This window comes from Cupressus sempervirens, chromosome 7 (genome assembly GCF_028749045.1).
Source record: "Cupressus sempervirens isolate cs-2001-9-10 chromosome 7, ASM2874904v1, whole genome shotgun sequence".
Classification (NCBI taxonomy): domain Eukaryota; kingdom Viridiplantae; phylum Streptophyta; class Pinopsida; order Cupressales; family Cupressaceae; genus Cupressus; species Cupressus sempervirens.
In genome coordinates, this window is record NC_143124.1 from 324352213 (window position 1) to 324496391 (window position 144179).

Below are 144179 nucleotides of genomic sequence, written 5' to 3' on the forward strand. Positions count from 1 at the left end.
AATAAATCACAATAAAGCATATTCTAGAACTTGAAGTACCAAGTGAAAATGTCCAGCAACGCTCGCACTAGGATAATAGACCATCTTTATACACCGGTCCCTAGCAGTGGTATAGGTAGCTACACCTCCCAACCACGTGGAACCCACAGGTCCACTCCTGCCATGCTGATGGAGATAATGATCCAACCACAAACACACATAAAGCAAATATCCATGGCTAACACTCATGCCAGATAGTATGATGACTAAAACCAAGATCAGAGATAATGCAAACCTATAGGTCCTGATCAAACACTCAATGGGCTACTATGTAGGGGTTGACATCATGGAGAGTTGCTTGGCATCGACAAGCCCAAGCTAGTATTGGTAGCTCACACTTCCCAACAGAAGGAGCACATCCTGAATCTTTTTATTATCTTAGTTTTATTACCATCGAATATGTTTATTTAGTTATCACTTACTTAAAACTTCTTGTGCCAACCCATGTGAGTAGTCCTTGGGCTATGAGATAGAAACCCCATATAGGCTACCCTACCCTACCCATGCTCATCTAACAATGAGTGGGCATGCATATTCCCAACCCAACCCCAATTGATCTTAACTTATGGAAAATCCATGGAAGATTGGGCCTCACAAATCACCTGACAAATACACATGTGCATACTCATGTGTAGCGCACCACCATCACAAAGCTCATAACATAAGGTCTGGATGAGAACATAAGAAAAATATCACTCAATCAAAAATAAGCTCAGGAGGATGAATGCGACATACATCCCAATGAAATAGAAAATTGCAACAATGATCTAACTAGCATCCAAATAGATGATACAGGTCCATGACCAACATCATGCCAAAAAAACCCAAGAAAAAGGGTGGCATGCAAAATGAGGCAAAAACCCCAAAAATTAGAAAACTTCAAAATTAAAAGCCATTTGGTCTTTGGGCACAGAAGCCTCAAAAATCCAATAAAATTTCGGTTTGGACACCATATGCAAAAATGGCCAACATAATGGTGCAAAACCCCAAACCATCATCCCAAAAACTGGGAGACTATTCATACCTGACCAACTGGGTAGAACCAACAAACAGATTCAGAGGAGAACACTAGTTCTCAGCCTCCAAACAAAAAGCTACCAGAAACAATACCAAAAAAAAAGCTAAAACAAGAAAACATGAGAGCCCTACTTGAAAGCTAAAAGGGCTAAAACGGAAAATAGCCAGGTAAAATAAATAACTTGTAGATACAACTGAAAATGACCATAAAGCAAGGTCTCCCAAAGTTGGATCTAATGAGTTCATCCTCATGAAGATCTCATGCTCGTAGCTCTTACAACAAATAGAAAACCAATCATTTAGAAAAGGATTTCAAAAAAAGCTCTCAATTTTCCAAATTTCAAAAGTGAGAAGTAAGGAATTAAATTCTTCTTTCAATACTTATTCACTTTTCAAGTGAATAATCAATTAGGGAAAATATCTAGTTAGACTAACTTAAACTCCAAATCAACCCAAACAAAAAAAAACTATTCCTAGTAATAGGAATTCATCTATGGCAAAGCTACCAAAAATTAAATTCAATAAAATTTAAAGCTCAAAATCCCAAAATCACAAAAAATTCCTTAACTACTTTTGTGACAATGCGAACCTCTAAATGCACAAACACACTCACTGGTCTAATCACATAATGCAAATGAGCTCAGATTTATTAATCATCAAAAGGTTTAATTTAAACAATTAATTAAGGATGCGTTGACCATACATGGATGATAGTGGTAAAATATGAACAACTGAATCACTAACTCCATGTGCCATTGCCAGGGATATAAGTCCTACACACTACAACACACAATCAAGTGCAATTGCATATAATAACATAACTGAAGCAATAATTGCATTAAATAACTAATTTAACCATTTAATCAATTATACTAATACAATCCATTTACACCACTCATGTTTCACATAAAGCATAATGAAACAAGAATGAAGTAACTATCCATAACATAAAATCCATCACATAACATAATCAAAGATATGTCCAAATACCAGATAACTAGATATCATCATAGACCCACTATCATATAAAAAATGGCATCAACATGCAAATATGATCGGGTGAAAGCACAAACCTATGTCACCATTTGTGATATTTGGAGGGGTTATGGCCGAAATAGTTTCGACCGTAACAGTTATGGCCAAACAAGTTTCGGTCATACATATGTGGCGAGTTTCTTCGTCAACGTGGCATGCACAGTTACGGCCGAAACACTTCCGGCTGAAACAGTTTCGGCCGTAACCCCCATGTTTCAAATGACTCAAAATATCATAAAAATAGCCAAAAAGTGATTGACGATAATTTTATACATTGGGGGTTTATGGCCAAAACCCTTCGGCCGAAACAGTTTCGGCCAAAACTACCTAGGTGGTAGCTGCACAAGCAAAAATAAGAACTTCTACAAACTTCTCACTTTGAAGGCCAATTTGACTTACTAAATTGAAGTTTTTTTAAAAACTAAAAATATAGTTTTATAGATCTCGGAGTCAAGATTATGATTATATAATTTTTAAAAAAATTTGATTATGGATAATATGTTATAACTTGAAAATAGTACAAGTAGGTATTTTAAGATTCAGGAAGATGTTTATTCAAAAATAAGAAAAAAATAGTAAATCATGTTCAAAAATTATTATTTTTTAATGCTGCACTAGAGGAGAGAGTCTTCTTCAAGAATATGTAATTTGTTTTAAAAAATATGTAGATTTGATGGAAAAAGTTTGACGGGAGAAAAAAACTATCAATTTCTAATAACTTTGACTTTGACGAGTTATAACTTAAAAAATATTAGCTGAATTTCAATTTTTCTTTTTTGGTGCACTAGGTATACATGTTGACTCTAACATATTCCAAAATTAGACCAAAATATGAACATTTTCATATATCTGTTTGATGGGAAAAAAACTCTATATTTCAGCATTAAAAAAAAAATTAAAAATAGACTTTAAAAATTAAAAAATAGATAAAATTTTCACTCAATTTTTTTCAAAAAAATTATAGACATAAACTTAATCTAATTTTACACATTTCATTAATTTTCAATATCTTCAAATTCTAAGCACAAATGCCACTTTTATGTCATTAAAGTTGAAGACTTTAAATTCTGATATCACTTCTCCTTTATTAAAGGTGACACAGGTTTGTGCTTTTACCCGATCAACTGAATAGCATAGCAGTATAACATCTATGATATCGAAATCAAGGTATAACATCTGACCTTCAAGTCATCTCAAAAGTAACATAACAAGAGTGCAAGTATCTCTTGAATCGAAATATAACAAGGTTCAAACTATAAACATGAGAGACACTACATCTTCCTCCACTAACATAGGCTTACTCCTAGAACCTGGAAAAAAGATAGGGGTATAATCCCCTCAAACTTGTAGCATCTTCCCAAGTTGTAGAGGTCTCATCACTCAAGTCCCACTGGACCCTTACCTACTTGATGTCCTGAGCTCTCAAAATCAACCTCCGATGTTGAAGGATATATATATATATATATATATATATATATATATATATATATATATATATATATATATATATATATGGGCTCCAAAGTAAGTTGCCCATCCTCTAGCAACAAAGCATCCCAATCAAGAACATGGGTCACATCAGGAATATACTATCTCAAAACATAAATATGAAAGACATCATGGATGTGAGATAGGCTAGGTGGCAACACTAGTCGATAAGAAACAAGACCAATCCTCTCAAGGATCACAAATGGTCTAAAAAAATGTGGTGCCAACTTAGAGCCTTTCCCATAACAGATGGGGCTCTTCCTTAGATGCACTCACAAAAACACCCTATCACAACCAAAAAAGTGGTGATCCAACTTGTGTGCATCTGCATACTTCCTCTTCCTATCCTGAGGAAAAACCAAACTCTCTCTAATATGAACAACCTGCTACTCCATATCCTAAAGCATCTATGGACCCAAAAGAACTCGGTCCTTTAAATGATCCTAACTCAAAGGGGTACGACATGGTCTACCATACAAGTCCTGAAAATGTGACATGCCAAGAGAACTATGATAGTCGTTGTTGTATGAAAATTTAACAAGGTATAAATAATCCTCCCACTTCACCTACCTATCCATCACATACATGTGAAGCATATCTTTTAGAAACTCGTTCATTCTCTCAGTTTGACCATCAGTCTTTGGGTGATAAGCTGAACAAAAATTGAGTTGCATGCCCAAAGCATGTTGGAGAGATGTCCACAGTGCAGAAGTGAACACTTGATCTCTACCCAAAATAATTTGATGAGGGATCTCATGCAAACAAATAAAATCCTCCAAGAAAACATGTGCTACAGATGAATCTATGTAGGATGCTCTCATGGGTGAAAAATATGCTACCTTGGACAACTTGTCCACTATCACCATAATAAAATCATGTCACCATGATCACATAGGTAACCTTGTGATCAAATCAATGGATATTGTATCCCATTTCCACTGTGAAATGGTATGTGGCTACAAAAGACTCGTCAGATGTTGATGCTCTACCTTCACTCTTTGGCACTAGAGACATCTAGCCACAAAATCAACAACATCGTACCTCATCCCTGCCCAAAAGTATAGTTGTTTAAGACCAACATGCATCTTCTTGACACCAGGATGTGTGGAACATGGTGCATGATGTGCTTTTGACAAAACCACAATACAAAGATTGCTCGAAACTAGTACATAGATATGAACCAAGTGTTGCATTAGTCCATCAGACTCAAGAAAATAACCTGAAAACCTCCCCTCAAGGGTATGTCTAGACTCAATCTCCACCCTAACCTCCTAATACCAAGTGTCACTAGGCAAGGCCTCCATGATATGGCCTCACAAATCCACTCCCAATGACAACATCGATACCTCATGTCACCTCCTACTCAAGGCATCTATGCTGACATTCTCCTTCCCTTTAATGTAGTGAACATCAAAGTCATATTCACACAAGAATATCATCTAGCAATGCTATCATGCATTCAAGTTTGGCTATGTAAAGATATACTACAAGCTCCTATGATCGCTATGCAACTCAAACATGTGTCCCAAAAGCAAATACTTGCAATGAACTAGAGCATGCACAACTGCCGCAAGTTCCAAATCATGAGTAGGGTAGCTAAGCTCATGGTCCTTGATTTTTCTAGACTCGTACACAATCACATGACCATCTTGCATCAACATCACACCCACACCTTCCAAAAAAGCATCTGTGCAAACCATGAAATCGCCTATAGGATTAGGCACTGCAAGGACTGGTCCACTAGTCAAACACTCCTTAAGAGCATTAAATGTTGTCTCATACTAGTTTAACCAAACATACTTCTTCACTTTTTGCAAAAGAGAAGTGATGGGATGAGCCACTCGAGAGAAATCCTTCATGAAGTGATGGTAGTAACCTGCCAATTCCATGAAACTACAAACTTCTGAAACATTAGTGGGTACCGGCCAATCCATGATAGCATGGATTTTCTCTGGATCTACTACAATTCCATTGCGAGTGATGATATGCCCCAAGTACTTTACCTCCAACTGGAAGAATCCACATTTACTCAAGTTTCCATACAACTGATGGTCTCTCAATTGCAACACTTGATGTGAAAGGACTTCATGCTCCTCAACAATCTTTGAATAGATCAATATGTCATCTAGGAACACAATGATACATTGATTGAGGTACATGTGAAATACTCCATTCAACAAACTCACGAATATTGATGGCGCGTTGTAACCCAAAGGGTACAACTATGAACTCATAATGTCCATACATGTACGAAAAGTTGTTCAATGAATGTCAGCCTCCCGGATATGAAGCTAATGGTATCTTAACTTAAGATCAATCTTTTAGAACACTTGTGCTCCCTTCATCTGATCAAACAAGTCATCAATCCTCGGTAAAGGATATCGATTCTTCATTGTCACCTTATTCAACTGTCGGTAGTCAATGTACAAATGCAATGATCCATCCTTCTTTACAAAGATGATTATTGTACCCCATGGGGATACACTAGGACAAATATGGCCCTTGGCCAACAATTCCTCTAGCTATAATCTGAGCTCAGTCAACTCCTGAGTAGTCATGCGGTAAGGAGCTCATAAAATCAGCTTTGTTACTGGTACAAGATCAATCCAAAAATCAATGTCACATTATGGTGGCTTACTAGGTATCTCATCAAGAAACACATTTACATACTCATGAAGGAGTGGGTGATCATCAAGTGTCATCATACAGCTCTTAGCTTCCTTAATATCATTAACAAAAATAAGAAACAACTGACAACCCTTCCACACACTCCACTTCAGCTAATTAGCTAAGATCATCAAAAGTGAGACTGGTCTCTAAACCCCTAAAAGTTCCACCTACCCACTTGTGTCATCAACACATTGTACTGAGTTACAGTGGCAATCTATATTTTCCTTATGGGTGGCTAACCAATCCATGCCCAACACAATGTTGTACGATCTTAGAGGTAGGATACGAAGATCCAATGTGGTGGTGAAGGTACCCAAATTCAAACAACAACCACAAACAAAGAATCTACAACCACTTTGGAACCCATGGCTAACCCAACCTGCCACCTATTGGCCTAACATGCTACCACTAGCCCACAACATTGAATAAGAGATGGTGAAATAAAAGAATCTAAAGCACCTAAGTCAAACAAAACTAAAGCTGAAATACCATGCAACATACCTTTAGCCTTGACTACCATACCTTGATGCTCACCTTGACAGTTATCAATTGTTGTAAAGACTCGATGACTCCTTCATGCATCTCCCACAGTAGGCTCTGATTTGGCTACACTCTTACCAAGTCCTATAGATGGTTTAATAGAACACTCAAAATATTTATGTTTGGGCTGACCACAAGAATAACAATTTCCCCCAAAGTTGGAACCTATTCCATGACTACCTTGAGTAGCATTAGGATAAGGTGCACTGACCCTGCTAGAGTTCTAAGATTTTTTCCCATGAATTTGGTTATCTTCCTTCTTTCCTTAGGTACCCAAAGCCTATCCACCTTTGGCCCAATACCCATGCTTAAAATTATGACGAGGCCCACCTTAAGAGGGTGTTGAATGGGTTTGGCCCTTTCTTGAGGACTGAGAAGACTATGCATCCTACCCCAAAGGTCATGCACTTTGGTTCTGAGAACTAGATTTGCTATTGAACCCCCTGGTCACATTACTCTCCATAATTCTTACCTTTTCCATGACATGTTCAAGTGTCCTCGACTGGTGAACATAGAAATCCCTAATGATAGAGTCCCGAAGGTCCCTAACAAAATGTTGTGTGAGGAGTGCCTCATCATGCCAGTAACCCAAGTATTGTCTCAAGCCAAGGAAACACTTCTCATACTGATCTAATATCATATTTCCTTGTTTGAGTTTATGAAACTCATCAGTACAAGCCTCTCAGTACTGAGGAGAAAGGAATTTCTCCCCTGACCTCTCCTCAAAGATCTCCCATACAAGATTTGCCACATTGATATGAAGCTTCTCGCACTCCATATCCCACCAGATAGAACCACGTTCCGTTAACTACATGATAACGCATCAGGGCTTCACATTGCTCCCATAGTGTAGTAAGGAGAAGTAACGCTCCATGTCTATTAACCAGGTCTCAGCCTTGAGTCTTTTTCCTTGGCCATCAAAAAATGGTGGTTTGGACCTCTAATGTTCTCACATCATTTCAACCTAAGTGAAATCACCATCATCCCAAGCACGACCCCTCCATTAGTGTCTTCTTCCACTAGGTGGTGTACAAAAATGTTCACACTCATGATCGTGTTCCTCATCCCTATGCTTAGACCTATGGAAATCTCCATGATGAGATTCCTCTTCCTAATCCTGATCTTGTCGGTGTTCCTCTACATGAGGGCCCAACCAAGAAAGAATATCCTGAAGCACTATCATTGATGCCCCAATTTCATTCTAATTATTATTACCATGTTCTCCATCCCCTTTATGTTATCCCTCTTCTCGATGTTATTCTTCATGGTTATTCCTTTAGTTACCACCCTGACCACTAGGTCTACGTGTAGGAGGCATCACGATGAAGTCACAAGATAGGGGTCAAAAAAAACATCACAAGCATAAAGTCATAAGTATGAATTGCAAAGAGATAACAAGATAAGAAAGCATAAAATAGTAATACACAAACATATAATACAATCATAGTGGAAGCATAACACAAAGATCTCAATGTTGCAACATGGGCTCTGATACTAGATGTAATGCCTCGCACAGAGATCCTTGGAAACAAGGATAAATATAAGCCACAATAAAAAAAAAATTAAAACAAGTATGGATGCACATGACATACAACATATGAGGATCATAGAGATCACAACGAAAGACTAAACAAACATCCAAACACCAACAGATCTCCAAACACCACTACTGACCAAAATGACAAACCACAGAAGGACACAAATGATTTTGAATTTGAAAACATTCTAAATTCAAAATGTAATTCCAAGGTATTCAAGAACAAGGTAAAGGGTATCCAAAACACCTCTGAAAAACTTCTAGTCAAACCAAAAAGTGCCTATTGTCCACTTGGATAGGTTTTTCCAAAACCTAGGTGATACTTTAATTCAACACTGTGCGATACTTTCCAGTATTGTATGACCTTTCTAGTGAAGAAGCATGATACTTTCAAGGTTCGTGTGATACTTCACTTGAAGGCATGTGCTACTTTACTAGTATCATACAACCTTTCTCCAATGGGCATTCAATACTCCAAGTATCGCATGATAGAGTTTCTAAGGGCGTGCAATACTTTTTAGTATCTCATGATTCTTCTTCTTTGGGCGTGTGATACTATAAAGTATCGCCTAATGTTGATGCATGGTCGCCCAAGAAAAGAAAAAAATGCACCAAGACAAACAAGGGAATGAAATAGAAGTCAAAACCTCCACACTGAGGAGTATCAGATCCACAGTCAAGGCATAGACACTTGAAATAATAACTACTAGATGGAACTGCATCTAACCATTTGAACAAAGCAGTAAAAGAAAGTACTGAAGATAACATTATAGTGTACTAAAACAACATTGCAATGAACTGAACAACTGGACTAAGTGTACGGTTCCACCCAATCGTAATAGCATTGTGAGACCTCAAAGGCCCTAGTCATCCCCTATGTGTAACATCCCAAACTGCCAACTAGATAGTCAAAGCTTTCTTAAAAGGATGTCCCTACTAAAGTGTAATAACATCATAAGAATAGGAAATCTAACATGCTAAACCAAAAGCAATAGATACTCCAACTAAGCAGATAAAATCATCACATCATATGCTAAACATCATGATAAGGAAATGCATCAATAGTAACATCATCTAAACATGAAATATAAGCATTCCAATGAAAGCATAAATCATAAGAAAGCATACTCTGGAACCTAAAGTACCAAGCGAAAACATTTAGCAACATTCGCACTGGGATAATAGGCTACCTCTATACACCAGTCCCTAGTAGTGGTATAGGTAGCTATGCCTCCCAACCAAGTGGAACCCATAGATCCACTCTCATCCTGTTGATGGAGATGACGATCGAACCATAGACACACATAAAGCAAACATCCATGGCTAACACTCATGCTAGACAATACGATGACTAAAACCAAGATCAAAGACAATGAAAACCCACAAGTCTTGGTCAGATGCTCAATGGGCTACTATGTAGGGGATGACATCATGGAGAGTCACTTGGCATCGACAAGCCCAAGCAACTCTAACATAGTCATGGTCAGACACTCAATGGGCTACTATGTACGGGATGACATCATGAAGAGTTGATTGGTATTGGCAAGCCCAAACTAAGTGCACAGTTCCACCTAATTGTAATAGCATCATGAGACCTCGAAGGCCCTAACCATCCCCTATGTATAGCATCCCAAACTACCAACTAGATAGTCAAAGCTTTCTTAAAAAGATGTCACTACTAAAGTGTAATAACATCATAAGAACAGGAAATCTAACATGCTAAACCAAAAGCAATAGATACTCCAACTAAGCAGATAAAATCATCACATCATATGCTAAACATCATGATAAGGAAATGCATCAATACTAACATCATCTAAACATGAAATACAAGCATTCCAATGAAAGCATAAATCAAAAGAAAGCATACTCTGAAACCCAAAGTACCAAGTGAAAACATCCAACAACACTCACACTAGGATAATAGGCCATCTCTATACACTGGTCCCCAGTAGTGGTATAGGTAGTTATGCCTTCCAACCATGTGGACCCATAGATCCACTCTTGTAATGCTGATGGAGATAATGATTGAACGATAGACACACATAAAAACAAATGTCCATGGCTAACACTCATGCTACATAATATGATGACTAAAACCAAGATCAGAGACAATGCAAACCTACAGGTCCTAGTCAGACACTCAATGGGCTACTAGGTAGGGGATGACATCATGGAGAGTTGCATGGCATCAACAAGCCCAAGCTAGTATTGGCAACTCACACTTCCCAATCAGAATCTTTTAATTATCTTAGTTTTATTACCACCAAATATTTTTATTTAGTTATCACTTAAAAATTCCTCTACCAACCCATGGGAGTAGGCATTGGGTTGTGAGATAGAAGCCCCTCCATATGCTACCCTACTCTACCCATGCTCATCCAATGATGAGTGCCCATAGGCATGCATCTTCTGAACCCAACCCCAAATGATCTTAACTTTCGAAAAGTACATAGAAGATTAGGTCTCGCAAGTCACCTGACAAATGTACATGTCCATACTCGTGTATGGTGCACCACCATCACAAAGATCATAACATAAGGTCTGGATGAGAACATAAGCAAAATATCACTCAATCGAAAAGAAGCTTGGGAGGACAGATGTGACACTCATCCTAATGCAATAGAAAAGTGGAACAATGATCTAACTAGCATCCCAACGGATGATCTAGGTCCATGACCAATATCATGCCAATAAAACTTGAGAAAACATAACAGCATGTAAAATGAGGTAAAAACCCCAAAAACTAGAAAACTTTGAAATTAAAAGCCATTTGGTCTTTGGGCACAAAAGCCTCAAAAATCTGATAAAATTTGGGTTCAGACGTCGTATGTAAAAATGACCAGCATAACAGTGTGAAACCCCAAACCCTTATCCCAAAAACTAAGAAAATGTTCATACTCGACCGACTAGGTAGAACCAGCAAACAAAAATAGAGGGGAACACTAGTTCTCAGCTCCAAATAGACAATTACTAGAAATAGTACTAGAAATAGAGTCGAAACAAGAAAATGGGAGAGCCCTACCTTACAGCCAAAAGGGCTAAAATAGAAAACAACTAGGTAAAATAAATAAATCGCAAATATAGCCAAAAATAATGGTAAACCAAGGTCTCCTCGAGTTGGATCCAACAAGCTTGTCCTTGTGAAGATCACATGCCCATAGCTCTCACAACGAATAAAAAACCAATACTTCAGAAAAAGCTCTCAATTTTCCAAATTGCAAAAGTAAGAAGTAAGGAATTAAATTACTCTTTCAATACTTATTCACTTTTCCAGTGAATAATCAATTAGGGAAAATAGACAGTTTGATTAGCTAGACTCTGAATCAACCCAAACAAAAATAGATTATTCCTAGTAATAGGAATTCATCTATGGAAAAGCTACCAGAAATTAAATTCACTAAAATTTAAAGCCTGAAAACCCAAAATCACAGAAATTTCTTAACTACTTTTGTGACAATGTGAACCTCTAAATGCTTAGACATGCTTACTTATCTAATCACATAATGCAAATGAGTTCAGATTTAATACTCACTAAAAGATTTAATTTAAAAAATTAATTAAGGATATGTCGACTATACAGGGATGACATTGGTAAAATATGAATAATTGACTCACTAACTCTATGTGCCACTGCCAGGGATATAAATCCTACACACTACAACACATGATCAAGTGCAATTGCATATAATAACATATCCGAAGCAATAATTGCATTAAAAAACTAATTTAATCATTTATTCAATTATACTAATACAATCCATTTGCACCACTGACATTCGCATAAAGCATAATGAAACAAGAATGAAGTAATTGTCCATAGCATAAAATCCATCACATAACATAATTAGAGATATGTCCACATACTAGATAAACAAATATCATCATATACCCACTGTCATCTCAAAAATGGCATCAATATGCAAATATGATAAAATGAATAGCATAGTAGTATAACATCTATTATATTGAAATCAAGGTATAACCTCTGACCCTTAGGTCATCACAAAAGTAACATAACAAGAGTACAAGTATCTCTTGAATCAAATTATAACAAGGTTCAGACTGCAAACATGAGAGGCATTACAAACTCCCTCTATCAGTGTGAACTCCCTTTGACATCAATCTCTACCTCTAAAATGATTCTTTGATTTGAGTTTCTCTCTCTGTTAGCAAACTCTGATTTCTTTGATTGCAACTTGTCCTTCTGACAAGCTCTCCCTCTTTGATATCAACTATTTTCTTTGAAATCTCATCCAAAGATTTTTGCACAAGTTCTCCCTCTTTGACAACTTCAAACATTCAAAAAAATTCTTTGATATATGACATCAAAGTCTTCCTCATTGACATCTTATGCCAAAGATAATACTTAGTGGATTTCAATGTACCTAATGTACAGATTCATATGCAATATGCCCTTTCATTACTACATCAACTTGACTAATCTTCAAAAATACTTAGTTGATGTATCACTAAATGTTGTTTAGCGAGCTTCTAATAGAGGAATAACCCCTATCTTACCTATTAGATACAAAAATGCATCCTTAGGTAATGGCTTGGTGAATATGTCTGCAATTTGTTTTTTTGTATTCACATATTCCAATCTCACCTCTTTGTCCTATACCAATTCTCTTAGAAAATGATATTTTATTGCAATATGTTTGGTCTTGGTATGCATCAAAGGATTCTTTGATATATTAATTGCACTAGCCACTGGATCTTTGATTTCTACCTTCATACTTGCCAACAGTTGGTTGAACCAAACAATATTGGAACAATTGATTGCTAGTGCAACATATTCGTCCTTTGCTATAGATTGAGAGATGTAATTATGCTTCTTACTTGTCCAAGACACTAGTCTCTTTCCAAGAAAGAATGCTCGACTACTGGTGTTTTTCTTGTCATCAATACTTCCTGCCCAATCTACATTAGTTAAGGCTTTCAAATCAAAGTTGCCTTCTTTCTTGTACCATAATCCATAATCTTCAATACCTTTTAGATACCTCATGATCATCTTTATTTCTATCATATGATTTTCTTTAGGATTAGTTGAAAATCTTGCCACCATACCAACTGTAAGTGCAATATCAAGTCTTATATGCACTACATACTAAAGTTTTCCAATCATGGATCTATATGTGGTCTGATCTACCTCCTTGGAATCATAATTTTTGGAAAGCTTATGTCTAGTAGATATAGGTGTTCTAACTGGTCTTCAATCCCACATTCTAAATTTCTTCAATATCTCCTTGATATACTTTGATTGAGTAATGTAGATGTCATCTTTCTTTTGTTGAATTTGTAAACCAACAAAGAATTTGATCTCTCTAAACATTGCCATCTCAAATTGCTTACTCATTTCTTTAGAAAAATATTTGCATAAGTCATCATAGCCAATAAACAATATATCATCTACAAAGATTTCTGCCATCAATATTTCCTTCTCTGGTCCATCTTTGATGCATAAATTGTTATTGTCATTTGTCCTTTGAAAACCAATCTTTACAAGATAATTGTGTAACCTTTCATACCAATCTCTGGGGGCTTATTTGAGACCATATAATGCTTTGTGTAGTTTACAAACCATATCCTTTTTTGCTAGGATCTAAAAAACCTTCAGGTTGTTCAAAGTAGACTTCTTCTAAAATTCCATTCAAGAATGTTGATTTCACATCCATTTGATACACTTTGAATCCTTTATGTGTTGCTTAAGCAAGTAGAGTCCTAACACCTTCTAATCTTGCAATAGGAGTAAAAGTTTCACCATAATCATTACCTTTTGAGAATAACCTTTTCATGTTAACCTTGCTTTGTTTCTTGAAACTTCTCCATCTTCATTCAGCTTATTTCTAAATACCCATTTTGTATCAATTACATTTTTATCCTTAGGTCTAGGAACAAGAGTTCAAGTTTTGTTCCTCTCTATTTGTTCAATCTCTTCATTCATTGCTTCAATTCAACTTTCATTATCCAAAGCATCTTTAATAGTTCTAGGTTCAAATTTAGTAAGCAAACATGTACCTTTCAATTTGTTCCTTATCATTGTACCTTCTAAATTGTCTCTAATGATTTTCTCAGGTGCATGGTGCCTTCTGACATATATTGCAAGTACATGTACTTTGGATTTAAAGCTTGTTTCACTTGCCTTCCCATGATCTTCTACATCACACTTGGGTCCCATTATCTGAGACTCGGGTCCTTTAGACTTTGACTTGGGTTGCACTAGTTGCAACTCAGGTGCTTCTGACTATGACTCGGGTTTGCACTAGCTACAACTCGGGTGCTTCTAGAAATTTTGGGGACTCGAGAGGTGAAGCCTGTTGACTTCCATTTGGATTAGGCAATGTATTAGGTTCAAAGTAAACAAACTTATTGTAGTATTCAGGTTCTTTGTTGCTCTCTTCTTCACTCTTTTCTGCAAACTCATCAATCTTCACATGTGCACTTTTTATGATCTTATGAGTAGTTATATTCAAACATTTGTAAGCTTTGCTTCTGTTGGAGTATCCTAAGAATATGCCTTCATCACTCTTGACATAAAATTTACCTTTTCTAGCCTCCTTCATGATATAACATCTGCTAATAAATACTTTCAAGTAACTTACATTAGGTTTATAGCCATACCATAGTTCATAAGGAGTCTAATTTGAATCTTTCTTCAACTAAACTCAATTCGTGATATGAACTATAGTACTGATTGCTTCCTTCCAATATTTGATTGCAACATTCTTTTCTATCATTAGGGTTCTTGCACAATTCATGATAGATTTATTCCTTCTTTTTGCTATGCCATTCTACTAAGGTGTACCAGGGGCTAATACTTGTCTTTTGGTTCCTTTTTTCAATGCAAAATTTATTGAATTCATTTGAAATGAATTCACCTCCTCTATCTGACCTTAGACACTTTAGTTTCTTTCTTGTTTCTTTCTCAACTCTAGCTAGATACCACTTGAACTTTTGAAAAGCTTTAGACTTATATTTCAAATACATTATTGTCATCATCCTAGAATAATCATCAATAAATAAAATGAAATACTCATCTCTACTGTAGCTTTCTATGCCAATAGGTCCACAATGGTTTGTATGAACCAACTCCAAGATTTCTTCAGAATGATAGTTTTTGCTTTTGAAATTTGTCTTTCCCATATTTCCAATTGTACAACTTTTGCACATGCCCATATCAAGTTTCTTTAGACTAGGAATACCTCTCACTCTTTTTTTTTTTTGCTTATTTTGATCAGGTTATCAAAATTCCCATGACACAATGTTTTATGCCATAACCAACTTTCTTTTACTTGAGCTATAAAACATGAACTTCCACTTATATTTAGGTAGAACAGATTACCTTTTGTTTGATTACTAGACCCAACTAAATTTCCTTTCCCATCCAACACCTTGGCCTTCCCATGCATGAATTTTACCTTGAATCCAATGTTGTTCAACTATGCCACACTCAATAAGTTATACTTTAGTCCTTCAACCCAGTAGGCATTGTCACATATGAGTTCATTGGTTAGTGAAATACAACCTTTTCCTTTTATACAACAAGGTTCACTATTTCCAAATCTGACACTCCCACCAGCATAGTGTTCCCATATGTTCAAACTTTGTTTTATCACCAATCATATGGTGAGAATAATCACTATCAATAATCCATATATCATTTTTACTAGCATGAGAAATAAGTGCCATCTTATCATCTTCATCATCTTATTCATCTTTTACAACAATATAAACCATTCCATCACCATCACTACTATCAAAATCTTTAGCCATGAAACATTACTTCTTACCTTTTTCCTTGTAGTTTTTGAAATCCTTCTTGCCTTTGTATTTGTTGCTCTTATTTTCTTATTTTCCTTCTTTGTTTGGACACCTTGTAGCAATGTGACCATCTTCTTCACAAGAAAAGAAAATTAGAGGAATTTTACCTTTGTACTTTCCTGTGCCTTTGGGATATCTTCTTGCAAGCAGGGCTCAATGACTTCAAGCCCACTGTCATGACTCTCTTCTTCTTGACTTTCAGATTGTTTGCCTTTAGATTTTCCTCCTTTATTTTTGAGTAAAAGTGTATCTTGAAATGTAGACTCAATGCTTCTAGAGTTAGGAACATAGTTGTCATAGTTATCTAACTCAAAAGCTGTCAACCTTCCTGCTAGTGCATCCAAAGTTATGTCATTCTTGGGATCACATCCAATTTCTTGAACAATTGATACTCTAATTGCATAGATAGGAAGAAGAGTTCTTAGTACCTTGTTGACCACTGTTTCATCATCAATTTTTTCTCTAGAGGCTCTAATTGCACTAACACTTGCCTTGATTCTTTCACTATATTTTGCAATGTTTTCATCCTCTCTCATCTCCATCTGATCAAACTAACCTCTTAGCCTTTTGAGATATCTTGTAGCTTGACCCACATTTCATGAGCAGTACCACAATCCTTGACTTCATCAAATTCAATATAATTAAGAATAGATGCAATGTCAATCATCATTATGATATGATTCTTCTTTTCAACAATCTCTTCCACGTTCAAAGTTCCATTAGGAGCCTTATACATGATGTTCAAATATTTTAGACTTTTAGTCACTAATGGTTTCCAAATTTAGCTTCATAAGTTACTTCCATACCTCGAAGTTATCTTTGTTCAACTTGGGAATCACTCTTCTATAAGACATCTTGATCTTTAGCTTAGGTCCTTGAAACCTTCTCTACAAGCACCAAAAGCTCTGATACCAATTGTTGGAAATATAAGAGGAGTAACTAAGAGCCAAGGGGTGAATCAGTTACCACTAAAATAAATCCTATATCCCTTACATGCCAATACAAATCAAAACATAAACTCTGCTAAAACTGAATTGCAATTGTTACACAAAAGCACTTGATTAACACTAGAAATTTTATTGTCACTTGACAAGTATTGTAATATCAACTGTAACTTGGTAAATACTAAGACTCTTAAGATATTAAGCATGATTATCCTTGATTAACTTAGTTTCATACACATAAATAAATAGCATGAACACAAGAGACACCAAGATTTAATGTGGAAACACAATTTGGGAAAAACCACCAATTGCAACTAGTTACTATTTTTCACTCTTCTAAAGTGAGCCATGTTAGGAGCCAACCTTGTTAAAGGTTACAAAACATACTATTAGGTGTGATCCTGTTAAAAGATTTAATCACCTTGTTAGTAGTGACCTTGTTAGAGGTCTTTAGACATTTCTATCTAGAAATGCCACCTTGTTAGAGGATTTACACAATAGTTGTTAAACTAATTTTGTTAAGAGATTTGATTTACTGCTATAAAGTTTAGAGAGTAACAATGACTTGACCTAATTGCTGATGCAACTATTTTTGTTGATTCAGATCTCTGATTAGATTTATCTTTGCAGTGCAACAAGGATATTTTGCTTATCCTTCCAATTCACTTCTTCTAAGCATCTTCTTATCTTCCACATATTCTCACACATTCAATTCTCAACATGACCTTATACTTATATCATATACATTATCAAGTCAGTTTGAATACAACTTAAAACAATTAATATTCATCTCTTTAGTAGGCTAGAACTAACAAACAAATATATTCAATTAAATATGCCAAAACAAGAAAATCCATTGTTAGCTGACCCAGCTTAGTAGACACTAACTCTAAAATGTTTTTTTTGTATTAACCAAGTGAGCTTAATTAACACTGCATCTTCATAAACTTCATTTGGTAACTGAGTGAGCTCAGTGAACATTGGTTCCATGCCAACTTTCCTTTGTTAACCGAGTGAGCTCAGTGAACACTGAACTTCTGCAAACTTCTCTTCGGTGCCCAAGTGAACTTGTTAGACACTGTCTTTTGAACTTGGTAAACATTGGAATTCTTGGCAGACACAAGAAACTATCTTCATCGCTCGAGTGAGCCCAATAGACATTGATTGGTAAAGATATGACATATTGTGTAACATCAAAGACAATATACAATTGATCAATTGTTTTCAACAAAAACACCTAAGCTTAAAGCCCTTTCCAAGAAAAATGCTCACGAATTTGATGGTAGGTTTTGTAAAAACCTGGATGTTTTGCTATAGGTGAGTCATGATAAACTCTCAACACCACCCTCCTCACCTCTAACCCTGGCACCAAATAAATGTGCCCTTTGTAAATGATGAGCTCATTCACATGGGTGAAATCACTATTATGGACTAATCCATCTATGAATCTCGATGCCCATGTATCCTTCTCATACTCTACAAGGATCAAATGTCCCCAATCCTCAGATATATTTGTCATCAATCTCAAGTGGGGTCTTCGTGATAGGGCATTTGCTACTACATTTTGTGTCCCCTTAAAATAGGTAATATCAAAGTCATATGCCTATAATTTTGATGGGGACACAACCCAAGAACAGAATGGAACCAACAGAAAGGGAAAATTATATTAACTGAGAAAATAAGCTAGTACAAATAGTGCAGAGAAAATAAACTTCAAATGATGCCCTAAGGGCTTACAATAGCATAAATCTGGAGATAATTTCTCCTTTTAGTACCTCCTCTCAAACTCCACTCCGAACTACCTTTTACAATGCCAAAAATCTCCTTAAATAGACCCCGGAGGGTTAAGGACTAGGAGTACATTCTAGAAAGTGCTAGTAGGCATCCACCGACCAAATAGAAGGTTCCAGAAGCTGCGTTAGAAGTCAGTGCAAATCTAGAAGAATCCAGAAACGGTAGCTGAACTTCCGGGAGGCATAACTTTTGAACCGTAGCTCCGATTGACAAACCGTTTACATTTTTGGAAAGCTCTCAAAGCGCTCTATAGCCCTATGGACAAGCTTTGCTCGTCCCCCATTTTTTGGCCCTTTTCAAGGTCATTTAATGCCCCTAAACTGACTTCAAAGCATTCTTAGGGGGTCTCCAAAACTCGAAAAACTGCAATAACTTTCAAACCGTGGGGCCTTTTGACCTGATTCTTTTTCTGGAATGCTCTAAATCACAATTATATTCATCTGGAAAATTCACACCTTTTAGGTCACCAAAATGATGGCCAAATTGCATGCTCCTATTTTTTCAAGATTTTCAAATACACTGATAGTGGAACTGTGAGAGTTGGAACCTTTATTTGACCCAAATGGGTATCCAAAAATGAAAAGACATGAAATAGAAACTAAGTCTAAGTACATTTTTTTGGGTGACACAGGATTGCCCTTATACTTCTGGATGCTCCTGCATCAAATTTACTTACCCATTTCTGTTGTCTCTCATTAAGATCTCACTGCCCTATGAAATGTTTTAGGCTATTGTGGTCAATTTTTATGCTGAATTTTCAACCCACTAAATACTACCTAAATTTGGCCAAAGCATGCATTATGGCCAACATTTCATAATCATAAATGTTGAGGCTCCTCTCAGGCCCGTTGAGCTTCCTACTTTCATAAGCAATCAGATGCTTGTCTTGTATAAGCACTGCTCCAACACCTTTTCCAGATGCATTACAATGCAACTCAAAAGGTTTGCTGAAATTTGGTAATGTTAGCACTGGAAAATAAGTCATCAAGTCCTTGAATTTATCAAAACACTCATGTGCCTCAAGAGTCCATAAGAAAGCCCCCCTTTTCATCAAGTCCATCAAGGGTGTTGCATGCCTAGAATATCCACTAACAAACCTCATGTAGAGCCCACACAACCCCAAGAATCCTCTCAACTATGTTAGGTTCACTAGAGTAGGCCACTCAATAATAACACAAATCTTTTTAGGATCCATTGATACTCCCTAAGCACTGATAATGTGACCTAGATATAATAACTCTGATAATCCCGAATCACATATGGACTCCTTTGCATACAAGGACTTCCTACTTAGAATTCTCAACATAGTGTCTAAGCGTTGCAGATGCTCATCCCATGTCCTACTATACACCAGGATGTCATTAAAGAAAACTAACACAAATTTCCTCAATTGATGTTGAAAGACCCTATTCATTGTGGACTGAAAAGTAGCTGGAGCATTAGTTAGCCCAAATGACATAACTGCAAACTCAAAATGGCCACAATGACACCTGAATGTTTTCTTCTCTATATCCTGCTCTTTGACTCAGATATGAAGATAGCCTGATCTCAAATCAATTTTAGAGAAGAAACATGCTCCATGTAGCTCATCTAATAACTCATCAATCTATGGGATGGGGTGCCTATTTTTGATAGTCTTCTTGTTTAGGACCTTGTAATCTATGCACATCATAAGAGTTCCATCCTTCTTCTTCACCAAAACCATAGAAGAAGCAAAAGACAACCTACTTGGTCTAATGTACCCCATACCAAGTAGTTCCTTCATGGTTTTCTTAATCTCATCTTACAATCTCTTTAGATGCCTATAGCATGTGATCATGATTGGTTTAGCACCCTCCTCCAACTCAATAATATGCTCAATATCTCTATCTAGAGATCTACTTGGTAGTATTTCACTGAAAACCTTGTCATGCTTGATTCTTAGTTCCTGTATGTTTGGGTGATAGCCTGATTTTTCTTGCCCCTATGTTTGCATTAAAGTGTGCAACAGGCTGCCCACTCAACCCAGTCATGTCTCAACAAGCTCTCCATGTGTATGCAAGACATCATCCTAAACTCACTATCACAAATGACCTTAAGTATATGGGTCTTCCCATCACTTCATCTCCATATCTCTCAAATTGAAAGTGAACTCTCCAATATCATGTAGCCAAGTCATGCCAAGAATTAAATATGTATCACCCATGTTAACAACATAAAAATCTGCTTTGAAATCAAAGTTGTTGATCTTTAGGGGTAAACTTGTAATATTCCTATCATATTTGAGGATGTAGCCATCAACTACCCTCACTCTCAGACCCTCAAACAACTCTGTTTGTATCCCACACCTTTCAATCAACTTGGAATCAATAAAATCGTGAGTAGCACCTATATCAAGCAAAGTGATAACTCACTAACCAACCAATACCCCTCTCATCTTGAATGATCCATCTTGTTTTACACTAGTGAGATGAGCCTTCTTAAGTCTACCCTCAATCTTCTCATCACTTGTAGCCATTTTGTTCAATATTTTATCATTTGTGCCCCCCTTTTCTTCAATTGATTCCTCATTTTTAGATTGTTGATCAGAATTCTCAAAATCAAAGTCCTCATAATAAGCCCACATAACCCTATTTTCTTTCCCCTTTGGCTCCAAAGGACAATCATGGTTCATGTCATAGCATGGTCCTTTGTAAAAAAAACACAAATTTCTTTTCCTTAAATCATTTAATGTCTCTCTATCCAAATGAACAAATGATTTATCTTTATTTTCAACATTTGTTTCATTCCTCTCAGGTTTCTTTAAAAATGATTTGTTGTCTTTGCTAGATGATGCACCCTTTGATTGGAATTTATTTATTTGGGTTGCTTGTTCCATACTTCTATCCTTCTTAATCACTGCTAGCGAATTGAATAGATCAAAGGCTTTTATCCAACCCTTTAGTAGTTCAGATAATCCTTCAATGAACAAAACAACCAACCTCTTATCTAAGATATTTGGCATCATAACAGATAGCCTCTCAAAGTCGCTAATGAAATACTCCAATCTACCTATCTATCTCAACTATGCCAACTCCATAAAGAAGACTTCTAGATCCTTCTTATCAAACCTCTCTACAAGCCTATCCACAAAGTCCTAATATGAAGTCACTTGGTTATGTTAAAGGGTAACCATCCCATGATACCACCAATCATTTGCAGCTCCCTCTACATGTAGCATGGCATATTTTACTACCTCCACTTCTGTCATAGATCTTAACACTAAGAAGGTATCAAACTTGCAAATCTAAGCTTGCACTATCATTCTACCACTACCATCAAATGTAGTCAAGGAAGGTTTCCTTGCAGCATGCTTAAATTTATTATCCTCACCACAAGGCATCCTAATCTATCTCACTATCCTATAATGCTCTCTCCTCAGGTTAACAAACCACTCAAATGTCATCCCCCCTCACACCTACAGATTTAATAAATCCCATTTGTCATTTGTAGCCATGAGGATATCTGCGAATGTCTCCTCCCCTACTTCTTCTATAGGTGCTATCTCAGGATCATCTCTAATGAAGGTAGGATGAGTAGGCCTATTTTCTATCCTCGAGTGCGTCCTATGAGCTCTAGGTGACCCCACTACATTCATGTTATCCCCTTGCTCCTAATTCTATCTTTCATGTGGGTTCATGAATTGAACCATGGTGGTGAGTGCTTGTAAAGCTTGAGCCATCCGCTCCTGTCCTGTAACCATTTCTTTGAAAAACTCCCTTATTTTCTAATCCACATTCCCATTATCTCTTGGTGGGCTACCCTCTTGCCTGTCACTAATGGTGTTCGACTACCTATCTAATTCCTCTTCCCTATTGAACAAAGCTTGCATGGAAGTGTAAAAACTATGAGAGCCAACCTCAGACAGTTTCATGTGATTGCTAAACCTCAGGATGGTAGGATATAGCTCTACTACCAATGTAATATCCCTTGCAATTTTGATTTTAGTTCTCTAATTTCTTAACTTGGGAATTTTGTCAAATACTTTGCACACAAGGGATATATTATAGATCTAAATTATGATTTCTTTCTAAATGCCAAACTTTAATAAATATAATTGCAAAGAACTCCAAAACATCTCATAATGAAGATGCAAATGTTTTTTTGTATTTTTTTGAAACATATAACACTAGTTACAAATGAGAAAATATGCATCTACAACAATAAGACATTAGGGCATCAAATTCTGATATAAATCAGATTACAAATCATTTCTAAATTATTAAACATACCCTAAGATATTCAAATCTATCCTTCATGCAATGTAAAATGAAATGGATAGGAACCTGGAAACTGCTTAAGAAATCTGGATTGTAGTAGTAGTGTCACTGTAACAATATTTTACTTATCCCTCCAATCATACTCCACAATCTAGCCCTAGGCCACAAATTTGGCACAATGGAAAGATTAATTTATCTTCTCCAATAGCTGCAGGCCTTCAGAAGATCTTTCACCAATCAGATCGAATAAAACATCTGTATGATGTCCTCCCAATACCAAATTCATTGGGTATTTCACCAGCTCCAATGGAGGCACATAAAAGAACTCAGTTCTCCAGTAGAAAATGTTGAAACCCTTGCTTAGAGCTCAAATAAATCAACTAAGCAAATAATGGATGCCTAAGAATGAAGCTCTCACCTCTATTTATTCTTTTCCTTCACCCTTCTAGAAGGAAATACAATATTATTTAATTGCACTCTCTAGAAGCTTCCCCCTTTCCAATACAAAAATTAGATGTACTTCTAAAAAATACACTTTTTAGAAGTTCCCCCTATCCAATACAATAAGTAGTTGTGCTTCTAGAAAATTAAATTAATTAAATATAAAGTCACCTTTAGATTTATTTATTTATTTATTAACTTTAATTTAATTTATTTCTCCTTATTTCTCCACTTAGCCTTCAGAGAATGAAAGGCTAAGAACTCCACTGAGGGTCTAAAAGATGAGGGACATTAAAAAATTAACATTGATTAGAGTATTTTTGACATAATTGAAAAAAAGATTACATAATAAGTTACAATGTCTTGTAAGAAATGAATAAAAGCTAGGCTCAAACAAAGAAATTCAACCAACATGGGATATTTGTACTTGGTTATTTCTTTCATCTAAAAATTAAGATCCTCAACTTGAACATAAAAAACTTTACAATAGACATTCAAAATTTCATTTTGTAATAGCTAACAAGCATAGTTACAAACAACATATGTATATGCTACACAACATATGACTAGAACTCTAAGGGATTCAATCACAACACATGATTTCTTATCTATTAAAATCCCTTTAACAAAATCTTATTTTGATGGGATGTCTTTGGTAAAAAAACAAGATACTAATTGATAATGGGATGACTATTAAAAGCTTGCAAATGGGGTTACAAGCTTTGGGTTTAACCATGGAAGAAACTCCATAGTTAAGCACGCTCAGGCTGGAGTAGTATTGGGATGGGTGACCTCTTAGGAAGTCCTGGTGCTTCACTCCTATGAACATCACCTAGATCCAATGAGTGCTAAGTGTTCCATTTATTCTCATGAGAGATGGATTCATGTTGAATCACTACTCATGAAACATGGGTCAATGAGTTTGACTCAAAATCACACAGTTAAATCTTGATAGCAATATCACACGATACAAATTTTTATTTATTTTAAAAGAACAATATGACTTGACCAAGAAATTCAACAAAATTATGTTACCTTCAACATATTTCTCTTGTGGCTCAATATCCCATGAGTGCTATGTTAGAGTGGTTGATGTAGAGGCATAAAAAAAAATAGGGTTTTTGTCTATCATAGAAAAGGTGGTTAAAAGAATTAGGTATGAACAAAAATAGCTTTGCACAATATAATCATGTTTCAATCATTAGGAGTGGTGCCCAATATGTTTCCTCCTTTAATTTTATCTCATTTGAGTAACATTCCCTAGGTTTCTTCTTCATATTTATTGATTTGATTCTCAAGACATAGTATACTCTCGTGGTGACAAAGTGAGATGTTTCTAGCTTTGGCAGGTTTTCTAGTATTGACATACAACAAATAGATTAAAATAAGGCATTTTGACTCAAGTGAAAGATCATACACCAAAACAAAGAACATATTGGGATTGGAAAAGTTCCCCTCTTCAAGTTACTCTTATTTAGGAGAATGATTGTTATATTCCCTACATGATACCATCCTCATATTTATCGAAAACCATTGAATTAAATGAAAAGGGATTAAGATATAGAGAAGATCCTTACTTAACAAACTTTTAAAGGTGTTTGTCTAAACTATTGTTTTATTTTCCTAAGACCATATGCCATTATTAGTTTTCATTAAAAACTATAAAATATCTATATAGTTGTACCCATTTTCATAACTAAAACTTATTTCCACAAAAAAATAAAATTAATTGGTGCAAATGTCATTTCTATAAACACTAATAAACCAAAAATATAGATAATTTTAAATTTTACATTTTATTCTTAGGCAAGAGTCTACAATACAACATTAAAATATTAAGATAATAAAGGGTGATTTTTTAAAAATAAAATAAAATATTATACATTAAATTAAATATATATTACTTATTTTAAACGAAAAAGAAAAAGAAAATTATTTATTAATAGAAATAATATTTTTGAATAAAATTCAAACTGTCATATTTATATTTTATAAATGAAAGGAACATAAAACAACCATCTATACTAAAATAAAGTTACCATTTGTTAGAGTAATAAAATATTTTCTTATTAATTAAATCATATTGTTTTAATTATTAAGTCACTTATTATCTCTAGTTTACTTAAGTTAAACTTTAGGCATATAATAATTAATTATTTTATTATTTATTATCATGCAACCTAGGTTAGTTACCTGTTAGGGTTTTGATCTACTTTTATAAGGATTGATCTCTTTGTAATTTATTCTTTCATTTTTGATAATAACAATTTCTCCTTTTGCTCATCAAGAATGTCTCATCTATGGATCTTTGATAATAACAATTTGTCCTTTTGCTCATCAAGAATGTCTCATCTATGGATCTGACAATTTCGACTTCTATAATTTTTTGCTTCTCTTTATGTTATAGGTGTTTGCATGAAAGTGATTCTTGGGAGCTGTGGGGTTGATCTTTCATCAACTTCAACACCATTTACTCTTAGTTTAATAATTATTATTTATGCATACATATGAAATAGATTTAAAGTTATCATTTACTCTTAATTTAATAATTATTTATGCATACATATGAAATAGATATATGTTATATACATTTAAATATGTAAATATTAACATTTAAAATTCATATTAAAAATAATTAAATTAGCAATTAATCTTTATAAACTATAACTTAATTTTATTATAAAGTTGGACAAGAAAGAAGCTAACTTTATTAAAATACAAAAATGTCTTAGGAATAGAGGCCAAAAGGCCACTTACAAGTCCCTATCTTAAAGACCTTAAAATTGAGAATTATCCCCACCTCAATTGAAGATGACGACTTGAGGAAAAACACAAATCTTACAATTTAATAATTAGAAAAAATAAAAATATTATTCAAACTATCATAAATATCCTTCTAGATCTTTTAAATAAATATTATACTTTTTAACATAAAACATACACACCAATCTTATCACAATATTCTTCAACTAGATATTTATTATTTTCATTATCATATTTTAATTTTTTAAAACAATTAAACCCACATTTCCAATACCCACCTCTTTTACGTTAAAATTTATTAATAAAGTTAATTAATTTCCATTCCCACATTTTCTAAAAACATTTTTCATGAACTCTAGGCTATTCTCTAGTTCTTAAAATCTTGGAACAATTTCCAAGGAATGCAATAGTCTTGATTTGTTGGGACGATTGCCAAGTCAGAACTCTTCCCAACGAAAGCATATTTCTTGAATTTTTGGGGGGATTGCCCAGGTATATTTCTTAAATTTTCGGGGCAATTTTCAAGGATGGTCCATCCTTCTAAGCCAACCCAACGGTTAATTTAATAATAATAAAAATAAAAACATAGACTAATTAGGCGATATTTTGCCCCTCCGACTTAAATCGGTATGGAGATGACAACACCCCCAGTGTCGTAGTCAGAAGTCCGAGTTACTGAAAGCTGCAATTACGACAGCAGTGCAGAGGAATGACAAATCACGCCTCTCTATTCTGCAAGGAGACCTAGACGATATTTAAAACCAGGCGTTTCTGTTTTTCCAAGGAAATCTACTTTGGATAGAGAAGTTGAAAGCAAATGAAATTTTGAAAAAGGTAAGATATTTCCATTACAGCTAACTTCTATGATAAATTTACAGACCACAAGGCCATTCTGTTCTGTTTTGCCCAGATGCTCGTTTGTTTATTTCTTAATTTTGTGAGCAGTTGGGTTGTCTTTTAACATCAGTGTCAATACTGTATTTGTGTATGCATGCGAGATTTTTATGAATTTAGGACTGTTTGATGGAGGATGGTAAGTGGGTCCTTGACCGAAGAAGCGTAGTTAGTAGGAAAATGTTTAGTTAGTATGATAAAATTGTGTATCATGGAACATAGGACAATTATTTGAAAATGGATGTTTCTGGTCTTGTGAAGATAGACATATATGTAGAGATATCTTAATATTGTGTATAGTGCCACAATAACCTTTCTCTCCATGACATCCCTAGAGAAGTAAATCTGCTGAAATAAGAGGTTGTGGAGGCTATGTATCTGTTTCAAGTACTTGGCTGATCCCCATACTGTTACTTTTGATTGGAAACTTACCATTATTTCAGGTTTTAGCCTCTTCACGATGGGTAGAGAACGAGTGAAATTCTCCTATAGATTGTCCAATTAGCTGGCACGAATATAATTGTAGGAGTGCATCTCATAATGTATTGCCTGTGTGTGTGTTTACTGTTTACCATACTTGAGATACAAAATAGAGATATCCTTTCTTTGAGCTGTTCCTTTGGTACCTTCCATCTACCACTGTTGCATATGAGGTGGTTTGAGCTAGTCTCAATCGGGCTATAAGAAAGCATCTTGGTAGACCTACAGACCTGCCAACTTAGGAGAATGGTTTATTAATTACATAATACATGTTTTGTTCTATTCAAGTGAAGCTGTTGAAAATTGAATTAATAATTTAGCAGGCTTCATGTGACGAACACGTTTTGGTCTGTAAGCATATTCTGTGCTGATGGAGTTTAGGGTGGTCTGTCGGTGTTGTTTTCGTGGATTTATGAAATGAGATCAGAGCATTTGTATTGGATATCAATAAGTCATTGTTTATTCAGAACTGTTTGTTTTGTGGGAATGTCATAGAATAATTATCTTGGAAGGATTAGGAGGTTTATGTTAGGATTTTCATCACCTTGTTTTGTGGATATGAAGGGAAAAAGAAGCAGTAGCGGTAAACTACATGGAGATGCAAAACTGAGGAATTTCTCCTTATGAGGTTAGCTTGGAATTAACTTTTTGGCCTCTTTTAACTTTCTACATCTTTGCATCTCTTCCTGCATGTGCTCTCGTTACTGCTCGTTGATTTAAAACTTTTCATGATTTGAATATTTTTGCTCTCTTTGCCCTAGAAATCCATGTTTTGCATTCTTTTCTTAAGCTTGTATACTGGGACAATGACAGACAGCTTTTCCTTCCTTTTTAGTAAAGTTCTGCATCTTTTCCCTTGTATCTCCACAATGGGTCCGATTGTTGTTCATGATTTATTCTGAAATGCTTTTTGTCTTAATCTCTACTCTTATTGTTGCTCTTTGCTTTTGTTCTTTTGTCGATCTCACTCTCTTTTTTTTCGCCACATATATATAATATTATCTTTTCCAAGATTGAATGTGTCCTTTGATGAGTTATCAAGCCTTCCTTTCTAAAGAATTTGAATTGAACTTGTACATCAAGCTTGAGAGAAGAACAGAATCCTTTGTTCTATTTCCCACCTGTTACATGCTTTGATCTGCATCATCTGTAAAAGGAACTCATCAAGAATGGCTTCTGAAGGATGTTTGGTTGAACAGAGAGAGGCTGTTGGCATAATGCATTTAATATAGGCAAAAAGGTGAAGGAATCTTTTTAGAATTCTTTCAAGAGAGGCATTAATTTGGTGTATGATACCCCCTTGTAAAAGCTTCACAGCATATATGCTTTTCCAGAGACTTCACATGATGCTTAAAAATGTACCTCCGTGTTGTCTTGGCACAAGATACGATGATGTTAATTCCACTTAGAAGATCGACAGAAGGGCTATAACCTTTGACTATATGATCTCCAAGAAAAACAGGGTGCAAGATGGAGCAAGGGACAACATTGGTTGATTTTGATTATGTTGATGTACTTTGGAGGAAATTATTTTAAAAAGTCAGTTGAGCTACCATCAAAATCAGTCACCCCTCCTTAGGAAGCAATTCCTTTGTTATGTCATGTTTGGAGGGTAAGAGTAGAAGCTGATCTCCAATGAACTTATAGGTCTTTTCTCACGCAAACAATCCTCACTCATTGAGTTGAAGAAATCCAAGCACAGTTCAGTTTCACTAAGGGAAAACATTTATATATAGGAATCCTACTGAGCCAATGTATCTTGGTTGTGATTTGTGCCATGTAGTCTACAAGTATGAAGATCTCAACACCATCCAGGCACAATACCTCTCACATCCACAGCAGTTTTATAAAGCACTTTACAAGAAAGAGTGAGATGCTGTAATGAATAGCCCCCCCTTTTTGTTCTGTTGCTGTAATTTGACGTACAATTGCTGAAAAACAAATGGAATTAATTACAAAACTAACTATTTTGACCTGTTTCATTCATTCATAGAAAATACACGACTTTGGAAAATTACACTCACCACCAAAACTGAAATAACACCACTATACTTACTGCTGTTTAAAAAAGTAGCATAGCTTGACATTCAACATGAACAATATAACCAATGTATGAATCGAGTCCTCTTGCTGCCACAGGTCTGAATTTTACCAAAATCACCATCAAATGCTCAGTGAAAAGCTAAAACAGGTCTGTGATTTAATTTCAGTCACACCCAAACACCAAACCCTGCATACCAATCTCTCTCGCTTCAATCTGTAAAATACCTCATCTTAATTCTGCTATCAACACTTCAGACTTCTTTCTTGCTACCTAGGCGCCACAGCACATAGATGAATGAATTTGAAGCTTTAAAACAGAAGTTAAAGCCTCTTAAAATCCTAATGTGCTACAATAGTGACTGTACAGCCTTGCTAGAATGGACCACTTGCCTAGAAAGTTCAGATATGGTAAAAAACCTGCAAATAATTTAATAATCTATAGTTTGTAATCGCCAAGCCAAGGAAAACAAATGCAACAATACCCAAGATGATATATGACCTAATCTTGAAGATATCAACCAAAAGCAAGAAGTGAATCCTAGGGTAGCTGGAATAGTATGGCCAGCACTGAAAAATGTGTATAACCTTGTAAATCTGAGCAACATTCCAAAATGAAACAAACTCAGCAAAACTTGAAAACTCAAATTCGAAAACTTCATCTCTTCATCTTCATTAAAATCTTATTACCTAACTTTGATCAAACATTGAAAACTTATGTTACCCAAAGTTTCTGGAATGGGGGGATGGGGAAACAGGTTTCTGGGAATGACTTTTTTCCCCTGGAGCAGGGACAACAGGGGATGGCTGTGGGGACAGCTATATAAAAATAGGGAAATTTTAAAATATTCATATGAATACATGGATAAAGCATGCTTCTATACATTATAGAACCTTAACATGTAACACTTGTGTTAAATAATTTAAATTGAGAGTTCACACGAGCGTGGAAGTCAAACACATTATGAAAGTTCAAGTATTAATTTTATGGGCAGGCAAGGGACGAGTTTACCAAAGTTTCCAAGTTTCTGGTATGTCCCTATTTTTGGAATGGGTCAACTTATGTAGGAGACATATCTTGTTATGTGTTCACAATCAAAAGGAGGGAATGAGAGCTCAAATCCCAATATATAGTTTTGGAAGGGAAATTAGGAAAAAATCAAATATCTGAAAAAAACATTCTTTCAAAAAAGGTCATCATATAAGTTTTAAAACCAACTTATGTCTCCTTTTAGTGTCTTGCCCCTATCATGGAGACTTTAAATACCCATTGTAGCAATACTTACAGCCAAACATGGGCAATTGCATGGTAAAGGGCCGACTAGGGCAAAGGTAAGTACTAAGAACTGTAATATGCAGCCTAGTTTGGTCTGATTTTTATCTGATTTAATGCACAGTTTGATGTGTTCAACACTGATTTTTGCAATCATAATAGAAATATGAATACAATACAGATTGCAGCATTTAAATATTAAGATAAAACATGCAACTCAGAAGTAACACAATAAATGTCCCAGGGAATTCAAATCAGTTTTGAGAATGCACATTCTTCCAATAAAATGTGAATACAACATATTTTGCAACATAACCATCAAACTACTTTTATTTTGCTTATTGAGATGGCGTGAGTGAGCATGAAAGGGAGTGGGGGGAATTCAAATGAAGTTGCTGAGGGAGATGCCCGGGAGGATGAGGATGATGACGGAAGATTTTCTTGGGGTTGTCTAGTAGAGGTTTATGCGTTGAGGCTTTGTGAATTGTATGGGAATCGCTACTGTTCAGGGATGGCTCTTTGTGGATGAAGTGTTTCCTTTTGTTTTGGCTGTGCTCTTAGAGTCTTATGTTTAGAGCGTTTTGCTGGTGTGCTTCCCTTGAGTGGTTGATTTTGGTGATGCTGGGAGTGAAGCTGGTGTTTCAGTTGTATATGTGGGCTTTCTCTATCCTCACATCCAGTACTGGGCAGATACCCTCCACTCAAGGACTTTGTGACTAGAGCTTTGTTGGATTGGTGACTGGTGGTTTCATGGGTGATCCTTGTATCACTTGTGCCCTTGATGTTTTTGGTATTGTGCATGTAGTTTTAGCTGACATGCTCATGCTAGTTGCTCAATTCAAACCTCTTTATGCAATGGTGTTAATGTTCTACAATGTTCTCTTCTTTGATTCTATGCATGCTTGGGTTGCTTTTGCTAGGGCTTTCCTTAGGTTTGGCTTTGTTAACCCTATCCCTACTTTCTTCTTGGACAATCTAGTTCTTACCTACTAGTGTATTATGGATGTAGTTTTGGGGGTTGTCTCTACTATAGACACTTTTTCCACGATGTGTCTTGTGCTAAGACTCATTTGGAGTAGTCATGGTGGCAGTCATGTTTTTCCTCTAGTTTTCAAAATATTTGTTACTAAAGTCTCTCTCGTGGGAGATTGGTTGATTCCATGTCTCTCTTTGGGCTTCAGAGTTATCTCGATCTTTAGCTTCAGAGTTATCTCGATCTTTAACTCTATCCTTTTTATGTAGAGATGGGGTTCCTCCCTTTTGGGTGGCACATTTTTGCTTGGGTCTGCTCCATCTTGGGAACAAAGAATTGATATCTCTTCAGTGTCTTGGAGTGGGTGAGCAATTGTTATTGTGGGCTTCGTGGTTTTACGTAAAGATGGGGGTGAAGAAATTGAGGGAGGGATTATGGGTGTCTAGAGTGCGATAGATGCCTTTTTCATGATTTTTGATGTTGTGCAAGTGCCTGGGCATAGGGATGGAGTGGGGTTGATGCCCCTTTTGTCATTGGTTGGTTGGCATTCCCTTTTAGGAATTAAGGCTTTTGTTGGCACTTGGATGAGTTGCTGAGATGTATTCATGACTAGTTTTGTCATTGATGGCAACATATGTTTATATGTTCATGATAGACACAAATTTTGTATAGCACAAGTTGATTATCAGTTTAGCAAGATTAGTTGGTGACAATATTTTGTATGTGAGCTTACATGTGTGTAGTAGAATGAGTATAGATATCATATCTATGTTCGCTATGTTTTATGTGAAGGTTTGGTGAAGTTATAGTTTGTTCGATAAAGATTGGAAGTAGACCAGTGTACAAGAAACAGTGACAATGATAGTTGTTGGCATTTTTGTTAATCTTATTGGCGAACAAGAATTAACCATGGAAAGCTTAGAAGGTGATAGGAGACTTGTTCATGCGCGTATGTTCATGATTCATAAGCATTTGGATTATTTTGGAAAGGTCACTAATGTTTAGCATGTGGTATACTTTGCTGGTGGCTAACTGTGTTGAAGAGATGTATAATTCATTATTGAAAAATCTAATTTCTTTACTGTAATGCATGAGAACCTTATTGTAATGGTTGTAATAATGCTTATGAAGGCTTGTATGCCTTAGCATAGACCTATATAATTAAATGTACATTGAGGAAGCTCTAACGGGCCAATCTAATTAATTATTTGTGAAGGGCATAAAGGAAAGATGTTTTCCTTGATTTCAAGGTATCAACCTGATGTATGGTGGTATGATGCGAGCCTTAATGCTGGATGATCAAAGCATAGTAGAGATTGCTAAAGTTGTAGCTTCAGTCAGATTAATTCGATCTGATATACATTATTGTTATTGGTAAATCATCATTTCCTATATATACTTATCCATGTTAAATTATATGTATATATAAAATAATTTATTGTATATAATATCTATATTAATATTATATTATATATATATTGTTATACATATTATTATTTATGTTAATATAATATTATTAAGTGATGATTATACCATAGAGACGTGTCTCTTTATGAGACATGCCTCCTCCTCTCATATTTATATGAGATCCAAATCTGCATTTGGAACACATCAATTATAATGGCCATGTTAGTGCATTTGTAGAAACAATCCATGTTACTTCAACATGGTATCAGAGCCATGTTCCTTCTATAAAGCCTAACAGCTTGAAGGTAGATCAACACGTACTACATAAACATTTCCAACAGTATACACAAATGAGTTAGAGACCTTGCTGGAGCATAGTTTATGTTGGCAAAGATAATCAATTTGATATAAGGATTTATGTTGCTCAAATCTAAAGAGTAGTCGATTTGTTGAAGACATCAAACACTAAAAAATGGATGGAAGTGGGCTTAGCGAAACCCTCCATAATATTGGCATAGGGCACTCGAGTGCTTCCCACACCCTTCATCCCCAACAGAGTTTACAGTATATCTATACTGACAGAGCAGTGTCCTTTTGTTTGAGGAACCTCTTGTAGATGTGCATACATGACTTGTCATTACACGTCGAATAGCTGCCACCGTGGTGATCCACCCGCATGTAGGTTCAAGTGGTGGTCACTCCATATATTTGTGAATGAAATAGAGGAATGGGAAGGTGTTTGCCAAACTACATATATTTATACTATAGAATGGAGATATCAATACATGTTTGAATTAGAAATTATTCGTCTACTGCAACAAACGCTTCCACATACTGAATCAACTTTTGAAATTATATTATTCAATCAGACATGTCTAGAGGAGTACTTGATGATTTAAAGTAGTAGCTTTGAGAGTCTCTTCATTATGCAACCTTAGTTGAAGGCATGAATACAATAGAATGACTGGGATAAATAAAAGTTCAATGCCAAGAAAATAGATATGAATATGGACCTAGGATGGCACATGATAAAATGAATAAGGTAGAGGAAAATTGATTTTATGACTCACTTAATGAATATATCACATGCTGAAACTGTAGTGATAGAAGCAACAACTCCTGATCAATTGCAAGATCCTTATACAGAGAGGATAGTATCAGTATAAAATATATAACCAGATCATCAGTGCAAATGTCTAAGGAACTTTAGCATTGTTAAGATTATAGCTACAGTCGGATTGATGTAATCTTAAGATGCAATTGAGATATATAAATCATACATATATATAATGTATAATACATATGTTATATTGTGATTAATATTGTTAATATATATTAAGTAATAATGATTAACCATAGAGACATGTCTCTTCATGAGACATGTCTCCTACTCTTATATTTGTAAGAGATTGGGATCTGCATTTGGAACATATCTATAACAATGGCAATACAATTACATTTGCAGAAACAATCCATGTTACTTAACATGGTATCAGAGCCATGCTGCAAATGTTTGAAGGGGAAACAGGAAACACTACTAGCAAGAACTAAAACACAAAGGGAAATACATATTTATTTGATCGAGTACAATTATATGTCCTTCATCCCACATCGTCAACACAACCTGACATATTCTCCTAAGCTCTTACCTCATTTAGAAATTCAGAAACTATCTAAGTAAGAACAAGCAAAGGACACGTAGGTCACTGGTGAAGGAATATAGGGAAGATATTTGTGGAGTTATGCTTGTTCATCTTCAACAGAGATCATTTTTAATATATGGTGTTGTCTTCTATTTTTCAGTACTGATACAAAAGTGGAAGAAAGGGGCTTTGAAAAAGGGAAGCCAAACTACAGTACGATCTCCTATACGGGATAGGATATATATTCCCAATAACCACTCGACTGATGGCGTGGACTCAACATACTAATACACTAGAGGTGCTAATATTTCAATTCAATGAAATCAATCATAGGTAAAGACGCAGAGAAAGAACCCACGAAAACACCAATGAATCTTCTTCCCTCAACACCTTGTTAATACCAGGGTTGAAAAAAATGGACCTTAATGCTGATGCCATCCAACTCATACAACGAATTAAGGGTAATCTTACCACTTAACTTCTTGTTGTATTTGAGATGGTAGGAGTTGATCTAAAAGCTGCAAGAAGTGGCCAAATTCACCACAAAGCTCCTATCGTTGGTATTAAAACTGTAGCTTTTCCACGTTGGTGGGCAAAAGGCCAATGGTAAACCCATGCTCTTCCAACAATCTGTACGCCGTTGTGGGATCACATGATTTGGGAGGAAACATCAAAACCGCCAGGATCTTCAAAACAATAGAATAGCCACTATTTTGACCATTATGGAATCTCAATAAATGTAAAATTGGGGCTTGTAAGATGTCCAAATCTAACGTTATCCTAATAGATAGTATGGAGAGTATGCAATGAAGCTATTCACAACAGAGTCAACGATAGAGACTTACAAGAGGTCATTACCAGCAGAACGTCCACTTGGGAGGGAAATTCAATAAGAATATATACCAACGTTGGCATTCAGAAAGGGCGGAGAGAGGATGTGATCAATGATTGAGAAGGATATTAAGTCCGAATACTTTAGAGTTCATGAAAGCTTGTTTGGAGAAGAATATAGGATGTGCACATAGCTGCTATAGAGGCATCAATTTGTAGTAGTGGAAGGAATAAATCCTTTTTCCTCATTCACCACAAAACTAGGCCATAGGGGCCATACGCGAGGCTTGATCTTATCTATAACGCGTGTCTCTAAGACACGTGTTAATATATAGAGATGTCTGCAGAGTGAATAAAAGAGGAACAAGTTAAAAATATAGATGTCTGCGTCTGCAAAGTGAATGTGAATGCCACATAGACAAGGTGTCCCACCACCAGCCGAGCAAATATTCTATAGAATATAACGAACGACCCACTAATTGATAAGCTAATATAAAAGTCATCGAAAATTAGAAGCATATACCTAAAGCATCCTACATGGAGGATCGAATAAGAAGTGCAAAACATTATCACTGATCCACAGGTAGGAAAAAAATAAAAAAGAAAAATATAATAAATTGGAGCGGATGTAGAATACCCCCTGATGATATACCTTCATATGCTTAATGAGGACAATTCGTCGAGGTAAGTATGATGGTAAATTAATTAAGGTTCTTTTCATATTATTATAAAATATATATTTTAAGTCTCTTGTATAATTAATATGATATGGTTTTTGGTATGATATTTTATTATTATTTTTCTATATCCATGTCATATGAGAATGTTATAGTTGAAATATTTGTATATATATCAATACATATATAATTAAATATTATATTTATAATTCAATATAATGTTTGTTAAACATAAAGAGATTCTTTATGAGAGTTAAAGATAAAGTATATATATTTTGACTTCTATACATCATCAAGTATTATGTTCTTGAAAACATAAAATAATGAGTCACGTTGTTGTTAGTAATAGACATGAGTTAAATTTACTAACATTTTAATCAATGTTAACATATTCTTATTTGTATATGCACTGTAAGAGCCACATGCCTTGATCTTTTCCTCTGAGAATGTTATTGCAGGTAAAGGGAGATTGAGATTTAGAGGGAGCTTGACATTTCATTATGGGCAACCTTGAAAGAGAGGGAGTGAGGTAGAAGGTATGATTTAGTCAACCTTTGGTGATCTTGATCATATTGATTCGGAGGGAGTAAACCATGTTGAGATGACTTATCCAATGATCAATAAATTGTAGCCATCAACAGGACTGTAATTCATGCATATACCTCGCAACTATGTGATTTAAATGGGCCTACCCCTTGTGTACATCATGTTAATGTGGTGACTTCTAAATGATGTCACTTGTATTTGCAGAAGTTACTGTAAGGAAATTTGAGTGGTTGTGAGACGTTAATGAAGTTTTAAGAATTCATTTGAACCATCTACGAGTCTCTCTTTGATGAATGAAACTTGACGTATGAGTTGTAGAGTCATTCATGTGGCGCAATCATACTCAATCAAGATATTGGCATATTGTGGATGGGTTTGTGTTCGCTTCTACTGTTAGGCTAAATGAATGTTTGGACTTCAATGGATAAAAAGAGCAAGTTAGAACTTAGAAAGGAGTTGTCATATTTGATACAAAATTGTTCAACAATATAAGAATAAGTGGAAATTTTACATTGTGGGGGGAATAACAGTCAATGTTCCATTCTCACTTTTAGAGGGGAGATGTTTCATTCTCAAATAATCTAAGAAGACAATTTTGAATCTTCATGTGCAGATAAGTATTCTTATTTTTTACATTTATCTCTCTTATTTGTAATTTCTATACATACTATAAAAGTTATTTGCCTTGATCTTTTCCTTTATGTATGAGGATGTTCTAATAGGAAAAGAAAGTTGGTACTTTAAACATGCTACCAGATATTGTGTAGACTCAACCTAATGATAGTAGCTCCAAAGACCCTAATGATCAAGATGGATAAAATGAGGCTCTTGAAGCAAACATCTTTGATGACTAAGATTATGAGATTCTTCTACATTAAGAGGGAGTATGACACTTCTTCAAAGGCAACGCAAGAGCTTAGAAGATTGATACTCAAAGGGAGTCTAAAAATACATGTGTGTGACTACATGATTTTGATGGGCCTACTCTTGAGTGCATCATGAGGAAGTATTGACTTTTAACATTATCAAATTTCCACAATCCATTTGTAAATAAATTGTTTTCTGGATTTGATTGTGTGTGTTTTTTTACCATCAACGTTTCGGATCATACTACATGATCCATCATCAGGATGAGAAAGTGTAGGAGTAGAGATATGCCAAAAGATTGAGAGTATTGACTTATCACGAGAAAATCAAAAGATTGATTTAGATTTAGAGTGAGTTTGACATGCATCCTTGGGTGAAGAGAGCTTCTGAGGAAGTAATAGAGGATTTGCTTCCCAAGATTGATGTCCAGAGGGACAATTTTGAGGTGCAATCTTTTGTAAATGATATCTTCTCTATGAGAAGTTCTAAGTAAAATTTATTGTAATGTATTCTTCTCTATGAGATAGAATTGAGGTGAAAGCCTTTGTACCACCCTCTGACCTGGTTCATGGTGGTTACTATTTCACATATGATATGTAATGAAAGGTGACGATCTATCATTGACATGTATAAATAGAAGGTAACCATTGTAAGGTGACGATTTTTTAAATGGTAGACCTGTTATCATGATAGACTTCATTAAGTTGTCCCAGAGTGTTGGAAGTCATGATAACAAACAAAAGGTGACTATTATAAGGTGACGACTTTATCAATAGTTAATCTATCTCCTAACACCAGAATGTGTTGGAGTAAGTGTTATCATGGTTCTTCGGGCCAAATTTTGCCGGACACCTTGATAACCAACTTATCATGGTTCTTCAGGTCGAATTTTGCTGAACACCTTGATAATCAACTCATCATGGTTCTTTGGGTCGGATATTGCCGAACACCATGAAAATCAATTTGTTGTGGTTCTTCAGGCCGGATATTGCCGGACACCATAACTTAAATCTATCATAGACCACACTTAAGGCGGTGTTCAAATCTTGTATTATAATTGCTTGAATTCTCTCTTTGGGCCGGATTTTGCCGAACACCATGAAAATCAATTTGTTATGGTTCTTTGGGTTGGATCTTGCTGGACACCATAACTTAAATCTATCATAGACCACACTTAACACGTATTCAAATCTTGTATTATAATTGTTTTAATTCTCTCTTTGTTAAAGAGGGAGTGTTGAGAAATTTAGCTTCATAGTGAATTGAATCAAATTCCATATGTAATATATGTTAATATATATTAATATATTTGTGTGTTGATGGATTTATGTTGATAACCGTAAATATCACATTGAGATGATATATCTCCATATGTTTGAGAGCATATTGTGTTCCATAACAAATCCTTCCTAACTAAAAGGGAGTGTTAAGATTATAGCTACAGTCGGATTGATTTAATCTTAAGATGCAATGTTGATATATATATATATATATATTATAATTATACTACATATATATATATATATATATATATATATATATATATATATATAGTATATTATATATATAATATATTATATATAATACATATGTTATATTGTGATTTATATTGTTAACATATATTAACTAATAATGATTAATCAGAGAGACATGTCTCTTCATGAGACATGCCTTCTACTCTTATATTTATAAGAGATTGGGATCTGCATTTGAAACATATCTATAACAATGGCAATATAATTAAATTTGCAGAAACGATCCATATTACTTAACAAGCACAATGCATATATAAAAGAGGTCAACTCAAATCATTTTCAACTACAAAGCAAAGCAATCTTATATCTACTTGTAGCAATGAACTACGTTCCGGTGCAAAGCAATCTTTTACAATTGAAGTTGATTAAAATTGGAATGTAATCTGATGTAAATTCTCGAAGGAAAATGGAGAAGGGTCTTCTTGATGAATGATATAGCTCCGTGACATCTGATTGGTGATGGCATGAACACCTGAGAATGCTTGAGGTTGATTATTACTATTTCCTATCTTGGTTTGGCACCTAATAGGTCATATCTAATTGCACGTACCTTATCTCTCCCACTACAAGATATAAGAAGATGCTCAAGATATTTAATTCATAACCTCAGCGATGGAGCCTATTAGTGGGGTGCTATAGGGTCATCTATTATATTGTTCATCAAAGTTGCATACTCAATCTCTCACTAATTGTAATGAATGAATGTTGTTGGATTGCTATGTGCATGCATAAAAGATTTGTTGCCGAGAAGGCATTATAGTATAGAATCTATCTCAGATATGAATTCTCTACTTTGTAAAAAGTAAATATGGAGCATCCTACTAATGTTGAGAACTTGATATTAATGAGTTTCTCTTCTTGTTGTTGAAGTTATCCTGGTTGTAGGGAAACAATTGAAATTCATAAATGATTCTATCTCTTCCGAAATCCTTCATTAGAAAAAATGATACTGCACAGTACCTAGAATCATCCATGCCAGTACGATTAGGGAAATACTAATATTTGTTGACACTCAATAGTGTTCCAGGAACGAACTTCATCCATCACGTATGATTATACTATTATTACAAGAATACATGATCATATCAGTATAGATTTTTCAGAGGTGGATATACTCTTAAAATCTTTCCACATCAGATCACCACTCATATCAACAAACATAACATATAAAGTTGCAAAGGTATTTTATCATTTAAAATTCTCTATTAGACATGAATGCAAAATGTGAAATTATTTTGTCATACAGATTCAAAGTGGGCTTATGAACAAAATTAAGGATTGGAGAAATCCGATAACATGGGTGCCACAAGATCACTATTTGTACAAAATAAGATTAATTGAGGTGTATTTAGATTCTCAGAAAATGAAGAAGCAAGAGTCTGCATGTGGGGTTTGTTGATAGTAAAGATTTTAAAATATCAGAAGACACAGAGATAGTACTTTTTATTATAAGGAAATTAAAAGTGTACAAATTAGGTACAGAAGTGAAGCTAACGAAAGGTGTGATAATTCTATTTCGCAGTATGGTACAAGTGGTTTTGTATTATGATGCATTAGGGATGTTGTTCAGTGATACCATATGGTACTATGAAATAAAGATACGACAAGGGGCTCTTTCATCGAGAGGAGCAGACGACAATAGAATTTTGTTCTAAGATCAAGTGATCTTATGACAGTAGTTCAAGAGTGAGTAACTAGAGGATCTACTTCAGTTGACATTAGAGGATCTTGGACACCTTGTTTTAGAGGGATTCTAACAAGCAACCTTGGATGTATAAATCAACAGATTGAGAATTTCTTAAAAGAGAGGGTTTGCCTGTGTCTAACATTGCAACCATTTTGCACAAAAGTGTTCTAATGGCTATTGTTATCAAGAACTCTCCCACATTATATCCTTGACTCACAAGAGCATCTATGTCCATGTCCATGGGCATGACCACTTCTTGTGATTTTATTGATGTTGTGATTATTTTCAATCTAGAAGTCCTTGTTAGAGTGGGGTTGTCATTACACCAAAAGACCGATTTGTCAATGCTCGATACAACCACTCAAATTAGAGTACACTAGAGGCGGTTAAGCCCTTGTCACGAATCCTGAGGGGAGCGCTGAACAAATTTCTAACAGTCTCCCTCTTAGCATTACCTGAGGGTCTGAGGGTTCGAACCTGTGACCAAGCTCTGATACCACTTGTTAGAGTGGGGTTGATGTTGCACCAAAAGACCGATTTGTTGACAAATTTGACCGATTTGTTGACAAATTTGACCGATTTGTCAAGTGTTAGAGTGGGGTTGATTGTTAAGCCCTTGTCAAGAATCCGAAGGGGAGCGCTGAACAAATTTCTAACACTTCTAAGGACAATAAAGATAAGACTTTGGGAGGAAGCCATTGGGTTGCTAACTACACGCTTCATATTTGCTTGCAAGGCATTCACTTACTAGTTCATCACAATCATCAAGACCACTAATGAGAAGAGAAAGACTTGCATTTGAGTGGATTGTAATAAATTAAAAGATTCATCAACTTTATAAACAATTGACTTTAGTAAAGTTGGAACTCAGAAAGGAGTTGATATTATTGATACAAAATTGTTCAACAATATAAGAATGAGTGGGAATTTTACATTGTGGGGGGAATAATAGTCAATGTTCCATTCCCACTTGAACCTTCTTTAGAGGGGAGACGTTCCATTCTCAAATAATCTAAGAAGACAATTTCTAAATCTTAATGTGTAGATACTTATCTTTTACTACTCTTTGTAGTCTCTCTCTTATTTGTATTTTATACATTCTACAAGGGCTATTTGCCTTGATCTTTTCCTTTATGTTTGAGGATATTCTTATAGGAAAATAAGGTTGGTACTTTACATATGCTACCAAATATTGTGTGGACTCAATCTAATGATAGTAGCTCCAAAGACCCTGATAATCAAGATGGATAGAGTGAGGCTCTTGAAGCAAACATCTTTGATGATTGAGATTATGAGATTCTTCTACATGAAGAGGAAGTATGACACTTCTTCTAAGGCAACACAGGAGCTTAGAATATTGATACTCAGAGGGAGTCTAAAAATACATGGTGTGATGGCATGATTTTAAAATGGTCCTACCCATGTATACGTCATGAGGAAGGAACAAATTGTCACTAGAAAGTCAGAAGATTGATATCAGATTTAGAGGGAGTTTGACAGAAATCCCTAGGCGAAGAGAGCTCTAAGGGAGTAACTAGAGGACCTAACTTTTTAGGATCATTGTTCAGAGGGAGAATTTTGAGGTGCAATCCTTTGTAAATGATATCTTCTATATGAGGAGAAGTTCTAAGTGAAATTCCTTGTAATGCATTCTTCTCTATGAGAGAGAATTGAGGTGAAAGCCTTTGTACCACCCTTTGTCTTGGTTCATGGTGGTTACTGTTTCACATATGGTATGTAATGAAAGGTGATGTTCTTTCATGCGTGTAAGGTTACATTGTATGGTGACGACCTTATCAATAGTTTGACCTATCTCCTAGATACACTACATTAACTTGTAGCACCTAAATGTGTTGGATGTCTAGGAACAAGGGTTATCATGGTTCTTTGGGCTGGATTTTGCCGAATACCAAGATAAACAACTCATCATGGTTCTTTGGGCCGGATTTTGCCGGACACCATGATAACCAACTTGTTATGGTTCTTTGGGCCGGATCTTGTCAGATACTATGACATAGTTACTATTATAGACCACACTTAAGGTGGTGTTTAAGCTTATTTTGAAGTTATGGAATTTGTTTCAATTGTGTGTTATGAAAGGTGAGAAATTTAGCCTCCTAGTGAATTGAATATCGTACTGAGATGATATCTCTTCATATACTTGAGAGCATAATGTGTTCTACAAATCCTCCCTAGCTAAGAGGGAGTGTTAAAGTTGTAGCTTCAGTCGGATTGATTCAATCTGATATACATTATTGTTATTGGTAAATCATCATTTACCATATATACTTATCCATGTTAAATAATATATATTATTGTATATAATACACACACATACACACACACATATATATTGTTATACATATTATTATTTATGTTAAAATAATATTATTAAGTGATGATTACACCATAGAGAAATGTCTACTCTCATTTATATGAGATCCAAATCTGCATCCGGAACACATCAATTATAATGGCCATGTTAGTACATTTGCAGAAACAATCCATGTTACTTCAACAAAGATAATGTTGGTTGATTGAAGTGGGCATTAAAGGAATTGTTTTGGCAAGTAAGTTGTAGATTAGTTAGTTCATGATATTGGATATGTTATCTTGAAAGTATTGTCTTTCACATTTGTTAGAGCATTTAAGCAGCGAGTCTATTTGTTTCGTATCAATGTTTATAGGGTTAGAGCCTTCTAAAAGGGTTTAAAGGTCTCCTAACAGGGATTTGTTCTCTAACAAGGACTATTGGACTAAATGCATTGTATTTGACTCCTAACAAGGTCACATCCTTTCACAAGAAACTTATATATTAGTACATTATCTTGTGGGTATCATCCCCACTAGGGTTTTCCCTCTGATCAAGGGTTTCCTTAGTCAACAAATAATTGTGTTATGGTGTATGGTTTCTAGTTATGGTGGAGATCAGATTTATAAGCTAGGACTTATTTATATTTGGTCACAACTGATTACCCCTACCCCCCTTCTCAGTTGTGTGTGAACTTTACTTCTTAACGTGCCCCTGTTCTAGGTGTCATCCTTTTGCATGGGTCTCTTGTTTTGTGGAGACATACTTGTGTTATTATTCTTATCGGGGATGGTTCGGTCATGGTTCACCTATGGGCATTGTGGGTTCTTCTTGTTGCTATGGTTATGAATGATGTTACAGTGGTTAGCCTAGTAAAAGGTTGTCAAATATGTTCCTATTGGTTGAGACTCTTCAGGATATATAGGACTTTTGGCATTCATGGTGTCTTGTGGAAGCCAACAGATTGGGTCATACTCCTATTTATCGACCATGGAAATTTGGGATTTCGCTCCTTTCACTAGTTTTGGATGTCGTGCCATTGTGCTGGTGGAGATTTTACTCTTCTGGTGATCAAAGGTATGGCAGGTTGTGTTCTGGTTGGTGGTAACGTGCTACTCCAGCTATTGGAGTGGCTTGGGAAATTGCTTGTTGATATTTAATAGTTCTCTTTGTTGCATGCTTGAAGATGATGCTTACTTCAGTTTCTAGTGTGGAGTTCTTTGCCTTTTGTAGCTAGGTAGTGATGGAAGAAGTTGTTACCATCGGGTTTCCTTTGTCTTTTGTTTGGACTGTCCATTTTAGTTGGAAAGGATAGTGACCTTGTTTTTCTTGGTGGCCAACCATTTGCTAACAATTTTCAAGTTCATTCTAGCCTTTTGTTGTTTTAGGTTGAGGTTTGCAAAAGACTTTGGGCTATACTTGTCCTTACCAAAGTGCGGCGTGTTATGTTGACATGGTAATTTCTTAGCATATATAATTGCTTCTTCCTCTTTCACAGTTCCTATGGAGGTTGATGCAAATAGAGGAGGTTTGTATGTGTGAGTGGTCTTACCCTTTTTGTGGCTTCTTGGATGGAATGGATTTGTGGTTTTGGGGCTATACTCATCCTTGTTGTGGTGGGGTGCACCGGAGCTTGACACATTCTATTTTCTCCTTACTCTTTTGTGGTTTCTATGGAGGAGGAAGCGTCCCCTATGGAGTTCGAGACTTGCTTTGTGAAAATCCATTTCTATTAATCTAGCTAAGTCTCCTGTATTAAGAACTCCAAGTATTCTCCATATTGTGTCTTGCAACAACATGAACAGTGTTACTGATGAGGGATTTCCTCCTCACAAACCTTTGAGAAATAATCTATAGCAATTCATTCATAAAATCTTCACCAAGAATCAAACTTCCCCATACTCTTTTATTGCCTTTTCAAATGGGTCAACTTGTTTCTCCGGGCAATGTGGGATAAAAGGAAACACCTTCCTTCAATATTTCACTACTTCCTTTTTTTTCCATAGGCACCCAATTACCTTTAATGAAGAGGAACATTTAATTTTTAATAATTTTTCCTTATCAACTTTAGTCGCTATATCAATAATGTTAAATATTTTTATCTAACTTTATAACTTAACTTTATTGATGTATAAATAAATAATACTAGATGATTAATGAAATCTCCAACCGATATTGAACAATTACCATCAACACTATACCAACAAAGAATCATTGAAGATACTAAACTAACCCAAATTGACTTACTATAAATATTAAGTATCCACAAACCTTACCTAAACACCTCAGAATCACTTAAAATTGAAATTGCCTAGGCCAAGTGTCCTAAAGATCCCTTGAATGTCTTGGCTAGCCTACACGACCATGGAGAAATAGGCTGATGACAACCTTATACTTCATGTGCTAGAAAGGGGACATTACAATCTGCCCTTACCAAAATTATTTGTCCTCGAGGAATTTCAATTGTGGATGCTGCAAATTTGCTCATTTTCCCTAGTAGTATCCTCTACTAGAAAATTCTTTCACTTGACCAAGTATTCTTTGAAGACTCTTTCAAAGTGTTATTTGTTGGTATCTATGATAGCCTCTGGAGTCAATGTCAGTTTTCCTTCATCTAGAAGAGGTAACTCTTGCAATGGAACCACATTGTGTCCTAAAGCCATTTTGAGTCTAGATACATGAAATACGTTGTAAATATTTCTTCTTATTGGTAATTATAGCTCATAGATCACTTCCCCAAGTGGCGAGGGACCTTGAATGAGCCATTAAAATGTGGACCGCTTGTAAGGCTAGAGTCTAGAATAAACCATATCCTGTACCTCAAAATTGTGTTACACTTGGTGTTGGTTAGTAAAAAAACTTGTTGGTTTTTTGTTTGCTAGATATTCTCCTTCAGTTATCTCAGAATGCCCTGACTTACCTATGAAAAATTCTTTTCACTAGGCATTCTACTATCTCCGAAGAGAAGTCAACAAAATTAGGGGCTTCATACCTTTACAAAGCCATAAACGGAGCCATCTAAATGGTCATATGGTAGATGGTATTGTAATGATACTCACCCAAGTTTAACCATCTTAGCCACACCTTTTACTGCCTTGATTCAGTTTAAAAGATATCCTTCAACCCACTTGTTCACAATTTCTATTTGTCCATTAGTTTGTGGGTGATAATTGGTGTTGGGAGCGAGCTTAGTAATACTCAACTTGAAGTTCTTTCCGAAATAAACTCAAGAGCTTCTTGTCCCTGTCACTCATTAGGTTTGTGGGCATCTCATGAAGTCTAAACACCTCTCTAAAGAAGTTTGCCACTTGTCTTTCCATATGGGTGGCTCAATAACAAAGAAATGTGAAAGTTTTGTCAACTTGTTAGCCACTGTGCAAGTGTAGTCACTCCCTTGGGCCTTGGGCAATCTTGTAATAAAATGCATTGATATTATTCTACGTTCTATAACATGCTTCAAGGATTCATTCTCAAGTCCTTTCCATATGAACCTCTTTAAATCTTGTTGATGTGTGTTTTATGACTCACCAACCAGTAGAACAAAATATTGATGTATCTCATAGATGGACTAGTAGCAGAGTACTCTACGAGTTGTAAAAATTGGCCAAGTTTTCTAGCTTGGTGAGTTTTAATGACTTTTATTGGCACCAAAAACCTGCAGAATTTTTGGCAAGAACTTGTTGAGTTTTTGTTAAAAACTCGGTCGTAGTTTTATAACAACAGTTTAAGGCAAAAAATGGCACAAATCAGTTTCATTTCTCATTTCTTCACTTGTATTTTGCTGAGAGGAGAAACATCTTCCAAACACTTGCAAACTGATTTCGATATATTTGAAGCGGACTTGAGGCGGGTTTGAAGCATATTTGCAGCAGGTTTGGAGCGGAGTTTTTGAAGAGGATGACATCAATGATTTGAAGAGGCAAGCTACGGAGGAGGCATGGATTTGGTTTCACGCTGGATGACATTGAGTTGAATGAGTAGCCACTGCTTGTCTTAGGAGAAGCTAGAGGTAGAGCTATATCTAGGATTGAGGACAAGCCACAAACTGAGTTAGACACCGCACAAGGCAATCATGGCCGGTGCAGGCTTCTAAGATAAAACTCTCTAGTTCTACCTCTCCCTTAGTTTTTATTAGTATTGAGAAGTGGAAGATGTAATTGGAATGATGTATTTACTTTTAGTTTTACATAAATTATTTAGTATTTTGCTTCTAGCCATGAGTCTTCGTTAGGAGAATGTGATTTTGTACCCACTTTGTGCTTAAACTTTAAATATATCTAGACTAAGTTGTTTGTTTTGTGTTCTCATTTATTGACTCATTGGATGTATCTTCTTTTTGAATTTTACAAAAAAATGCATTTCTAATCAAATTTAAGCAATTTTTTAAGTGGTTGAGTTTTTGCTTAAAATTGGCCGAGTTTTTCCCAAATTTATTTTTCAGACCTTGGCCAGTTTTTTGGCTTTGGCGAGCTTTCCAACTATGATGTATCTTTGTTAGCATGAATGCTGATGATGCCACATTGGGGGAGTATCCTAAGCATTGGAGAGCATTGACATGTTGCATTCATGACTGCGTTTGTCATTGATGTCAACATAGTATTGTTTCTCTAAAGATTGGCAGAGTAGTAGACAAAGATCTTATTGGTACGGCCAATGGTTTGATTGTTTGGTGATGCATAGCTAAGGACATGTTCCAAACTATGTCTTGATGACGTGGGTAAGTGCGTAGAATCTAAGTCGAAGGCTTACAAAAGTTGTACCCGATTTACTGAGAGCAGTACAGAAACAAAGTATTGGAGAACATCGTTCTGATATTTGTTTGCTATCTTACATCTGAGATGCAATGAAGAAATGTGCAGTCACACAGTGACAGAGGACAGTCGTACGATGATGTCAGAGAGTGTGCAAGCCCTAGTATCGCATGTGTGAAGTTTTGTATAGACTGTGAGCCAACAGTGCTATTGTAATTGTAATTAATTAATTATCTTATTATAATTAATTGGGAAAGCCTCAAGGCCGACTCAAGGAATTATTATAAAGATATGGTATAAAGGAAAGATGTTTTCCTTGTTTGTAAGTGTGTAATAAGTGTGTAATCATTGTGAAGTAATTGCGAAGTGCGAAAAAGAGCAGAGTGCTTACTGAATGTGAGTAAGCGATATAAGGGATTATTGGATGCGAGTTCTGTGATCTAGTTACAAGATCTAAAGGAGTAGAAGTCCGATTGACAAGACAAAGGAAGAGGAAGGAAGTACATTTCATTTCTATTATTCTGCAAGGAATAATACAAAGATCATTTGGATAGTGGGTTCATTGGTCTTAACCTTGAAGCTGTTTGGGCAGTGGGTCCAACTATCTTCCACAACTCCTAACAGGGTTGGAATCTCCTAACAGGGATTCAAAGTCTATTAACAGGGACTCATATGTACTGAATGTATTCATAGACTCCTAACGGGGTCCATCCTCTAACAATGAATATTTATATTAGTATATAATCTTGTGGGTACCATCCCCAACAAGGTTTTTCCTCTGATCAAGGGTTTCCCTAGTTAACATATTTGGTGTTAATTGTGTATGAGTATCTTGTTGTGGTTTCTGCTTATATTGCTCATATGGTTAAAGTTTAATAAGATTGATAATTGTGATATTAGTTGGATAACGATTCACCCCCCCCCCCCCCCCCCCCCCCGCCCCCCGCTCTTATATTACCAGACTATATATTCTAACAATTTGTATCAGAGCTTCAAGTCCTTGAAGTATAAGCTTAATAGCTTTGGGAGATCGATGGCGAATCTTTTCAAAAAGGATAGTCTTAGATTTGATGGGACCAACTATGATAGTTGGAAGGAGAAGATGAAGACTCATCTGTTGTGCATGGGTCCGGGTTATTGGTTTTTGACAAAAGCTAGCAAGACAATTGTCGATGAAGGAAAGCTTGAAGAATGTAGTGAGGTAGAGAGAGATCTATTAATGTGTAACATGAGAGCCAGAGAAGCCCTACTATCAACTCTTCCAGAGAATGAGTACAGTTAGGTAAAGTCACTTCAAAGTTCAAACATCTCATGAAATTTGGAAAGCATTAGAATCTACTTTTGAAGGTGATACACATGCAAAGAGAATTAGATTGCAGAATTGGATATGTGCATTTCAAGATGCTAAAATGATGGAAGATGAATCTGTAAGAAGCTATATTGGTAGAATATCAGAGATTGTTGCAGGAATCAAGACTCATGGTGGAACTAAGGAAGAAGATGAGGTCATATGGAAGATCTTGAAAATTTTGACAGCATCATTCAAGCAAGTAGCTCAGATGATTCAGCGACTTATACCTTGCACCAAGGATTTCACCAAGGAAACATTGCTTGGTAGATTGGAAGTTGTAGAAGTAGATCTGAGACAGTCTGGAGATCTAGCAAGAGTGGAAACAACTTTCGGTGCACTTAATGTTCGGCCAAGTTTGACAAGGAGTGCAAGCACACGTGGAGATTTTGCTAGTAGTAGCAGATCTGATGAGGACAAGAAGATTGAGGAAGGTATAGCCCTTCTTGTGAGAAGAGAAAAAGATGGTAAGAAAATCTTTAAATGTTGGACTTGTGATGAATTTGGTCATTATGCATCTAAATCTCATAAAAGAGAGAAAAAGTATAAGGGAAAGTTCAAGCCTGGAAGAGATAGAAATTGTTTGTATGCTAATGAAGATGAAGAATTTGATGAGAGGTCAAAGTGAAAGTGATGATGAATTGGGATTTGTGGCTATCAAGGAAGATGATCTTGATAGAGAAATTAGAGAAGAAAGAGCTCTGATTTCCCAAGTTGAAAAGAAATTTGATTGGATAATTGATAGTGATTGTTCACATCACACGACTAGTGATATGAATAAGTTTGTTAAATTTAGGAACTATGATGGAGGTATTGTTAGGGTTGGTAACAATGCAACCTGTCATATTACAGGGATTGGATCCATTACTTTAGATGGAAGGACTAACACTGATAATGTTTATTTTGTTGATGGATTGAAACACAATTTGTTGAGTGTTGGACAATTGGTGGACAAGGGATATCAATTGTAGTTCACAGAGAAAACTTGCATTATCAAGGATTAAGGATGGCAAGATGATTGGAATTGAAACTAGATCTAGAGGTAATGTATTTCAGTTGAATCCTACTAAAATGACATGTTTGGTTGCAAAAGTTGATAACAGTTGGTTATGGCATAGGAGATTTTGTCATATAAACTTTGATAATATTGTGAAAGTTAGTAGCACGTTTGCAGTTAAAGACTTGCCTAAGATAATTGTTGATGTTAGTTTTGTACCACTACATAACATATAGGAATTGAATACTTGATACGGAGTATCAAATGGTCTACCCCTCTCTTGAAAAGTAAATACTCATGAAGACATGACAAAAACTCCAGTGTTCCTTACACCTGTGGATACTAACTCAGTTATATTAATGTGATTTGTTGGTTAATCACGTAGGCAGCCTTACGTTGTTCATTCAAGGATTGTTGAACTCTCATTGTGATGATGATGATGTCCGACCTTGCAATGTATACGAGTGCCAAATAATGTTGATGGTGATGGGGAGTGTGTTTGCCAATGATGCTTTTCCTTTCTAACTTTCAACGAATGAATTCCAACTATTCGACTACTCGCTGCTTTACCCTACTCCTATGAATGGAAAGATTAACAAATGGACGGGGATCAAATCTGATGGAAGCTTACCAGCAGCTCTACCTCCATAGATGCAATGATTCAAGAGAAAAAAGACTAGATTACCATGCAAGGCTTCCTAACCAGCCGCTAGGATGCCAGTGGCCTAGTTTATGGATCCCTATCAAACATCCACTAATATCACCATACAACTATCCATCTACTCTTACTCTTAACAACTTTCTTAAAACAAAGTCTACTTTAACAACTTCAAGGAAATTTAACTCGTGTTGGAAGTAGAAACCATGCAGTAAAACCAAGTGTTCTTAATCACCATGCAAGTCACAACAATGATAAAGAGAAGCAATTTTGGTATTATCTTAAGCAACAATTTTCTTCAACCTTTTACAAATGAGAGCAAATGGCCTTATATAGGGGCCAAAATTACAACCAACGATAGAGATTAAGAGGCAAAATCAACGATCCATATTAGATCCTAGAAACCCTAATTAAGGTTGCCACCCCATCGGCCAATGAGAAGATGCCACCTCATCAATGGACCAATGAAAAAAGGAAAAGTGACAACCAATGAGAAGGCACCAAAATAGTAGCCAATCAGAATCAGACACCTATCCTACCCAAAAGAAAGGAGAAATTGCCACTTGGGCTTACATCAAATGATCTTCTAATATAATTCTACCATTTTCTTTCATCTTTTTAGCCAAAGCAATGGACTTGGGTAGCCTGTTGTTGACTTCCTTCATGAGAGGGCAAGGCGTATGCTTCATCTTGAGCTCAGCTGAATTCATCATGTTGCTTGCTGCTTGCAGTGTCTTCTCATGATCCTTTTCATATTCTTTCGCATATCCAATAAAGGCATCGAGGGAGGCAAGGGTGCCCAAATGTTTCTTCTTGATGGCAACCTTCCCCAACTCATCCAATCTTCATCCAAATTCTGTCTTATTGACGTTCTCCTCTTTGATATCTTCAAAATCAAGTGCAGCCCCAACATCGCTCATCATGGTTGAAATGGAAGTGTCAACGCCTGGGTTGTGTTGTGCAATCTCATTTCGTTTCTCTTCAAGTATTCTCAATGTGATGGTCAAGGCAACAAACCAAGACTCCACCATACTCATTCCTCCATCTACCAACTTGGTTCTCTCCAAGTATCTCTCTGGTAGCTCAATAAATGCCTATAGCCTGGGAATGGCTAAGTCCTTGACTGGAAGGAAATCCTTCCACTCCCCTTCAAACGTTCTGAATTTGTCTCTAATAGCCACCAATGACCTGAATGTCAAGATAAAGGAAGGCAAGAAATTTCGCGCATCTTTAATTATATCATGGATCCAATCTTTGACTTCGTGCAGTTGAGCCAATATTTCTTCTATGTTGCTCCCGCTGTCTTGCGATAGGGCTGCCTGATGCAACTGTTGGACAGGCTGGCAATCTCTCCAATATTTGTTTTCAGCCTCCAACTTCACAATCCTCTCGTTTGTCTTCCTCAATCTCTCTCTAATTGAAACCATGCTTTCCTGGATCTCCTTACATTTCATGTCATCCGTGATTCTTCCCAAGTTGTGCTCTACTATCTCATACTCTTGGGCTACAATTTCATCCACTGCCTTGCTAACCTTTGGTATAACAATTTGAACCTTTCGGTGACCCTCATCATGCTCCTGATTACCTTTGCCACCTTTTTTTGCAGTTTGTTTCTGTTTCTCACTGTCTTCCTTTTCCACTAACCCTTGAATATCTTCAACTATTCGGATAGTCACCATCTCGCCTCTTAGCATAAGCATTTGCCTTAACCATAGCGGTGCAGTGCATCTCGCCAAATTTGGATTCGGTTCAACTAGCAAAGCATCACCAACGGCCCCGGGCGCTTGGCTTATTTCCGCAACATCAATTGGCCTATCCTCTTCTTCACTAGTGACTGTCACATCATCTCAATGTTGGTTCTCCAAGAGAGGAGAGTACTCGGTACTGTTGCTGTAACCACTTGATTCTGAATCAGAACTCACCAAGACCCCTTGTCCACTTGTATTAACCCTTTGGTCTCTAGCTTCAATTATGCTCTCCTTTGACGGTGTTGCATTCCGTCTCTTTACTGGAGGCTCCTGATGTTCTTTAATTTTCTCAACCTCCAAGCTTCTCTTCTTGCTCTTAGCTACTCTTTGTTGCTGGCTACTGCCTTCACCTTTCTGTCCGATTGACTCTGCTGGACCTTCCTCTGGTTTCATCTTCTCATAAGTAAGGTGTACCTTTCAACTTTGTAATTGCCTTAACTTCTCATTGTACCATGACTCGGTGTGTAGATCAACTGTCCTTGTAACTGCCTCTAAGGAAGGATCTTGATGATCATCCCAATCCACTGGACCCAATTCTGTGCCATCTACTGTATCATAATCTTCTCTTAGCACATTTTCATCATCTTCCAGTTGATTGGAAATATCAAGGCCTCTCCATTTGATTGCCCTCATCATGCTCACTGACAAGCTTGGGAAAGCTAGCTTCCTTACATGAAAGTCATCCAGTGCATTGGCCCAAAAATCTTCTATAGTACGAATATGTTTGAATGCATTTTCGTTAGATGCCTTGATAAGACCATTAGGATCGAATCCTTGTCTTGCTCTATACCATCATAGATGATACCATTCTAACTCTTTCTTTGCAGCTGCAAAGGCGACAGGATTGGGGCAAGTATCATTGCCTATTCCAAATAAGAAGGTAATCCCTGTCCCACCTTTAAGTTTCATCATCTTGTCATAATGCTCAAGTTGCCTAGCCAACTCCATCAAAACTATCTTTTCGTGTGGGTACCTTGAAAGTCTCTTGGGACAAACTGTACTTCCTGCTACTCTAATATATGTGCATTGCGGAAATTGAATGAACCAACTCCCATACTTCTTAACTTTTACTTCCGCTTCCGTTGAGAGCCTCTTAGCAGGTGTCCCTTGTAATATCCTTACCGTCTTCATGGCAAAGGCGTCATAAAACATCTTATAATCTTTGGTATTGTACAAATGAAGCTGTGGATAACACTTATGCACCAAACATTGCCCCGACCCATTGCCAATAACTCCTAAGGCTTTAAGTTCAGGATTTTCATATAGTCTCGCAATCAGATAGAAAAGATAGGATCCCATATAGAATTGCTTTTGATTTTGCACTGTCCTAAGTTGCAACTCTAAATTTTTACTTATGATTGTAGCCCAATCAAACTTTCTCTTTCCATTTTCAATTTCATCAATAAAGTAGTACATCTAGTTCTCGAATTGCATACCTTGAGCTACGCCCATGATTCGGCTGAGAAGCATAATAAGATCGCCGTATTTTGATTTGAAATCGGACTTGGTGAGCCTTGATGACCTGGTAACTCCTTTCTTGCCTTCATGTAACCAATTCTGCTTTAGAGGAATGAAATAAGCCTCCTGATTATCCTGAAATAACTTGGACGCTTGATCCATCATTACCATTGTCATGCCTTTATACTGGGGAATATTAAATACTTCTTCGACCACTTGTCCACTGATGTTAGCCAACACTCTCTTCCCCTCATTGAAGATGATGGACTTGGTAACAATATCAAATCGGGATGCACATTCCATTACCAATTTCGGACAAGGCAAGGTAGGAGGGAAAGCCACCGCGTGTACAATTTTGCTATTGTAGATCTTCTTTGTCATGGGGGATTGTCTTTCCTTCAATCTATTCTTTAGCTGTACCATATTCACTGTGCCAATATTGGTATCACTTGTTCAGCTCACTTTCAAGAAGAAGGTGGTCTTAGGCATCATGTCTTCCTTGTCTTTTTTGGTATTCGTTCCCTTTGGGTTCTTGCTTGCACTAACATCTACCACCGTAAACACTTATTTCTGCCCCTTCATTTTAAATGATATGGACTATACTTATCAATCTCCAAACTTCTTTCTATCAATGGAATCTAGCTTATTTCTACCTCTCCAAGTCCTATCTCTACACTTATTAATCTCCAAACTTTCGCCTATCAATGGAATAATGAAGTGGTGAATGATGAGTGCAAGAAGAAAATAAGAGAAACGAACCAAGCAAGAACAAGGAATAAAATCCGCCTTTAAAACCAATCTTCACCTCTAAAAATGAATAGAATTCTACCTTAAATTTACCTTTAACAATAACTCGGCCCTCTTCAAATTTGGATCAGATCTCAAAAATTTCAAGCCTCCTTGCAAATAATGATGCCCTAGCAAAAATTAGAAATTTGACTTCCTTGAAATCGGCCACACTTGCCAAAAATCAGACCTTAAATCATATAGCCTCTTCACCAAATAGAATCGCCAAATTCTAAAAGGAGAAAATCACTGCTAAAGATGGAGAAATCAGACTCAACAAAAATCGCCTAAGCTGGAAAAATATTAGATCTGCTCCAAAAATCGTTCTAGGGCAGAAATTCGCCCAATCAAGGAGAAAAATGCTGCCAAGAAATGGAGAATCTGCCCCAAAAATCACCCAAGCAAGAAATTTACCTCCCTTTGAAGAAAATGACACATCCAAGGAGGAGGAAAAAGGAATGAGAAAATAAGAGGGGGAGCCCCTCTTATACCACACTTTTTGCCTCTCCAAGTGGGCTGACCTGCCTGGAGGGAAAACAAAATTAAGTTATTCCCTTAATTATTGGCCCAGATTTAAATGCAACATTAAAACTACTTTGCTCATAGTGAAATTAGCCCATTTAATTGCCAGTTTTGATCAGAAATTGCAAAATAAAAACAAGGTAAGCCTAAGAGATGTCAAAATTTTTATTTAACAATGTTTTGGTAATTAAAATATCATTAAAATCGAATCTAGCAAGCCAAAATCAATTTTCAATTCCAAATTACCAATTTCCTTTAACATTTCTAAAATCTTTTAGGCAAAATTTTAACCAAATTAATGCAATTTTGCAATTCAATCTAATTTCAACCTTGCAATACAATTTCAATTTTTTTTACAAAATAAATCCTTTTCTTGGCAGTCGAAATTCAAACTCCAAATCCAATTTCACTCTCAAAATTTCCTTTCATCGAAAACAAATTCAAGATTTTCAAAAACAACTCAATCCAAAATTCATTTTGAAAATGCTCAAGCTTATACAATTATTTCAAATTTTCAAAAAAAATCATCTAAGTCCAAAATTCACAATTTTATCCTGCTAGATATTGGTCGAACCATCGAAAAAATGTTGTTGTTGAATCTTGTTTAGCCTAAAGATAAAATTACATGTTCCGGAAAAGCAAGTTAGCACTGGGTGAAAAACAAATCAAATCACATCCCTCCTGGCCCGAAGGCATCCAATGTGTAAAAATGCCAAATTGAAAACCTCTGGACCACTCCAAATTTGCTAAGCCAACTGAAAAAGGGGGTCCCCAAATTTTTTTGGGGTGATGGTGTCAAAACCTCACAACAATAACAAAGCCTACTAATGTTGTTTGCAAAGAGTGTACTATGGCTAAGCAGAAGAAAGTATCTTTTCCTAGCAAGAAGTTCACTACCACAGAGAAGTTGGAGATTGTTCATACAGACCTGAGTGGTCCTTCAAGAACAAGAGTATTCTATGGTGAAAGGTATTTTATGAATTTCGTTGATGATTTTACTAGAATGATGTGGGTAGAATTTCTTAAAGAGAAATCTGAAGCTTTTGAGAAGTTTAAGATAGCAATATGGGTTAATGAGTTCGACTCAAAAATCACACAGTTAAATCTTGATAGCAATATCACAAGTTTAAGATATTTAAGAATAGAGTTTTGAATGAATCTCGTGTTAAGATAAAGTGTTTGAGATCAGATAGAGGAGGAGAATTCACCTCTAGAGAGTTTAACATATTTTGTGAAGAGAATGGAATCAAAAGACAACTGTCCTCACCTAGAACACCTGAGTAGAATGGGATTGTTGAAAGAAGAAATAAATCAGTAGCAAAGGCATCAAGAGTGATGTTGTTTGAGAATGATGTTGCTAAGACTTTTTGGAGAGAAACAGTCAATACAATACTGTACACTCTGAATAGAGTACAGATCAAAAAATGTACGAGCAAGACACTTTATGAATTATGGTTTGGTCATTCGCCATCAGTTAAGTATTTAAGAATATTTGGGAGCAAATGTTACATTAAGAGAGATGATGACATTGGTAAAGTTTGATCCAAGAAGTGATGAAGGTATGTTTCGTGGCTATTCATTAAAAAGTAAGGTATATAGATGTTTCAACTATAAAACTAAGACAATAGTTGAATGCGCAAATGTAAGGATAGATGAAAAATTTGGAACTAAGGAAAAAACGGTAGATTATAATTCAGAGGAAGAAGATAATTTTGGAATTGTTAGTCAAGATGTAGAAGTTTTCTTTGAGACTAACAATGATCTGCACAATGATGTGCTATCTGTTGAGCATAGAGGAGAGCAGAGATCTGAACCTAGAGATGAGATAAGAGTTGAGATGTGAACTCCTGCCTCTAACAGGAACATTACAAAGAATCATCCTCCAGAACAGATAATTGGAAGTAAAGACAAAGGTGTGATGACAAGGAATGGAGTGCACGAGGAATTATGTCTGATTTCTCAAGTTGAGCCTAAGGGTGCAGATGAAGCATGTAAGGATGATTATTGGATTCAAGAAATGAAGGAAGAATTGGATCGAATTGTGAAGAATGAGACATGGGAGTTAGTTCCTAGACCTAAAGACAAGAATGTGATAGGAACCAAATGGGTATTCAGAAACAAGATGAATGAACAATGAGAAGTTGTGAGAAACAAGGCCAGACTTGTTTGCAAAGGTTACTCACAGCAAGAAGACATAGATAATGAGGAGACTTATGCCCGTGTAGCCAGAATGGAAGCAATAAGAATGTTCTTGGCTTATGCAACAAATAAGAAATTCAAAGTATATTAGATGGATGTCAAGTCAACTATTCTAAATGGAGAACTTGAAGAAGTCTACATTGAGTAGCCTGATGGATTTCCTCTGACCAAAGATAAAGAGATGCTATGCAAACTGAAGAAAGCTTTATATGGTCTGAAGCAAGCGCCTAGAGCTTGGTATGCAAGTTTGGATAAGTATTTGACAAAGCTTTGATTTGTTAAAGGTACAACAGATGGTAATTTGTATTTGAGAGAAGTTGATAATGGTTTATTTATCATTGTAATATTCGTTGATGACAATTTTTTGAGGTAACGATGAAGAAAGTGATAAGTTTGCTGAAGAGATGAAGAATGAGTTTGAAATGAGTATGATAGGAGAAATGAAGTTTTTCCTAGGATTGCAAATTGTGCAAAACAGTGATGGTATTTTTATTTTACAAGCTAAGTATTTGAAAGACTTGTTGAAGAGATTTGGATTAGAGAATTGTAAGCTTGTTGGTACACCTATGGTAACTGGTCACAAGTTATCCAACAAAGACGAGACACCTACAGTTGAGCCTAAGAAGTACATATCTGTGATTGGAGGATTGCAATATTTGACTCACACCATACTAGATATAGCAAATGCAATTGGGATTGTAGCTAGATTTCAAGCTGATCCTAAAGAGTATCATTATGCAGTAGTAAAGAGGATGTTCAAATATTTGAAAGGAACATCTGATTATGGAATTTGGTATGACAGATCAAGTGATTTCACTTTATGTGCATATAATGATGCGGATTGGGCAGACAATATGGATGACAAAAAGAGCACCAGTGGTGGAGCATTCTTTCTTGGAGGAAGATTGGTTTCTTAGCTAAGCAAGAAGCAAGATTGTATTTTGCAGAGTACAATTGAGGCAAAGTATGTAGCAGCAACAAATAATTGTAATCAAGTTATGAGGATGAAGCAGATGTTGAAGGATATTGGGATTGAGTTTATAGAACTTGTTATCATATACTGTGATAACACAAGTACTGTAAGTATGTCCAAGAATCCTGTATTGCATTCTAAGACTAAGCATAAAAAGAAATTAGATTGGAGTATGAAGTACTAAAGACCAGATTGCAGATATTTTTACGAAGCCCTTACCTAAAGATACATTTGAGTACTTGTGAGGTATGCTTGGGGTTATGCCCCTACCTACTTCAGAGTAGATGATGTAGTAAGTGCATTAGTCCAATGGTACAGAGCACTATTTTTAGACTAGACTGAATGCTGATGCTTCCTGAATGGGGGAATATCTGTTGAAAGTTGAGTCATTGAGGACTCTTGGTATTTGGTGTTGAATAGTGTCTTTGGACACTTGAGCTGGTTGAAGACTTGGAACAATAAGTAACAATTGGTATAATGACATGATGAGGAGTTTTTGTTATTGATGGCAATGGGGGAGAATATGCATGAAAAACATCTCCTAAGCATTTATTAGGGAGATTTAGAAAGATTCATGTAAAGAAGCAAGAGGAATATCTCTGGGGGAGATATGTATGGTTAGTTGTTTATTGTGAACAATTGTTGCCGATCCTAAAGAAGAAGTTGTTGTTAGTGAACAACTCATGATGCCGATCTAGAAGATGATGAACAGAGCAGTGTTCCAGAGGATTTCAGATTGATGAAGAAGATTTGAGAAGACAACAATAGCAACAACAACAGAGTACTAGTTTTGTATTCTTGGAGCTTAGATGTTTTTCATCTATGTTGCCATCAATGCCAAAGGGGAGATTGTTAGCATGAATACTGATGATACTACCTTGGGGGAGTATCCTAAGCATTGGAGAGCATTGACATGTTGCATTCATGACTGTGTTTGTCATTGATGTCAACATAGTGTTGTTTTTGTAAAGACTGGCAGAGTAGCAGATAGAGATCTTATTGGTACGGACAATGGTTTAATTGTCTAGTGATGTGCAGTTAAGGACATGTTCTAGACTATGTCCTGATGATGTGGGTAAGTGCGCATATTCTAAGTCGAAGGTGTACAGAAGTTGTACCTGATTTACTGAGAGCAGTACAGAAACAGACTATCAGAGAACAACGTTCTAATGTTTGTTTGCTATCTTACATCTGAGATGCAATGAAGAAATGCGGAGTCACATAGTGACAAAGGACAGTTTATGGTGACGTCAGAGAGTGCGCAAGCCTTAGTATCGCACGTGTGAAGTTTTGTATAGATTGTGAGCTGACAGTGCTATTGTAATTGTAATTAATTAATTATCTTACTATAATTAATTGGGAAAGCCTCAAGGGCGACTCAAGGAATTATTATGAAGATATGGTATAAAGGAAAGATGTTTTCCTTGTTTGTAAGTGTGTAATAAGTGTGTAATCATTGTGAAGTAATTGTGAAGTGCAAAAAGGAGCAGAGTGCTTACTAAATGCGAGTAAGCGATCGAAGGGATTATTGGATGCAAGATTTGTGATCTGGTTATAAGATCTGAAAGAGCAAAAGTCCAGTTGATAGGACATAGGAAGAGGAAGGAAGTACATTTTATTTCTATTATTCTGCAAGGAATAATACAAAGATCATTTGGATAGTGGGTTCATTGGTCTTAACCTTGAAGCTATTTGAGGAGTGGGTTCAACTGTCTTTCACAACTCCTAATAGGGTTAGAATCTTATAACAGGGATTCAAAGTCTCCTAACAGGGACTCATATGTATTGAATGTATTCATAGACTCTTAACAAGGTCCATCCTCTAACAAGAAATATTTATATTAGTACATCATCTTGTGAGTACTATCCCCACGGTGCTTTCCCTCCGATCAAGGGTTTCCCTAGTTAACATATTTGGTGTTAATTGTGTATGATTATCTTGTTGTGGTTTCTGATTATATTGCTCATATAGTTAAAGTTTAATAAGGTTGATAATTGTGATATAGTTGGGTAACTGATTCAACACCCCCCCCCCTCCCTCAGTTATATTACTGGACTATATATTCTAACAATCTTATCCTCTCTTGCAAAACGTCTCGTATATGCTAAGATTGCGAGAAGATGATATGATGAGTCCAAGGTTCCTATTGTGTTAGGTCTTGATCCCAGGTAAGCTTGGTGGTTGATGTGATTTGCTGATGATCACAAGGGGCCTTATGTATGTTCACTCAAATCAATTTAAAATCGTGCTGGATGTGAGAGCTATCAAAACGTTTTGTAATATACAAAAATAAAAGGGGATAGGGTTTAGAAATTCTATTCTACTCCTTAGGGTTATAACAACAACATGTTATATTTTTGTGGACAAATTCTGCAATTACCAAGCTTCACTTCGCCAAGTTATACTAAAACTATGCATGAACTAGTGCAATCTTCAAAGGTAATGCAAACGATTTTCATACCACAAAGTTTTGGCATTTCTTTATTTCTTGTCTATTGTGGAGAGTTTGGAGACACATTTGTATTTGTAGTGTAGATATTTTGTTGGATAGGTTTTGTTTTTCTTTACAGGCACATTTTAGTGCCACTCATAGTGCATCACTGCCCAATTGACATGATTTTACCCATTGGCTGTCTTGTTGGTGCTTGGCGGCATTGTGGAGCTGACTGGTGACCCAGAGTTCTGTGCAAAGAAATGGCAAGAGGATTTCAAACTAGATAGGCAATCTCTTGACTGATTGTCACATTTACTGCATGGCACAGACTGAGCAAGGTTTGAGGCTTCATTTGTGCCATATGCATGTGACCCATGCTATTACTGGTTCGAGATTTTAAAGTATACATTTCACTCGCAGTTATGACAAATCGATGCCCCTATGCACGTTTTAGCAAATCCAACGGTGAAATTTTCCCAATGAGAGTGTATGTTTTCTGCCTGTAATTGAATTTCGACTATGACAAGGTTTGAAGATTGATGTAACATGATATGCCACCTGTCCTCAGCACCTATAGTGATGAATGCTGATTTGTAATTTCTATATAAGCAGCAACTCAAAAATGTCATGCTATGTTTGCTTTACCCTAATTTGTTGTAAGTTAAAAAAAAGGAATTGATGCAGATTTCTGAGTTTTTTTAGGGTCTACATGCTATGTCTATTTCTTAGATTTCATTTGCTAACCTGGTAGTGTGTTGTTTGGTTAGCCATGTAGGGGTTTGTAAAATAGTTTTAAGTGTGTTTGAACCTTTTGTTTCAATGCATTATGAATTCACTTTGTTTGAACTTCGATTATGGATTGTTGAATGATTGTTCATGCAATAATCTTTCTTTGGTTTCTTAGAGGTATGCAGCTGCTAGCTATAGAGTCTGGCTTGTTACTGTGACTTTGCGTGCTTAGTTTCCATTATGAAGTTGCAGCTGTATAGGTGTTGAAGAGATGATAGTGACGCAGTTTCCCATTGAAGGCACTGGTCTGTAGGGTTTCCTAATACTACTATTATCTTTGTGATCATTTGGAATTCATTTTCTTTCATTTTTGTAGTTTGATTGTTAGCCTACCTTATTTCACGGCTCAATGAAGCAACTTGTGTTGAATCTAAGGCATGTTAACAACCAGTAAACATTAAGTGAGCCATGTTGGGGGTCTCACTGTTGGGTGCTTATGTATATAGAACATTGGAAGATTCATCCTATGTGATTCACATTTGTTTTTATCTTCCGATGTATGTGCATACCTGTCTCATCAGCTTAACAGTGAGGTTTTTAGATGTGTTTTAAGGCTGTCATTAGTGCTTAGCCAAGAACTGTTAAAAGCCTCTCACTTTCCTCTGATTGTCCTTTGAAAGACATCGAGTGACCACCATTTTATGTTTTGAAAATCTTAAAGATGGAGAGGATATGTTGTCTACTTGATGAATCCTTCTCACACTTAGGATATGTTGTCAACTTTTGTCTGTGTCTTGAATATTGTTCTAGAAGAGAGGATGTGCGGTTTTGGGAGCCACCAATGCGCACAATGTTATTAATTTGAAGTGGGAAAGTGCTTGAAATGCATAAGTTATAGAAGTTATTATAACTCTATTTTCACAAGCCAACTTTATTGAAATGTATACAATTTATTATATCTCTATTTTCACAAGCCAATTTTATTTGAAATATATAAGTTACACAAGTTAACTTTTATTTGTACTTTTTTAATTGATTTCACATACACAGTAAAAAACTCTTGATTTTTCTTTTTTATCCATGAGGAACATCATGGGATTTAATTTCTAGTTAGTGATGATTTTCTGGGAGGTGTACATGGATGTCTATGAAATTATTGTTTTTAACTGACTATTATTGCTTTGTGCAGGAATTCTTTTCCAGGCCATGTTTCTTCTTAAGACAGTTGATATTTATCAGTTTGAGAAAGATCCTCCAGGACGGTAGAAGATTCTTACGAATGGGCTGATTATGTTCATGTGCAAAATGAAAGTGCTTTGCATTTAAGATACAATATCAAAATTGAAGCTGTAATGGAGTCATTTCAACACGGAGGTAAGAATAATAAAGCTCAGGGCAGAAACTATGAGATTGTGAGTAATAGCCACTGTACGTCAGAAACTTCAAGAAGAAATGCTCAGGAGTCCAGGACCGCAACTAAACTAAATGGCACTAACAAAAATGAATGTTGCATAGAGAAAAGGGGATTGCTAGAGAATCGAGAGGTTAAAGGCCACAGATCTCTGTCATTTTTCAGAGTAATAAGAGGCATATCATGTTTACTAATTCTTGTTTCAACAGCTTTTATGACCTTGATTTTCTTGGCACCTGTTTCATCTGTAATACTGCGGCTGTTTAGCATACATTATAGTAGGGAGGTAACATCTTTCTTGTTTGGCCACTGGTTGGAAATGTGGCCTTTCTTATTTGAAAAGATTAATAACACAAAAGTAATATTTTCTGGACATTCTGTTGCTTCAAGAGAACGCATTTTATTAATTTCCAACCACCGGACAGAGGTAGACTGGATGTACTTATGGGACTTCGCATTACGCAAGAAATCCCTGGGTTATATCAAGTACATTCTGAAGAGCAGTGTGCGTAATGCACCCATTTTTGGTTGGGGTTTCCACATTCTTGAGTTTATTCTGGTCGAGAGGAAATGGGAGCAGGACAAGCCAGTGATAGAATCAATGCTTTCAACATTCAAGGATCCACAAGATCCGCTGTGGCTTGTTCTCTTCCCAGAGGGGACTGACTTCACGTAATAACTTCCTACCTTTATGATCATCGATTCCGCTTCCAGTCAATGCAGACATCATTTTACTACATGTTCATTTATATAGTTTTAGGAATCACAATACGGATTGCATATTGGTTTACTTAATAATATGGTTATCTTGTGATAATTTGCATTTCCTTTGTCTTAACTTCTGACTATATCTATGTGATTCTGATGTCTGTTAATGGTCGACATGTCACAGTATAATATCTACTATTTCAGTTCTCTTGCACACACTTATTGTTATTCATTTTGCTCTCTTTAAAGAAGTATTTTTAGTATTTAAGATTTAAGTCATTAACTGGAAGAGACTTGGTCTCCATTTCCAAAATAATTACTTAAATTCCCAAAGTCCAATTCAAAAATTAAGGTAAGACTATTGCAACTTTCAAGCATAGAAAATGTTAGCTAAATTTATTTCTTAGGTTCTATTATTTTTTGGATGCTTTACTCCTATGGTAGTATGTTTTGAATACAAACATATATCATGAGTGATTAATAAAATTATATGTGGATTGAATTGGAGTTCTTGAAAGATTATGGGAATGATTATTTATAACATATTTTTGAATTTATTGCAGATCTTTGTCTGGAGTAGATTGAAACTGATATAGGGGGTAGAGGCAAATGCATTTCTTAGATAAAATAAATTCGAACTGTCTATGTGCAGAGAGCAGAAATGCAGACGAAGTCAACAGTTTGCTGAAGAACATGGCTTACCTGTTCTAAACAATGTGCTTTTGCCTAGAACAAAAGGTTTTGCTTCTTGCTTGGCTCTACTTAGAGGTTCACTGGATGCAGGTTAGTGCTATATTTTTTGTTTTTATTTTTTTTCTGCATCTCATTACATTTTTACTCAGAGAAAAAAAAAAAAAAAAAATAACCTGAATTCAATACCAGTGTTTGAGGACTTCTTACAAGTATTTGTCAGGGTATGAGTTTATGAGATTTTCTCCTTTCATATTTTGCACTATACCCTGGATTTGAAACAACGGAATTGATTTTTTTTTGTTGAACAATGATTTGACTGTTTTAAGTGCTTAATATGCAGTCTTTAGGAAGATGCATACACAGTTTCTTTGATATGCTTGTATTTCCACAAATAGAAGATGTCTCAACTTCTTTAATTTGCTTGTACTTCTGGAGAAGCAGCCGTATCAACTTCTGCGACTATAGAATGCTGAATAGGCTTCAAGAAAGAAATCATTTAGGATCATCAACAACATTATATTTGCATCATTGAGAGATTCAATTACTCAGAAGCTTCTTGGAACTATCTAACTTTTCTTCTTGGATGACAAGAAAGAAGCTTATGCAAATTAACATGTTTAATTGTTGGCCTGCCAGAAAGAAAACTACTGTAAAAGAAAAAATGAGTTTATATATCTTGCCATCCATGTATAGGTCTTGTGGGATCTATTGGGATATTTCAAGAGGCTTTAAGAATCAAACTACAAGAATCTAAGGGAATGACATCACAATCTTATGTATCTTGAAAAGGATAAGTAGCAAATACCAAATATAATGGAACATTTGTAATACACAAATGTGAAATTGGTTGGATTTCCTTGTAAATTTCTTAAAAAAGTTGGGCAGTTCAAGAATTTAAGCACCATAAAGAGAGGATAGTGTTGTAGAAGAATACAGTCACTATTGACTTCAGCAACCCAAAGTGGCAGAGTGGTATGGGTATAGATGTGTTGAAGTTGGAAATTGATGATTGTCTCTCAACTTTTACCAAGATTACGAAGGGACATGTCCCCAGACCTAAAATCTCCTCCCTGTCCTGGAGACATCTTGAGGATGTAGGTGTGAAAATTTACTATTGCAATCACTGATTATTAATCTCCTATTTTAAAAGATTTTTAAACTGACGGAAATTAATTCACAACTAAATATTGAATAATGACACAATTGCAACTTCACAAAAATAAATACAGAAAGTAATTTGAACACGATGACAAAATATTTTTGAACAAATCGTCCCTGGAAAAACCCCCAAGGGAAAACCAGTACTACAGATGAGAAATATATTGATCTTCAGCAAATTAAGAGTTACAAAAGAATTCCTTGCCTCTTACAGGCAGAACTCCGACAAACTCCTAATATCTCCCACTGATATTCCCCGCTGCTAATCCCAATGCTATCAGTGCGCCCTTTCTCCCACTGCAAGATTAGTTGTTATCACTGCAAACGCATTTGCTATCATTGCAAATGATTCTCCAAAACTTGATAATTCCAAATGCCCCCTAGCCCCCCTTTTATACCACCCTCGCTGAAAAATCAACAACCGAGATTAATCTCAATCAACGATTGAGATAAAAAGCCTTATAACAACCAAAACTGAGTTGGTTGCAAGCAACTACCAATTAAATAAATATTTAATAAACCAAGACTTCTACGTAAACAAATATTATTTAATTAGGGCACATGGAACTGCTTTCTCGCTACAAAAAGCTAACACTCCCTCTTAACGAGGAAGCTGTTTTGCATGACACCCCACTTATCTCTGAAGAAGAATTTTTCCTTCTCCAATGCCTTGGTTAGAATGTTTGCTACCTGCTCATCTATAGGTATGTACTGTAGCTGAACAATCCCTCGTTGTACACAATCCCCAATGAAGTGATATTTGATGTCTATATGTTTACACCTATCATGAAACATTGGGTTCTTAGACAATTTGATGCAATTCTGATTGTCACAATGTATCACAATAGTTTCAACCCTCTGACCAAACAAGGCTACTAGTAACTTCCGAAGCCATATAGCTTCACATTTTGCCATGCTAGTTGCTATGTATTCTACTTTTGCTGAACTTAGAGCTATGAACTTCTGATTCTTACTGAACCAAGAAACAACTCCTGATCCCAAACTGAAACAACAACCTGAAGTGCTCCTCTTATCTGTTGTACTGCCTAATCAATTTGCGTCAATATAGCCTATTAACTTGATACCTTCACCTCAAATCTATCTGATCGCATACTCAATTGTACCATGCAAGTAACGCAACACATGCATAGCCGTTGTCCAATGCACTCTCTTTGGCTCAACCATGAACTAACTAAGAGAGTTTACTGCAAATGCTATATTTGTCTTGGTATTGACCAAATACATGAGCAAACCAATCAACTACCTATATAAGGTGAGATCTACATCCTTTTCCTTCGATGCATCTACCTTCCTCCAATTCGTGATCATAGGAGTAGATATGGCTTTGCAATCTTCCATCTTGAACCTCTTCAAGATTTCAATGCAATATTTCCCTTGAAGGAAAATCTCTTCATCTGTCTGCCACACCTCCATGCCTAAAAAGTAGTGTATAAGTCCCAAATCCTTAATCTCAAACTCTTCTACATGGTCCCTCTTACAATCCTCTAGGAGCCCTAGTGAACTTGTAAGAAACAAGTCGTCCACATATATAACAAGAACGAGAACCTCACCCCCAACCACTAAGTAGTATAGGTTAGTAGCCTCTCTCTTCACAAAGCCCATTCCCACAAGTATGTATCAATGCGCTCATATCATGCTCTAGGAGCTTGCTTCAGTTTGTATAAGGCTCTCTTCAATCTGCACACGTGAGTCTCTTTACGGTGTGCTACAAAGCCTTATGGTTGCTCTATTTATACCTCCTTCAATTCACCATTAAGGAATGTTGTCTTGACATCCATTTGATGGCTTTGCTATCCCATTTGTGCTGCAAATGAGATCGCAGCTCGAATAGAAGTATACTTGGCCACTGGAGCAAATGTCTCCTCATAGTCTATTCCCTCCTTCTGAGAGAACCCCTTTGCCACGAACCTTGCCTTTTATTTCTCGATTCTACCATCTGCATTATGCTTTATCTTGTAAATCTAGCGTGATCCAACTACTGCCCTATTTGTTGGTTTAGGCATTACCTCTCACACATCATTTTGCATTATTGAGGTATATTCCTCAACCATAGCATCTCACCATACCTAATGCTTTGCAGCCTCTTGATAGATGGAAGGCTCACTGTCTACCAATTGACTGACTAATGCCATATAGTCACTGAACTTAGGTGGTTGTCTTCTCTGTATCATACTCTTCGTAGGAGCTCCCACAACCTCCTAAGAATACCTTTGTGTCTCTTGAACCTCACGGTTCCCACTTTCAATTATAGAGGATGGAATATCAACCTCTATGTCTTCTTGATGCACTTCTTGCTGCACCAATTGCTCAACATTCTATGAATCTTCACCACTTGATCCTTTGCTTGTACTAGTAACTGTACTTTGCTTCCCTTGACTTGGTGGAGATATCCTTGGAACTTTTGTTGGTTGCTCACTCTGATCATCTGCTAGCAAATCTCTGGACCTCCTAAATGCCTTGTCCTCCATGAACTTGACATCACGTTTGACTATAATTCGTCTAGTCCCTAGAATAAAAATCTTGTATGCCTTTGAGGTTTCACTATACCCAACAAAGTACCCCCTTTCTGCAGTTTGATCTAACTTGGTATGTGTATCACCTGGAAAATGACAATATGCCAAACTACCAAATATTTTGAAATGACTAACATCAGGCTTCTTACTTGTGAAAGGTTCCTATGGTGTCATCTTCCGTAGTACCTTGTGTGGAACTTTGTTTTGAATGTAGACTATTGTACTACACGCTTTTGCCCATAAGGAGTGGGGCATGTCCTGGTCATGTAGCATAGCTCTTGTTGCCTTCGATGTAGAACGATTCTTCCTCTCAACAACTCCATTTTGCTGTGGATTGCAAGGAACAATCCACTTTGTCTTGATTCCTTCACTGGTATAGAACTCCTGGAAGTCATTTTCTTTCTACTCGCCTCCATTGTCTGACTGAAGAACCTTTATCTTCCTTCCTGTTGAGTTGTTCTCCACAAAAGCCTTGAACTCTTGGAATTGATTGAAAACCTCGTCCTTGGTCTTCAAGAAGTATATCCACCTCTTCTTGGAAAAATCATCAATAAAAGTAACATAGTACTCATATCCTTTGAGAGATTTCGCAGACATCGGTCCACATACATCTGAATTATACTAATCAAGAACATCCTCAGATCTGGTGTCACTCCTTAGAAAAGATGTTTTTGCAAACTTCCCCAAAACACATCCCTTACATACATCATCATGCTCGTTGCTCAGCTCTGGAACACCTGTCACTGTCTTATGAAGCAATTTGAGTGCTCCATGATAAATATGGCTCATCCTCCTATGTCAAAGCTCTCCAAGATCTCTATGACCCAGTGCAAGGTAGGAGAATCCCCAAAGGAGATGTCCAAGCGCCCAACAATATAACTACACAACGGAAACACAACAGCAAGAAGCAACAACGCAAGATCTGATACCAATCACAATCCTTTATTAATAAAATATAACTGATTACATGCAATATGCTCGACTGTAAGGCCTTCCAGGTTAGGGCCAAATACAAACAGTAATTACAAAATCAGTTTTGCAAGATCTTACAAGATCCAACTTACAAACCCAATCCCAGCCAGTCCAGATACACAACTAGATAAGAACACCAAGAAGAATCCGCACTTATACCCTCAGGTCCACCAAGAGATCCTCTAGTTCTTAAGTCGCAGCTCTAGCTCTTCAAATTCACATCTATCTTTCATTCCATCTGAACTCCCATGAATAAAAGACTCCACAAGACCCCTACTTATACTAATCTAAGCCACAAGTCGGCCCAACTTATTACAAACTAAATTAAATCCCTTACATTAAATATAGGTTGAGCCACAAGTCGGCTACAACACTAATTAAATAACCCATACATAAATTAAATGCCAAAAGTCGGCTCATAGACAACTCGGCACCAACAATAACTAAGACCAAGCCGAGTGTCAGGAAAGCAAAGCCAAGCACTAGTAAATTCCAAGCATTGCCGAGCTCCATAGACCATGCCAAGTAACCAAAGAACATGCCGAGCTCTAGACCATACCGAGCTACCAAAGACCATGCCGAGCTCCAGAATGTCGAGTCCCATAGACCATGTCGAGCTACCAGACCATATTGAGCTCCACCATACTAAACCAAAAATCCATCAAACATGTAGGATTGCAAGCAAGCCAAGGATGCTCCTACATCAGACATCCTAGGTTCGAAAATATGTTCTTAGTAGCTGGAAGAACATCTTCTGGGATTCAACACATAAATCCCAAACTAGTTCTTCACATACATATCCCCCAAGTCTTCAACTTGTACACTTTTTCCTTTGTTCTTCTTTTGCTTCATCACATCCATCTTAGGTGTGCTACAGGTTTGACTTCCATTCTGATCTCCAACCTTCTCAGAACCCGCCAAATCAACTCGGCTACCAATATTTAGGTTCCTCCTACCGAGTTCTTCATTCTGCAAAGGAATCAGGGAAAACTTCTTGCCACCTTTCTCAACAGTAAACACATTCTTGACACAATCATGCACAACCCTGTAATTATATTGCCAAGGTCTACCAAGCAACACATGACAACTGTTCATATCCACAATATCACACAACACTTGATCCTTATACTGTCCAATTTGGAAATCAACAAGGCATTGCTTCCTCACTTCCAAAGCATGTTCACCTTGCAACCAGCCAATCCTATAAGGATAAGGATGTCTCACTCTCTTCAAACAAAGTTTCTGAACCATCTCCTCAGCAACAATGTTATCAGTACTATCACCATCTACAATCACCTTGCAGACTTTACCACCATACTTACAACAAGTCCTGAACAAACTAGTCCTCTGACAAGAATCCAATGTCCTCTCACCAACCAGCACTCGCCGAACCAACAAACTCTCTCCTTGCTCAGGCTGATTATCTTGAACTACAACCTCATTCACAACAGCAGTTGTCCTACCAATCGGACATTCAAAAGATCTATGCCCTTCTTTACCACATTTGAAACAATTACCTCTAAACCCACCTCCACCTGTCCGCCTTTTCTGATCAAGAGGTTTTGGTTCACTTTCAGCACTCGGTTTAGCTTGTGCCAAGCTATCTTGCTTCTCCTTCCCTCTAGCATCACCTTGACCTTTCCTCTTCAACTTATCCTTTGCCTTCAGGGCATACTGATAAGTATCCTCAATAGAAGAAATATTCAACATACCAACTTCATCCTGAATATTGAATCTCAAACCATTAATATACCGAGCTACCTTTTTCTTTGACAATTCTCTATGACCAGACCGAATAGTCAACTTGTAGAACTCCTCGGTATAATCTTTCACAGACATATCCTTCTGTTTTAGATTCTGCAACCTTTTAAACAACTCAAGTTCATAATCAGCAGAAATGAACTTAGCCTTCAACTTATTCACTGTCAATCTCCACCTAGTGATCTTCATTTCACCTTCCTCTTCTCTATCTCTTTGCAATTTCTTCCACCAAAGAGCAGCATGTCCCTTCAACTTAGTTTGTGCCAACTTCACTCTGAGTGGATCCTCAATATCCTCAAGCTCAAAGTAGTCCTCCAATTCTCCAATCCAATCAATCAAGTCTTCAAGATTCAAAGTACCTGAAAAATTATGAACCTCCATCTTATGTTTCAACTTCAACTGAGATCCAAGTCAAGCAAACTAACCAGCCCTAGTTCCAATAGGTCTCTCCACACAATCAGTTCTGTCCTCACCACTAGATTCAGCAACTTCCTCATAACCATCTTCAGTACCCACGTGCCTAGGTACACCACCTAAAGCACTCCAATTTCAGCAATCATGTCACTCTTCATCAATGCAATCTCAAATTTGAACTGCGCTCTTATCTTCTCTGAGATCCTTTCTTCTACAACATTACTAAGATCATCAATTGCCCTAGGGTCTAATCTTCTTGGAGGCATCTTTCAAAATTTTAGTAAACCCTAAGCAACAGATCCACCAATCCAGAAGATCAATCAGCCACAAGATCAACCTTCGTTGCAAACCCGGTGTAAATTGCCTCAGCTTCGGCGATCTGTCCACATACTTAGGAAAACTTTCGCTCTGATACCATCTAATGTAGTGCAAGGTAGGAGAATCTTCAAAAGAGATGTCCAAGCCCCCAACAATGTAACTACACAGCAGAAACACAACAACAAGAAGCAACAATGCAAGATCTGATACCAATCACAATCTTTTATTCATAAAATATAATTGATTACATGCAATATGCCCGGCTGTAAGGCCTTTCGCATTAGGGCCAAATGCAAACAGTAATTACAAAATCAGTTCTACAAGATCCAAGTTACAAACCCAATCCCAGCTAGTCCAAATACACAATTGGATAAGAACACCAAGAAGAATCCGCATTTGTACCCTCAGGTCCACCAAGAGATCCTCTAGTTCTTAAGTCGTAGGTCTAGCTCTTCAAATTCACATCTATCTTTCATTCCATCCCAACTCTCATAAATAAAAGACTCCACAAGACCCCTACTTATACTAATCTAAGCCACAAGTCGGCCCAGCTTATTACAAACTAAATTAAATCCCTTACATTAAATATAGGTCGAGCCACAAGTCGGCTACAACACTAATTAAATAACCCATACATAAATTAAATGCCAAAAGTCGGCTCATAGACAACTTGGCACCAATAGCAACTAAGACGAAGCCGAGTGTCAGGAAAGCAAAGCCGAGCATTAGTAAATTCCAAGCATCGCCGAGCTCCATAGATCATGCCGAGTAACCAAAGACCATGCCGAGCTCGAGACCATATCGAGCTACCAAAGACCATGCCGAGCTCCAGACCATGCTGAGTCCCATAGACCATGTTGAGCTACTAGACCATACCGAGCTCCACCATACTTAACCAAAAACTCGTCAAACATGCAGGATTGCAATCAAGCCAAGGATGCTCCTGCATCAGACACCCAAGGTTCGAAAAGATGTTCTTAGTAGTTGGAAGAACATCTTCTGGGATTCAACACATAAATCCCAAACTAGTTCTTCACATACATATCCCCCAAGTCTTCAACTTGTACACTTTTTCCTTTGTTCTTCTTCTGCTTCATCACATCCATCTTAGGTGTGCTACAGGTTTGACTTCCATTCTGATCTCCAACCTTCTTAGAATCTACCAAATCAACTCGGCTACCAATACTTAGGTTCCTCCTACCGAGTTCTTCATTTTGCAAAGGAATCAGGGAAAACTTCTTGCCACCTTTCTCAACAGTAAACACATTCTTGACACAATCATGCACAGCTCTGCAATCATACTGCCAAGGTCTATCAAGCAACATGACAACTGTTCATGTCCACAATATCACACAACACTTGATCTTTATACTGTCCAATCTGGAAATCAACAAGGCATTGCTCCCTCACTCCCAAAGCATGTTCACCTTGCAACCAGCCAATCCTATAAGGATAAGGATGTCTCACTCTCTTCAAACCAAGTTTTTGAACCATCTGCTTAGCAACAAGGGTATCAGTACTACTACCATCTACAATCACCTTGCAGACTTTACCGCCAGACTTACAACAAGTCTTGAACAAATTAGTCCTCTGACAAGAATCCAATGTCCTCTCACCAACGAGCACTCGCCGAACCAACAAACTTTCTCCTTGCTCAAGCCGACTGTCTTGAACTACAACCTCATTCACAACAACAATTGTCCTACCAATTGGACATTCAAAAGATCTATGCCCTTCTTTACCACATCTGAAACAATTACCTTTGAACCCACCTCCACTTGTCTGCCTTTTCTGATCAAGAGGTTTTGATTCACTTTCAGCACTTGGTTTAGCTTGTGCCAAGCTATCTTGCTTCTCCTTCCCTCTAGCATTACCTTGACCTTTCCTATTCAACTTATCCTTTGCCTTCAGGGCGTACTGATAAGCATCCTCAACAGAAGAAATTTTCAGCATAACAACTTCATCTTGAATATTGAATCTCAAACCATAAATGTACCGAGCTACCTTTTCCTTTGACAATTCTCTATGACCAGACCGAATAGTCAACTTGTAGAACTCCTCGGTATAATCTTTCACAGACATATCCTTTTGTTTTAGATTCTTAAACCTTTTAAACAACTCAAGTTCATAATCAACAGGAATGAATGTAGCATTCAACTTAGTCACCGTCAATCTCCACCTAGTGATCTTTATTTCACCTTCCTCTTCTCTATCTCTTTGCAATTCCTTCCACCAAAGAGCAACATGTCCCTTCAACTTAGTTTGTGCCAACCTCACTCTGAGTGGATCCTCAATATCCTCAAGCTCAAATTAGTCCTCCAATTCTCCAATCCAATCAATCAAGTCTTTAAGATTCAAAGTACCTAAAAAATTATAAACCTCCATCTTATGTTTCAACTTCAACTGAGATCCAAGTCGAGCAAACTAACCAGCCCTAGTTCCAATAGGTCTCTCCACACAATCAATTCTGTCCTCACCACTAGATCCAGCAACTTCAAAGTCTTCAGCAACTTCCTCATACCCATCTTCAGTACCCACGTGCCTAGGTACGCCACTTAAAGCACTTACAATTTCAGCAATCATGTCACTCTTCATCAATGCAATCTCAGATTTGAACTCCGCTCTTATCTTCTCTGAGATCCTTTCTTCTACAACATTACTAAGATCATCAATTGCCCTAGGGTCCAATCTTCTTGGAGGCATCTTCCAAAATTTTAGCAAACCCTAAGCAACAGATCCACCAATCCAGAAGATCAATCAGCCACAAGATCAACCTTCGCTGCAAACCTGGGCTAAATTGCCTCAGCTTCGGCGATTTGTCCACATACTCAAGAAAACCTTCGCTCTGATACCATCTGATGTAGTGCAAGGTAGGAGAATCCCCAAAAGAGATGTCCAAGCCCCCAACAATGTAACTACATAGCGGAAACACAACAACAAGAAGCAACAATGCAAGATCTGATACCAATCACAATCTTTTATTCATAAAATATAACTGATTACATGCAATATGCCCGGCTATAAGGCCTTCCGCGTTAGGGCCAAATACAAACAGTAATTACAAAATCAGTTCTACAAGATCCAACTTACAAACCCAATCCCAGCTAGTCCAAATACACAACTGGATAAGAACACCAAGAAGAATCTGCACTTGTACCCTCAGGTCCACCAAGAGATCCTCTAGTTCTTAAATCGTAGGTCTAGCTCTTCAAATTCACATCTATCTTTCGTTCCATCCTAACTCCCATAAATAAAAGACTCCACAAGACCCCTACTTATACTAATCTAAGCCACAAGTCGGCCCAGCTTATTACAAACTAAATTAAATCCCTTACATTAAATATAAGTCGAGCCACAAGTCGGCTACAACACTAATTAAATAACCCATACATAAATTAAATGCCAAAAGTCGGCTCACAGACAACTCGGCACCAACAGCAACTAAGACGAAGCCGAGTGTCAGGAAAGCAAAGCCGAGCAGTAGTAAATTCCAAGCATCGCTGAGTTCCATAGACCATGCCGAGTAACCAAAGACCATGCCGAGCTCGAGACCATACCGAGCTACCAAAGACCATCATGGCTCCAGACCATGTTGAGTCCCACAGACCATGTTGAGCTACCAGACCATACCGAGCTCCACCATACTTAACTAAAAACCCATCAAACATGTAGGATTGCAATCAAGCCAAGGATGCTCTTGCCTCAGACACCCAAGGTTCGAAAAGATGTTCTCAGTAGTTGGAAGAACATCTTCTGGGATTCAACACATAAATCCCAAACTAGTTCTTCACATACATATCCCCCAAGTCTTCAACTTGTACACTCTTTCCTTTGTTCTTCTTCTGCTTCATCGCATCCATCTTAGGTGTGCTACAGGTTTGACTTCCATTCTGATCTCCAACCTTCTTAGAATCTACCAAATCAATTCGGCTACCAATACTTAGGTTCCTCCTACCGAGTTCTTCATTTTGCAAAGGAATCAGGGAAAACTTCTTGCCACCTTTCTCAACAGTAAACACATTCTTGACACAATCATGCACAACCCTGCAATCATATTGCTAAGGTCTATCAAGCAACATGACAACCGTTCATGTCCACAATATCACACAACACTTGATCCTTATACTGTCCAATCTGGAAATCAACAAGGCATTGCTCCCTCACTTCCAAAGCATATTCAAATCCTATAAGGATAAGGATGTCTCACTCTTTTCAAACCAAGTTTCTAAACCATCTCCTTAGGAACAAGGTTATCAATACTACTACCATCTACAATCACCTTGCAGACTTTACCGCCAGACATACAACAAGTCCTGAACAAACTAGTCCTCTGACAAGAATCCAATGTCCTCTCACCAACGAGCACTCGCTGAACCAACAAACTTTCTCCTTGCTCAGGCTGACTGTCTTGAACTACAACCTAATTCACAACAGCAATTGTCCTACCAATCGGACATTCAAAAGATCTATGCCCTTCTTTACCAGATCTGAAACAATTACCTTTGAACCCACCTCCACTTGTCCCCCTTTTCTGATCAAGAGGTTTTGGTTCACTTTCAGCACTCGGTTTAGCTTGTGCCAAACTATCTTGCTTCTCCTTCCCTCTAGCATTACCTTGACCTTTCCTATTCAACTTATCCTCTGCCTTTAGGGCGTATTGATAAGCATCCTCAACAGAAGAAATATTCAGCATACCAACCTCATCTTGAATATTGAATCTCAAACCATAAAAGTACCGAGCTACCTTTTCCTTTGACAATTCTCTATGACCAAACCGAATAGTCAACTTGTAGAACTCCTCGGTATAATCTTTCACAGACATCCTTTTGTTTTAGATTCTTAAACCTTTTAAACAAGTCAAGTTTATAATCAACAGGAATGAACTTAGCCTTCAACTTAGTCACCGTCAATCTCCACCTAGTGATCTTCATTTCACCTTCCTCTTCTCTATCTCTTTGCAATTCCATCCACCAATGAGTAGCATGTCCCTTCAACTTAGTTTGTGCCAACCTCACTCTGAGTGGATCCTCAATATCCTCAAGCTCAAAGTAGTCCTCCAATTCTCCAATACAATCAATCTAGTCTTCAGGATTCAAATTACCTAAAAAATTAGAAACCTCCATCTTATGTTTCAGCTTCAACTGAGATCCAAGTCGAGCAAACTAACCAGCCCTAGTTCCAATAGGTCTCTCCATACGATCAGTTCTGTCCTCACCACTAGATCCAACAACTTCACTTCAAAGTCTTTAGCAACTTCCTCATAACCATCTTCAGTACCCACATGCCTAGGTACAGTGGTACACCACCTAAAGCACTTACAATTTCAGCAATCATGTCACTCTTCATCAATGCAATCTCAGATCTGAACTCTGCTCTTATCTTCTCTGAGATCCTTTCTTCTACAACATCACTAAGATCATCAATTGCCCTAGGTTCCAATCTTCTTGGAGGCATCTTCCAAAATTTTAGCAAACCCTAAGCAACAGATCCACCAATCCAGAAGATCAATCAGCCACAAGATCAACTTTCGCTGCAAACCTAGTGTAAACTGCCTCAGCTTCAGCGATCTGTCCACACACTTAGGAAAACCTTCACTCTGATACCATCTGACGTAGTGCAAGGCAAGAGAATCCCCAAAGGAGATGTTCAAGCTCCAGCAATATAACTACTCAGCGGAAACACAACAACAAGAAGACACAATGTAAGATCTGATACCAATCACAATCCTTTATTCATAAAATATAACTAATTACATGCAATATGTCCGACTGTAAGGCCTTCCACGTTAGGGCCAAATACAAACAGTAATTACAAAATTAGTTTTGCAAGATCCAACAAGATCCAACTTACAAACCCAATCCCAACTAGTCCAAATACACAACTGGATAAGAACACCATGAAGAATTCGCACTTGTACCCTCAGGTCCACTAAGAGATCCTCTAGTTGTTAAGTCACAGCTCTAGCTCTTCAAATTCACATCTATCTTTCATTCCATCCCAACTCCCATAAATAAAAGACTCTACAGGACCCCCACTTATGCTAATCTAAGCCACAAGTCGGCCCAACTTATTACAAACTAAATTAAATCCCTTAAATTAAATATAGGTCGAGCCACAAGTTGGCTACAAGACTAATTAAATAACTCATACATAAATTAAATGCCAAAAGTCAGCTCACAGACAACTTGGTACCAACAACAACTAAGACCAAGCCGAGTGTTAGCAAAGCAAAGCCAAGCACTAGTAAATTCCAAGCATCACTGAGCTCCATAGGCCATGCCGAGTAACCAAAGACCATGCTGAGCTCCAGACCATACCGAGCTACCAAAGACCATGCCGAGCTCTAGACCATGCCGAGCTACCACAGACCATGTCGAGTCCCACAAACCATGTCAAGCTAGTAGACCATAGCGAGCTCCACCACACTTAACCAAAAACCCATTAAACATGCTGGATTGCAAGCAAGCCAAGGATGCTCCTGCATCACTCTAGGACTACTGCTGCTCATGAGTGCCTTAGGAGTATCAAACTGCAACCTATAAAGGCGACCACTGCTAACTCCAATAGTTATGGGTGATTTCCAATCCTTGTGCTTGATCAACACATGTTCCCCTCTAAAGAGTAAATTATACCCCCTATCTTGAAGAACAAATACAAAAATCAAATTCATACCTAAGCCTGGCACATGCAACACATCATGAAGTGGAATTATCTTTCCATTCACCCTCTGAAACTAAACAGTCCCTTTCCCAACTGGGTTGAGTTTGGACAAGTTTCACATATAGATTTGGATACTAGTGTTCTCCTTATAATTGGAGAAGTATTCTCTAACTCCTATTATATGAAATGATGCCCCACTATCTATAAACCAAACACACTGTGAAGTTGAGTTGACCATACAAGCTACGAGTGCAAACTCATCTTCCATTCTACTAGAGAGATCTTTAGCCATTGCTGAAGCTGCCACTTGCTTCTTTCCCTTCTTCTCATTCTTCTTCCTTTCCGGGCAATTATTGACATAGTGGCCATATTTTGACATCCAAAGCACCTGATCTTAGACAGGTCCTTCTCACTTTGTGAATTAGATCCTTTGCTAGACCCCTTCGCGGCTTTCCCTTTTCCCACTAGGGCAACATTGTCTTGTGCCACCTCACTTTGCTAAGTCTTATTGGTCCCATTGACAAGACTTAGTCTAATCTCCTCCTGAGTGAAATCACTCCATAGTCGATCCCAACTTGGAAGGTGTCTCGTCCACTAACAACTTAAACAAAGACACCCCACTACTTAGTAAACCCATTTAGGGCTATTCTCACTAGCTCATCATTACTAACTCTATCTCCAACAAGTGCTAACTCATCCTTGACAAGTCTAAACCTGGTGAGGTAACTTGTGACATCTTCTCCCTTATTCATTTGGGTATTCTTCAACTTTTCTCTGAGAATCAACTTCCTGGTAGTGGTAGCATTCTTGTACAGATTTAGAATGGCATCCCACATCTTCTTTGCCGTATCTAACTCCGAGATATGTGGAACAATATGATCCTTGACACCATCAAGTATTATCCTCCTCGCCTTGACATCATCTCTCTTGTATGCTGCAAGCTGTGTTGCATCTGTAGGTAGAACTACAAACTGGTAAACATAATCTTTGATACCATTCTCTTCCAACACTAAGGACATTTTGGCCTTCTAGACACCAAAATTCGAGGCACCATCCAATCTGTCCTGATCTCTCAAACCAGTTGAAGCCATCTCAAGGGATAAAAGAAGTGATAATCCCAAAGTGATCAAACTAGGTTTTATAAACCCACAAATTCTTTCCTAGGGCAAACTCTATCCTCAACATAGCTCTGATACCATGTGAAGATTTATTATTGCAATCATTGATTATTAATCTCCTATCTTAAAAGATTATTTAACTGTTGAAAATTAATTCACAGCCAAATATTGAATAACAACACAATTGCAACTTCGCAAAAATGAATACGAAAAGTAATTTGAACACAATGACACAATATTTTTGGACAAATCGTCCTTTGGAAAACCCTCAAGGGAAAACCAATACTGCAGTGAGAAATATATTAATCTTCAGCAAATTAAGAGTTACAAAAGAATTCCTTGCCTCTTACTGGCAGAACTCCGACAAACTTCTAATATCTCCTGTTGATATTCCCCACTGCTGATCCTAATGCTATCACTGCGCCCTTGCTCCCACTGTAAGATTATTTGCAATCACTGCAAATGATTCTCCAAAACTTGATGATTCCAAATGCTCCCTAGCCCCCCTTTTATACTACCCTCGCTAAAAAATCAACGGCTGAGATTAATCTCAATCAATGGCTGAGATTAAAGGCCTTATAACAACCAAAACTGAGTTGGTTGCAAGCACCTACCAATTAAATAAATATTTAATAAACCAAGACTTCTTGGTAAATAAAAATTATTTAATTAGGGCACATGGAACTACTTTCTTGCTACCAAGAACTAACAGCAGGGACACCTTGGAGATAACCCCCAATCATCCCCAATTTGCAGAAGATCAAGGGAAATGTCCTCAGAAACAGTGGATGGCATGGGCTGCCACCGAGGATGTCTGGTTGTCCAAGGGATGGGCAGACATCCTGGTGGCAGTCCACACTTTAGACAAAAAAAGTTTAAGGATTATTACTTATTTTCGATAGAAGTCAGACGACTACGACTATATACTTCTCAATGTTCAAGTTTAATTGTTTATATTCTTAGAATCATGTTGGAGCAAAAGCTGTCATTTTCATTACATGGACAATTTTGTCATACATATAAATTAGTACAGGAAGACAACCTTTGAAGAACTCCAGACCTATCATGAAGACAGGTTATCAGGCCAAATCAACACTTCCAGCTCTGGAAAACATGCCTTTGAAGAACTCCAGAGCTATCATGAAGACAGGTTATCAGGCCAACTCCACACTTCCAGCTCTGGAAAACACGCCTTTGAATACCAAGCAACTGCGGAAGAACACAGCCCTGACTATGAATAGAGAACAGACCCTTATTATGCAATTTTACAGCTGATGTTGGAGTGATCCTCACTTATATCTCCCATTCATCAATTATGAGATCAGTTACCAACATGTATCTGCAGCATGAGTATGCCAATGAAAGTAGTCAATATTAGATATTATCTACCACTTTCTATGGTGCAACAGCAACATATTTATTAGGAGAACATTTTACTTTAACCTTCAGTTGCATAGAATAGAGAATCCTAGTGAATATAAACACCAAAGTGTGTAAGCACAATGCTGGAATGTAAGAGTAGACAAGTAATTTTAGGTATCCCTTGAGGAGCTTCGGCAGTGTCCCACTGTTAAATTTGAAATTTTGAATTAATGTCTCAATTGAACACAAATCTTGTATGTTACAATTCTATAATGTATATAATATGTATGCATGCTTTATCCATGTTTTTGTATGTACATAATGCATATATGCATGTTTTGTCCATGTTTTCATCAAAGTTGCATGGACACAAATATGGATACGACATCAGATATGTATACGATATCAGATATGGATACAGCCATTTTTTATGACCCGCAATATGGATATGCCTGGATATGCCATTAATAAAAAATCACATACACATTTAACAAGTTTTCTAAATTATTAGAGGAGATTTTCATTACTTCAAAAGCAATTAAGACACATAAATGCTATATAAATAATTATAAAATGGGTCGCTAAGATAGAAAAATATTTCATTTGTCTTTCTTGTTTGGTGTAGGTTTTGTTTATACAATTTAAAAAAGAAAAGAAAAGTACAGTCTTCTTAAATAAAATTTGGGAGGGTTTACATCAAATCAATAGTATTTGGAACGGTTGAAAATTGAGAACATTGAAATGCACCCCGTCTTTGAGACTTGGGGTAACCTTGACTTTTATAGATCAAGTTCTTTTAATTGCCATTTTCAGGGTTAAGATCTACCACTATTCTTCTTCCAAGAAATATATGGAACTGATTCCTCTATTGTTGGCACAAAATTGCCCATGAGGATGAGTTGAAAAGTACAAGGAAGGGCTGGCAAAGAATTGGGATGTATCCCATAAGTGTGCCAACTTGGATACATCATTTCCACAGCTTTCTAGAGTCAGTATCTCCTACACATGATGTTCATGTGGCCTGTGGGAGTGCTATTGAAGCTTCCTTTGGTTCAATGAAGTTGAACCAAGTGATGATTATATCTAGATGCTTTTGATGTAATGGAAGAGGCAATATTTGGGTTCTATTTAGTATTTACTCTATCTATCTATCTATCTATCTATCTATCATTACACACACACACACACACACACACGTCTATATATATGTGTATATGTATATATATTGCATGTATATATATATATATGTACGCATGTGTATATATACATGTATATATATGTGTATATATTAAGATATTATCTCCTTAGTTAAATACTTTCTATAATGGTCAACTACTTGTCTGTAGTCCGTCTTTCAATCTAGATAGGAATGTTTCTTATCATGTCTCTTTTGTCTTCAGTCCAAATAGGAATGTTTCCTATCCTGTCTTCAGTTTTGTTTCTAATTTCGTCTTCAATCTACGTTGTTTCTAAAACCAAGAAACAACGTCCTTGTAATTCTTTATAAGGAACACATTTGTTTCTTTGTTAATCAATCAATCATCCGGAAATCCGTTAATCTGCCAATTCTTGAATCTTGTAACATTGTATCAGAGCTAATACTTAAATTTTTTCAGAAAAATTTATAATTTCTTCTTGAAATTATTTGTTTAAATTTTTTCGAAATTATTTCCCCTAATTTCTCTAAAACCTGCCTAGGGTTTTCTACCTGGAGATATTCCTGAACTAGGGTCTGCAAATCGCGGGAAGATTTTTTGGCATTTTCACTTGCAAAATCGCGATTTCCTTTTGCATCTGTTGCATCTGCAAATCGCGTCTTGAAATATGTTTGCAAAATGTCTGAAAATCGTGGTCGTTTTGCTCTGCAACCCGTGGTCGTTTTACTTTGCAATCTGTGGCCATTTTTCTTACTGCAAATCGCGGGTGAGTTGAAAAAGATCAGAGCCGCACTTGGACGCATTTTGTGTTTTTTAGAGGTCACGACCAGCGTTTTTGGGAGCAAACAAGAGTTCGTTTTGCTACAAACTCATTGCCTACGCTGTTCCAATCACAAACACCTCTATTCCGAACAAAATTAAAAAGTTTTTTGCTAGCAAACACCATTTTTTCTGTTGTTTTGACCTCCATGTCCGCCAATTGGTTTTTTGGCTCGAAACCTTAATTTTTGGGGTCGGATTTTGTTTTGATTGCAGATTCTTAGTGGGTTTTTCGAGAACTCAACTAGGTTGTCCATTTTTTCTAGGTGCCTCATTTTTTGTGTCTCAATTTTTGAGCCAACGGGTCCAAAAACCGACAGTAGATTCTTTTTGGGTTTTTTGAGCTCTATTCTGGGTCACTCTCAGATTCTTTTTGGGTTTTGTATCAGTTCTTCTAGGTACCTGTCGATTTTTTTGGGTCAGCTAGGAATTTGCCTTGAAATTCGTGCCTGTTGAATTTCAGTCTTGAAGTTTGTACTTGAATTCTTCGAAATGGCATCTTTGACTAATCTGATGTTGGAGAGCAGTCAACGATTCAATGGCCGCAATTATAACACTTGGAAGCAGCGCATGCTGACTATCTTTGAGTACCGTTGCGTGGATTAGCTTGTTCTAGGCACAAAGACTCGTCTGACCTCCGACCAAGTAGAACAGGACAAGTTTGATGATCGCAATTGAGAGGCTGTTATGCTTCTTAAGTTCTCTGTTATCGATGATCAGCTACCGTAGATTCCTTCCGGCAAGTCAATTGCAGAAATTTGCAAATATCTGAAGGAGCTGCATGAAACAACAGCACAAGTTGTTGAGCTTCCTGATCAAGGTGAAGTTGCATTTTTCGCCTTTTGAATCTATTTCTGTTTTTTCTGGGTTTGTTGATTTTCTCCTTAAAAATCATTTCATGTTGTCTGTAATATGCAAGGTTGTGTGAGATTCTGGGTTTTACCGTTTTCTCCACAAAAATGAAATTTTGTAATTGCAATTTGTTTTGAGTCATAGCACTCTTCTGGCAAAGCTTCTTGGTTTTAGCATTCTGTAGATCCAAGGAGGGTCTCAGTTATCCCAGAATGTTCCGACATCCGTATGTTGACCATTAAGGGAGGGTATTAAGATATTATCTCCTTAGTTAAATACTTTCTATAATGGTCAACTACTTGTCTGTACTCCGTCTTTCAGTCTAGATAGGAATGTTTCCTATCTTGTCTTCAGTTTTGTTTCTAATTTCGTCTTCAGTCTACTTAGAAACAACGTCCTTGTAAATCGTTATAAGGAACACATTTGTTCCTCTGTTAATCAATCAATCATCCAGAAATCCTTTAATCTGCCAATTCTTGAATCTTGTAACAGTATATATGTGTGTGTGTGTATAGTAAATTGTGAAACGTACTTAAATTATATATGACTTATTTTTTAGTATCAAGTATCAAATATATTTTACATTCTACTCATTAGCACATATTTTATCTGTATGTTCATAGTCAACAGCTGCACACCTACCTGAGAAAACCATTTGCCATAACAACAAACCCAAATGCCAAACCTAAGCCCATTCCCATATCTATACTGGCAACTTAGACTTCTCTCCTGGATCAAGGATTTACACCTTCAATCCAGTTTATGAATCCCATAATAAAGAACCAGTCCTTGCACCCACCTTGGAAGCCTCATGAGGAAACTCTACCCTGATTACATTTACGAAATGATCAAGACTAAAAAGTCGAAAGTGAAAACATTCTTGCCACCTTCCTCCTCAGGGAACATTGTTATGTCCAACTTGGAAACAAGGTCAATGAGATGTCCTCAAACAACATTCCTTGCCAACAATCAGAATATCCCTATCCCACAATAATCGGTTGCTTATGTGCTCTAATCACCAGAGAGCAATGATTGCTTAACTTCAAATCTCGGTGGAAAATATTGTAACTCTGGTTGCTAATTAAAACACAGAAGTGGATATGACAAACAGGTCTTTGGCACCCTAGTTCAGCAGTGGCATCTGATCTGCCCTACTGCCACTTATACACCGGTTCTTTTGTACAACATCTGAGGAAGGGGAGGGAAGTGCTGTCTTCAGCTCACCAATCAAGAATAATAATGCTTGTTGGCGAGGAAAGTAAATACTGAGGGCATCTTTTTAATTACAAATCTTGAGGATATGTAATGTCTTCTACTTTTTTTAATTTTCTTTGAACTTTAAAACATTATTTGCTACTGCTCTGTATTTCATGATAAAATTTGGTTTTACTAATCTTTTAAGCATGGTTTCATCCCTGGACATGCTGCATGTTGGACTTTTTGTATTTGTTTTTGTCATTCAATATCTCTTTGAAAATCTTGTCAGAAAAGAAAACAATGATCATCTTGATTTGTTGAGAGCAATAGATTATTTAGCTTGCTTACAAAGTATGAGGTTGTGGTTGCTTGCTTAAGTGTGAGACTAAAAACAATTTTACATTTGTGGATGTTTCAAGTTCCATTGCTGTGAGAGAAACTGCTCAGAATCGCTTGAAGAATCACTGGTTTGATTTGCTTAAGGCTTTATTGATTGATATGTATGCCTTACTTGCTAAAAACTGGGGGACCATTGCAAGTTGACCATACATATCAGAAACATGAAATTAGTGAATGCCAAGCACAATATGCTTTCCAATCTTTTGATACTCTCATGGTAAGAAAGAGCTGTTGGTTTATAAAACTCCTTGTTTTGCATATAAACATGAACCAAGGAATAAGCAATAATTCATGGAAATTCCTGGGTAAACACCTTAACAATTACAGTAAGACTTTTTTTATGTAAATGCAGCTCAAGAGAGAATCGCTAGGTAATTCTCAGTCAAGAATTTTACATTTCTCATCACTGAGGTGAGATCAGTCAACACTTACATAAAACATAATGTCCTAACCTTTTGCTATTTTTATCGTGTACAGTTTATGATGTTACAATAGGCTACAATTATCGATGTCCTACATTCATGGATAATGTGTTTGGCATAGATCCAGCTGAAGTCCATATTCATGTTCACCGTGTGCCAATAAATGAAATGCCAATATCTGAGGATGCAGTTGCATGCTGGCTGAATGATGCTTTTCGGCGTAAGGATGAATTGCTTTCCACTTTCTCTGTGCAAGGTTGCTTTCCAGATTCTAATGTTGAAGGGGAGCTTCCAACCTTTAGATGCTTCTTGAACTTTGCATTGATGGTTATTGCAACAGCTCTCATTTTCACTTTCACTATTGTTTTTTCGACATGGTTGAAAATATATGTTGCATTAAGTTGTACGTATTTTGCGGGAGCTACGTACTTCAATTTCTGGCCAACACCTGTATTTGGGTGTTTAACAGTGAGAATGTCACATGGAAAGACATACAAGTAGTCATAATTTGCGGTTAGTGACTAATCTTACCCTTTTGCGTTAGTTTCCTGATCGAGTCAAAACATTTGAGAGATTAACAATGAGCAGAATAGAAATTAGTTCCAATGAAGGCCTTTGTATGGAATCTTTTATTTTTATACTCGGAAAAACATTTTGATGTTTTGATATATTATTTGAATTTCTGATTCTGCCCTTTGCCTAGGCATGTCAATTTTGCTCTGTAAATAATGATATCCGATATATCGTCATTTTTATGATGTGGGTGTTTGCTTTCTTATTAGTTGTTGCCGTAGGCAGGAAAACTAACTCAATCGTTTAAACCTAACCACAAAAATTAAAGAATTTTTAAGATATAATTTTTTTTTCCTAAAGTTCCAATTCTCTGTTATATTTATTAAAATGAAAAAATGCTATTTATTTATAATCTTATTGGTTGCACCGGAAAAATGCAACGAGAAAAATGATTGCATGAAACAAAAATTGATTCACGGTTTCTCCGCAACAAATGGATAGAAAATGAAAATGATAGCAATTAGATGGATGGAAAATTGGTGAGTGAAGGAGGGGATCAAAGTTGCAGATATGCTTACCATATCTATAGCAAAGCAAAATAGGGAAAGCAGACTTTTAGCACGCCTCTTGAAATAGTCATTCAACAAATATAGTCTGTAGTATCTGGTGCGTTGATTTCATCCACATGGTCAAAAAGGACGAGGATGTAATCTGCGTTGCCCTGACCAACAAAGCAGCTCATGATTACTGCATATGTAGAGGCATTGGACATAACATCTTCCAATTTTAACGAATCAGATTTCGACCCATCTTAAACAATCTGTCCAGCACAACATTATATGATTAAACTGTGGGCTGAAGCTTCTCAGGAATAAAATTTAAAACCTCATCAAATCCTTTCATTTGTATTATTTCCTCCTAATGCTACCATCATACTTTCCCTCGTATTTGTCAACAGAATGCATGCAAAATGTGGAAACATAGACAAAGGCATGTGGGATGTTCACCCGAATGTCTCGGAGGGTTTTCTCCACTTGGTAATATTGAATGTAGGACTGAAACGAAAAATGTATAGAATGTCATTAAAATTTTGGGGGAAAATGTGATAACTTATGAGAACTACAAGAAAGATGGTCTGCATCCAAATTAGTTCACACACCGTATCTGTATTTGATTTGCAATTTCAAATGTAAATCAGAAATGCAACTCATCATACATATCTCTAAATTCGTCTACCCGTTGAGAATGAGAATAAACTACGCCTTCAATACAGTTTGATGGTTAAGCACCGTACCAATATTGCACGGTGTAAATTAACCTTGTGCATGCCAGGTTCGTTTGCTTTAAAGTTTCCAGTTTCTAGTTATTAGTAATATTTACAAAAATATTCTTTCTAGATATTTTAAGTTCATATATTTTATAAAATAATATGTTTTATAAATAATTCAAAATTCCACAAAACAATTATAAATTAGCAATATAAGTTTCTAAGTGTATATTTCTTAAACTCAAATTCCAGGTAATGATTTGACATTGTATTGAAATATTAATGTTTTCCGAAATACTTATCCCAACCATTTCACCTTCTTTTCAATTATTTAATACTTGTTTAGAACACTAGTAGGTAGGATTTCACATTGTTGTAAAATATTTATTGTGAACAATATTTTTTTATTAAAATGTCATATTTATTTTAATTTCTTATGTTCTATTTTATTTTATTTTTTAAATCTCTATGATATTTTTAGATATTGATATTTATTGACCTTTTTCATAATTAATTATTTTAATAAATAAGTGATATTTCTTTATATATATATATATATTCTTGCTCGGTAAAAAGGCTTAAGTCCTTGTGTTATATTAAAAAATTACATTGTCTTTGTTCAAACGAGCACTAGTAGGAAAGAATGAAGCAAGAAAACCTTCAATCTTGACCAAGATTATAGTCCTCTAGAAAATGATTATATCTTAAAAGGGGTGTCCCCAGTTTGCTTATTCAAATACGAACACATTAGTTTCTTTTAAGGAAATTCCATTCTTGATAATTCACCCCTTTCAAGAGCTTTCATTGCTTCTCACATCACAGTTTTATATGATTATTGCTTGTCTTTATCATGTCGAAATACACCTATCTAATACATAACTCAATTGAATTTATTAGTAAGACTTCAAAAAAGAACATGAATTGAAGTCCCCTACTTATCAAAACTATCCATATCTAAGGTACTCCAAACTCCGTAATGAGGTGGCGAGGTGTTTGCCAATGACACTTACGATATATTGGGTTGATGGATTAAGTGCATGGGCAGTCTTTCTGCATGTGTGTTTGCACAACCTTTATCATATTGTATTTGTTCCAGATTTCGATGTGAGTGATGATATGTGTGGTAATTATGACTTGTAGTGGACCATCTTGTATATTTAGAAATAATTTCAATCTTTATTGCTACTTTCGTATGTTAGTTACAACAAGATTTTGGAAATTGAGGCATGTTGACGCTTCTATATTGAGAGATATCATTTCCCTCTACACAAAGATTGGTTAGTTTATTAGCTTCAATGTTTCCTTCTCTATATATGTGCAAAATTTGGACATCTTTGAATTTGTCAATGAGAGGCAAGGCTTGTTCTAAGATTGAGTTAATCTTCCAATTGGGAAATGAGCATTTTCTAATTGCATTTAGGATGATTTGTGAATCTCCTATAACGAGTTTGGGTATTTTAAGCTCCAATCCTAGTTTTAAACCTTCTGTCAATGCTTCCAATTTTGCTATATTGTTAGAGTTAACCCTATATATTTGGCTCTGGATACAATATGGGATCTGGAGGTAGAGCGAATAATATATCCAATGCTTGCCTGGCTGGGGTTTCCTCTAGAGGCCCTGTCGAAATTAAGCTTTGCTCGTCCCTCAAGAGGAGGCATCCATTTGCAAAGTGATCTTGCTAGCTTATTAGCTTTTGCGTATGTTAATGGTGGGTTTAGAAGATTTTTCCAAATTTTTCTCATTTCTACATCCCAATCTGAGAATGCACTCTCTTCTTTAATTGTGTTTCTTAGGTGATTATTTATAGCTTATGTTATGCTGTGATCTTGCTCCTGCGACAAACTTTTGAGCCATGTTTCTGAGCCTTTGATCGTGTGCTCTTGTTGGTGGGTTAGATTCCCTCCATGCCTTGGCTGCCTGTTGCTCCCGTGGATTTTCTCTTTTGCCACTTGCACCTGTGGACTTTCGTGGGGTTTTTGCTCTTGCAACTTGATTTTATTACCTATTATTTGGAGGTAATTTTAATCTTAACGCAAAGCGGAAGTGTAGCTTTGGAAATTTCAAGGTATTCGGTGGAAAAAAAAGCTATTTGATTGACATATTAGTCTCCTCTACCCTGAGCGGAGTTTTGAGCTAGCCGTGGTTTTTGAGAGTAGTCGCTGCTGCTCAGACTCCACTCCTCAATCACTCCTTCCACATCTTTTGTTAGTCTTTACCACAGGGAAATCATCAAGAATTGGTTTGGTGACAACATCTTCAACTGTTTGACGGATTGTGCATCACCTAGCTACCTATAAACTGTTTGACAAAATGTCTAGCCTGTGGTAAGGCTGTAAACCTCTAGGGACACCTTTTATAAGCTATGGTACCCATTTTTGATCCAATTACACTACAACAATTCGCTGATTGCTTGGCTATCGTGGAGTTTGCTAATGTTGTCCTTCAAAGTGCTATTGCTCAGTCAACTTCACTCTATGCTAAAATCATAGAACGGTTGACTTTGTTGGAATCCGAGAACCACACTCTATGAGATACTGTGCAATCTCTAGTTGCTGAAAATATAGGCCTCAAGGCTAATCTGGAATCTGCTACCACACAACTCAAGGGGTTAGACACTATCAAGGAGAATCAATTAGAGATCGTCGATAGGCATTCTTCACTGTTAAAAGAGATTGAATTAAAGGTGAAGTCTTGGGCTTCTTTATGTAGTTCTGCAACTAAAACTCCCCTTTCAAGCGTTGAGAAGTTAGTACAAGGGAAGATGGATGATGAGCAGGTTAGGAGGACCCATGAACTAAACTCATGAGTCCGTGGTCTCTCTTTCATTAATGATCCTTTGATTGTTGGATACTCTTTCCTCGAGGATCAGTTGGACAATTTAGACATCACTCTTGATAGGTGTTGGTTAGGCCCTGATGGTACTCTCTTCATCCAGTTCCTTTCCCTCTCTGATAGGTTGCAGGCTCTTAGAGCAAAGGAAAAGTTATCTTCTCTTTCCCTTAAGATCTACTTAGATGATGACCTCACCTGATCATAGATGGCAGAACTCAAGCAAGCTCGTGTCCTCGTTGTGGTAGCAAGAAAAGAGGGTAAATATGCGGTCATCAGAAACCTTAAACCAGTAATCTATGATACCTTTCTTACAGGCTGGGTTCTAAGGGTAGCCTCTAAGGCTAAATGACTGGCTCAACGACAGTTGAGCATAGGCTCTTTGTGTCTCAACTATTAGAACAGTAATGGTATCCTCTGGTCTATGCCTGGCTTAATGATGCTATTGGTTTTGCCAACCTTCTTTTTATTACTGAGGCACATGAGAGCCCCATGCATCCTCTTGTCGATATTTCTGGCTATCAGTGGCTTTCCTCTTTTAGCGACGAAGTCAGGTGCTCTGGTGGGGTCGCCTGTCTTATTCGAGACCACCTTTTTAGTAAAATTTCCTTGGTTCACTCCAACATCTATGCCAGATTCATGTGGATTTGCATTGATCGAGGAACCTTGCTCTATAAAGATACCTATATTGTTGTTTGTTACTTCCCGCTAGCATCTTGGTACTATGCAATTTACAGCACTGAGGGTGGGGACCCCTATGAGGACCTTCTTGAGTACATAACCAAATTCTCTGCTATGGGGGACATCATTATTCTAGGAGACTTTAACATGCAGACCAGAGACCTACAACCTCCCCTCCATGATTGCAGGTTTGATCCCATGTGTACAACTGCTTCTGATCCTAGTTTTGTAGGCCTACTTTGACTCTCTGAGGATTGTCAGGGGCCATTCACCAAGTATGGTCGTAATTTGTTACAGCTCTGTGAGTCTTCTAACTTAGTGATTTTGAATGGGCTCTCTTGTTTTCCTGGATCCGAACTCTTTCCTTGTTGGCCACATGGTGGAGGTGCTACGTTGTTGACAATGTTCTGTCACATCTTCTCCCCTTGTTTATTTGCTTCTTCTCACCCTCCTCTTCCCTCCCCCCATGCTCACATCTCTTTTCGCTTCTCTGATGGTGACACAGAGCTCTTCATCCACCACCTCAGACGACTTCTCGCCCAGGACCCCTTCCCTGAATCCGGGGACGTCACCTCCATGTTCCACTCCCTTGCGTCTGCCTTGTGGGAGTCTGCCCTTCTCTCCATTCCCCATTGCACCTCCTCGCTCACCCCTCGCCCCATTCGCAGGTCTTGCCCCATGAACCAGTGGTTTGATGAGGACTGCAAATCCTTTCATCGCATGCTTCACTTTGCTCCATCCACTATTTCTTCCTCCTCTTCCTCTTAGTTGAGGCTTGACTATCGCTACTTTCTTCGCCATAAGGAACAAAAGTTCACTTTACTGCAGTGTAAGTCTCTTTGTGCCATGTTCTTCCAATCGCCAAAGCTCTTTTGGCGCACCATGTTTCCTTGCCATCCCCCCCTCCCTCTACTTTGGACCTCCCACATCTCCACCCTCTATGATATTCCTGACCAACCCCCTCTCCATCTCATCCTCCCCCTTACCCACTGTCACCTCTTCTCCTTTTCCCACATTTTTGAGGTAGTTAGAGTTATGAACAGTAGAACTCCAGATGAGGAAGGATTTCAAGTGGAATTTTTCAAGTTGGGTATCTCTGTCCTAGGTCCTTTTCTTACAGTGCTCTTTAATTAAGTGGTTTGCGTTGGCTTCCTCGATTCTTGGTCATGACATTATCTATCTGATCCATAAATCTGGGCCAGCTTTGGAACCTAGAAACTACAGGACGATCATGGTTGGGCATACCTTTGCCAACTCTATGTGACGGTGTTGAACGATATCCTATCCATTGAGCTCGATCAATGACATTGTTAGGCTAGAGGTTAGGCTGGGTTTTGTTCAGAGTCTCAAACCACTGATCACATTTTGACTTTATGAGCCATCATTGAGGAGGCTCACCACCGCTTGGCGAAAGTTTATTGTTGCTTTGTTGACTTTCACAAGCCTTTGACTCTGTTCCTTGGGCGACTCTCTTTCAGCATCTTAGGGATATCAGGATCTCAGAGATTCTTCTTACAACTATTATGAGGTTATACAAGCACGTTGAGGGCAAATTCAGGAGTTCATAGGGCTTTTTTAATCCTATCCAGAGTGTTATCAAGGTGAAATAAGGGTGTCCTCTCTCCCCCACTCTTTTTGGCATCTACGTTGACGAGCTTGAGGCATTTCTCTGTGATTGCTCGCTCCCTGGTGATGGTTGTTTTTTACATCAAGTATTGATCTCTATTCTCTTATTTGCTGACGATGTGATTCTCCTAGCATCTTCTCTGGATAGTCTTCAACAACTCTTTAATGGCTTGGCCTCTTTCTGCGACCCACGTGAGCTAATTGTAAATCTGGGCAAGACTCGGGTTATGGTCTTCAATTGTTTGAGGACATCTCATCTCCATTTTAACTTCTAGGGTACTAAGATTGAGATTGCATCTTCATATACTTACTTAGGGGTTAAGTTTTCTGGACCTCAATTTAGCCTTGGACGAACCATGTAGCCCAGAGTCAACAAGGGGCTCAACTCCCTTGCCATTCTTGAGCGACAGTGTTTTCGACACCACTTCCAGGACACCACAACTAAGATGTCTCTTCTTGACTCTCGGGTCAAGCCGACTGTCCTTTATGGCTCTATTGTTTGGGGCCCCTCTCTCTTGGAGTCTAACTGGGCCTCTGTTGAGAGAGTCCAAACTCTTTTCCTTCAGCGCATTATTAGATCTCACCAGTTCACACCACATAGTATTGTTCTAGCTGAGTTTGGTGCTCACCATTTTAGATTGGGGACCATCATTGATTTAGTTTGGCTTCTTCACTGGATCTGGAGCTTTGACGATTCCTCCAATGATCGTCACAGGTATTCCTACTTGGCTTACTGCTCTTCTATGGAGGTTGCGTATTCAGGTTCTAGTCACAGGTCTTGTTGTTGGTACACCCAAGTTTCTGCTCTCTTGAGCTTGATTGGTATTAGCTTGGCTCATCTTCCCCCCTTTCAATTTTGTCTGGACGCTCTTGCCCATCTTCTTCCATCTCAGCGGGAGTTGAATGAGCATGTTAGACTTGACATCTAAAGACAGTATGTTATCACGACCTGGAAGAATCCCCTAGGTGGGTTCCGTCCACACATGACCTTTTATGCTAAGCACTTTCTTGATATATAGGATGGGATCATCTTATGTCCCTGGTACCTCACTCGTCGGTGGACTCATGCTCTTCTCATCTCCTTGGGATCTTTTAGAGTGGGATCTCACCAGCTACGTATTCAGACTAATCACCAGATTGGTAGGGAGGACAAGATTTGTCGGCTTTGTCACCTCGGAGAGGTCGAGACAAAGTCTCACTTTATTTTTGTTTGTCCCATTTACTATGAGATCCGAGGGAGATTCTATTGTTTGTTCAGAGAGTGTCGGTCTCTTCCCTCATTCTTCAAATATATTGACCAGCATTGTCTTGCACTCAACCTTCAGGGGACCATGCAACTTCGCGAACACACTATATAGCTCTAGCTTTGCTCGACTTTGACTCCTACGCAGCTCATCACCTCTTTCTTCAGTCTTATAGTTCCTGCCCATGGATCGAAGTGGCTTCTCTGCACTATTTCGGTTCACACGAGATCTGTGAGACCCCGCAGAGATTATACTTGGCAACGTCCCTCTAGTTGACCTCAGAGGCAACCTTCCAGAGTATCTGATTGTCCTAATGTACACCTTTCCATTCTAGACTACTCGCATGTGAGAAGTTCTTAGTTTTTTTATTGTTTTGCTTTCACATTCTTTCTGTAGACACCGTTTGGTGCTCCCCCTGCTGGTGTTTGCCCTTTGTACTATTTCTAGTCCCTTAGACCCTCGTTGGTCTCTTGTTGGACATTAATAAATTTATCTTATCTATGCTTTCTTCTATCTTGTTCTGAAGAGATTTGACACTCATTTCTTTGTTGTTAAATATCCTTCTATTTCTCCTTTCCATACTTCCCATAAGAGAATTGTAGGGCATACCTTCCATAGCCCATCATATATAATAGATTTGCTTCTTTTGGGCCAACATTGTAGACCTTCCCATAAATTGCTAAGGAAGGCTGAATACCAGTTAATTTTTTAAGTTAGCCATTGCCAACATTCCTTAGTGAAGTCAGATTGGAATAGTAGGTGATTAGCTATTTTTGAGTCCTTTTTACAAATGGGACATTTGGATGGTCCTTCGAAACCCATTTTAGTGAGTTTGTCCACACTTAAAATTCTCTTTTGAAGAGTTGATCATAGGAAAATGCCCACCTTTGGCAGGTATATTGGATCCCAACATAGAGCTAGCAGAATAGCAATATGGTCCCATCTTTGTGAATGAGTTATTAGTTAATATCCTTTCTTTACATTGTAGGATCATGTCTTAGAGGCACCCCAAATCAATTTATTATGCCTTTCTAGTTGTTTGACTGATCTTTGGTTTATGAAGTTAGTATATAGTGTTTTTTCTTGAGCTGTGAGATTGGTTTCTTCCACTGATTTCCATTTCCATTCATGCCTATAATTATATTTATAGTCTATAACCTTATCGCCCCATAAATTTGTGAGTTCTTGATGTTGGGGGTAAGATCACTAATGTCTAGAGTAGGTAGTCCATCCCAAGAATCTTCCTAGAGAAGGGACTCTCTACCATTCCCTATATCTCAGGTTATATTTTTGCGAATCAGGGGGCTATAATGCATCATGAAATTCTATATATGTGATCTCTTAGGGGGATTAATGGTTTGAAAGAGAGATAAAGGTTCCAGATTGTCGAGGTATTTTCAATATAGAAGTTGTGCCCATTTACTATCCTTTTCAATAAACATCCTCCATACCAATTTGGCTCCTAGGGCTATATTTTGCCAATTGAGGTTCTTGATTCCTAGGCCCCCCTATTCCTTTGGTGTACAAATATTCTTCCATTTAATCAATGCTTTCTTTTTGTTGTCATCTGTTGCTTTATAAAAAAAGTTTATGCATTTATGATCTATTTATTGTTTAACCCCTTTTGGTAGGGGCAACCAAGACATTTTGTATGTTGAGATGGTTGAAAGAATTCATTTGATTTTAGTTACTCTCCCTTCTTTTGTTAGCCATTTTCCTTTCCAAATTTCAATCTTTTTGTCCAATTTATTTAATATGGGTTCCCAAAACCTACTATCTTTAGGGTTTTTATCTATTTGTACTCCTAGGTATTCCCAAGGGAAACATCCTTATCTGTAGCCCATGATATTGAAAATGTTATCTTCTATGGTTGGATTAGTGTTAAGAAAGAATATATTTGATTTCTTCTTATTGACCCTTTAACCGGATGCTTTCATAGACGTATCAATTACTCTTTTGAAGTTACACACCTCCTCCATAGTACTTTGTCCTAGGAGTGTAGTATCATCTACAAATTGTTGATGAGTAATGTTTTCTACCCCTTTAGTGACCGAGATGCCTTTAATTTTAGATTCCCTATAATCCTTTTTAATTTCTCTACCAAATGCTTCAACCATGATTGTAAAGAGGAAACATGAGATATGGTCCCCTTGCCTTGTCCCTCTTGAAATGTTGAAAAACCCCTCAAGATTCCTATTGATGAGTAGGGATATTTTGGATGTAGATATACAATTGAATATTAGATTGGTCCATTGGTATGAAAATCCCAAGGCTTCTAGAGTTTTGCAAAGAAATCTCCAATTGACCTTGTCATAGGCTTTCTAAATATCAAGCTACATTAACATATAACAAGCTTATTTTTTCGAGTTAACTAAATGAATTAGCTCTTGAATGATTATTATGCCATCCAGAATGGATCTGTTTGGAATGAATCCAGTTTGTTCTTCTAAGATTACTTTGGGAAGAAGAGTTTTAAGTCTATTCACTAGAGTTCTAGTATCTTATAAATGGTTTTACACAGAGCTATGGGCCGGAAGTCTCCAGGTCCCTCATAATTGGATTTCTTGGGTATAAGAGTGAGGAAGGTGTTATTGATTTCTACTAACAAAGATCCTAAATTCCTAGTAGCTTCAATAGCTTGCCAACGTTCATCCCCTAATATATCCAACATTTTTTGGAAGAAGAAATCTTGGAATCTGTTTGGTTCTAGTGATTTGGGTTAAGCCTGTAGGGAGCTAGTTTAGTTTCTTCCTTTGTAAAAGCTTTATTTAGAAATTTATTGTCTTCATCATTAATCAACTTTGTAATAGTATTTAATATGTTATTTTGTGCTGTTAAATTAGAGTTCTCTTAATCATATAAAGTGTATATATAAAAATTGACAAAAACTTCAGCTATATGAGATGTTTTTTCTACTTCTATTCCTTCATTATTCTTGATCTTTGAAATTCTATTAATGTTTTTATTATTTATTGTACTATTGTGAAAAAAATTGGTATTCCTCTCACCTTCTTCCAACCATGTTTCTGTGGATTTTTGTTTCTTAGAGATTTCTTCTTTAGTTAGAATATCTTTTTGTCTTGAGAGTAATTGTTTTTCTTTTGAGTAGTTGATGTTGGCCATTCCATGTTTTATTACTTTTTCATTTAATTTACGTAGAGTTTATTCAATTTCCAATTTTTTTTTGAATATATTCTTAAAATGTCTCTTATTCCATTTGTGAATATTTTCTTTTAATTAGTAATTTTAGTTTGGAGATGAAGCAAAACATCCTGGATCCCTCAAACTTGCCTTGCCACCATTGTTTGATGTTCTTCATAAAACTCATATCCAAAAACCATATCTTTTCACATTTGAAGGAATTTCTAGATGGTTTTTCTTCTTCTATTACTTCAAGACAAATTGGAAAGTGATTTGATCTTGCATGCGGTAAAATGGTGGATTGAATGGAAAAGTTAAAGGATCACATATCTCCTTTGAAAATAAATATGTCTAATCTTTTTTCTATATGACAAATTTTTTCCCTTTTGTTGTGCCATGTGTACAAACCATTGGTCAACGTAATATCTATGAGATTATCTCGGGTAAACCATTCTCTGCAATCTTCCATTACTTGGGCGATAGTTTGTATTCCTCCACATTTCTCTCTTAAATCTAAAATTTGCATTAAAATCTTCTCTTATCCAGAAGTTATTTTCTTGATGCATATTTATGAAGGTACTAATATCATTCCATATTGCTTTTCATCTGATGTGGGTGTAGGGCCATATACATTTATGACTGTGAAGGCAATATTTGATTTGAAACCTCTGATTTGTCCAGCCATCTAGTAATGATTGACTACCATCATAGATATTTCTATTTTCTTGGGGTCCCATATGAGGCCAATTTTGCCTAAAGCTCCTTCTGATTCTACCAAATAAGTCTTTTGTATTCCTAGTTTCTTATTTAGTTTTTTGCCTTCTGTCTTGTTCAATTTAGTTTCTTGAATCAATATTAATTTGGAGTTAAAGTTGGATGGGTTGCGCTTAAGTAAGCACTTTTTGAACCATTAAGGGCATTTAGTCCCATAACATTCCATGATGTTATCCTCATTGTGATGTGTGAAGGCTCTTCCCCTTCCATTCTTATATGACATCTTGAATCTTTTGTTGGTTGGTTATCCGTGTTACCTATTGCTGATCTCAATTCCATTAGTGACTTCCTTTCCCTTTCCTTTTTGTGCAATATTCCACAAGTTGGCTGTTTAATGCCTAGCATGGTTTGTGCTATTCCTAGTTTGTCAATATCTTCCATTGTCTCCTCTCTATGATCACAATGTTCTTTCTCTCCTTCTTCCTTATCCATAACTGAATCTATCATTATATCATCGTTCTTAGTATTACCTCATGAGCTACAATATCTTATTTCACCTTTCTCTATGTAGAGCTTTGAGGGTTCCCCAATGTTGGTTATCCTACCTATCTCATTTATTATTCGAAATTCTTCCCAATAGGTTTTTTGTATCACTCTTTCCTTGTAGATTGATCTGGCATTTCTACTTTTGCTATAATTGCTTCTATTTCTAGGAGAATTGGAATGATTGAGAATATTTTCTCTTTATCCTTTTCCCCAAAGGGGTTAGAACTATTGGTCAGAGTTTGCAATAATTTATATTTTCTTTCTCCTATTTTTCATTTTTTCCTTATTCTGATGAGCTCTACTTTTCCTATTATTGTTGGTTGAGGAGTATCATCATGTTGAGGAAGCTTATATGATGCCTAAGGAGATATTTCATGTTCTTGAGGGTTGTAAGTGGCAATATGGTTCTCCTTTTCCTTTTGAAATTGACTCTCAGCATCCTTTTCTCTTGATACTATGCTATCCTATATTAGATTGTTGCTTGTAGGAAGGGCCAAATAATGCCACATAAAAAGTGAGTTGGTTGGAGTACTTGGATCTTTTGTTTGGGTAAATAAATTCTAACTAAAGGAATTCCCTTTCTCTAGTGATCTTAAACCTTCAAAGTTATCCTCCTTATTTTCATGCTTTCGATTTTCTAGTTTGTTCTTTCATTGTATTCTCTATTGATGATTTCCCCCTTGAGGATTCATTCTTTGTCTTATATATTATGGATTGGAGTTTTTTTCTCTGTGTGAATGGTTTGAATGTTCTTCCTCCCAAAGCATAAGTTGATCTTTTATATTGTTGTTGGTTAACATTAAATCTTAAGACATCTTATCTAAGATGAGTAGGCTATTTTTTATTTCCCTGACATGTATTTCTTGTTGGGAGTAGATTGGACATTGAAGTAAATATTCCATTGTCTTTTCCAAGTGCATTCTATCCATACATTCTTTGGATGGGCTATCCTGTAATGCCCGCATGTAGATCCTTGAAACAAGGATAAATAAAAGCCAATTTTTAATTTTTTTAAAAAACAAGTATGGATGTCCACGGCAATCAACGTACATGGATAAACAACATTTCAAATGAAGACTTAACCAACAATCTCCAAGCGCCACTACCAAACTGAAATGCTCAAAGAAAAAAATGAGAACTGATGATGACAACAAAACTCAAAATCTACAATCTGTCGAAGTCTAAAAAAAAAGCAATCCTAAAGGGTATTCAAAACACCAAAATGCATTCCCCAAAAAATAGCAGAGATAGCCCCTATTTTTTGCGCGAGGAATGACAACCACAGTCTCCTGCGAGGAAGTACACCTCCATGCAAGAAAGTGCACCACACCATGCGAGGAACTGCCCACTTGCACAAGGAAACACTTTGGAACCAACGAAAATTCTCTCCCCTCTGATGATGAGGTTCATGGGAGAGAATGCTCACTTGTGCACGAGGAAGTGCCAAGTCTCACATAGGAGAGAGTGCAATCTCATGCGAGCTGAGAGTGCAATCTCATGCGAGCTTCCTCTATGCTTTGCATGAGAGAATGACTTATGACATGAGAGATCACATTCTCATGTGAGAAAACACATCTCTGACGCGAGGAAGAATGACAACAAATAGGGAAAATGAGAAACAAAGAAGTAGGAAAAAAATCCCTCCACATTGGGGAGTACTGGATCCACAAATCGAGGTTTAGACACTTAAACACAAGAGAAACTAGATGAAAAAGAAAACTAACCATCTAAACCAAAGCAAGAAAAGAAGATGTACTAAAAGCTACACCGAATTGTTCAAAAATAACAAAACTCTTGCGCGGTTCCTCCCAACTGTAGTAGCATCATGAGGCCTCAAAGGCCCTAGTCATCCCTTGTGCGTAACATCCCAAACTACCAACTAGATAGTTGGAGCTGTCTTATGAGGGCATCACTACTAAAATGTAATAACATCATAAGAACAAGGAAATATAACATGCTAAACCAATAAGAAATAGACAATCCAACTAAGTAACTCACATCATCTAATCATATGCTAAACACCATAATATAGGAATGCATCAAATAAACTAATAACATCTAAACATGACATTCCAACATCCCAATCAAAGCATAAGTCACAAGGAAACATACTCCAGAAACCCAAATATACCAAGTGAACATAAAGCACCAGTCGCACTGGAATAATAGACCATCTCTGTACACCGGTCCCCAACAATGGTATAGGTAGCTATGCCTCCCAACCACATGAAACCCATAGGCCAAATCTCACCATGTTGATGGAGATAATGATCCAACCACAAACACACATAAAGAAAATGTCCATGGCTAACGCTCATGCTAGACAATAAAGAGAACTGCAACCAAGATCATGAGATAATGCAAGTGGATCAGGTCCTGATCAAATACTCTATGGGTCAACTATGCAAGGACTTGTTGGAGGGTAAAATGCTTAGCATCACATAGCCCAAGCTGGTATCATGTGGCATCAACTCCCTAACAAAAGGTGCATGCATTGTGTCCTCAAACTAACACTGGGTGCTCACATATCATTTTATTGTCTTGAATTTATTACCCAATAAATTTATTTAGTTATCACTTAATTAAGCATTCTTCATGCCAACTTGGGAAATAGTCACTAAGGTTATAGAAGAAACCCCTCCACGGTTCTACCCTAGCCTACCCATACTCATCCAACAATGAGCACCCTAGGCATGCATATTCCCAAACCAACTCCAAAAGAACATAACTCCACTGAAATACAACTAGGAGTTTAGGCCTCACAAGTCACCTGATAAATGCACGCACACATGTTCATGTGTGGTACACCACCATCATGAAGATCATAAAATAAGGGTTGGATGAGAACACAAGCAACAATAACACTCACCTGAAAATAAGCTCAGGGGTTCGGATGCGACACACATCCCAAAGCAACATAAAAGGGAAATAATGGCCCGACTGACATCCTACGGATAATCCAAGTCCACAACCAACATCATGCTAAGAAAAACCCAAGAAAATTGAGTGACACAAAATCAAGGTAGAAAAACTCAAAGCTCAAAAACTTCAAAATTAAAACCCATTCAGTCTTAGGTCACAAAAGCCATGAAAATTAGGTTCAGACAATGCATGCAGAGATTAATTAACATAACGGTGCAAAACCCCAAACCCTCATCTTGGAAATCAGGAAAACATTCATACTCATCCAACTAGGCAGAATTAACAATTAGAAATGGAGGGGAACAATAGTTCTCAACCTCCTAAGATAAAAATACCAGAAACAGAAGCAAAAACATGAAAACAAAAGAGCCCTACCTGGCAACGAAATGGGCTGAAATGAGAATCAGCCAAATAAAATAAATATCTCATAGAAGCTACCGAAAGTTGTGAAAAAGCAAGGTCTCCCCAAGCTGGATCCAACGAGACCGATCTCACGAAGCTCCCACACTTGTAGCTCTCACAACGAACAGAAACACAATCCTCCAGAAGAGGATTTTAGAAATAGCTCTCAAATTTCTAATTTGCAAAAGTGAGAAATGAGGAATTAATTTTCTCTTTGGATACTTATTCATTTTTTGAGTGAATAATTGATTAGGGTAAATAACCTAGAAAACTAGTTAAACCTTGAATAAACCCAAACAAAAATAGGCTATTCCAAGTAATTGGAATTCATCTATGACAAAGCTGCTAAAAATTTAGAATCAATTAAAATAAAGCCTGAAAAACCCTTAAACTAAAATCACATAATTCCTTAACAACTTTCGTAACAATGTGAACCTCTAAGTGCACAAACATGTTCACAAGTCCAATCACATAATGCAAATGAGTCCAGATTTATTAAATCACTAGAAGGGTTGATTTAAACAATTAAATAAGATATATTGACTATACAGGGACGACATTGGTAAAATATGAACAACTAAATCACTAACTCCATGTGCCACTGCCAGGGATATAAATCCTGCACACTAAAACACACAATCAAGTGCAATTGCATATAATAATATAACCAAAGCAATAAATGCATTAAATAACCTAATTTAACCATTTACTTAATTATACTGAAATAAACCATTTACATCACTCACATTTGCATAAAACATAAGAAAGCAAGAGTGAAGTAAATTACAAAGCATTAAATCCAACATACAACATAATCAGAGATATGTCCAAATATTGGATAACCAAATATCAACATAAAACATATTGTCATCTCAAAATGGCATCATCATGCAAATATGATCAATTGAACAACATAGTAATCTAACATCTATGATACTAGAAATCAAAGTATAACATCTGACCTTTAGGTCATCTCAAATGTAAAAATAACATGAGTAACAAGTATCTCTTAGATTAAAATATAACAAGGTACAAACTGTCTCATATTGATCCTCCCTTTCTAGTATCTTTGTTTGGTTTAAATCCTCTATTCTAGTTGATTCTTCGTATCTTTTATCCCCATTAGTGATCTTTGATTTATTTCTTATTGGCTTAATTGTGCTGGGTTCATCATTAGACATCTCTTCTCTTCTTCCCTTGTTTAAAAATTGAAATGTAGTTTCCAGATCTAAGTTCCTACTAGTAGATTGAAGAAAAATAGGAAATAATGGATCTAGAGTCCATATACCTGATATACTTCCCATTATACCTTGTTATGTTCATCTCATATATAGATCTATTAGTTATTATTTTAAGAGCTTTGAATTCCTGTTTCTTTGATTATAAATTTAATGTTGTTTGACTTTAAGTAATTATTTTCTATACTTATAAGGTCTTTTGAATTAGATCCGATTCACTTTAAAATTTCTAGATTGTTAAGTTCTGGGGGCAATGATTTAATGCTTATCCAAATTGGGGTTTTTGCATTAGCAATTTTGGCTTCATTAAAGTTTGGCTCCCATTTAAAGAATTTGATAGGGTAACCCTTAAATAAACAATACTAGATAGAAAGAAAATTGTTTCTAATGCTTTTATTTTGACAATGGAGATACAAAGTATGAGTACAATGGTTATAAATACTTACCTAACTTTTGCAAAAATATTTGAGCCATCAAATGAGATCTGATTTTTTTTATTCCACCTTGCTCCAGTATGCAAATATGCCTAGATCTTGACATTCCATTCACCTTTTTTCACTCTGGGTGTTTCCTATTGTAATGAAATCGTCAAAGTTGTCCTTTCCTTTTATGTTTCCATCACAAGATGATTGTTTTCCATTTGAAGTCTGATTGATCATTGGATGGTGTCAATCTTGATCCTATCTTGACTAGCTAGTTGAGCCATTCATTCTTGGATTATTCAGAAAATCCGTAGAAATTCTATCGAAGGAATATAAGCATTCGTGATGGGGTTCCTATTGAGTGGCTTGGGTCTAGGAGGGTGGTGAATGTCCTCCTTGGTAGAGGCTGAACCTAAAGGCCGATCATCTCCATTAAGGGCTTTGTGGTGAGAGATGCTCTTGTTAAACCAAGGATTATCTAGAGTGGAATTTAACGAAGGGATTGCACTTGATCTATTTTTTCTATTATTTATTGTCACCCATTCATTTTTATTTGAATCACTTAATATAGGCTTTTGATTTTTCTGTCCGTCTAGGGCTTTAGGATCTTTGTCTGATATGTAGGCCATATGGGTTTAGAGAAAAAATACTCTTAGGGGTGATCTGGGGTGTCTCAACTACCTGTTTCCTTGAGGGAAATGACACACTTTCCTCCAAATGACCAAGTGCCTCAAAGAGATTTGTAAGATGAAGCAGGGAAACAACACATTTAGTTTTCGAGAAATAACTTTTCTGTGTATTCGTATTGTCTACTCTTTTTGCTAAGTTCGCCATTTTTAGATGATTGAATTAGAATAAATTTATAATAATATTAAATATTATATCAAAATTTAAATTCACTAATCTATTAAAATATATATTAATATTATCAGATCAATTTAATTGATTTGAAAATAATACATCAAAATTTAAATTTGAAAAAATAATTATATATAAATTAAAATTATATATATATATATATATATATATATATATATATATAAAATTGTTAAACATGGTTTTTTGAGAATAATAAATTATTAAATCAATCTATCTATATAGAACTATTGATTACTCTTCAAATGTAATACATTTTTACTCTTCCCATTATAAATTACATATTAATACATCTATTACATCAATAAATTTGCTTTATTATAAAATAAGTGAGAAAAGTTAGAATTTTATTATCCTTGAAGGGTTACCAATAGTTATCTAGTTGTCTCATAAAATAATTGACTAATGATAAATGAATATTGTTGAATGATAATTTGATCAATATATTCTTTTATTTTCTTTATTTATATAAAAGATATTATAAATATATTTTTAATTGATGTTAAATATATTCTTTTATTTTACTTATTTATAAAAAGACATTATAAAGTTAAAATTAATGCTAAATATATAGCATATTTTACTAGCATTAGTGTGTTTGAAAATATTATTTTATACAGTGGAACCTTTTCTAAACATTTCTTATTATAATCAATAAAAATACTCATTTTCTCAAGTGAAAACATATTTCATTTTTTATTTTATGAAATTAAAGGTGATGTTGTGACCCCAATACTCATAATATCAACACTACTGCCTTACTAGGACATATAGAGGGGAGAATACTAAACCAAAATATCTAGAGGAATAAAAACAAACCCAAGCACTAATATAATTTGATGCATTGCACCAAGCTTTACATAACATTCAAAATGTTGGTGCAATTGAGAGAGAGAGAGAGAGAGAGAGAGAGAGAGAGAGAGAGAGAGAGAGAGAGAGAGAGAGAGAGAGAGAGAGAGAGAGAGAGAGAGAGATTGATTGTGGTATTTTTCAAATAGTACATTTTTTCTCCTATATTTGCTTATGTCATTTAGTGTCATCTGGTGCATCAACCCCCTCACTTCCATCCAATCCTTATTCCTTTTTCCTCAAAGTTTTGGGTTAGATTATTGTAGGTTTTGGGTGTTAACTTGGTTTAACATGACATGTTGACTCAATAAATCATCATATTTCTTTGGTTTGACAAGACACATTAGTTTGATTTAATAGTGCTACACCTTGATTGGAAAGGAAGCCCATCTTTTAGATTCACTCTCACATGTGGAAGGTCTCACACTTAGAGGTTATTTCCATGTTTCACAAAGTTTCTTGTGGGTCATACCCCAAGAAAGGGTGAAAATAACCTTAGACATAGACACATTGTTAAACATCCTTTGAGCACTTCTTATCTTATCTTATCTTATCTTATCTATTTGACAATTGAGAGGGACGTGAATCAATTATCCCTAGATATTTTTTATAACTTTAACTATATGTGTAGAAAGAATAATTGAAATTAATAATTAAAAGATTGATAATCATGAAAGAATTAAAAATAAACCATCTACAATTTAGTATATTGTAAGGGCTCATTTTGGTTTAGGTTACATAGGTATGTGTACCCAAACAAAATTGTATGACTCATATTATGTTGTTGTAGGGTTGTTAAACATATAAGAGGTGCAATAAGAAAAAATAAGATCATGAATAAGAAAAACAATGTAAAATTAATAACCAAACAAAAATATTAAAGAAAAATAGAATGGATTGGTTAAAAGGAATATCTATCAGATATAAAAAAGTAATATGAGCATTTCGAAACACCTTGATATCATTAAGATAGATGACAAAAAAGAGGCCTTAAAACTACTACATTAATTTTAAATAACCCAAAAGATGCAAGATTGAGCTACTAGGCACCATCATTTATCAAAACACTTATATTGCTAAGTCTACATGCCATCTTGCAATGATATCATTTTTGCAAGTATTTTTTGTATGCCTTGTGATATGAACTGACATGTTGGTTTTTCGGGATCACTGCAAATGTACTAAGGACTACCATGTATTTGGTATGCATGTTCAAAATGGCAACAACATCTTATTTATAATGAGAAAAGGATAAGAAGAGACATGCCTATTCATTAATTTGATGATTAATATAGTAATATAGTAATATATAGCCATAGTTTTATGTGATCGGAGCTAGCAAACATCAACACTCCCTCTTAGTTAGGGAGGATAAACACAAGAAAAATATTACACCACAACTAATCTTTACGAATGACACATTAAGAAAATATTTGATAAGAATATTTCTACTATTTTGATATCACATTTGATATCATGAGTATTGGCCTTTAGAATATCAACATATAATATTCACCAAATACTCTAAGCAATGGTCTCCAAAATATCAATACTTGATATTCACCATGTACTTTGTAGAACATCAACATACGATATTCACCATTTTGATATAATAATTGAGTAATGGTTTTCAAAATATCAACACATGATATTCACCAGATACTCTTTGAGTAATGGCCTCTAGAATGAGATGTAAGATATTCACCAAGTATTGTGAGTAATGGCCTCCATAAAATCAAGTTGATATTCACCGCATACTCTGTGTAATGACCTCTAGAGCATCAATTTGCATAACATTATTCACATACTTAAAAAGTATTTATAAGGTATGTGCACACACATTCTCATAATGCTTACCATATAAACATCCACCATGCAATGTATAATCTATCATGATTTGCATAGACATCGTAAGATATCCATCATAATAGAAAATTAAGTTATTGTAAGATCATCACCTTTCAATAACTTCTGCAATTACAAGTGATATCATTTGAAAGTCATGACTTCCTCATGATATACACATGGGGGTAGGCCCATTAAAATCACATAGTCATGAGGTATATTCATGAATCACATTCCTCTTGAGTGCCACAATTTATTGATCATTTGAGAATCCATCTCAATATGGTTTACTCCCTCTGAATCAGTATGATTGAGAACACTGAAGGTTGACTGAATCATATCCTTTATCTACTCCCTCTCTTTCAAGGTTTCCTCTAATGAAATCTTAGGCTCACTCTGAATCTCAATCTCCCTCTTCTTGCAAAAACATACTCAGAGGAAAAGATCAAGGAAAACAACTGATATATAGAAACAGAAATAATGAGTAGACATTTATGTGGTATGAGCAATAATAATAATTACTTATCTCACGTAGACAAAGAATGATGCTAGAATGAAGAATCCCCTTAGGATTTGAGATTGGTTTTAGTTAAGAGAGTTCCTCCTCATCACGACTCTACTTCACATACTCTTATTTTCTCACTTCTTTTGATTCACTTATATTTTTAAATATTTATTCTAACATTTTATATTATGATGGTGACTTTTCAAAAATCATGCCTCTTTATTATATCAATTACTAAACATTATTTATATAACTTATTTATTTTGACAAATTCATTATACACACACACATATACATACATACATACATACATATATTCATACATATTCATTCTCAATTATAATGTAATATTTCATATAATCTCAATCATAAGAAGGAATATAAGATGAATATTACCACTAAAACTTACTTTTTTATTACCTATATAGGGGTAAGTGCACCAAGCTGTGGTGCCAAAAGGGGGGTATAAGTGGCCACTTTTTTTTTTTTTTTTTGAAATCAACAATTTATGAACTTTGACAAGAATTTGAAGATAGTTACGCTCAAAATTTTAAGATATGACAAACAAAAGTAGTAGTCCTTTGACTCTAGTTTCTAAACTACAATTTTTTTTTTCTTTTCAAAATGGTTTAGTTTTAAGTCCTCAAAAAAGGGGGCCATAGAAAGTGGTACTATTTTTCAGAAAAAACATAACATAGTGCAAAGTGTGGCCCCCCTAAAATTTTAACATTTTAAAAAATTATTTAATCTCTCTTGTCAAAAGTTATCTAACACTATGCAGTTTATCCCAGATATTTCAGGTAATTTTATAATGTGTATTTTTATTTTATTTTATGAATTTTATAATTGGACACATCCCAAAAATGTGAAATATATGTGTGTTCCCCCAAGAAATGATTGAAAACTAATCTAAAATCTAAAATTCTTTTTTTTCAAAGTATGTATAATGGAGTCTAGTTTCTAAAAAACTAAGTTGTTACAAAATTTCATGAACAAGCTAAAATCTACACCCCAATTAGTACACGTTGGTTTTTGAGAGAAAATGGACATACATTCAAAAGAAATTACAGTTGAAAGGCTTGAAATAGTTTAGATTCAAAATAAATTATATGGTTATATAGATAGCACAAAGATCTACAATATCATGTAACCTTTTTTTATCGATGCTCAACCATGAGGAAACTTGAAGGAGAACATACAAGAAAAATTAATCATTTTTTGTATGCTTGCTGCAAAACACATCTTAGACTAGTTTAGAGACTCCAAACCTTTGGGTTGGATCTCCAAGGAAAATCCAAGCCTTAGGCTTGGTAGAATCCAAAGCTTTAGATAGCTTGCATGCGCTATTCAGAGCATTTTTAAATTCAGGCTTACATAGTGTGTATATGCTATAGTGCACACACACTTTGTAAGCCTGAATTTCAATAGAGAGGGAAGGAGAGAGGTTGAGAGGGTAGAGAGTGAGAGAGAGTAGATGATGGGGAGAGAGTAGGAGATGTGAGAGGGTGGGATAGGGAGAGGGAGATAGAAATGTAGAGAGAGTAGGGATAGGAGAGGGACAAATAAATGGAGAGAGAGTAGGAGAGAGTAGGGATAGGAGAGGGACAAATAAATGGAGAGAGAGTAGGGGATGGGAGAGGGAGGGACGGAGGGAGGGAGGGAGAGAGAGAGAGAGAGAGAGTAGGGGATGGGAGAGGGTGTGATAGGGGGAGAGAGAGATGTGTGTGTGAGAAATATATAGTAAAAGAGAGGAGTGAGAGAGAGATTTAGCTAGAGAAATATGGAGATGAAGATCAAGATAGATACATGAAAAAATATATATAGAGAGAGAGGGAGGGAGAGAGAGGAAGAGATAGAGATAGAGAGGGTAGGGGATGGGAGAGAGAGAGAGAGAGAGAGAGAGAGAGAGAGAGAGAGAGAAGGGGATTTGAAAGTAGGGGGAGGGAGAGAGAGAGAGGGGGGGAGAGAGAGAGTGAGAGAGAGACAAAGAGAGAGTAGGGGGTGGGAGAGGGAGAGGGAGAGAGAGAGAGAGAGAGAGAGAGAGAGAGAGAGAGAGAAGGGGATGGGAGAGGGTGGGAGAGAGAGAGAGAGAGAGAGAGAGAGGGTGGGGGGGGATGGGAGAGGGTGGGATAGAGGAGAGAGAGAGTAGGGGATGGGAGAGGGTGCGATAGGGAGAGAGAGTTTTTCCACATAGTGCATGTGTGCTTTATAGTGCATATAAACTATAGCGCATGTGCACTTTATAGTGCATATTCGCTATATGAAAACACCAAAAAATTGTTATAACAAAAGTTTGGGTCCCTACTGACGCATATTCTCTTTTTTGTCTATTGTCTATTCTGTTATTCTGACAGAAAACACAGGTTTCATGCTATTGGAAGCTAGCAAACATCAAATTAAATAATTGGATATACTATTTGAAGGCTTTTTAAACATTCTTTTTATAAAAAAAGGTTAGTGCAATCATTTTTAAATATTCTTTGTTACTATATAAACAAATTTCATTATAATTTGACAAGTTGTTTAATATATACTGAATTCATTGAAATTTGTATGTTTGAATGAATTGTTATTTGGAAATGGTTAGAATTTTGACAAGTTGTTTAATATATATTATGTATTCATTGAAATGATTATAATTTGTATATGTATTTGAATTATTTTTTGTTTAAAAATTGTAAGTAATTCAGATGTTTGAATAATTTGACATATAGAAATCATCATCATGCCAAGGACTAAACCAAAAACTCAAAAAATAGACGAGAGGGAGAGAGATTTGGCAATTAAAAGAGATAAAATGAAACTACCACGTGAACAAAGAAAATTGCAATGCAATAATGAATAATTGTCTTTTGGAGAGGAACATGAACCACCAATACAAAGAAGCAAAGAAGAAGAATTGGAAAGACAAAGAGAACGAATGGGACTCTTATGCTCACGAAGACAATTGAATTGTGAAGCTACACCATCTTCCAATGTTGGAGTGATGTATCATCATCTTATGTTGAAGAGACCCTAATTTCTACATCTAACAATGTACACATGCCATCATGTCATGTTGAAGGCACAACATCAACATATCATGCAAGTGATATTCCATCTTTTGCATCTTATTGTCAAGACACATCATCTTCGGTTAATGACCTACACAAAAAACTCAACCTTATGTTGATGTTTAAAATGTTAGAGGAAATGGAAGAGATTATAACACCTTCTAGAACTCATTTTAGAAGATCAAAATATTTTATTGGTATTGATACTGACATTTTGAAATCAATGTCTGACAATATTAGCAAGCATGCTTGTCAAAGAAAAGTTAATTGTATATGAAGATTATTCTTTGAAGAATTAAATATTACAGGTCAATGCCAATTATTTGTTGAAATGATAAGGCATTTTAAATTTAGGCCTATCATGAAGATTCTTGGGCTAAGGACAATGGATAATTTAAATGAAAAAAATATTGCAAAGAATCTAATGAGTGCATATGACAAAGTGGGTTCTAAATCATGCACCAAAGATAGGAATATCACAAGATGAATACTTACATCAATAGTAGTAAGTACCCAAATGAAGAAAGCTTGAATCATGTGAAAGACAAGAAAAACATTAAAAATCGGTAGAAGTACTCTAAGGAGAGCCATCATAAGGTGTGAGAGATTGGAAGATCCAACAAAAAATGAGTTATGGACATTTAGTGGTAGACTACCACGAAAGGATAAAGAAATTAGTGAAGCTTTGAAATCATTGATTGAAATTTTTTGGACAAATAACACACATATTTCCCCTAATCAAAGAGATGTTGTAAGAAGGAGGATTGGTAGTCAAAATCACGTTCCACATGCAAAACATTTTTTGGACTCAACTCAGATACAATTTTTTACAAAATTTATTGGTATGTATCCTCAAATTTGAATAAGTCAAAGATTTTTGAGATAGGAAAACCTTTTTATGTGAAGATAAATCACACATGCACATATTGCATTTTCTAACCATTTTGATGTTTTAAGGCATATATGTGTTTTTTTGCATTCTAAGTTTGTTTTGTAGGATTGTGACTGAATGAGCCACCTAAATCTTCAAGGAAATTCATATCCAATATTTTATTTGAAATAGGGGACGGTCAAAAATTTTACAAGACATCATGCTTGGATGGTACATGCTTATTTTGTGGTTCTTTGCAGCTTTTATCAACTTGTGAACATATGGATAGTACACATGTAATTGGAAATGAAATAGTAGATTATAGAAAATATAAGACAGTGACATATGCTCTAGAAAAATGGGAAATAGGGTAAAAGATGTAATTTAGTCATTGAAAAGATTCCAATGTATGAATTCATGAAGATTTTTTCATGAAAATATTATTTACGAGTATGCAAGGCATACGCATAGAGCTTGATGGCTGAATTTGTAATTCAAGCTGTGCAAGGATACATTTCCACTAGATACCATTGTTTCGGTTGTATACTTCATAGAGAATTACACACTACAACCATAAGATGAGGTGCAAGAAAACTATTATACTTCTTAATAGGTTTCCATATTTGTTCACATAACATTCATGCATTCACCTACAAGTACAGAGGATGACGTGAAGATATTGAGGGAGTACCATTTTTACATTAGCGATGATCGATCATATTCTATAGAGCTTGTGCAAGGTTGTTTTCAACTATTTTATGGAGATTTGGCTAACAAGGAATACCATATTGCCAGTACATTATTTGGTTAGACAATTGCACATCTCAATTCAATAATGTACGGATTTTCTATTGGTTGAGTAGGATGCACATGTTGTCTAGAATTGAATATATGTGGGATTTTCATAGAGGCTGATCATGGAAAGGGAGAGCATGATGGTGCAAGCACATATGTCAAAAGAGCCTTAACTCATGAAGAACTAAAGTACACAGATGGAGCAACATTGATAGATGCAAAATCCATCATCCAATGGTGTAATGCTGCAATGGATCCAGGTAAGGAAGGTGAGTCTATGGTTTGTAGATTTTTTGGTTGATAGATAATACTAATATTGTACCATATTAGGATTATTTTACACTAACAAGATCAAGTGAGTTGCACTCTTTTAGAAGCTCTAATGTAGGTTCATGTGGTATTCACACATGAAAAATGGCATGCTATTGTCCATCATGTGTAGAAGAAAATTGGGGTGAGTGTGAGTCAACTAAATGGGTGGACAAATGGGATACATTAGTTTTGGACCCAATTAACACCTATCATCCCCCACAAGCATTGGAAATAGTAGAGATGGATTCATCCATTGACTTTGATAGCTTGTTTGATCTAGTGCACCGTGGTAATATATATATCTTTGAAAATTCAATATGTAACTTTATATCTTTTACATAAGTATTTGTTGAATTAATGATCACATTTTGTACATTTATCACTATAGGGCATGTTTTTTCTATCATTGCACCTAAAGAAAATGAAGAAGGGACAAATTAGGATTTGTGTCGTTGTGTCTAGGCCAAATTTTTTTTTGGATCACTTGATTATAGATGGTGAAGGTTTAGAGTACCATATAGGTGCGGTGGTTGTAATCGACACATGGCTTAGATGATATTCTATGAGTAACCCTAGCTTGTGGTTATTCAAGGATTGGCAAATAGAGAGGAAGATTATTTATTATTCGAACCTTGTTGTCACATCAAATTTCCATTTGATAAAATATGGTGGAAAATCACATAATAAGACTCTTTGAAAGGTTCATGAGTTAGACCATGAGGCTATACTAGAGACATTAAAATGTAGAGTAGATCTAGTTGTTTCATTAGATTGAATATAATTACGAGAAAATGGAATCCTAAGATAAAATTTTGTTAGGGTTGGAAAAATAAGGTATTTGGTTACCTAATAGGTCCTAGGAATCCTAATGAGTTTCCTACAATGTTCCTAGATGAACCCATTTGATCAAAATATTTAAAGAGTGAAAATTGCTCAAAAGTTTTAAAGTTGCAATTTTTAGTTTGGGAAGTTGTAACTAACCATGGTAGGATATTTGAGTATGGGGAAGCATATTTTTGAAGGTTAGAAGGTTTCCAATTAGATTTCACACTTCTTTCCAACCAAGTTAAATTTTTGAGTAACTTTTACAACTTTTGCAATTTTGCACAAAAAGTGCAACTTTTGCAAATTTCACTAGATTTCACTTCTAGGCCTTGGAAAAAATTCCAAATTATTAAAAATCAACTAAAAACACCTAATCCTAGTGTATCTTGAGAAAAAACTCAAAAAGACCCAATTTTGCCTAATTAGCAACTTTTGTTCATATCTTGCACAAAGTTCCCTAGGCATACATATCTTGCTCATATTTGTCTCACCATTCGACGTGGGATCAAACAATCTTCTTTGTTAGCTCTGAGTGGTTGGGTAAACCTTAGTCCCAATCTCATCCCATCTTGTTGACCTCTTGAACATTCTCGGGAATGCTAAACCAAATTGATCTTAAGAGTCATTAAATGCCATAGGACAACAATCTTTGATGAGGTATATCCCAGAGCTCATGTGAGGTATGTATGCAATTCAGGGTGCTATAGGATTATGTTGTTGATACTTACAATAACCTCTCTCTATTTTTGGAGATTGGATTCTATTTTTATTTTGTTATCCCATCTCAAGTGATGCTGAAACTTGTAGTGTTGGCTAGTACAAAGTCACACACTAGTGAATCTCTCTAACTATTCATCATGGGATCGAATTGTCTGTTCCATTAGCTCTAGGTTTTTGGGTAAACCATAGTCCCAAGCTCATCCTATTTTTTGACCACTCGAATTTTCTCAAGCATGCGAAAAAAATTGACCCTAAGAGTTATTAAGTGCCATAGGGAAATGATCTTTGACAAGGCATATCTTGAAGCTCGTGCAAGGTATGGATGTGATTTTGGGTGCTATAGGATTGTGTTTTTGATACCTACAATAACCTCTCTCTCTTTTTGGAGATTGGATTCCATTTTGATTTTGTGGCACCATCTCGAGTAATGCTCAAACTTGTAGTGTTGGCCAATACAAAGTCTCCAACTGGTGAATCTGTAATGCCCCACTAGGGAACCCAAAATAAATTAACCTAGATTTTCACTAAGTTTGTCAAACACAATTTTTTTAAAGATAAAGATAATAAACAAATATAATATAATGGAAGTAATAATAGTAAGAGATAAATTAGCAGAAGCAATAACTCACATACATACAACCATCATAAATAGATTACATCTCCTAAGGATCCCATGATGTAGAATCATATTTAAGTTTAATTAATACTAAAACCAAATATATAACACATATAAATTAAAGAATAATTGCAAGTATGAATCCATTTAAATAATAGACAATTATCTCGAATCCCACTTGGCAATAATCATAATGCATAATCATCCACTGTATAGGTCATAGGGTATGAAAGGTTGAAAGAATATACATCATAAAATAGATTACAAGATCTCATAAGATCTTTGATAATCAAGTACAATACAATAGGAAATAATCATTCAACAAAAATATAAGATCAGAAGGAAAGGATCAACTTTATAGGTACATCCAACGATTAGATCTCAATGGCATAAGAAAATGCACTACCACCCACCCTCGTGGAACCTAAATGGTCCACTCACACCGTGCTGAGGAGATAAACTCAAGTCCCATACAAATATCAAAACACAAGTCATAACCAACATCTAGGTCAAGGAAACACCCAAAAGCAAACTAACCAACATCTAGGTGAAAGAAACACCTGAAAGAAAACTATCTCAAAGGGTACCAAGACACAAATATCGACTAATCCTAGAAGCAACATAGGCACGTAGGAAACCTACTATGCAAGTGGGCAAGTGTCATAGCATGAGCCAACTCTAAGGTTAATTGGGTAACCACAATGGACTCTAACCCCCTAGTATCTCTATGTGGCAAAAGTATCCTTTTGTACAGACAAGGCATACTAACAAGTCAACTCTAAGGTTACCTTGGTAGTCCCTTAGTACTCTGGACCCCCTAGTGACTTTATGTGACATCTTATCTTATTAATTTATTTTGACCCATTTAATGAAATGTTATCACTTATTAAAATAACCTACAATGGGTTACCCGCCAGCCTCTTTAAAGGCTTAACCTCCATTGCAAAACACTTCCCAACATGACATACAGATAACCTACCCTAAGCTCAACAAAAGTGAAAGATCTTATATGACCATAAACCACACATCAATTCTTAAACAAGCCACTAGAAAGTACTGAAATATCATTGATCAAAATCATAGATTTCACCAATACAATCATCCTAACAAGATTGATCCAAAATCAAGTATACATATACAAAACTATGACATCACCTAAAAAAAATAACTCATAATCACCTTAGTCCTATACAAGCAACTGAGAAGCAATCCAAAGATAACTGATTGAAGACTCAAAGGTTATACTAGAAAAGTCATATCATTCACTTTAGTTTTGCACAAGAGAAATTGGAAAGCACAACAAAACATCTAATCAAACTCATCATAGAACACACATGAAACATCACCATGGTCGGGGTATAAAAGATGATAATCAAAACATCATCACGACATCACAGAGCAAAACTCCCAAGCCTATAGTAAACATCCTAACTAGCCAAAGCTAAGTCAACCCCGAAATGCCAACACTAGTAAATCACATGTCACATAAAGTACATACAAAAGTGAATTTCTTAATTCATTAGGTTTTGAAAGCCCTAAAGTTTAATATTTACTAAAGGTTTTTAGATTCTCATTTTTCATTTTCAAGCACAAGATTCGATGTTGAAAACTATGGTTTTAGTTTTCTTTTCTAAGTATTATTGTTTATAGAGTTTTCATTTTCAATCAAGGTTTAAGTTTTTCATAATATAATAATTGATAATTTTTTTGATTTCAAACAGAGTTTCAATTTCTATTTCTCTAGATGTTAGATTCACTAAGGTTTCTAAATTCATAAGAAACTCAGAAGATTCAACAATCCGTAAAAAGGTTGTTTAAAAATAAACCCCATTATCAAATTCACTTTCCAATATGTTTTAATAATAAAATTGTTCAATTTAAATATTATTAAAATTCACAATAATCAATTAATTTATTAATAATAATAATTTTGAGCTATTAATAATCTATATTACTCATTAATAAAGTAATTACTATTCTAATAATAAAATACCAAATTTATAACATTTATAATATTTAATATTAATAAAAATATGTTTAAAATTTACTAATATTAAATATTATAAAATTAACTATATTAAAAATTACATATAATATAACTATTTAATAAATAAATAACAAAAATAATAAACACATACCATACGATATTTAAGCTCGTAGGCTGACGCCGCTATGCGTAGCTCTGCTGACACAACAACAGGGTATTGCATTAGTAGTACCTATTGCTTCGATAATAGGTCTTCTGCACATGGCATGACAAAGGGAGCCATTGTGAGAGGAGAGGAAAGAAGGAAAGGAGGGTGGGGAGGGGGGGTTGGTGGCCCCTGCCCACCCAAACATAATTATTTATTTATTTTTATTTTACTAAAACAAAATACATGCCCCCAATTCATTTTTTTAATATTTAATAATGTATAAATTACTGCGTAATTACAAATTACTACATAATTACAAATTACTGTGTAATTACATTATTATATATATTTGACAAATTTTCCAATATAAACTTGGTATAGAAACTCGAATCAGACAGTCAAAATCTATAAAATAAAATTGGTTTTCTTTCCAAAACTAACATCCTGATTTTAACAAATCCATTACAAAATACCCAATTTAAATTAAATGAGGGTTCCAAATACTAAATTTGTTCACAGATGTTTTCAAAAAATAAAGAGCAATAATTTCAACACAAGGGCTTCAAATTTCCAATTTACATAAAGATCATCTCAAAACGAAGAACAATAATATCACGAACAAGGATTTCAGATTCAATTCATAAACAAAGGTTTCTTAAATGAAGAATGATAAAATCACATACAAGGGTTTCAAATTCAATTCAATATTGAAAACAGGTTTGCAAACATAGAGAAGACATAGAAATCAAGAACGAGCAATTCTATTACACAAACTAACAAGATTCTACCTGGATCTGATGCTAAAATAACAAACACACATAACATGCAAGAATTTTCCTTTTCCTTCGAAAACCCTATTTTCAGAGGAGAAATGAGCTCTGATTTCCTAATAATGAGCTTTTCCCCAAATTAGGGCTTCGATAGTGCAATCACACGAAACCCATTTTTCTTTATTATATTATTTTAATATATTTTAATTTCATGCATGACCTTTTTTCTATTTATTTAAAATATCTTTATCAAATTAATTTCTCTCTCTCTAATCAATCATGAGATGCTTTTAATATAATATTTATTAAATTTAACTAATAATATTATTTAGAGTTTATTATTAAAATATAACTCCCACATAAATTAATATTTTATTAAATAAATATAAAATACCAAAAATAGACTTTAATTAATATTTTAAATTCAATTCTTTTATTTAATTAATTTCTCAATTAATTAAATATAATTAATTATTAATTTTTTAAATATAAAATTTCCATTATTAAATCATTAAATACTCTTTTAATTTGATTTAATTATAACAGAAAATCATCATAGACCCACTAAACTAAATCCAAAAGCTCAACTGAAAGACAGAGCACATAATTAAACTTCAGGGTCAAAATCATGAATTCACATCACTTGATGAATTTAGATGGGTAAACAACTTAGATACTTGTCCTACTTTCTAGGACAATTGGCTTAGGGTTTAGATTTCAGACTCAAGAATTATCTCCCACTTATACCATTGAGATACTATGATAGGGTATGATCATCCTGGCAATTCAGGGAAGTCAATGCTCGGTACCTGCAATCTACACAAAATCCACACATGTACATACTCATATATTCTAAACTAAACAAGAAATGGTAGGAATTGGTACATTGTGTAGATCCCAACTAGTAGGTGACTATGACTCCCTCCCCCAACCACATCAAGAATGTCAATCATAAAGTAAAACATACACGTATACCATACACATACAAGTGTGAGATAAGTATCCATAAAACTGCATATAAAGCACTCATCTGACTAACATTATGAAATAATTGAAATCGATGTATGAACATACATATATCATCATAGACATAATCCTGAACACATAAAATAACTAAGTCATCACATAGATCAACCAAGAATATAAGTGACCTATAATCAAATCTAGTAACTGAGTACCAGTAATCATAAAACACAATAAAAAAAATAGCGTAAAAGAATCTAACAATACAATAGAAAAGTCAAGTAGGGGTAGACATTATAGAATCTCTCTAACTGTTTGTTGTGGGATCATAATGTCTATTCTGTTAGCTCTGGGTGGCCGAGTAAACTCTAGTACCAACCTTATCCCATCTCGTTAATCGATCAAACATTCTTGGGCACACCAAATGGAATTGATCTTGAGAGTCACTAAATGCCATAGGGCAATGATCTTTGATAGGGCACATCTCAGAGCTCGTATGAGGTATGGATGCAATTCTGGGTGATAAAAGATTGTGTTGTTGACACCTATAATAATCTCTCTTGCTTTTTGGAGACTAGATTATATTTTGATTTTGCAGTCCCATCTCTGATGATGCTAAAATTTGTAGTGTTGGCTAGTATAAAATCACCAACCAGTGGATATCTTTAACCATTTGTCATGGGATTGAACTGTCTATTCTGTTAGCTCTAGATGGTTGGGTAAACTCTAGTCCCAAGCTCTTCCCATCCCATTGATTGTTTGAACATTCTCAAGCATGCCAAACAAAATTGACCATGAGAGTCACTAAATCCCATAGGACAATAGTCTTTGATGGGGTATATCTCAGAGCTCGTGTGAGGTATGGATGCAATTCTAGGTGCTACAGGATCGTGTTGTCAACACCTACAATAACCTTTCTCTCTTTTTGGAGATTGAATTCCATTTTGATTTTGCGACCCCATCTCGGGTGATGCTAAAACTTATAGTGTTGACTAGTACAAAGTTGCCAACTAGTGAATCTCTCTAACCATTCATCATGGGATCAAACTATCTATTCTATTAGCTCCGAGTGGCTAGGTAAACCCTAGTCTCAAGCTTGTCCCATCCTATTGATTGCTTGAATGTTCTCAAGTACGATGAATGAAATTGACTCTAAGAGTCACTAAATGCCATAGAGCAGTGGTCTTTGATAGGGCATATCTTGGATCTTAAGTGATTTATGGATGCAATTTTGGGTGCTATAGGATCATATTTCCAATACCTACAATAACCTCTCTCTTTTTGGAGATTGGATTCCATTTTGATTTTGTGACTCCATCGCAGGTGATGCTAAAACTTGTAGTGTTAGCTAGTACATAGTCACCAACTGGTGAATCTCTCTCACTATTCATCATGAGATTGAACTATCTACTCCATTAGCTCTAAGTAGCCAGGTAAACTCTAGTCCCAAGCTTGTCTTATCTTGTTCGCCACTCAAATATTCTCAGACATGCCGAACATGACTAACCCTGAGAGTCACTAAATGTCATAGGGCATCAATTTTCGATGGGGCATATCTCGGAGCTCGTGTGAGGTATGGATACAATTCTAGATGCTACATGATTGTTTTTTTGACACCTACAATAATGTCTCTCTCTTTTTGGAGATTAGATTTTATTTTGATTTTATGGCCCCATCTCAGGTGATGCTGAAACTTGTAGTGTTGGCCAATAAAAAGTCACCAACATAAAAATAGGCAGAACACCGCCAAAAGGCCACTTGAAAATATTTGTCCCTACCAATTTTTTTGATTTTCCCTCCTCATGAGAAGAAAGGTTTGAAGGGTTCTCCTCCACAACATCATTGTACGAACTTTGACCCACTTTGAGCACCTAGTGCCCCCCTAGTTTTTATTAGCTTGCACATACCTGAACAAGGATTAGTCAAACCAACTTGATCTAAGAACACCAACACACCACCTTGACTTGGCTAGAGTCACAATAATCCTCAAAGCAACAACAACACTATGAGACCTCGCCTCGACCCATCGTAGCATAGTGATACATTTTCTTTTGATACTCATGACTTGATATGTTGAGACACTATCGGATACATTAACCATATTATCTTATTTCATGTTGTGTGAAGTTTTACTTTTAGATATTTGGTTTCGTCATTTAACGCTTTATGAACATGTGTACCGAAGTAAGTGAATGCAAAATTAACACTTTGATTATGAAATTTTAATGATTAAGAATAGGAGTAGAACAAGATCAATAATTGAATTATCCGAAAGATGAATGTTTTAATTTATGAGATTTCCCTGATATGCTATATACATATATACATTTGATTTTTTGGAGCTACTGATGTGTGAAATGAGTGTGCAGGATATTTTAGCCGAGAAACCTAACAGGAAAACAAAATTGAACCCTATGTGCCATTTGTAGAAATCTCGTTGTTCATATTTTATTCGTATCATGAGATGTATGAATGTATCGTTCTGTATTCAGTAAATGTTAATGTTTTGTAACAGTGTTTTTATAGTGTTGCTTGACACTCATGAATTGTCTATGTATTCCAACATGTTAGTTAGGGTTAATTGTGTAACCTATGGACCTAAGTCGGACTAAGTTAGTGACCTTTTCGCTAATCTATTTTTAATAAAGTTTAGTTACCCCTAATCCAGATTAGTGTTTAATTTGCATTTTGGAGTTGTTTGATAGTCCAAAAAATTTCTAGCATTTGTTAGGTCCCAAATTTATCCCTAAGGCCTTAAATCATGAAATCTTAATACCCAAGGGGTATGGGTATGGGTTGGGGGCATTTTCCACCCCCCTAGCCCCTTTTGTTGACTTTTATGGTCACTCAAAAATCTAATTTTTGCTTGGTTACGAAAATTGATTGATCCCATCATGAGTTGGATGCCCTTAACTCCACCTTGAGGTTAGCCTTAGGTCTAGTTGTGTTAAAAGCCTCTAGAACTTTTGGGCAAGTGGAAAAGTTATTGGTTGTTTGAGGTGGTTGAGTTTAGGAGCTTATTTAGAGGCAATTTTGAGGAGGTTTGGGTTGTTCACCCAACCTCTAGTTTTAGAGGGATTTTCAGAATTGAAGGGAAGGAGAGGAAAGCTAGCTCTTCTCAAACTTGTTCATTGCCATAACCTGTTTTCTTGAAGGTAGGAATACTTTACCTCATTTTGGTTTTATGTAGTGCTTCATGTTTCAGTTTTATTACTTATGTATGTTTGTATGTGTGTTGAGTATGTTGAGAGGGATTGGAAATAATTTTTCTTCAATGTTTTTCCTTTGTGTTTGTTTTGAATTTTGAAGTTTTCTTTCATGGGTGTTTGGCATTACTCACCCTCGGATAGGGTAGAAGAAGCCATTTTTGGGGAGAGGTCTTCAGTTGGACTCCAACAGTGTAGAGTCTCTTCTTAGGATGAGAAGAAGGAGAGAGGGTAGGGTGTTATGGGCCCCTACCTATTAGCACAAACCACGTATGAGTTTGGCATGTAAGAATGGAAGAACAAAAGTTCTTGAGTTATAGCCCTAATTGGTCACCTATTTTGGTGTTGTGTCTGACATCTCCTGTTGGAAAAATCCACCTTCCCCCTAGTTTTGATTCAATGACAAACCTATTGTGAAAACCCGGTTTGGGAATGAATGTCTGATGTTGCCTCCTTATAATGTTTGTTTGTCACCTGGTTAGTTTTTATTCTCTTCACAATCTCAGCGACATATTGTAGAAAATGAAATGAATCCCTTGTTAAGGGCCATGAGAGGAAATTTAAATTGATTGTTGGAATTCAGTTATGTCCGGGATTGAAATCCTATGTAAATTGTATTTAAACTTTTGTTGTAGTGGCAACAATGTCGGGTTTTCTCCCTGGTTCTTTCCTGATGGAGCCTTTGAATCAGGTTGTCAATAAAATAGTGATTGAGTATCATCATTTCTTATGAGATTTTCATTTTTTTTTTCAATTATATGAATGTATATCAAAAATAAGATAAAATGATGATGTTCAATTTTGCGAATTTCAAGTGCAAATATGTTAAGGCAAAACAAACAAACAAATAAATAATATTATGTTATGTGTGGAAGGTTGATTCAATTTCGTGATTATAGGGAATTAAGATCAATCTTGCAATGTTGTTAAAATGAATTTTTCAATTTCTTGGTTTAACTATGTATTTAGAAAATTTTATTAGTGTTTAAAAAAAAAAAAATTACTCCCTTGTTATAAAAACACATTGCTTGAAAAATATTCTCTTAGGTAAAATGACACTTAGAAAATTAAAAAAGTGTTTCCTAGAGCAATATCGCTTCTCGATTTTGTATGAGTAAAATTCTTTAATCTTTTGGGTGCAACAGGAAATATTCCCTCCTTGATTCTCTTTGAGATCTTTTGTGTAATTCAAAAAGAAAAAAGAAAAAAAGAAAAAGAAATAAAAATATAAGAAAAAGAAAAAGAAAAACATATCCTAAATATCCTACCAAATTAACTTTATCACATAACTTCTCTTAACCCACTTCCTTAGGCGCCAGTTCTATTATGGCAAGGTGGAGTTTTAAATGGTCACAGTCAAATGTGTTTGATGGCAATTAAATCCATCATGTCTCATCAATTTCGTAGTCCAAGTACTATCCAAGTGGACTGGCAAGGCAGGGGCAGATTAAATGAGGATATCTTAGACAAGGATTGGCATTTTGTTTTAATAAAACTCCCTTGGCCACCTTTTTCTTTGAGCGCCCAGCTTGCTGTAGGCCTGTCACGCGCTTGGGGATCAGACCTGCGTGAGGGTACACCAGGTCAGCATAGGTCAACCTTTGGCCAGTGTGCCCACGTGGGTAGAAAGTGGGGGAGGGGGTGTAAAAGGTTGTAGTTAGATGTATTTAAGTTATTTTAAGTTAGTTAGTTTTAGGTTAGTTGTTTTTAGTTAATGATTAGTAGTTTAAGTTAGTTTGTATTAAATTAGTCATTTTAAATTAATGTTATTAATTTAAGTTAAATGTATTAAGTTATTTTAAGTTTTGAGTTAGTATAAATTAAATTTAGTATGTAGATTTTTTTGTTAGTGCTTGTTAAAAATTGGAAAAAATTGTTTGTAAGTATAGTTAGAAATGTCTTCTTCATATAAATATTATTAGATGTTAGTTCTAATAAGTATTAGATTTAAAATTAAATGGTTAGTAAAAGTTTAATTAGTGTAAATCTAGTTTTCCTTGATAAAGGAAGTTAATTGTTTTGTTGCAAATATAAATTATCTTAGTATAATTTAGTTTAGGTTCTAGCTAATTTAATTTTAGCTATATTATTATTATCGTTATTATTATTTTACAATAGATCATAAATTCAATTATATTTAATTTTAGAATTGAGTTTGATTGTAGTTTAGACAATTATTTCATGTTATCATAGTAATTAGTTCTTTGATGTCTATGATATGAAATAATTGGACTTATACTCCACCCGATCGATATTAGAATTATTACAATATATTGTTCATTAATATTTTGCTTAATAATGTTTTAATGGCTAATTTTAATATGTTTCTAAATTAGATGAAAATTATGTTTTGGGTGAGTTGTTAATTAACTTGCAAGTCAACTTTAAAGACATATTAATGTTTAGGCCTCTAAATTAATTGTGTTAATTGTTAATAATTCTTTGTCAATGAAATTTCAATTTAATAACCTTTACTTTCTCTTGTAAATCAAACATTAGAGAATATAATTATTATTTAACTTTTAATTTTTTTTTTTGTACGTGTTCTTGCCCTTGCATTTTTTGGGCATGACAAACACAAACAAAGCCAAAACAAGGGTTGTTAGGTGCCCTACACTAGGATAATGACAAACAAAAGATATCCAAGAAAAAATGCAACTATAGCTATAAGAATCATACGAAGAGAATATAATGTGTTTCCATGAATGAAGCTCTTGAAGAGATGGATGAGAAAGTAATATTGATATCAAATTCCATGAATAAATTACAAAATTTATTTCAAGTATTCTCGTGTTCTAAAGATAAAGCATATATGAACTCTTCAAATGTTTATGACGACAATAAGAATCAAGCTTAGACATTTACATAATGTAGCCAACTCAAGAGTCAAACTTCAATGTTAATTGTATAATAATAATAATAATTCAAATTTCACTATTCTCATTCTTAAAAAAACTCCAAATAAGTTACTCATAATCAAAAGTACTCATAACTTGTAAAATTTAAATACAAATTAATATCATAGCCTTATTCGCATGTCAAAAGATACTATCAAAGCTTATTATATATAATGTTTCCTACCCTTATTTTGGATGCAAATTACATTCAAATAAAATACATGAAATACTTACAATGTAAACAAGAAAAATGAGATATAAATTATGATAACCAATAATGTCATACACGAACAAACATATAATATATTATTATAACCAATAATGTCATGCATCAAATATATATCATAAATAAAATATAAAATGTCATATATACATCAAATGTATGTCGAATATGTCCACTAACATAAAATCCAAGATATATGTCCACTAATGCCTATACATGTGTGTCCATCCCTATATCTTCTCCTTCCCACAAAGGGGAAGGAAACAAATCCCTAGAAGTCTTTCATCATTGCATGGAGGGAGATGATGGGGATGATGAAGTCTTCCTCATACACTCCCTTGTCCTCTTGTTTAGGCTCTTGTCTAATTGGAGCGAATACAAACAAACTATATATGAATCAATAATTTTTATACATTGAAAAATATATGTATACAAAAAATTAATTATTTCTTACTGCCATCAAATTCTCACTTTCTACATCCACCTCAAAGGGTCACTAATGATCGAGAGTAACAAAGCCCTACAAAAATTCAATCAATATATCATACTTATAAATACCATTTAAAATTTCAATACTAACTATTATAAATAACAATTAATTCTATTAAAACTCTTTCATACCTTGGTCAATGGCTTTGAACTAGCCATTGCAAAGACAACTACATGATCGATGCACTGGTGAAGATGAGGAGTCTCAGATGTCAAAATTTGTAAATCATATAATACAATTTACATGTGTTTTTATAGAACATAATATAATCAAATGAATTAAATAAACATGAAACAAATTTACCTCTACGAAGCTCGTATCATGCCTAGGCTCAGAGTCCCTTGTGAATGTCGATGGTCCAATAGAGAACTAATGCACATGGATAATTTTTTTTGTCAATCCTTCATATGATTACTTAATAAATATATGTATTAATTTAAATGATTAAATTGATACATACCTCTTGACTCATTGATGAGATGTAAAATGGGTCCAGAGAATCTGTACTAGGGCCATCAACAGTCTTACCCTTAAATTTGAATAATGTCAAGACATTATAATTAATTAGTCATTCACTATACATACAAAGTTGGATTAAATTAGTTTATTATAATTGTAATTTACTTGTGTGTCAATGCTAAATTTGTACTCAGGAACTCATTAATGACTAGCCCATCATCCATAGTGTCTCCACCATGATTGCCAAATGTCTCCAACATGACTGCTAAATATGCATAAGGATCTACATGATGTACACATGTGATCATGATGTAAAGAAGGCTACTCCTCAACTAATGGACTGGTGCAATGAATGAGGGTCTACCTCAAAACATTTATAGTCCCTAGAGTACTAATCTCTATATGATCCTTCACAACTAAATGAATAATGACATGCTCACCCTGTGGCTTGATGTAGGCACCCTAATTACATTAGGGTCATGACGTGCCCCCAACCTCACAAATAATGACCCACCACCTCTACCCTAAGAATCTAACATATCAAAATGATTGGGGATCTCTCATAATAAAATTCTTTAAGAAATATATTAGAACCTGATGATCATTGTAGGGAGGGGCATCAAAGACCATCCACCATCTATCCTGAAAAATATTTCTAATATCATCATGTATGCACCAATGGATGGGGAACCTTTTAGTTATATGTTTAACAATGTTTTGATCTCTAAGATTTTTAAACAATGCATATATGCTACCTTTCACTATGTCCTTTTTTCTTACATCTTTATAGGATAATTTGTTTACATAATATCTTCTTTATTTTCATCTTAACATGCCAAATATCCAATTGATCACTAACATAAGCTACATGGCTCATAATTGACTCAAGGGAGGATGCCATTTGTGCTCTCATAGGATTAGTTTTCTGCAAGTTTTCAACCTACCAATGATTACTTCTAATTAATTTTTCCATTTTTCTATTTCATTCATTATATTGTCTTGGGTACCAGGAGGAGGTCTTTCAATCGGTGGAGGTTGCAAAAGTTCTTGCTCTTCTTGTGGAGGGTTTTTATTTTGATTTTTTTGATTAGGCTAGGGATTTGTTGGTTGATTATTCAAATTTCTTGATAATAAACCAATTGCATTTTAAATAAATAAACAAATTTGAATTAAAAAAATAAAATACAAAATAATGCAAAAATATACAAAACAGTGCAAAAATAAGAGTAGAAATCATACTTGATGATCTTGATCTTCATCTCTAATGACAAGGAGGCATTTTGAGGAGAGTGAGCAAATTCTTCAACTTCTACAAACCGCATGCACACTGTTAAGGGGAAAGAGGGAAACAACACAATGAAAGAATGGAATGGGCCATAGGTTTACAACCCACATATAATATTTTAAAAAAGTGCTTTATCTTGGGCTCCACAAGCCTGAGGCTTGTGAAGCTTAAGCCTAAGTGCATGCATGTTATAGTGCATGTGCACTTTAAGAGTTTTTAAAATTTTAGTTGTGTGTCATCTTTTTGGCACCACAACTTGGTGCATTCACCCATAGGGTTCAAGTACCATTTTCTCTTTTGAACAGTGATTAAATACAAATATATACACCTCCTTATGTGACACCTTTTCCACCTTATTTGTATGCATTTAATCTCTCCATGTTCATGGTGGTTTATCTACTATTCTTCATCCCTTTCTTATGGGATTTTCTCTATTACCCATGGAAGTCTCACATGCCGTTCTATTCAATCAAATATTATGTATTTGACCATCCTTTATTTTTCTTTATTTGCATGCAAAGTCCTCTTATCAACTGCTCCCTCCCAAACACCGCCTTCGTTATTTGTTTGGTTCCAAATACATGTCCCTTCTCTTATTCACTATTGATGTATATGACTTTGAAGTAATATTGTTTCTTTCATCAATTGATTCTTCAATATCTACCACTAAAGATTTCTATTGATTCATGTAATTTGCGATCACATGCATGTACACTCCAGTCTGCAAATCTTCCTTATATAACCTGTAATCTTTCTATGTGAACTGCAATAAATATGTGATAGATTGTGATCATGTTTTCCATATTTAAGTTTCAATATTTATTTTTCACTCCTTTGGATAATATTATGAGATATATTACCCTCGAGGACTAATTTCAGGTACTTTATTATTACCATTTCTCCTTTCTTAACCACTTCAAAAACTTGGATCATATTTCCTTTCCATTTCTTTTATTGTATTCTATAGAAGATTGTTTCTATAAGGCTAGGAGGGAAAAAGATGAGGGTAAAAACTTTTATTCCATCAAGCAGGGGTTCATGAACAAACTATATATCTACCATCTTGCCCAAAACCCACCGCTCCTAGTCAACCTGTTGGCTTCTGCCACCCCCCAAGTCTCTTTGGACCATGGTCTTGGTCCTAGCCATAAAAAAAACTAAGAAAAACACTTGCCCTAAGGTTAAAATAAGCACCATTGATTTAGATATGGACACTAGGAAGATTAAGTAGAGTGCCAGGAGAACTAACAAATGCCTCCATCTGAAAAAATTCAAGTCCCCCTCTAAATGTGATTCTAGTTCTAAATCTACCAAAATTGATGTTAAACCTGACAAAAGGAAGAGACTTCCCTAGGACATGAAGCCTATCCCTAGCCCCTCTATCCCACACAAATTTTTGACACCCTCAAAGCTACCCTAACTAGAAGTAGGGGGAAGATGTCACCTCCCCCAGGAAAGATACTCTTAAAAGTGGGGAAAAAAAAAGAAAGCATAGTCATGACTAGAATCACACCAAGGCTAGACTAGATAGGTTGGAGCAGTCAATGAGGGATTTGGTAGACAACCACATTGGTATATACTATAAATTTGATACTTTGGTAGAATTCTTCACCAAATTCATGCATTCCATGGCCACCGCCCTTTACTTTTTGCAAGTGAATAAGGATGAGAAGGACCTTGGCAAGGAGAGTGAGATAACTCAATTCATTATGGGTTTTTGGTGAAGGATTGGTTGAAGATGCTCTTGGATAGACTTGTCAAGGTGGAGGGGAGGACATGAACAAGGACACGCCTGAAGAGAAGAAGGATGAGGATCCTGGGAAGAATGAGGGTAGCTAGCCTTGGGTTTGATTTTTTTCTTTTTTGATGTTATGTTGTTGATTACTATGACCTGGATACTCTATAGGGTTTTACATTATATGTTTATGTTGCTATGTGGGACTAAAAGAAACAAGTTGTTTCAGTGCTGCTGGAATTTTTTAAAGTTTTTTCTTTTTGCTAGTTTTAACACTGATGTTATTGTTAATTTGGCTCTAGTTATTATATATTTTTTGAAGTTTAAAGCCGGTATCAATTAGATGACTGGGATGTAACTTCCAGCTAACCATTCAACCTTTTTTTTAAAACTTTAGGATCAACCCCTTGTCCTTTTGGCTGCTATCTAATACTTCAAAAAAAAAAAATCCTCTACAGTCAAACAAAATATTCCTTGACTATATCTTTCATTACTCTTTATCGCCACCACATAACTATAGTATAAAGACAATAGAGGTTATGTCTGCCATTGGGACTGAATATCAAATTATGTCTACTGAATTGATTTGTTGTAAGAAGCCACCTTCAGGTAATAGAAATTGTTGAATAAAATAGCTTCCTTGCTTACAATCCATGGTGTAAGTTGTGATTTAGATTTATTTGTTTGCAAATAAATAAAGTAAACTTTTTTCCATATAATAGTTGATAGTTGTGCATGTCAACAATATGATATCTCTTATCCAAGATACTAAATAGACTTTGGAGGCTGATTATAACTACTTGGCTATCTTTCAACTAGATGTATAATATCCCCTCTCAATTTTAAACTATCAATCTAGTAACTGTGATATATATCTCACTGAATTCGTATTAGGGTTTCTTTTTGTTGTGTAATATCTTATGCCATTTTATCCCATTCTCTATGCTTGGTTGCTTATGTTGAGTCTACCCCTTGTTTGCTAATTTGCATGTCTAATGTTATCATGTGGCATAGTTTTTGTAGGATATACTTCTTCTTTCCTCTATATTTTATCCAATTTGAGATCTAAATATCTGTAGAAATAAATATTTCAGTTTATAATTCCTCTTTATATTCTTATTACTTTGATACATTTACAATTGGCTTTGATACCATGTTGGTTTTTTGGGATCCCTGCAAATGTACTAAGCACTACCATATATTTGGTATGTGTATTCCAAATGGAAGCGACCTCTTATTTATAATGATAAAATGATAAGAAGAGACATGTCTCTTTATGGGACATGTCTATTCATTAATTTGATAATTAATATAATAACAAGTATAATCATAAATATAATTATATATATTTACATATATAGGTAAAATAATTAATGGAAATTGAAGAAAGAATAAACATGATTTAAAAAAATCACCTTATAATTTAATAGTTAATAAGAATCAAACAAAAATTTTCATAGTAAATCACAAAAATTAATTATGTATTATTTAATAGTCATTTCAAAGAAAATTTCAACAAAATTATACAACAAAAGTTCTCTTCTAGACATTGGAGTATGATTTCTTCAAGAATATTTCATTTTCCATTTTTATTTTTTCATAATAATCATATGTGAATGGTGGAAATATTTTGGGACCTTCCAAAGAACTTACATGAGATACTACCATAAAAATCAATCTTGATCTTTCTCTAAGGCCTATATCAATTAGAGCTTTTGAGAGAGTTAATCCCTAATATTTATGAATTGCCAATGCTCATGCCAATCTCAAAAGTAATTGAAGTATTTTTCCCCTTGAATCGATGTTATTGGAACAATCTTGGATGATGATCATCAAATGAAAATCCAGAGTAATTGTTAAATTCAACCATAACATATGTTGATGCTGAGGTGGACAACTTCTTGGCTTAGAGATCATATTTTGGATACACCCCAATCCTCTATTTACAAGACCTACTTTTATACAAATATTTGAAGCCAACATAACCCTTGAATCCTTACTAATCAGTGACTGTAAATCAAGTTCATCATTTGAACAATCTTCTATTGTATTAATATTTCCCACTTTTATTGCAAGATTGTGTGCAACATGTTTCCTCAATGAATATAACATGTTAGCATGAATGCTAATAATACTACTTTGGGGAATACCCTAAGCATTGGGGAGTATTGACATGTTGCATTCATGACTATTTGATGCCAATAAAGCATGGTTTATGTAAAGACTGGTTGAGTAGTAGACATAGATCTAAATGGAATGGATAATGTTTTGGTTGTCTAGCGATGCGCAGTCATAGACATGTTCTACATAGTGTCATGATGACATGGTTAAGTGCATAGAGTCTAAGTTTAAGATGTATGGAAGTTGTACCTAATTTACATAGAGTAGTTCACAAACATAGTATTGGGAAAACAATTCTTGATGTTTTCTCACTATCTTATCTTTGAGATGTAATGAGAAAATTCCTAGTCATGCAATAAAAGAGGACAATCTATTGGTGATGTCAACAAGTGCACACACCCTAGTATCGCACGTGTGAATTTTTGTATAGACTGTGAGCAAATAGTGCTATTGTAATTGTAATTAATTAATTATCTTATTATAATTAATTGGGAAAGCCTTAAGGTTGACTCAAGGAATTATTTTAAAGATATGGTATAAAGAAAATATGTTTTTCTTGCTTGCAACATGTCATGAGTGTGTGATCATGGTATCAAGTGCAAAAAGGAGCAGAGTGTTTGAGGAATGTGAGTAAGTGATCCAAGGGATTATTGGATGTGAGTTTTGTAATCTAGTTACAAGGTCAAAAGGAGTATAAATCTAGTTGATAAGACAAAACAAGAGGAAGGAAGTACATTTCATTTCTATTATTCTACAAGGAATAATACAAAGATCAATTGGATAGTCGGTTCATTGGTTTTTCCCTTGAAGCTATTTGGGCAGTGGGTCTTGCTATCTTCCACAACTACTAACAAGGTTGGAATCTCCTAACAGGGATTCAAACTCTCCTAACAAGGACTCATATGTACTAAATGTATTCATAGACTCCTAATAGGGTCCATTGTCAAACAAAGAATATTTATAGTAGTACATTATCTTGTGGGTACCATCCCCATTGGGTTTTCCCTCTGATCAAGGGTTTCCCTAGTTAACATATTTGGTGTTATTGTGTATGAGTATCTTGTTGTGGTTTTTGATTATATTTCTGTCATGCCCAAAATCTAGGGCAAAATACACACACAATCTTTTTTTTTTTGATCACTACAGTTTAAGAGATGATCCGCGAGAGAAAGAATTAAGTTGTCTAACTACATACAAACTCAATTCTAAAACTAAACATAATTAAATTGATGATCTATTGAGTTCACTAGAATCTAAACTAAATCCACTAAGACAATTTATAATTGCAACAGAACCATTAACTTTCCTTACCAATGAGCACTAGAGTTACACTTATTAAACCTTTACTAACCACATAATTTTAAATCTAGATTTATTAGAAATAAAACATTTCTAAAGGTAATAACAATATAAAATAAATTAACTATGATGAGATAGTAAAATAAGACAAGCTTTCATAACCTACCAATCTAACATTTTAATTTAAAATTTATCTCCAACGTAGTGATAACAATTTAATTTATATTAATCTATCATTACAATTAAAATTGAAGACTAAGGTTAATTCTATAGATCTATAAGTCAAACTACACTTTATTTAAAACTATTATAGATTTCGGTCCAACATTTAAATGCCAATATAAAGTTCAATCTAACTATTCTCACAATCTACAGAACTAAATAATAACATAAAATAAAATACAACTTATAACAAATGATACTAAATTAAGAACCAACTAATTAAGAACTATCTTGATTAGTACTAACTTAGAACACTAACTACTGTCTAATGAAATAAAACAACTACTGATCTAACCATTAACTAATATCCAAAAATGTATTAATTAAACTACTTAAAAATGGAACTAACTTAAATCCTATCTACCTAACCATTACATTAACAAGTTCTAACTTTAAATACTACTAAACATTTTAAGACAAAACAATGAACTATCTAAATTCTAATATTTAGCTCAAAACTTTTACTAATGTAATTTTAAATAAAATTAAATAAATAATTAAACATTTAACATTCCTAAATTATATAGCAATCTATAACTATTAACATTACTTAAAAATTACTAACATTTACATTACAATAAGGTACTAGCATTACATTAAACTATACTATCCTAAGTCTTCCTCTAAAACATATATTACCTTCAAACTAATACTAAACTACACTACCAAATAAATAATTTAATATCAATAAACATTAACCCTACACTAACCTAGATTACCAACTATACATCACCCTAAGCTAACCCACATCAAACAATTCTAACACCCAAACAATAATTAAAACAAAAAGCTAAAACAACTGTCCCAAACCCTCTCCTTCCCTCAAGGCAAGTGGCCTATCCTGCCACGCGTGGGTCCCATATCCCCAAAGGTCTGCGTGCTGCTCAAGGTTTGCACGCTGCAAACCTTGTCCCCCCCTTCACGTCCACCTTGCATGCCTCCAGATTCAACAAGGATAGCGCTAGAGAGAAGAAGGGGATTGGGGGTGGATGGAAGAGTAAAGAGAGTTGGCAATTAACATTTGCAATTCCCTAGGTGCCATTGCTCAGTCAGTACTGCCAGTACCCGCCCTACATATGTACTTGTCCAGCTACCCAAAAGTGCGCTAAGGATGGGAGGGAATAGAGTTAAGATGTTTATGATGAAAGCCAATATAATTGCATGAGATTCGATTGCCCATTTCACCCACTTCTCTGCCCACCCACGGGGTTCGTGCCCAAGCTGATGGAGTATGAAATTTATTTCATGATGATTTCTTTGGCCATCATCCCCATCAACTCCACACTACCACCTTCGTTGGGAGGAGGATAGAGTTAATGCCAAAAGTTATATGGTTGAGATGTGGAATTAAAAAAAACATTAACATGTATATTTGGATATCTTATATTCAAATTTATTTAAGTTACATTGTTTAATGAATTAGCAATGATTTTTTTTTTATTGCAATACAAAGAAGAATATCTCAGGGAATATTCTTCGTGGCATGGGAGAATTAAAAACTTCCCCATACATTTTCCAGAGAGGGTTTTAACTCCTGGAGGTGTTTTTTTTTTTTTTTGAACAACCAATTTTGACTAAGTGTTGGAATGTTTTATACTTTTTGGTTATACTAGGAATGAATACTAATCTATTTACAACATTGATTTTTAATGAACAAGCATACTAACAAGGATGTGTAGAAGGTTATATTTTCTCCCTCTCTCCTATGATTTATGTTTTATTAATCATTATACATCAAGTTGTATGTTCTTTTTTTTTTGACTTCAAGGAAATACATAATCTCATTGATCAAATTAATATTGTTCATAATGAAACTTAGCAATGAAAGTGATAACCTTGTGATCACAATGTAGGATTTGATTACATTTAAAACTTAGACATCAATTTGGAACTTCAACAATTTTTTTCCCCCTTCCATTAACATAATTGAAAACTTGGAAATTCGGAATTCAAGATATTATCTATCATTCTATTTTCTCACATACATATGCCAAAATTGAAATCACATGAGAGCAATACAAGGAGGTTTTCATAATCTTTTTTTTCTTTCTCTATTATTCATCCTGGTTCAAGGATCCATCAGGAAAGAACTAGTAAGAAAACTCGATGTCTTTGCCAATACATCAAAGTTCAAATACATTTTACATAATATTGCAACTCAAAAGAAATCTCTTCAAAATCCTTCAAAACTACTCTCTTCCAATACCTTCAAAACTTCAAGGAAACACAAGGAGAAGACAAGAGCTAACCCGGTGAATTGTCACAACATCAAGAACAATTCAAGCATGCACCCTAACCCAGTTTTGTACAATAGGTCCAAACATAGAACCTGACTATGGGGGAGGTGGATTTTCTCAATGGGAGACGTCAATCACCATGCCATAACATAGCACTTTTGAGGCTAAAACATCAAGAACTTCTTTTCTTCCACAAGGCCCTTTCGAAGCTAATACCACAAGGATTTTCATTCCTTTCCATATTCAAGAATTTACAATATTAAACAAGGCATGTGATGACAAGTAGGGGCCCATACACCCTACCCTCTTTCCCTCCTCTCACCATGAGAGGAGACTCTACACCATTGAGGTCCAACTAAGGCCCTACCCCCGTACATGGCTACTTCTTCCCTATCCAAGGGTGAGTGATGCCAAAACAATCCCCATGAAATCCTCTCAAAACACAAAACATCAAGGCAAGCATAAGAATGCATCAAGAACAAACAAAAATCCCTCCAAATCCAACCCAACACACAAGCAAGAAAAAACAAGAACAACAGAATACTTTGAGCAAGATTCAAGCATGAAAACATGAAGAGCAAAACCAAAAGAGTGGAGAACTCCTACCTTTTCTTCCTTCAATCTTCCCACTTTCTCCAAATCTAGAGATTGGGTAACAACCCCAAAAATCCTCCCAAAATCCTCTAAGTATGATCCTTAACTCAACTAGGCTTCAAGAAAACTCAAGATGGATTTTTGAGTACAACTCAAGTAGATGACAATTCATTTTCGCAACCCATCAAAAATAGGGCTTTTGGGTGACCCTAAAAGTCAAACTAAGAGGCTAAGGGGGTGGAAAGTACTCCCCACCCATACCCTTACCCCTGGGGCACTTAAATTTAATGATTTTAAGGCTTAAAGACTTAATAGGAACAATTAAAAGCTAGGAGAATAATAAAATCAAATAACAACCTTTTAAAGATAGACAATGCAAGGATAGCATATTTAAACAAGGGGTTCAATTCTGTCTTTCCTTTAGGTTTCTTGGCTACATGTCCTACACACTCATTGCACACATCAGTAGGTTCAAGAAATCACATGCATTATGAAATTTACGTATCAAAAAAATCATATAAATTAAAACATCCATTTTTCTAGTGATCAATTATTTATCTAATTCTACTCATATTTTCAACCATTTGAATTATAAAATCAAAGTGTTAGATTTGCATTCATTTACTTTATCATCATACATGTATGTAAAGCATTAAATGACAAAATAAAATATCTAAAAGTAAAGCATCACACATCATAAATATCATAATAATGTTCAGTGCATCAAATAATGTTTTGACGTATCGAGTCATGAGTATCAAAATGATAATGCATCATCGATGCTAGGATGGGTCCGGGTGAGGTCTCACAATTTCTCATATGGTTAAAGTTTAATAAGGTTGATAATGGTGAAATTAGTTGGATAATTGATTCACCCCACCTCTCAATTATATTAATGAACTATATATTCTAACAATTGGTATCACAACCTCGTGTCCTTGAAGGATAAGCATATCAACTTTGGGAGATGGATGGTGAATCTTTTTAGAAAAGATAGTCCTAGATTTGATTTAGACAACTATAAAAGTTGGCAGGAGCAGATGAAGAATCATCTGTTGTGCATGGGTCTAGGTTAGTGGATCTTGAGAAAGAGTGAGAAGATGATTGTGGAAGAAAAACAACTCGAAGAATGTAGTGAAATAGAGAGATATCTATTCATGTGTAATGTGAGTGCTAGAGAAGCTCTACTATAAGCTCTTATAGAGAATGAATATAGTTAGGTAAAGTCAGTTCAAACATCTCATGAAATTTGGAAAGCATTATAATCTACTTTTTAAGATGATACACATGCAAATTAAAACAATGAGAATGCAGAATTGGATTGTGCATTTCAAGATGTTAAAATGATGGAAGATGAATTTGTAAGAAGCTATATTGGTATAATATTGGAAATTATTGTAAAAATTCATTCTCTTGGTGCAACCAAGGAGGAAGATGAAATAGTATGGAAGATCTTGAAAAGTTTGACACCACCTTTGAAGTTGGTAGCTTAGATGATTCAACTATTAATTCCCTGCATTAAGGATTTCACTAAGAAAATGTTCCTTGGAAGATTAGAATCTATAGAAGTAGATTTAAGACAATCTAGAGATCTAGCTAGAGTTAAAATAACTTTCATTGCTTTGAAAATTGACCTAATTTGACAAGGAGTGTAAGCACACATGGAGATTTTTCTAGTAGCAACATATCTGATGAAGACAAGAGGATTGAGGAAGGAATAGCCCTTCTTATGAGAAGAGAAAAAGATGGTAAGAAGATCTTCAAATGTTGGACTTGTGATGAACTTGGTCATTATGCTCTAAATGTCTTAAAAGAAAGTAAAATTATAAGGGAAATTTTAAGCCTAGAAGAGATAGAAATTGTTTCTATGCAAATGAAGATGAAGAATCTAATAAGAAAGCTCAAATTGAAAGTGATAATGAATTGGGATTTGTGGCTATCAGGGAAGATGATCTTGATAATGAAATTAGAGAAGAAAGAGCTCTAGTTTTCCAAGTGGAAAATAAATCTAACTAGATAATTGATAGTGGTTGTTCACATTACATGACTGGTGATATGAATAAGTTTGTTAAATTCAAGAATCATGATGGAGGTATTGTTAGAGTTGGTAACAATGCAACCTATCATATAATAGGAATTAGATCCATTGTTCTTGATGGTAAAACTAACACCGATGATGTTTATTTTGTTGATGGATTGAAGCATCACTTGTTGAGTGTTGGATAGTTGGTGGACAAGGGTTATAAGTTGCAATTCACTAAGAAGACTTGCATTATCAAAGATAGAGCTGGTAAGTTGATTAGAATAGGCAAAAGATTCAAAGGTAATGCATTTTAGTTAAATCCTTCTGAAATGACATGTTTGGTAGATAAAGTGGACAACAATTGGTTATGGTATAGAATATTCTGTCACATAAACTTTGATAATATTGTTAAGGTTAGTAGCACATTTGCAATCAAAGACTTGCCTAATATTACAAAGCCTACTAATGTTGTTTGTAAAGAATGTAGTTTGGCTAAATAGAAGAAATTATCATTTCCTAGCAAGCAGTTCACTACCATAGAGAAGTTGGAGATCATTCACATAGATCTGAATGATCCTTTAAGAACAAGAGGATTCTATGGTGAAAGGTACTTTATAATTTTTGTTGATGATATCACTAGAATGATGTGGGTAGCATTTCTTAGGGAGAAATCTAAAGCTTTTGAAAAGTTTAAGATATTTAAGAATAGAGTCGAGAATGAATTTGGTGTTAAGATAAAGTGTTTGAGATCAGATAGAAGAGGAGAATTCACCTCTAGAGAGTTTAACATATTTTGTAAGGAGAATGGAATCAAAAGACAACTATCCTCACCTAGAACACCTAAGAAGAATGGGATTGCTGAAAGAAGAAATAAGTCAGTAGCAGAGGAAACAAGAGTGATGTCATTTGAGAATGATGTTTCTAAGACATTTTGGAAAGAAATAGTCAATACAACAATATACACTCTGAATAGAGTACAAATCAGAAAAGGTATGAACAAGAAACCTTATGAACTATGACTTGGTTATTCATAATTAGTTAAGTATTTTAGAATATTTGGGAGAAAATGTTATATAAAGAGAGATGATTGGTGGTGTATTCTTTCTTGGAGAAATATTGGTTTCTTGGCTAAGAAAGAAGCAAGATTGTATTTTTCAGAATATAGGTGAGGCAGAGTATGTTATAACAACAAATTGTAATCAAGTTATGTTAATGAAGTAGATGCTGAAGGATATCAGAATTGAGTTTGAAGGACCTGCTATCATTTATTGTGATAAAATAAGTACAATGTGTATGTCTAAGAATCTTGTATTACATTCTAAGACTAAGCATATATCTATTAAGTATCATGTGCTGAGAGAGAAAGCAATAGAAAAGGAGATTACATTGGAGTATGTGAGTACTAAAGATCAGATTATGGATATCTTTATGAAGCCTTTGCCTAAAGATATATTTGAGTACATGAGAGCTATGCTTGGGGTTATGCCCCTGCCTACTTTTGAATAAATGATGCAAAGAGTGCATCAATCTAGTGGTACAAAGCACTATTGTTAGAATGGATTGAACGTTGATGCTTCTTGTATGGGGGAGTATTTTTGATGAGAAGAGTTATTGAGGACTCTTGGTATTTGGTTTTGAATAGTGTCTTTGGATGCTCAAGCTAGTTGAAGAGTTGGAGCATCATATTAGCAATTGGTATTTAACAATTGATATGTTGTAAACATTGAGGCCTTTGACATCTATGTCAATGGGGGGAGAGAATATGCATGAAACACGTCTCCTAAAGAATGGGGAGAAGAACTCCTAAGTATGAATGTGGGAGAGATAGTCTTTAGGGAGATTTAGAAAGATTCATGTAAGGAAGAAGGAATATCTCGAGGAGATATGCACTTGATGTATTGTGATTTTTTAAGTATAAATTAAACAATTGTTGATGAAGAAGTAGGAGTATGTACCTGTTGTGTTGATATTTTTTAGCATGTGGACAACTGATGCTAGCCAACAACAACATCAGAACACTATTTGGTATTCTTGGAACTTAGATGGTTTTTCATCTATGTTTCCATCAATGCTAAAGTAGTTTATTGTTAGCATGAATATAGATGATAATACTTTGGGGGAGTATCCTAAGCATTGGGGAGTATTGACATGTTGCATTCATGATTGTGTTTGTCATTGATGTCAACATAGCATGGTTTCTATAAAGAATGGCTAAGTAGTAGACAAAAATCTAAATGGTATGGACAATGCTTTGATTGTCTAGTGATGTGTAGTCATGGACATGTTCTACACTGTGTCCTGACAACATTGCTAAGTATGTAGAGTCTAAGTCGAAGACATATAAAAGTTGTACCTAATTTATAGAGAGCAATTCAAAGACATAGTATTGGGAAAGTAATTCCTAATGTTTTTTCACTATCTTACATCTAAGATGTAATGAGAATATGCATAGTCAGGCAGTAACAAAGGATAGTCTATTGGTGATGTCAATGAGTGCGTAAGCCCTAGTATCACACATGTAAAGTTTTGTATAGACTGTGAGCTGACAATGCTATTTTAATTGTAATTAATTAATTATCTTATTATAATTAATTGGGGAAGCCTCAAGGTCGACTCAAGGAATTATTATGAAGATATGGTATAAAGAAAAGATGTTTTCCTTGTTTGTAATATGGCATGAGTGTGTGATCATGGTATCAAGTGTGAAGTGTCAAAATGAGCGTAGTGTTTGAGGAATGCAAGTAAGTGATCTAAGGGATTATTAGATTCAAATTTTGTGATCTATATATAAGATCAGAAGTAGTAGAGGTCCGGTTGACATGATATAAGAAGAGGAAGGAAGTACATTTCATTTCTATTATTCAACAAGGAATAATATAGAGATCATTTGGATAGTGGGTTCATTGATCTTGCCCTTGAAGCTATTTGGGCAGTGGGTCTAGTTGTCTTCCACAACTCTTGACAAGGTTGACTAACTATTAACAGGGTTGGAAACTCCTAACAACGATTCAAAGTCTCCTAACAGAGAGTCATATGTGCTAAGTGTATTCATAGACACCTAACAAGGTCCATCCTCTAACAAGAAATATTTATATTAGTGCATCATTTTGTGGGTACCATCCCCACTAGGGGTTTCCCTCTGATCAAGAGTTTCCCTAGTTAACATATCCAGTGTTATTGTGTATTAGTATCTTTTTGTGATTTTTGATTATATTTCTCATAAAGTGAAAGTTTAATAAGGTTGATAATGGTGATATTAGTTAGATAACTAATTCACCCCACCCCCCCCACCCCCACGTACATTTATATTGGTGGACTATGTATTCTAACATAATATTCTCATGTTATGATTATGGACATTGTCATTTGTTGAGAACAAATGGAATATACTTCAAATTCATTATTGGTTGCAACATCTAAGCTTATGGGGACTCTCATCATAAGCAACTTCCAATCATCTATCTTTTGGTTCACTTCTCTTAGATTTGTCAAAAGTTGACAAAATATTTGTTGTTGGACATTTTCTCCAGCTTGTCTAAATATTTTATCTAAAGTTACAATAGTCTTGAATTCCTGCCACAATAACTTTTCCTTTCTATACTATCATATGTTAGTCGATCATTTACTAGAGATAACTGACCCAAATCACCACCAAAATAATTGATATACCTAAAAAATAGTTAATACACATCTCTTTCAAACTATGTTCAAGTATCATAACAATTTACTCTATATGATGAACAAAAAAATATTATAAAACATCACTGGACTCATTAGTAATAATTAAGGTATACATTCAAAGACTTTGTGTGCACTTTGTGGGAATACCTTTCTAAGTCAAAAATCTATATTTTTTAGAAACTTTTGACCAATGAAACTCATTTGATCAATCAAGATATATTTTATGTATTATTTCTTCTTGAAATCTTGTAAGTCATGTTCCTTCCACTTGACCAAAATCTGTTATTGGTACTCTTAATTTTGAATAAACTTTAGAGGCTCCTATATTGAAGGTTGTGACTCCTATTGGTGCTAGTAATAGAAGGTGATATGGAACTGACATTGCTACATTTTAAAGAGATTGACTAATGACAAAAATTAGAAAAGACTTTCCAGTTCTTGTCGTTCCTTGAATTATCAAAAAGAAAGGTACCACTACCTGATTGGTATGGTAGTGTGTCATAATTATATTAATTTTCTTTTGTTGATTTTCACTAAGGGTTGTGATGGTGATGCACTATGGTATATCATCTTACATGAGACATCCATGATTTTTTATATTTCTTATGAAATTGATTTCTTAGACTATTTACTTTTCATTTTGATATTCATTAGACTAATCTTTATTTCTATCAATATCTTGTCTCCACAACATATCTATTTCAAATACCTATAAATATTCACCATGATGTAGCCTAGATATAATTTCCCATTTGTCCTCTATGATATTTCCCTAGATAGGTCCATTCTCTTCAATTTCAGAATCATTCCTACCTTCTACATTTTTTTTTTATCATTGTTGTTAATTCTACAAGACAAGGGTTATAATTGAATAAACTCTGAGTTTGTTAGTATTGAATCATTATCATGACCAATATATATTTCAATGTTATGAAATAGTTTGTATAAAAATAACTAAAATAAAAAAAATTCAATTCATTTATTTGAATCACATGGATGAATGTATAGAAATCTAGGAAAAACTCTAATTACAACATCTATTTTCTTTGGTTCCCATTTGTTTTCCCCTCTTTTTCTAGGATTATATACTTATGATCTACCAACATCAATTAAAGAAATACCTTCCATAGAATGATGTCTTTTTTTATATCCATCTATGAAATATTTTTTTTTCATCATTATAATTTTCCTTATTATTTACTATCATGGGTTTAAATACTTCATGTGACACATTTAAATTAACAAATCTTCTACCACTCTCTACCAATGGAAGTTCCAGCAACATATGACATGTTTCTTGTGCTCCAATGTCTCTTTCTATAACTATTTTAGTTAAAAGAATTCTACATGCTTTTGAAGCTAAATCTTTAGGGTTTTCCATATTTTAAAGGCACACAAACATTTTTTGATATGTTTTCATTATTTTCTCAATTTTTTTTGCATACTTTGCAATATATTAGATTACTGCATGCTTTGAAAGAATAGGCTATCAATCTATATTTTTCCTTCATGATTGTAATATGTAGCAATTTTGTGAGTTATCTCTATCACCATTTCTTATGGGTTCAAACTTTGTTTCACCTATTTCTCTATCCTCATATAACTTGGATCCCATTAAATTCAATGGCCATGGATAATTGTGTTGGAATTATGAGTGAAGTAACTAGGGGGGGGGGGGGGGGGTGGTGAATCAGTTACCACAAAAATAATTTTGATCCCTTAGATATCTTAAATAACTAGTTACTGCTGTCACTCGTAAACACATCACAAAAATGCTGTAACTCAGTAGATTAACTTGTTACTAATTTTTAGCATTCATAATTATTAGCATGCATGCAAAAGTAAATAACATGAGCACAAGAGACACCAGATTTAACGTCGAAACCCAATATGGGAAAAACCACCAAGTAACTAGCTACCAATTTTCACTCTTTTGAAGTGAGCCTTGTTAGGAGCCAACCCTATTAAGGTTACAATACACACTATTAGGTGTGACTCTGTTAGAAGATTTAATCACCCTGTTAGGAGTGACCTTGCTAGAGGTCTTTAGAAAAATTGAACTGAATTGTCACCTTGTTAGAGGATTTACAAAATGGCTGTTATGTCAACTTTGAAAAAAAAACAAAATAATTAAGTTCACTAAATTCAATATGCTTGTTTTGACAAGTTAAAGTGCATGAATAGAGTAAGACAAAATAGGCTCCCCTAGGGCTAACTTGACATTCCTTTTTAAATTTAAATTCAATGCATAGGTGAAGATCGATAAATTTGAACATTCGTTATTAGATTGATTTTGACATTTGTTTTGTTATAAATTAATTTTAAATGACATATTATTTTTCAGATATATTTCAATAACTCATACATAAACCAAAAATCTGTTAACTAGAAAACATAATTGGCAACTACCTTATAGTAGCATTAATATGAATGTTATAACATTATTTGGTCCAAATATTAATAACGATATAACTCAATTAATTCTAATAACAATATAAGTAATTATAACTCTTTATTATTCGAGACATTTGAAATAAAAAGAACTCTAAAGTTAAATGACATCTAGCCTCCAATTATCTAGACTTGACTAAAACTCTAACATTTAGAAATTAATAACTATTTTTTGCTTACTAATTAAAACCAATTGTAATTTAACAATTTTAAATCTTAATTTAACATATTAATAATTTAAAACTTTACTGCAATCCTAATGGAATAAATACCAACTAACATTTCTAACAATTAACTTATCAACTATTATCTCTAATTTAACTACCTCTAACACAACTAACCTTTCGTATTTCAAAACTTAAAATATCATTATACATTTCTAAATACTAACTAAAGCTTCCAATTAATCTTAATAATAAACTATCTTTAAACATTTTTTTCTTAACAAAATCCTAAAACTAACCATAATATTATTTTTAAATAACACTACTACACAAAAGAAATAAAAAAAAAACATCTAAT

At 35.5% G+C, this 144179-nt stretch overlaps 1 protein-coding gene across 2 annotated transcripts; it reads left to right on the top strand.

Annotated features, from left to right (window-relative positions):
- The first annotated feature begins 27111 nt into the window (after window positions 1-27111).
- On the top strand, window positions 27112-86742 carry LOC149546720 (putative 1-acyl-sn-glycerol-3-phosphate acyltransferase 5). Of its 2 annotated transcripts, none has more exons than XM_089791332.1 (5): window positions 27112-27164; window positions 28269-28332; window positions 63288-64181; window positions 64870-65000; window positions 86109-86742. In XM_089791332.1, the coding sequence occupies exons 3-5, from the start codon at window positions 63451-63453 to the stop codon at window positions 86552-86554; spliced, it is 1308 nt and encodes a 435-aa protein (XP_089647458.1). In that variant the 5' UTR covers window positions 27112-27164; window positions 28269-28332; window positions 63288-63450; the 3' UTR covers window positions 86555-86742. The 2 variants fall into 2 exon arrangements, with proteins under 2 accessions (XP_089647458.1, XP_089647459.1); XM_089791333.1 differs by lacking the exon at window positions 86109-86742 and adding an exon at window positions 80879-81529.
- The last annotated feature ends 57437 nt before the right edge of the window (window positions 86743-144179 follow it).

Bases quoted from the DNA above. Each gene is read 5' to 3' on its own strand.
- LOC149546720 (XM_089791332.1), top strand. From the start codon at position 63,451: ATGGAGTCATTTCAACACGGAGGTAAGAATAATAAAGCTCAGGGCAGA. The intron at 64,182-64,869 runs GTAATAACTTCC...GTCTATGTGCAG, and splicing joins CCAGAGGGGACTGACTTCAC to AGAGCAGAAATGCAGACGAA. The intron at 65,001-86,108 runs GTTAGTGCTATA...TATCGTGTACAG, and splicing joins TAGAGGTTCACTGGATGCAG to TTTATGATGTTACAATAGGC.